The sequence below is a fragment of the Bacillus rossius genome, chromosome 1 (genome assembly GCF_032445375.1).
Source record: "Bacillus rossius redtenbacheri isolate Brsri chromosome 1, Brsri_v3, whole genome shotgun sequence".
In the NCBI taxonomy this organism is placed as follows: domain Eukaryota; kingdom Metazoa; phylum Arthropoda; class Insecta; order Phasmatodea; family Bacillidae; genus Bacillus; species Bacillus rossius.
The window spans coordinates 305,313,318-305,457,496 of NC_086330.1; the positions used below are offsets into that span (position 1 = coordinate 305,313,318).

The 144,179-nt window shown below is 36.0% G+C and overlaps 1 protein-coding gene and 1 long non-coding RNA gene across 11 annotated transcripts; one reads left to right on the forward strand and one right to left on the reverse strand.

The window, feature by feature from the left end:
* Positions 1–26,564: 26,564 nt before the first annotated feature.
* Positions 26,565–33,011, forward strand: LOC134527859 (uncharacterized). The gene is made up of 2 exons (XR_010074303.1): positions 26,565–28,294; positions 29,701–33,011. It is a non-coding gene; the product is annotated as an uncharacterized LOC134527859 (long non-coding RNA).
* On the reverse strand, positions 29,915–102,560 carry LOC134527858 (piggyBac transposable element-derived protein 3-like). Of its 10 annotated transcripts, none has more exons than XR_010074302.1 (7): positions 97,498–102,560; positions 46,041–46,173; positions 45,307–45,511; positions 40,916–40,987; positions 34,925–40,505; positions 33,533–33,633; positions 29,915–30,314 (listed from the first exon to the last, which is right to left on the reverse strand). XR_010074302.1 is itself a non-coding variant. In XM_063360835.1 (4 exons), exons 3-4 carry the CDS (start codon positions 78,090–78,092, stop codon positions 76,729–76,731), a joined length of 1,188 nt encoding a protein of 395 aa, XP_063216905.1. In that variant the 5' UTR covers positions 78,837–83,726; positions 96,924–102,560; the 3' UTR covers positions 56,061–76,728. The 10 variants fall into 10 exon arrangements, 8 of the variants coding, with proteins under 8 accessions (XP_063216905.1, XP_063216900.1, XP_063216898.1 ...); XR_010074301.1 differs by having other exon boundaries at positions 97,361–102,560; XM_063360835.1 differs by lacking the exons at positions 29,915–30,314; positions 33,533–33,633; positions 34,925–40,505; ... (1 more) ...; positions 45,307–45,511; positions 46,041–46,173 and adding exons at positions 56,061–77,774; positions 77,951–78,092; positions 78,837–83,726 and having other exon boundaries at positions 96,924–102,560.
* Positions 102,561–144,179: the final 41,619 nt, after the last annotated feature.

Here is a 144,179-nt window from a genome sequence, read left to right on the forward strand (position 1 = left end):
ATCAGTAATCGGTAAAGTGATATCGGTGCACCACTAATTCTTACCATTACATCATTCGTTCCTGTAAGAAGGATGATCTTCTTACCTCGCAACTCCTCCTTCCGCTTTCTAACAATCTTTAACTGAATGAAAATCTTCCTTCCCGAAACATTAAACCCCATAAATAACACAAGTGTACTGTTTCAACTCACTTTTCCTTTCCTACCTCAAGGTAGTTCCATACCTTGTACGCGCTATGGGGGCTATGGGGGCGCACCATCAGAGAATCTCTAAATAGCATGTACTCTTATTTCCTACAAACAATCATAAATGTAATACCCATTACATATAATTAACACACACTGCATTTGCATACATGGATTCTGCATTGACTTAGCACTACAAACGTACCATATGCTCTCTTTATAGTAGCATATTTTGTTACAGCTCACCTCTTGTATCGTTACAATGATAATGTCTGCTATCCTTAAACATTCTTACCATTACATCATTCATTCCTGTTAGAAGGATGTTGTTCTTACCTCGCAACACATCCTTCCGCTTATTACCAATTTTAACTGATTGAAAATCTTGCTTCCCGAAACACTAAACCCCAATACTCTTCTACCATTCTCTACAAAAAATTAAAAAAATCAAAACTTAATGTGTGTATTAATATGTAACTAAACTAGTTTTGCTATAAATAATAAAAGTGTACTGTTTCAACTGACTTATCCTTTCCCACCTCAAGGTATTTATATACCTTGTTTGCGCTATGTGGTGTCCTAATAGCACCATCAGTGAATCTCCTAACAGCATGTGTCCTCTTATTTCCTGTAAACAATCATAAATGGAATACCCATAACATAAAATTAATAACACTGCTTTTGCTTTCATGGATTCTGCCTTATCTTAGCACTTTAATAGTACCTTATGCTCTGTTTATAGTAGCATATTTTGTTACAGTTCACCTCTTGTATCGTTACAATGATAATGTCTGTAATCCTTAAAAATTATTAATATTACATCATTCGTTCCTGTAAGAAGAATGATTTTCTTACCTTGCAACTCATCCTTCCGCGTATTAACAATTTTAACTGATTGAAAATCTTGATTACTGAAACACTAAACCCCAAAACTCCTTTACCATTCTCTACAAAAAATTTAAAAAATTCATAACTTAATGTGAGTATTAATATGTAACTATACTATTTTGCTATAAATAATTGAAGTGTACTGTTTAAACTCACTTATCCTTTCCTACCTCAAGGTAGTTACATACCTTGTACGCGCTATGTGGTGTACTAGGCGCACCATCAGATATTCTTCTAACATTATGTGCCCTCTTATTTCTTGTAAACAATCATAAATGTACTCGTAACATGAAATTAATACCCACTGCATTTGTATACATGGATTCCTATGCTCTGTTTATAGGAGCATATTTTGTTACAGCTCACCTCTTGTATCGTTACAATGATAATGTCTGCCATCCTTAATCATTCTTACTAGTGGTGCACCAATGTGGATACCGATTAACCGTAATAGGAGATTGTCTTAACAATTACTTTGCATATTATGTACGCGTTTTATTTAATCTTAAGTATTAACAAAAAAGTGTATTATGAAACTATTTTTTTCAGTAGTAGGGGGCAAGAATTCTGAAATGTTACAAACATAACCGGAATGCTTCTTCCCATCAAATTCAACATGTTGGCAAACTGAAATAGCATCCATAACCAATGAAAACAGCAAAGTATGTCCAGAAAGTTGATGGTGTTGAGATTTAGCCTTGAGTGCGTTGAAGGCTTCAACAGTAAAACCAGGGGCACCATCAATTGACCGAGTCCACTTTTGTGTAGTGGGTGGATGTGGAAGGCAAGTGTCAAAACTCTTCCTGACGTAGTTATATGCCCTTGGCGAGTAATAACAAAGAGTAAAAACCAATGCTCTTAATTCTGGTGAATACTTACTGGCATTGGCTGTCCTGAATTTTTAAAAACCTGCCACTTTAATAGTTCACTGTTCGCTCCACCTAAATTTTCCAATACCATCAAGGAATCTTCCCCTATATGAGCATTCTTCTTCAAATCCTCTAGTATACTACTCATCTGGCAATTACACTTCTTCAACCTCCTGTTATATTGCTGCAGCATTTTTATTTTTTTCGTATTCTGTTATATTTAGTTGTCATTGCAGCAAGTTCATGTTTAAGTCCACGGGGTGTTTCCAAGTTTTCTTTAAGACCAAACTGTCGGAGTGGGATGGAGTCATTAACATGACTGGTTATATCATTGTTTGGTTGAAAATCATTTGTTTCAATGGTACTACAGCATGTAGTACTACTATTTGAAACATATGGAATTCTTGATGTCTTTGAACTGAGGGATATCTGTTCCTGTGCTTGATTTGGCACCACCTAAAAAAGAAGGAATAAGAAAATTATATATTACAAATATTATCTGGCCTGAAAACAAATATTTGTGCCTGGATTTAAATTTTTTTATTAAAAATTTAAAGGGAACCATTAACTACTAAACAAGCCACTTGACTCATTCTATTAACGACCTGTATGGTTCATGCATTTAAAAGAAAATGGGGAAATATTTATTTTTCAGAAATAAAAAAGCTATTTTAGTTAAGAATAAGTTAGTTTCAGATCCCTGCGAAATATAGTTTAGTCAGGTGTTTTTCTTTCAATAGTAACAGGGTTACAAGTAGCCATTCATCTTCCAATATATTAAAAATACTCCTATCCCCAGGTGTTACCCCCGCTCCCCCTTAAAAACCATCATACGGGCATCCTTGGTTCAGTTATGTTTGTAAACAACTTAAAGTGGTTATTAGAGTTTGTAAACAGACATTATGTGAACCTTTGCAAGTGAAATTAGGAAAATTTGTACCACTGGTAATACTTTTAAAAACTGGCAAATTTGAGAACTGTTACATAATGCACAATGCACTATGGCATTTTTTAATGTAACAAGTGTAGGAGCCACATGTTAGTGTTATAGTGACAACTGAACAAGTGAATGTAATAGGCATGGGTTCAGAGATCAAGTTAATATGCTAAGATAAATGGAAATAAGTTTAATTATTTATACCTTCGTAACTGTAATTGGATTCACATTTCCAGAGGAATTTCCTTCAGGCTCATTTGGTATTGTTACAAGGTCTGTTGTAGTCTTTCTTTTCTTTGATGTCAGAAAGCAATACATTTCAAAATACATGTTATCAGTGTAAAATTAACTAAATTCCACTATCTTAACAAACAATAAAATTGAGTGGCACATTTCAATAACTAAAACATGAACTTAAATTAAATTTTTAGAAAAAGCATACTTCCATAATATTGTTGTGATCGGGTTTGTAAAAGATAGCCCAATTAAAGATTTTACTACCACTTACTTTTATTTATTTGCCAATATTTACTTCACTAACAAATAATCTTCTAAAATGCCTAATAATTAATTACACTTAAAAAAACGTTGCTTCCCCAGTCACACGGTTCTTACACACTGCACACCTCGCTGTGCCGCACCTCTCGCCGCAGGACTCCGTCGCCGCCGCTGTGGCACCTTCCTTCGCCGAGGACCCACTCGACGCCTCACTCGGAACTTCGCTCAGAACTCCACCGCGCCCGTGACACTAGTGCCTGGAACTGAACTGTCCGCCCTGGAACCTTCGTCCAGGGACTTCGCCGCTCTATCGCCCGAAAACTCCGCCGAGGGAAAGCTCCCGACTGAATTGACTCCGGAGGCCGGCGTCCCGGGCTTATATATAGGCCCAGGCGCCCTTCTAGAATTCACAAGCTTGGCTGGGGCCTGTCGTATCATTCCGTGCCGACCCGACGCGAGAAATCTTAAACACGCGTCGGCAGCTGCCAGGTGTCAGATATCAAGCTATCAGCACCGCGTGGGTAGCTTTGGGAAGGAGGCGCTCCTTGTAATCTACCGCGCGCAGCACATCTCATGTTGCGGCGTCCATGTGATGTCAGCCAGCTAGCTTTGCACCTGCGTGCTGCAGCCCTGCTTACTATTCATATTTATATATTCCTAATAAGTATGCTAAGAATTAAGCATACAATTTCCTTGAAAATAACTTAACTGTTTGGCTAATTTTTAGGACAATACGTTAAAAAAACATGTGAAACAAACACAGCCGTTATTTTAATTTGCATTGCAATTTGGGAACACTTTGATTATCCCGATTGCAAATTGTATATCATTTGTGATGGGCACAGTAGTTAGTGCTTACTTGTCTATCACAGCTGTAATAACCGAATTTTATTTGCGGTGAATATATTAAAGTAAGAAGCAAAAAAATATGCTTTGGTAACAAATTTGAAGCTTTGCGAAGCTGATGAGGCCTATTTTAACCTCAAATTTCAGAATAAAGTAAAAAAAATGAGTGCCTCACTTTGCCTGTGTTAATTGCAAAAATACTTTAGAAGGTAAGAAACACAATTTCTAAGTTTTTAAAAATGTCGAACGTAGCTTTAAAGCAGTTCTTCTTTACAACGGAAACCAATTTCCTAGTCTTCCCGAAGCACATTCTGTAATGCTTAAGGAGAGTAACGATAGTGTGATATTGGTACTGGAAAAGTTAAAATATTGTTACGATTATTTAAATGAAATAATCGTCGTGTGAAAACTACTGGTTATTAAGTGGATAGCCCAATTAAAGATTCTACCACAACAGTTTTATTGATTGCCAATATTTACATCACTAACAAACAATCTTCTAAAACTGCCTAATTATCAATTACACTTAAGGCCCGGTCCACACGAACGGGCAGTGTGCGGGACGGGAGCCGCGCGGCGCCCGCATAGCAGTTGCGTGGTTCAGTCCACACGAGCGGTCAGTGTGCGGCCAGTGTGCGGCTGATGTCTGCGGGCATTAACATCTTGGAGTTCAGTCATTAGATGCAATGGATGCACGCCACCGTGCAGTACTTGTGTACGTAGGTATTCAGGTGTCAAAAAGAAGAAAGTCGAATCGTAAGTATTGGGTACATCCCATAGTGACCAGTCGTCTGTTACAAGGAACATTTTATACGCTGTTTACACAATTGCAAGAAGACGAAATTAAATTTTTTAATTACTTCAGAATGTCATCTGCAAGCTGTCATGAACTGCATGAGACTGTGAAGTATTCCTTGCAAAAGCAAGATACAAACATGAGGCTAGCTATACCTACAATGGAAATGTAGGCTTTAACACCTAGGTAAGTGTGTTTCCTTTTTCTTGTACTTACTTGTACGAAATAAGTTGACATGGCAATTTACATATCGCAACAACTTTCTTAGACAATTCAGGTTTGTTTTAAATATGAGAAAGTATTGTAGGTGTATACCTACAATTCTATTAATATTGTCATGTACAGTACTCACTGGAAAACAAATATGTCCGTAAGTCTGAAAAAATTCTTTCGCACTGCTATTCACTTACAATAAAAAATGAAAGATAATAAATATGAAACTTGATATTCAAAGTGTTTGTTTTTGGTATGCACATTAGGAGTCATCCGAGAATGCAGACAGTTCGGTGTCAGATGGTGACACTATGGAACGACATGAAGTGAAAAGCCGGCTCGCTGTTTTGGTTTTCTTGTATTTGTGACAGATGCTGGGTATACCTAGGTTTTGCACTTTTTACTTGGAGCTGTCCATACATAGGATTTGGAGGTGGGTGGTACACACTTGTAAGTGGTGTCTGGAAAGCAGAAATGTGGTTTGGGTGTGCGGAAGTACTTTGCAGTGGCTGCATAGGAGCTGTATTTAGGGAATCAATTATTTGACCTGGTTGCAATGTTGCCTGTCCAATTTTTTGGAGTAAACGCAACACCTCCACTCGGAATTCGAGTTTCTGGTCTGTATCGAATGTTCACAACATAGGCAGCATGGAATCAAGAAATGACTTATCTTCTTGTTGTAAAGGAGGGATTGGTGAATTGTCTATAAATTGTCATAGTTTTTTTTCAAGAACATTATTTCATATCTATTTTTGTTTTTGTTGATAGTGCTCTGATCTTTGCTTTTTACCATAAGGGTTGTTTCCTCAAGTACTATTAGATTGTCTGCATTGTCTTTGGTTGACGGAACTTCACGTTCTGCCATTTCCTGAAATTCTACTTGTTGTAGACTTGACGCTGAGGTTTTCCTCACCTGGAGCACAGGGGACAAGAATCCTAATTGATCAGCATAAATGTATTTACATTTTTTTGAAGCTCCTGAGCCAGATGCCTGAAGATTGTTCTTATGCTTACGAAAACAATCTCGAATGTTGCGCCATTTTTGTTGCAGTTTCTGACCTGAAACATATAAAATGTAAAATTTGTCAGTACATGTGTAATATATTTAATACATTTTCAAAATATGTTTACATTTCTCTGCTGAGAAATGTGCTAGTCAGTGTTGTTGTGAAGACCATCCTGGTGTTCCAGGAAACCAGTAGCATAATTTAAATAAGAGGCACATACATTTCTCAGTAGAGAAATGTAGATATGTACTCACTTATAGCAAAAATTGTAACTGAAAAATGGTTTTCATTTTAGGTATTTGGCTACTGGCTGCTATTTGGCAGAACTGCACTATACGTACAGAATTGGCAAGTCCACCGCCAGTGTCATTGTGAGAAGAGTGTGTTGTGCCATATGGACCTGCCTACGAGAGCAATGTTTACCTCATCCGACAGAAAAGATGTGATAGGAAGTGGCACACGGTTTTCAAAGTCGTGCGAATTTTCCTAATTGCCTCGGAGCTGCTGATGGCAAACATATTCGACTGGTTAAACCAGAGCTGAGCGGATCCCTGTACTATAACTATAAACAATTTTTTTTCTATTGTTCTACTAGCAGTTGCAGACTCTGATTACAAGTTCCTGTTTGTTGACATTGGTTCTTTTGGTAAGGATTCAGACAGCATCATTTTCAAACATTCTGCTTTGTGGTCATGCTTGGAGGCCCACACTGAATATACCAAATCCTCCTTTACCAAACTGCAATGACATATGTACCCCGTACGTGTTTGTCTGTGACGAGACATTTGAACTTTCACCGCATGTACTACGACCTCATGGAGGTAAAATGTTATCCTACCAGAAAAATTTTTTTAACTATCGTTTGTTGCGAGCTCGTAGGTATGTTGAATGTACCTTTGGAGTACTTTCCAACAAATGGCGATTGTTTCATAGAACTATGAATGTAATTGTGGATTTCGCTGTAGACATCACAAATGCTGCTGTGTTTTGCACAATTTTATACATGAGAGAGATGGTCATCAAATGGAAGATACACTCACTGTGGAAGGTTTTAAGCCTGTTACTGACTTGGACGACAGGAGAAGGAATTTGTCAGCATTGCGGAACAGAGACATTCTTACTGACTATTTTTGTAGTGATGCTGGTAAAGTGTCATGGCAATACAGCCGAATTTGAGTTACCATAGGCAGTTCATGTTGTAAGTAACACATTACAACATGAACATTTGATATATGACCCTAGCCATTAACACGTGTATTTTACATTATTGCAACTAAATATAAGACAACATAGGATTGCAGTGACAGAAGGAAAAGTAGAAATACAATCACAAGTTCAAGTTAATAACTGTTATAAAATGGTCATCTTTGTAACACCTTACTTTTCCTACATAAGGTGTGAATCAGTAATTCTGTACAATATTCGTATTCATACCGATGAAGAGGTTTTTCTTTTTGGCTACATAAATGTATATAATTTTTAAAAGTTATTTTGTACAGTTATAATAACCGCTGCTACGTTTTCGGCAATTGGGATCATTTTTACATAAAAAAAAATATTTCGTCAATGTTATCTAAAAACTGTCCGTACACAATACTAGCAGAAATTGTAAAACTATGTACTATTCACTTATTACATTATAACTCATTAAAAACTCAACTGTGCAATTATTTGTAAGTAACACAAGGCATAAAGGGCTACTATGTAAAATACTACACGGATTGTTTCACTGTGCACCTAATTGTGTCATTTAACTCGAAAACAGCAATGATGACAGGACTGCTAGCTTAAAAACAAACAACAATGACATTGTTGCTAATTAATTACGGTCACCCTACGAGTACTATTATTACAGACAAGGAACACTCACCAATGTGCTTCAGAAAGTTGCGCAGAATTCGGAAACATTGCTTCACAAACTTCAATCCATGCTGCATCCTTTCTGTTTTTGTCCATATATTCTTTGGTCCGAATGTCCCAAATGCATGTTCGTTTCTCTACCTCCATGAGAATCTCCATGAGAAACACTTCAACATAAACTTTTTCTACATCAGTATCATTCATGGTGGAAAAAAATTCTTACTAACTTGACAGCACACACAAGACAATGGTATCGCTACGGTTCCCCCGCAAGTCTGGCGCAACGATTCTATATCTCACAACAGCCCGTAACAAAGTTGCGGCTGCCGCGCGGTGCCTGTCGCGCTATGGGCAGTGCGGGTGGCAGCTACAGCCGCGCAGTGCCCGCCCTGTGTGGGCTGCTCTACCTATTTTACTGTCCGTAACAAACCGTGCGGGCGCCGCGCGTCTCCCGTCCCGCACACTGCCCGTTCGTGTGGACCGGGCCTTAAACTCTTTATTCCTCAGTCACTCGGTTTTTACACACCACACACCTCGCTGGGGTGCACCTCTGGTGCAAATTTTGCCGCAGCACCCCGTGGACCTCCAATATACAGAATGCTATTGGCCAGCATAAGGCAATTTTAAGATGGTTGGGTTTCTGATAGGAATGCAAGGTACGTATACTAAATACCCTTGTCACCTTTGCTTTTGGGATAGCAGAGTGGATTCAGTACATTACCAATGACGTATATGTCCTGGTAGACTTGAATTTCAAATAGGAAAACATAATGTGAAATCGGAACCAATTGTTGAACCTAAAAATACATTGATGCCGCCGTTACATATAAAATTAGGCCTAATGAAGCAGTTTGTGAAAGCTATGAATCAAAATTCTGAAGCTTATTGAATATTTAAAGGGATTATTTCCCAAATTATCTGAAGCTAAAGTTAAAGTAGGTATTTTCGTCGCACCACAAATAAAATAAATAATGAGCAGTGATGATTTCACAGAATTCCTCAATGCTCATGAAAAACATGATTGGTATGAACTGTCAGACTGTTGAACTGTTCGTCAGTGTGTCGGACATGCCTACTATTCTACGAGCCAATAGAAACAGGTAGCCCCCGTTCACCAACATGTTACTTTTCTGGTAAGCAGGGGCGTAGCCAGGATTTCTTTTCGGGGGGTGTTTACTTACACCCTTCCCCTGTACTAGGGAGGGGGGTCCGGAGGCCCTCCCCCGGAAAAATTTTGATTTTAATGTGGAAATTGGTGCTATTTAAGAACTTTCGTAATTAAAATATTGGATTTAAATTATATAAATTTGTGTCTGGACTTTATGATATTTTTAACGAGACACTGTTGAAAAGTCATTGCTGAATATTAAGGGTTATCGGCTCAAGGGTTCTTTCTTAGTTTCGCCTTTGTTGAATGTCATTGACTCGATAAATGAATTTTCTGTATCAAGTAAGATTACCTACTATAAATCAATAGTAAAAAAGTGGGTTTATTAAAAGTTTAACTCTTAACACCTAAGAATAAAATACATCCCACTCAGCAAGAGCAAATTATATTGCTAATAAAATATTCAGTATTATATAAATAATATGTTCTCATACTGCTTATAGTATTTATAAGTACATAAACAGAGAAGTCAATTATCAACCACCATATGTTATTACTACAACTGAAACTGCTCAGAAACTCACAAGAATCAAACATTTTAAAGCAATACATATTTGACCTACACTATAAAATACATAGAAGTAATTTATGCATCAGTATCACTTATTGTACATATTTATAAAAGCTTTTTACAATACCATTCTTCTGTTGGGTTTTCTGGCCATAACATTTAAAATGTGATCAGATGTGAAAGACAATGGATAATGAATTGACATGAGCGCTAGGCCAGTTAATCGCTCGTTGCACATAGTGTTTCTTAAATATGTTTTTACTCTTTTCATTGAGGAAAATGACCTCTTGACCTCAGCTATTGGTACAGTTAAAGTTTCCAGAACAGACAACAGTTGTCGTATGGTTGGGTAAAAATGCTTGTTGTATGCCACCAAAACAGACATAATCCCATTTGGTATGTCAGATTTGCTTTCTTTCCATTTCTCACATCACAAGAGATATTCCGCCTCAACCGCGGCCGGAAAAGTTTTATCTTGAAAGTAGAGTCTTAGTTTGTTGATCTCTTTCACACAATTTTCGTGTGCATATTTGGGGAGAAGAATCTCAAAAGCTGAAAGAATGTCTTTGTTTTGAGTAAATCGATGCTGAAGATTGACAATGATTCCATCGAGACATGGCAGAAAAATTGATCTTAGATAGTACTGTTCAACTGATTTGTGGGGATGATTACTCCTCGTTGTCTGCTTCATAGCCTGTCGCGGAATTTCAACAGAAGTTCCAAACAAGTTATCTGCTGTAGTTACAGACTTAAGGAAAATTTCAGCAAATATTGTATGATCATCACTGTCGCTAGCCCTAAGAGTTTGAAACATTTTCAAGATGCTTTCGGAGTAAGATATTGCAGAAGCTAGATCATGCTGTGCGTTCTGTAAATATGAAGACAATGGTAGAGTAAGGCTAAACAAGTACTCACAAACAAAGAGTGACACAATAAAGTTTCCTTTTTCCATTGCAGCCAGAAGAGATGATGCTGAACTTGAAAAACTTCTCTTACACTGTGAAAGTTTTTGTAGACTGGGCACTATGACTCGAAGTAGCTCAACAAAAGTGTTGACTGCTTCATGTCATTCTATGAACCTGGTTTCACAAAACCCAAGTAGTCTTGATTTCTTCGAGTCTGGGAGTAGTTTAGATATGTTACTTTGCAAAACACTTCCTGCTTGAGAGTTAAATTTAAACAAATTTGTTGTCTCTTTAACAACAAGTGCATTTGTGACAGAAGGCACAGAAAGTGACTCACTTAGTATCAAATTTATGCGGTGAGATGCACAGTGTACATACATCGCTTTTGGGTACAGTTCATGGATTCTTGTTTTAACACCACTAATGAAGCCACTCATGTTCGCAGCTCCATCATAACCCTGACCTACAAGCTTAGTCATTTCAAGTCCCAAGTCTCAACATAACTGTAAAATATTTCTTGATATGTGTTCTCCACACAAATCTGTTACTGGAAAAAAGGCAACAAAGTCTTCTCTCAACTTAGGATGGTCTTCATTACCAACATATCTGATAAAAAGTGAAAACTGCTCCTGTCCTGAAACATCTAAAGTTTCATCTCCAAGGATTGCAAAGCATTCAGAGTTGTTAACATCAGTGATTATTTTCTTTTGAATTAGCTCCCCACATATCCCAACAACTTCATTTTGTATTTCAAGACTTGTATATGTGTTGCATTACAGGAAGAGTGAGTTAGATGATACTTCAAGTCTTCATCAGTATGCGCCCGGTACCTGAGAAGAGCCCTGAATTTCCCATTCTTTTTAACAGGGTTTTTTTAGGATTATGGGGCCACTATCAATACTACCTATGAGAGGAAGCTCATTTTCGCCACAAAATATTATGGTTTCTATGATAGGTTTTAAAGCTTTCCTATTTTCTTCTTTTTCCTTCTGTCTTCGCTTGTCCAAAAGGGTTGCTACATCGTCCTGTTTTCCAGTATGTACCTTCAGAAAATTTTCTGCAGCAAGTGATACGCCCCTCGTGCCCTAAAATTATATTATTTTAATTTAATAAAAAAAAAGGCCTAGGAAGCAGCCGAGCAAAATTATAAAGAAAGAAATAGACAAGTATTACCAGAGGTGGCACGAGGTGGTGAACAAGACAATTTTATACTCCCTGCACACAAGCAACTTGGGAGCTAGTGGATCGTTTAAATAGATAAAGGTAAATGATAAATAAATAAACACTACATAAGTAGATTATAGGATCCCTGTTTTATTTAAAAAAGTTAAATTAAATCTTTTGTTTTGGTTACACAATAACATAGTATTCACAATATATTAAAGTTATTAAAGGGGGCCGGCCCAATATTGTTAACAACACAAAATTACATTTTATAGCAGGTTGGGTTCGTCCACTCATTACTGTAAAAATTTCACCTATTCTTATTTGATAATTTCTCTATGGCACTGCTCGCTGGTATTTATTAAGGCAAGTTCTTTCGTTGGTTGTAGAGAGAAGTTATATTTTAGATATCACCTGGTGCTTCAAGTTGGACATCTGGCCGGGAGGAAGCTCTTCTTAGAGAAAAATGAAGTTGGATGTCCTGGACAACATGATGGGTGCCATTCGGCCCCCAAATATTGGACCCTGTCTGAAACACAATTCAAATTCCAACGAATTAGACCTGCTTCCAGTCAAACACAGTCGGCGCGAAAAGGCCAACAAATGGGAATTCGGGGAGGAAAAATAGACCGAAGTAACTCATCAAACAGGGTGTAGCTCCTGGGCTCAGGAAATGTCTCGCGCCAACATCAGAAAGGCGCGGACCAAGAATTGCGCGAATGACGCGGCAGAAATCATCATTAGTAAGATCAAAAAAATAAATTAATAAACTTTAAATTAAAACATGACTTGTTTTCTAATCACTACTACTGACTGGCTACTACTGAATTTTGAAGCTGGGATCACACCCCTTAACACAGCTGACTACCGTCGTTGCCGCGAAAAAGCCTCTTAACCAATGTGACGCCGAGATGACGCGGTAAGTAGCCGAAGTCGGAGTACTAAGTGCCGCAGTGGCGGACAAAACTCCTAATTAAAACGGGCGGTCGGCCCTAAGAAAAAAGAGGGGGAAGGTTTGGCTCTGGACCGAACACTTCCGGAGGTGACAGAGGTGGCCATAGCCACGACTTCAGTTGTTTGCACCGAAGGGCGACTGCTGCGGTCTCTACCGGCAGGCACAGAAAGCAACATACAATCGACTTTTACAGGACGCGAGTGGAAAGCATAGGTCCTTATGGCGTAGCCGGTGCTGGACTCTGGTGGCCTAAAGGGGACAGAAGGGGGAGGTTAGCAAGATCGCCAATAGGTGTTGCGGGTGTTAGCTCCACTCGCTGGCGCCAAGAGAAGAAGTTACTGTTTCTGCCGCTAGATGTCGTGGGTGGTCCATCCTTGCACATATTTTTCCTATGGCAAATCGTCCTTGAAATAGGCCACCGCCTGGCAGGTTCACGTCAGGTCAATGGTCCTGGGCTAAATTCTGAGTATCAAGGGGGGGGTAGCTGTGGGGGGGAGGGGGTACAAAAAACGCATCTGGGCTGGGAACGGGGGTCCACGGGATCCTCGTTCGTGCCAAGACTCGCTAGTCTCAGCGGGTCTCTGAGAAATAGAGCTTGCAGGCCAGAAGCTGCTCTGTGCGATTTTAGTCATGCAGAGAAATAATGTTACAGGCCGAGAACATGACTGTAAGCGAGAGAAATGTCATACGGACTGCTAACGTCTACACTAGACTAGCAAAATATCAGATAGGTCCCTGAGAAAAGGTGCCTCGGTCCATTGGCACAAAGTTTAACTAAGTGGAGTACACCAGCCTAACAAAGTGATAATCACCCTTTTGTAACCAAATTATACAGAAAATAAAATTTCCAAAATTAATTAAAAATTATAATAACAATTTTAAAAAAACTTACCGAAATACCTAATTTCCGGCACACAAGAACACATGTTTTATGATAACTAGCTTGGGAGTGGTTGTCAAATTTTTCCACTGCAACTTTCCATCTTCTAAATGGGGAACATACAAAAGTGCCGATGGTTTGGTGGGAACCTTTCCCTACACAATCTGAAGCAAATAAAACACAGTATTTGCAGAAGGCTCAATCGCTGTTTTTGGAATATGCTAGCCAGTTCCACTTTTGTAGCCAATTGTGCTGAAATTTTAACTTATATTTGTTTGTTTGAGTTGCTGGAAACTGAAATAATGGTTCCGGTACAAATATTTTAGTTAAAACTTCATATTTTAACTCTGCGCTGTTGAGACTTGGATGTGGGCTGAAAATACTTTCAGAAACTTGGCCTATATCAATGCTGGTCAAGCTTACAGATGTTGAAGTTGCAGATCTCGAAGGTCCAGTTGTTAGTCCACATGTCGAAGATCCACATGTTGAAGATCCACATGTCGAAGGTTAAGGTCGCTGCAAAACAAATTGAGTGTATGTTCAACTCAACTGTACTATTTCAGTTTTGCACAATAATTGTGTTTTAAGGGGAATGGAGCACTAGTAACTTTATATTTTAATACTTCTCGCCCTAACTTTATTTTAATAAGTTTAGGCCTATCAAAATGATAATTGCTACTTTTCAAACTAAAATATCAAAGAATATATATTTTCTGTCTCTCAATTCGGGTTGGCTCAAGAGACTAAAACTGAGTCTCGCCCATCGCTAGATGAAACAATAAGAAACTATGTTTTCATGTAGGTTTAAAAACGTTTTGGTTATTGAATCTAGATAGAAAACAATATCCGCTCCCATGCTAAATTTCTGTTCGATTAAAACGACTTTGATTCGTACGACATATTTGCTTTTTGGAATGTTGGTGAGATTGTAATTTATGTTGGCTCACATGAAATAAACACAAAGAACTGTTTGTCATTACACTACATATGGAATTAAATTCAGAGAGTAAATTTAATGGATAAGTGAAAAGTTTTGTTATTCTTTATTGCATGGCAACTGTAGCTGGAAACAAATGGCATGTTTACTTACTTTCCATCCCTTTATGATACGATTCGCGTTTCCATAGAATTTTACGTCTGACTCAATCCGATACTATCCCAATTGGTGTAACGACATTGAGACGGCGTTTTCAAAATGGTAAGCATTTTAAAATGTTATCAAACCTATATGGAGATGTGGTAATTTTAACTGCCTACTCGTAATTAAGTAATAAGTTTTATATGTTACCTGCAATGTTGCACCTGTCATATCATCTCCACTTCCCTCTTGCTTCAGCACTTTGATAAAATACGAAAGTAGATTACTTCCTTTCCTTTTTTTGTCGCACATATCACTTTACGTTTTACACATTAACACAACGAAGAACAGTAGGTGCCAGAAAAGTTACGAGTTGTATCCACGGGGATGAAGGGGAAATATATGATGATGGTTGACAGGGGAAGTAGGGGCAGAAGGTGAAGGGAGTGTATTGCAGTGGGGTAATTTCATCTCCCTTCTTGATTTCTAACCGTGTGAAGTATATTGGCGCGTAGTATGCGGCATCGTAGGAAACGTAACAATGTGATTCACAGCAACGAGAGGGAACAGTCTGAGATTATCAAAAGGAAATGAATGCTACTAATTTTGAAAAATGGCTGTCCGAACGTGTTATACCGAACTTGCAGCCATCTTCTGTTGACAAAAACAAAGTTATTACATGACTAAAATGCAGGGGTTTAGTGTGTGATGCAAAAATGCTGAAATGTCTGCTGATGGAATAAATAGAAAAACACAAAGCAACTGAGAAATTTTTTCAGGTTGATCGACTTTTTAAGAATGCAGGACGTCATGTCAATCAAACTCCTGCCATACATGTGTGAGTTAAACGCTATCAGAGTTAGCGTGGGCAAAGATAAAGCGATGCATTCGGGAATGTAATACCGTGTGAGAGTAATTGACTGAGTAACGATAACCAGTTGAGTTACTGGTCGTTGGTGAAAGCTGTTGACCAAATAATAAAAAAGTTTTAGATTTATGCAATTACAACAAAGCTCATTTGCAAGTGTAACACATTGTAACTATTAACATTTAAAATTATTACGTTGAACATTCAATAATTTTGATTCAGCAATCTTTGAAAGGGCATAAAAAATAAGCTGATAGAATATAATAGATTGAAAAACTATTTTAACAAATATTAACAGAGGTGGAATAAACCAAATTGTAGCCAAGCTCAAGCAAAACATAATGCTGGCCATTGTTTTAGAGTCCAGCTTGAGCACACTAATTTATTGTTGGATGTAAGGTAAAGAATTACTGCCAGCAGTGTATTTGCAGAACCTTTAGTACCAGAGTAGTCTAGGACATGCCATATTTTTGTTTACTCTGGATACTTATGAATATATTTTATTCTCAATCATGACAGTGTTATTCTGAAACTGCTGTCGTTGATATGGTTAGGGTAGATTTGTGTAGTTAGTTTTTAGGTGATGTTCTCTTTATAGCTTACCTGTGTGTATAAAGGGAAATTGCAAACCCAATTTTGTTAGTGTATTGCTCATTTCTGCAATAAGTACAAATTTGGTACCTAATCATAAGCATTAATCAAGTTTCGATGCTAGGAAGTGAAATTAATAATCGACATAGAGGTCCCCACCTGAGGCAGGGTCTACATGTATAGAATGTGGCAGACACTAACAGGAGAGCCAGCTGCCCTAACCTAGGGGCAGATTTGCTGTTACGGCCAACCTTGAGAATGCATGAGGTGAGGGGAGATGGAGTATGAAGCAACAATGGAATAAAATTGGTGGAAGAAACTCAACAACTGTGCCCTTATGTTAGAAGTATTTATAACAATTAGATATACTAATTTATTAATGCTGATGCACAGGAAATAAATTCCTTGTGAATATCTTAAAAACTGCATACTTTGACTGGAAAATGAATGTCATGTTAGATCAGGTTTCTCTCATCTAACATTATGGAAAGGCCTTGAATACTAGTTAAAGATATTGTTATATCTAATAACTGTGCTGAATATTTTAATTTACTTACTGAGTCAAGACACATTCCTTAGGTACAAGTCAATTCTGCATTCAAATTTCAAAATGGAAGAACAATTCATGTTGTTATCTAACAGAAATAACACATTCAGCAGTGGCAAAAATATTCTCACCATGCAACAACAAGATAAAAACTATTTGAGCATGTTGAAGAGCATGAAGTTAGTTAGCATTTACATGGAACTTCAGTCGCATGGGTACACTAATATCATGCAAGTTAGTAAACCAACCTAGGAGTGTAGTCATAGGTATTTTATGTTTGCAATTGAGATTGGAGAAATAAAATGCAACTTCTACACTTAAATATAATGTATGTAAGTGCTAATGAAAAAAAAAATATATATATATATTATCAATTGTGAATTACTAACAGTCACAATACATATCATAACTTCTGTCACCCGATAATTTTTATGTTAAGTTTTAAAGGATGAACACAGACTACACTTAAATATAATGTATGTAAGTGCTAATGAAAAAAAATATATATATATATATATATATATTATCAATTGTGAATTACTAACAGTCACAATACATATCATAACTTCTGTCACCCGATAATTTTTATGTTAAGTTTTAAAGGATGAACACAGAATACCTAAAACTTAAACATCATTGTTGCACTTTATTGAAAAGAATTTCAAAATTCATAAGTAACTACATATCATGATTCTTAAACTGCATAATGCATCATTATAATTGTAAAATCTGCAAAAGAAAATAAAACACCAATCTTTTAATGAAATAATTAAAGAACACACTTGGTACAATGCAATTTATAATGTTACAATAAATTAAGTAAATGTAAAAAAATTAATGCAGATGTAATTAAATCTCATCACAAATTTCATACACAGAGTAATAAACTGCATAGTTTTGATTTAAAATAGAACATTAAGTTACATTTTTTAATATACATACTCATTATAAAAAAATTAATGACATGTTTTCAACTTTAGGATGTATTATACAACATATTTAAAATAATTTATTTCTAAATGTTTTTAGATACATCTTAAAATTCCAAAGACCAATGTAAGTTAAAAAATTTACCTGCATATTCAACACAAACATACAAATTTTCATCTCACGGACACAAGGAAACAACACATTTACATATTAATTCGTTCTTCAGGTAAAACTTAAAACCTAGGTTAGGTAGATGTATGCCATAGCACCAAAACCATCTTATCTTCTTTGCTGACTTTAATTTTATATACTTCAACACATCTGTAGCGTCATTCGTTAAACTACTACATGAATTGGGTACTTCCTCTTAGTGTTGCAAACAATTAAATTTTCCACCTTTTTTTCTTTCTTGGCCCTTTCATCAATTAATATACATATGTACACACACACATAAATATTAAAAAAATTATGCCATCAGAACCACATATGTATGATGTGAAAAATACATAGTTTGATTGAGAAAACTCAAACAAAATTCTTAAATTCTTGCTTGCAAGAATCACAGCTTCCAAGTTTACATAGGTACAAAACAAATGTCATGACTGAAACAAAATGAACATTTAATTTTGGGTAACATATGCTAACTATGAACACATAATCTGTACAACCAGTTCATACCTTTAGTTCATGTACATTGGACAAACATTTTAACTTGCTAAGCAATAAAATATTACACATAATAACCCTTCCAAAAAGTAAAGCATGACATCCAAAATAGCATCACAGTGTTGGCACAAAACATACACCAAGTATCCAGCATATGACTACATAGGGCCATTAAAACAAATGTAACAAGTTCAGTGTTTAGAAAAAAACAAACTCATATTGTCATTGTGAACACTGCTTATTATTTCAAGGGAAAACAGCACTACAAAAAAATATTTGTAAGTTGAAAAATGATGTTATAAGGGAACTATGGTATACACAAAGAAAAATTGTAAAGAAGTGCACCCTTATAATATATTGATGATAATTATAAATTTTGCATAAACTTATGTTAAGTGAAATAAGCGCAGAAAGTACATAAAACATATTTATGAAGCTAAACTAAATTACAAACTTACAATTAGTACAAAATACTTAATGTCTCAAAGTACTTTACTTGACAACAAGAACAACACAGCACAATATATTTCACCATTAAGGCCATGATAAAGAATCTAAATATTTTCACTTAGCATACAGTTATCACCTGTGCAAAACTTTTTTTGCTTTATTGTTTTCCTTGCTTGCTACTCTTGGAGATGCACCATCATTCAGAGTTTTCTATTGCTCTACCTTTCGCCTTAGGTTAGGTTAACCCTTAGTTCAAAGTGAGCAGAGGAAGCCCGGGGAACATGGGTTCAGCAATGTGTCCTCCTGTAATGGAAAGTTTAAGCACAAAGGGGGCCGACTGAACAACTAGCTCACAAAATTAAAAGAAATATTTTCTTTCAGGTTAACTTGGGGGTAATATTTAAGTATAGTAAAAATAGAAACTAACTCATTATCAGACCACCATTTATATTTGATATTAAAACAAACTTTGTGAGTATTACAGTATTACTTAATTATTTATAAATCTTCATAAACAATAAGTTACTTGTTACATTTAGTACCTTAAATTTTAAAAGATGGGGCCCCAAAACAAAAAAACAGTAATTAACTTTACTTTAATTAATAAATTTATGTTAGCAAAAAAAAATAATAAAGACAAACGATGAAACCTTTATAAAATAAATTTTGGTAGGTTGTCCACATGTTTAGCCGAATACATGCTTCATGCGAAGTATGAAAACGAAGAATCACTTTCCTGAATTCATGAGTGAGTGCATCCCGTAGCCGTCAGAAAAGGTAGAGGAGAACATCCACTACTCCAAACAAGGTTACAAGTTGTTCATAGCATGGCCGGCATAGGAAAAGCACTCCTGATCCATGACTCGTGGGCCGCTATAAAAACAGTTCAAATACTAATTACATGATAAAATATTTAAAAATAAATGTCCAGCATAATTTCCAGAGAAATCTGCGAAAACTCACCCAATTGGCGGATAACCAAACTTGAAATTACCGCATGGATGCGGTGGATAAATTAGAGCAGATAATTAACACTGTTATTCACATGATGGTCGCCAAGAAGAAGGAAGTCACCATAGATGGCATTACACAGTTAACAAAACATTGTCACAAATGTGCAATTTAAAGAATAGTTCCGAAATTAGAATAGCACACTGCCTTGACCAAAATATAATAATTAATTAAACTATAAAATAATTAAATTTGTTCAGAGTTCTTTTGTTTGATTCTTGATGCACTTAAAGTAGATAGTAATTATATGATAATAAAAATACAATAAAAATGGTTTGAACTAAACATACCTTCACTTAAAGACAAAATTACAAATAAATTACCCCCATGACAAAAATTCTTAAAAAAAAATAAACCAGCGTTCAGTTTGCCGAAACAAAATAAATAAACACACAAAGTGTTAAGCAAAACGAGCGTACGCCCAGCTAAATGCTGCAAAATGGCACAGTTTTCAAAAAAACATTTTATGTGAACATTGAAAACCTTATCTGCAAATATATAACACAATTTTGGCATGCTGGACAGTCTGTAGGAACATTTATATCATTCATTAATTTTTCTTTAATTCCTGAACGTGACTCAAGAGGAACTGTTGGAATCTGTTATTGAATGATGAATAAATACTGAGTGACAGATGCACTGCATCGTGATTAGGAAATACAAAATTGACATTTTCATACTTTTTAATTGAAATATGAATGTCACTTGCAGAATATGACTCATTGAGGGATGACATGTTGTTTACATAAATCATGATTAAGAGTACTACAAGCCCACCCTGCAACATACTGAACACTGTTGGCTTGCACGATGTCCAAGTCTGCATCATTACTCATAACATCATCTTGGTTATCTTGTTTTGTTAAAGTAATTCCAGCACAATGCTTCTGAAAATCAGACTTCAACAACAAACACTTAGAAAAATCAAGTTCACAATAAATTACTATCTCTAGAAGGCATCAACATTTGATTACTCATGACTTCATGAATAGCTGATCTAAATTTAGAAAAGTCCGGAGTTACATTGTGAAAGCCCTTGTTTCTAATTACAGAAACTACATTTTCAAGGCAATGTTGCGTGAGTCTTTGTGTCATTAGAAACTTGAAGTTAAATTTTTCGTTAGTTCTTTCCATAGATGTTTCAATGCTGAAATATTTAAAAGCCAAACTTTAACACATTATGCAACCAATCTCTTTGACTCAATAAATTTTATTGCTTTTAATTTACTTTCCATTTCATCCATAAATTTCCAGTGCAAACAATCATTAGAATTAGCTCTTCGGTAAATTTTGGCATCAAACAATGAATCAAAATCTTTAATGAATTCAGCAGTAAATGCTGGATGTGCTTGGCATGTTGTTTAGCGCAACATGTGTTAAGATGCCACAGCTAACAGAATGACCTAAATGCTGAGCTGCTAAGCAAACCCTCATGGATGTAAAAGGAGGCAGTTCATATGTTTTGTCGATATTTTAGGAGCCATTCTAGGATTCATTGCTTTGTCTTTTTCATAAAATTGCACAACATGCTGAAATGATGCCACTTTTCCATTGTAAAGAACATCAAATTTTTTGAAGTTGTTCCTTATTGATTATAGGAGGTGAGGGTCATCAAAAAAGGTGTGCATATTTTCTCCATTTGACGTAATGAAAGGCTTATCGCACGTGACATAAAGTATTTTGTGCATTTTAAGATTGTTGGACCCCTGATCACAAACAATTGCTTTTATAATGAGACCAGTATCCTGAATTCTGTGTATGACATGCTGTAATACTTCCTTCAGTATTTCTGCAATCATTGGACCAGCTGTAAGGAAGTAGCCAATTATTTGCTTAAAATTTTTTTCCATACCTCAAATCATTACAACAGTTGCTTGATTAGCGAATTTTAGGGGCTGATCTGATGAAGGTTCAAAACATTTCAATTTTTCACCTAAACCAGGATACCCTTCAAACAGATCTGCTGGTGAACTGTATGTAACATTTTCTTTTAAGGACATTTCATCAATCACGATACAAACCACACGATCCTGAACAGGCAACTGAGTCACTTTTAGTTTTAGCAGCTTTATTATATTATCATTTACACCAGGCGTCACCGACAAATGTTGTAGCCATAATTGCAAGGATCGCACAGAAGGCAAACCAAAAAAATTTCTGCAAGAATTTGTATGCCTTTGGTGAACAGTAGTGAATCGCGGAAGCAAAGGTTTTGTCATTCTGTGAGTAACGTCGACCTCTGGGTTTCTTCCTCTGGTTTTGTACAAACAACATTAAAATATTGTCATTTCCAAAACATTCTTGTAATTCATTCAACTTAAACGAAGGTTCAAGTTGCTGCAATGGTGATCTATCTTTTCGAAGCCTGTTAATCAACTTCCGCTGTATGCTGATGGTTTTTTGAGCTTGTCTCAATCTCTGCTGCATGGTTTTCATCTGATATTCAACACTTATCCTGCTTCTTTTCGGAATCCTAGCATCAGGAAAAAAACCGTCTGAAAAAAGAAATAAAAAACTTGGAGAGCTGTATATCTTTGTATAGTCACATGAAAAAGCATGATTCATTCAATGATGCAACTTTTACTAAGTTCATACAACACGTAATGTCATTATGTATAATCATTGGGATTAATTTTAAAGAATTATGTATATTCTTTATGAGTGTTGCAACTGTAATGGTACTTGACATATAAATACTTAGCAAACACTGATACTATAATTAATATTTAAAATGCTGCAAAAAAGGGTTGCAACTACTGTCAAGAAAAAAATAGGGTGACGAAAACGAAATGAGGGCAATCTCTCATTGAAATCAGTTTCGGCTATGCCATAATAGCAAACTTAGGGTCTACTAATTTATGTCAATTAATTGACTTTACAGGTAATGATTAAAATAATCTTACACTGTTCGTTAACGAGAAAATACCTATTTTCACACGTACCTACCCTAACCTGGTGACGCCGACCGCCAATGTTCCTCTATGTCGCATAGACCGCTATGCCTCATCAACGTCTCACGAAGGTGTGTGCACCGAACGTGCTCGTGCACGCACCGGAGTGTAGAAAGTGCAACGTCGGCGGAAGGATCCGGCCGGGTGTGGCATATCCCTCCGCTGAACTACAACTAATGTTTATGTGTTTTTCCACAGGATATTATTAGACATTATTTTCATTATTTAACACATAATTTTCTTCAAAATTATGTTTCACTGTGCGCCTTGTCCCGAACCTGGCCGGTTCAGTTTCCCGCGAAAATCACACTCCGCGGGAGGGCTGGCGGGGGAGGGAGGTCGCGCGCGGTGATAGCGGGAGTATCCTTCTGGAGCTCACAGAGGCCGGCAGCCTCTGCGCAACACGGGACAAGCATTTCTTATTTTTCACCGATATATAGTTTTCAATAGTTGTATAATTCCGCAAACCTTTTCTTTCAGTTCCGTGGTCGGCCTCGACTTACTGAGTGGTATTCAACCTAATTATTCAGTGCTCCAAGACGAGCGTTCGATGTGATACGTAAGTACTATGTGCGAACTACGAGATGGTACTTTGGCGCTTCACGCGATATCCTAGCCAATCGGCTAATTAGTTTCAGCTCGCACGGGGCAGCCAGTAGGCAATACGTAACAATCAATCTTACTAACGCGTCAATTTCTGGGACAGTCCTAAGATTCAGGTAGCGTCGCCGGAGTTACGGGCCTACGTGTTCTGAGCCCAGTGTACTACGTAATTATATTTGTGAAGTGTAATCTTGTTCAGGATTCTAGTGTGTTATGTTAGGGTTTGTTTTTGTAATCACCGCATTGTGTCCAAAGTGAATGACCTTACCGGGTAGTAAAATCGTGAGCCGCCACTGAGTGAGTGGTCGCGCGTGTGATGATTCAATTCGGGACAACCGTTACGGCAAGGACGGGCAGCACTATGTATAGGGCTGTGCCGGAATAAATTAATCAGACATCAGCCGGTATTTTCTTGTTCTTTTCAGGCGTCCCGAGTGGCCTAAACAGCTCGGGGGCCCTACTGTGTCGAACCACTGCCTCTAGCCACAAGGCCGAACCTACCCTGAGATTCTGAACAATACTTCAGTCATTTAAATTCACATAGAGGTAGCGGGGTTCGCGTCACTGGCATCTACTTAAAATGGTATTATGGGGAAAATACTGGTTCAAATGATATTCTCTTCCACAAAATGATTAGGAAACATGTCAGGTATTAAATGCTTTTAGGGACATTGGGAAAAAATTGAAAAAAGTTTGAGTATTCAACATTTATAATTCAGAGACCATATATAATATCCTGTGAACTTTCATTTAAAGATTAGTAGGATGAAATACACTTAGGGCAGATTTCACCATCGCCGGTTAAGGAGTTTAAACATTGGTTAAGAACACTTAAACATCGTTTAGTTGTGAATTATATTTCACCAAAAGTTAAACAGTGTTTAAGTTCGTTAACAGTTGTTTTAAAGAGGAGTTGTGTCTCGTAATGGCCGCGCGAATGTACAATTTAATTTTTGAAGAGGATGATGATAATGTGCGAAGAAGGCCTAGATGGGTTCAAGAAAGATCAAACTATCTGGACGATTATGATGATGTTGACTTTGTCAAGCATTTTCGGCTCTCGAAGCATTCAGCTGAAATCGTGCTTCAGCAAATTGAACATCAGCTATCTTTTCCAACACAAGAAAAGTAAGAAAAAGTTGGTTATTTATTGTGTGAACTAATGTAGGTATATTGAAATTATGCGCATAAATTTGTGTTCCAATGAATATTTTTTAATAGATCACTTCAAAGAAATTATCGTCCAGAACCTATATTATAGCTTATTTGTTGACAATAGCCTGCCAAGTAACTTCTTCATTTTAGCTAACAATTCATACGTCACGGCTTTTCCATTAATGAAATAATTAAATTCCGGACATTTTGTTTTTCTGTACCACAGACGTTTCCTGTTTCACCCAGAAAACAGCTTGGATAATTTCCCACTGGTTTCTGAGATGTTAGCATTTATAGGTTAGATTGCAATACCTGTGCGTTGATACGGCCACTAGGTACTTTTTTTTTATTAATTGCGTTGTCAATTCTGTGTTTCTCTATTACAATGATGTGTATAGTTTTGTATTTGGGTTTTTTGATGCACTGGTTGGCAGGCAAAAATAAAAGTTAAAAATATCGGTAGGGCTATCCCTACTGTCCATTAAAAGCCAAGTGTAAACCCTCGACAGGAATGTTTTTGGCAGTATGAAGGTGCGGAATGCTGACGTGTTACTTGCGCTCGCATGTAATTTTATCTTTTATCAATTAATATAATAGGTACCTGTATTGACTTAAAGTATTCCAGAACAAACACACAGACCCTATATGGGAAACCTAAGGTTTACAATATTTCATTCCGAGGCAGCATTCAGGAAGTTTGGCTTTTTGTGGTTTTTCTCTGTTTACCAATTACAAGTCGAGGATTTAAATTTTAAATTCCATTTCCAGAATCTTTGGTTATGCTTATTGTTTTTATGCTGATTGTTTAAACATTAGTTATTTCTGAGGAAAGCCACATTTAAGAAAATAGACTGATGTGAATCTTACGTTTCCCAAGTTGCTATGCTAAAGCTCAGTGGAGGCAGCTGCATCACTGCACAGGCTACCTAATGCAACCTAAGAACAGTAGAAACCACTAGGAACTTGCAAACGCTATTTTAAAGGTAAATATAGGAACATCTGTAGGACTACCGAAAAGCACAATTTTTGGAATTTTATTATTTTATTTGCGAAAAGCCATGGCGTAAGAATTTTACCCACTCCTGCAATGTCCTTGCTAAAAACCAGTTTTTTTCTCTCTGTTCTGTTCACCTCCACATATTATGTTTCTTCCAGTGGTGGTATTTTATTCTCTTCACCTTCTCTGTGTAACCTATTTGTCAGCTGTTATCCTACGATTACCATTTTACAGCCTTCCCAGCTTCTCTACCTAGAAAGGACTTACGGCCACAGAATGGAAGTTCAATCAGAGGTGTATTCTAATCTACTCTCCTTCCCTGTAATGTTCCCTATCCCAGCTCCTTGATCATCTCAGACTGCCTATTCAATTCTTCTGATGTTGAAAACTTATGTATGTTTAATTTAAGGAATGCTGCAGTATCTCCAATGAATCAGTTGTTGGTAACACTGAGATATTATGCTACTGGTTGCTCCCAATTAACTTCGGGTGACTTTGCTGGAATCAGTTATACAACAGCCCACAGAGTCATCCATAGAGTCAGCAACGCAATTGCTTCTCTTCGACCACAATATGTCAGTTTTCCAGAATCGCAAGAGAGTATTCGGAAAACACAATTGCAATTCTACAACATTGCTCGTTTCCCTAAAGTTTTGGGTGCAATGGACTGTACACATGTGAGGATTATGTCTCCAGGTGAGAACACTAGGTGCTTTTTATTTAGTAATAGTGACTATTCAAATATAAAATGAAAAATGTTGAATGTTCCAGCTTATTAGAAAAAAAAAATACAAACAAAAGGTGTTGGCTAGTGAAATTACATGTGAAAATAATGTGATTCATTTTGATTTAGCTAAACAATAAGTGCTTTGTAAAATTATTCTGTATCTTGGAAGCAAAGGAGTTATGTCCAATTTTTTTTATAAAATAATTTGCAAAGTAATAATTTTAGTTTAGTATTGTTTTGTGATAAAGAATACCAATAACAATAAAATTGTTAATATATTTAATTTTCATAAAGAAATTCCAGTTACAACCAAAGAACCTTGAAAATAAATTTGAAACAAATCAATCCAGAAAAATACAATTTTGTGACCTGTGTTCTTTACCTCCTTGGTACAGCATTATGCCACAACCATTGTGTAAAATATAAAAATACAGTATTAATTTTCGAATCAGAAACCAATGTAATTGATGAATTGTATCACAAAACACCAAATAAACATGCAAAAATAAAATGTTTGTACTAATTGCTATTTTATTATTTAAATTATTTAGCTTGTTGCTACAGCTTCTATAATTTTTAGGTAGGCAATGGCTACTGTATTGTTGATACTTCGTTCACATTAGGATCTTAACCCAGTCTTTCCATAGTTATTATTTATCGAAATGATATTGTTGGTTGAATAAAAGTGAATTAAAAAACCCTTTTGAACTAGTGGCATCTTTGGTTTATATTTATTCACATTTATCTGAGTTCTAATGGGTTTTTTAAAAAAAGGTAATTTTAATTTTTATATTCCCTGATGGTAGTGACGCACCCATGGGATATGCACCCTAATAAGCAGTGTGAGAATATTCTGCCTGTAGACTAAATACATGCACTTGCACATGCGTGTGCACACACACATATATATATATATATTTTTGTGCTAAAATAATTTGAAGATTTATATACGACTTTTTGTAAATGTGTTCCTGCATTTATCATCGGAGCTATGAAGTTTTGGAGTGCATAGAGGACAGTGCTTGTATATGATCTCTGGTCAGAGGAAACAGTTTGTTTTACAGTTGATTGAAATGGTTGTCTGTCAACAGCACAGTTATAATACTGTACACATATTTACAGTTGGCACACAACGTAAGGGCCATAACAAAATGTTGTTGCAGTTGTCGCACAACTTGATGAACCCAACAAGGTTATATATCACATATTTTAAACATACATTCATACGCACCTTACAGTCATCTCAAATACTTACCTTTCAACCTTTTGAAAACCACAAAATGTGTGCCCTTCTATGTTATATCTGAAAAATGTAGTCAGGTTTTAAAAAGTGTATCTTAATGAACTGATTTAAGTAAATGGATAAACATTTGAAAATTCTTCTACATGCTTCTACGCCAGTCACTATTCCAGATATTCAAGAACTAAATTGTTTTCATGAATTTTGTGTAGGTGGAATGGAGGCAGAGACATACCGGAATAGGAAAGTATATTTGTCCTTGAATGTGCAAGCTATTTGCAATGCTGACCTTGAGTTCACGGATATTGTGGCAAGATGGCCAGGAAGTACACATGATAGTACTATCTTCAATAACTGCTATCGCCATGCACTATTTGAAGACAGACGGTATGGAGATGCTGTGCTGTTGGTTGATGGTGGCTATCCCAGCAAACCATATCTGTTGTCACCACTGGAAAATCCAATAACTGAAGAGGAGCGGCTGTACAACGAATCACAGATACGGTCCAGAAATACTGTGGAACGTTTATTTGGTTGCTGGAAGCGCCGGTTTCCTGTGCTGTCTTTAGGCATCAACGTAAAGCTCAACAATACCATGGCTATTATAATAGCAACTGTGGTGTTGCACAATATTTTGAGAAAAGCTGGTGAAGACTTGCCACCAGATGACCCAGACTTAATGCTTCCTGCACCCTGGGCAGCACTTCTGGGAGAAGGAGACATCACTCGGGGCAGACTGCAGGATGGGCAGCGGAAAGATGCTGTTCGTCGTGCCTTGATTTCAAATTACTTTAGAAGGTAGTGTGTTACAACTAGTGTTGGGTCAAATCCCAATTTTCTTGAATCCAAATATCGAATTCTAATCCCAGAGAGTACCTCCAAAATACTACTCGAATCCAAATATAGGTGTCAAGGGTAAAAAAAAAATGTACATAAGTAAAAAAATTTTAACCAGGGTGTTTAAAACCTTTTAAATAGGGCCTATGTTTTTAGAAACAAAGTTTATAGAATCAATATAGTAATTTGATTTGCAAAATTACATGTTAAAAGTACAATATTTTGGGGAATGGTTACAGGATAGGTATGAAGAAAAAAAATTTATGTAATAAACTTCACAGGTTATCAGTGTTGACTTCTTTTAATTTCTTCTGATATTTGTTTTTGAATATTGAATACTTCAAGTACTAAGGATTTGATGGTATTTGAGGAGGATTTGATTGGCCCATCCCTAGTTACATGTGTGCACAATTTTTCAACATGCTTTCATTACCTTCATCTGTATCTATGAAAGAAATGGAATATTTGAACGTGATTTTCACCCTCTTTAAAACATTGGATTATATTGAAAATTGCACACTAATCAAGTACTGATGTCAATCCAATAATTGAATATGTTTGTCCCATTATCCTGACCCGAATCTTCAGAATTAGCTGTTTTTAATTTTCCGGATGGAGGATGAGAAACTGTTACCCCATCGATGGAACGCAGCAGGCACGCAAATTACCCATGCCCTGCAAGAGTAGGTAGTTACAAACTTGATAAAAATATTTTGAATTGTAATTTTGTAACAAATAATATGACCTACCTATAAAAAATTTTTAATCTGGGATCACATTCATAATCCAACAGGGTTGGTCACACATTTTGAGATGAAGCCCATAAAGTCATCGGTGACATTTAACATAAATTTTTACGCCATTTACAATGACAAAACGGTCTAGCAAGTAGTTGTCACAGCTCAAGTTAATCTATGTTGACAGTCAACATTGGAGCCATTGCTGACTCATGAGGTGTGCAACAAGGAATGTTTGCTTAAAAAACTGGAAGATGTTGAAAATCCAGTGGCCCACTGCTATGTACTGTGTGAAGCTACCCAATCACAAAAGAAAATTAGTTCAACCTTGTCGGGTGGGAGATGTGAGTGCCTGGCCATAATAGTAGAGTTCTTTGCATTACACTATCTAATTCAATGTAATATTGAGTGTAGTTATATTTCAAGAACACAGATCCAACTTTGCGGGTTTGTTGAGACAAGTAATTTATCATCAAATGTTGAGACAAAATTTAAGATCAACATTCTGAAGAATAAAAGACAATTTAGATATTTTGTTCATAGCACATTGTAGGTTGCTAATGAACATTTCATGTTAACCCTACAATGAATGTGGCTGCACCTCCTAGTTAAAGATTTGTTTTGTTTCAGCTTGGTGTGAGCAAGACTGCCAGAATAGAAGATGCCACAGCAAACAGAAAAGGATTTTTTTTTAAATGGACTTGACCACATTTAATCTGATGTGACGTAAAATAGGAGTTGACATTTTAATCAATTAGGAGTAAATACATCAACATATTTTATTTACAGTACATTAAGTTAAAATTTAAGGAATACATTTACACTATGTCTCAATGATTGTTCTTTTTTCTCTGCCTCAACTCAAACATTAGTATTTTGGTATGCAACTTTTCTTGTATTAATCTTTCAGCATACAATTTGGACCTCATTTCTGCTTCTTCAATTGCATGTTTTTTTGCTAAATGGGCTAGTTCCAATTTAGCCTCATCTAGAATTGCCTGAGATGACTTCGGTCTTATCCCTCTATTTTTCGGGCGAGACAATGGGCGATGCGGAGTAGACACCACTTTTCTTTGAGAAGGCAATTCTTCAGACGGAATTGTCTGCGAATGCATCAATGAAACAGAAGGTGCTGAAGATGCAGGCTTCCCTGCAAGTGCAGGTGACACCGGTTTCCGCAGATTGTCTGGGGTCCACTGTGACCAGTCTTCTATTTCTTTTGGTGAAATCACCTCCACGATTGCCTGAAAATAAATCAAAATCACTGTGAAAACATTCTAGAAAAAATAATTGCTTCTGTTACACGTTAGCTTAGAGATGTAACAAACTACGCTAGTTTACAATAAAGTTACACTTTTTTGAAGTTCTTTAGAATTGATAGGCCTGTGCAAATATTCAAATTTTCGAAAGCGAATGCTTTATAATTCACATTGAATTTGATCTTGAATACTTAACACTTCAATATAACAAATATTTGTTTGCTTCCAGATATTTGATATCACATACCTCATGAGTTTGTCGTATACTAGCGTTTACTATTGAGATTAAGTCAATTTTGCAATATAAATATCATGTTTTTAGGTATTTTAATGAGACTTCATTATCAAAAACATACAATAAGCAACATTTTGAACATGCAACAAGTAATCAACAACGATTTTCCGCTACTGTCTCGCTAAACAGTAACTGAAAATAGGTGTTAATTATTCAAAACACAGAATATTATTGTGACATTTCAAAGTTGAAAACAAAAGATTATTTGTATTATTGTTGTCACATGGACAATTAACAAAAAATTCAAATATCAACAACCTTGGACTACAACACCTCCAAATAGATACACCATTGTGATGGCTATTAAGAGAAGAGAATGCCATAGTTTCAACGGCGTATAAATAGATGATTACAATCAATATAACACAGTGTGCCACAGTAGCAGTGTACTTAGGTACTGTATATATCCTAAATGAAACAGATGTTGGTACTCCAAAGAAAAGTTTTGGATATCTGATGAAATTAGCAGAATTTATTGTGTTCATAATACTGCTGAACTAAAATACAGTGTACCAGAATATAATTTACGTGTGATTAATTAGGGGTTAAATATGTAAATATGAAGTCATACAATCACTTATTTGTTAACAAATAATTTTAACAAATCTACATTTTTTTGTGAAATGTATCAGTTTTCACAGTATTTTGCAGTACACAAAAAATATATAGATCAATATATAGAGTAGCAAGTTCTGTAAAACAAGGCGAACAGGAAATTATAATGTTTTATAATTGCTTTACAAGAATGTCTTTATATGACTACAGTATATTTCATGATCGTGAATTATGCTTTTTCATGCATTGTAGATATTTGTAATTGTTTGCTTGATGGCGAATAATTAGCTTAAAGTGGTTCTTACTTTCTACTATTTATGCAGTTATTTTTAATGGGTTTTCTAGAATTGTTTAAGGCCTTGCTTATAAGTTATTTATTCATAAAATGCGTGGTTAGGTTCTTCCATTGTACATTGTTTTCTTGGATGATTTCTTTATTAGGAAAAGCACTGGTGTTATGGGGTGAAACAATATACTGGTTATCTGAACTAGCTTATCGTTTCCTGTGTAAGAGAGGTAGGGAGCTTGGAAACCATGGGATAGAAACTTTAAGATTGTCCGAAACTTGTTGCCAGGCACCACAGATGGCTAGTAATTTTCTAGGGTATTTTTGTGATTCGTCAAAAATATAGTCATCTCAATAGCTTTGTCCAGGAAGAACAGTGGTGACGAGATGGTGTGTGCAAAATGTTCATTTGTAGTTTGAGATTCAGGACCTTTAGTTTGTGTTTTGAGCAGCACCTAAAAAATACTATCACATAAATATAGGGGGAGAAAATATAGTGGCTATGGTCTGGGCGGCACCGAACTTTAATTTTTTTTTTACATTAACATTACAATTTTGTAGACTAGTCTGTGATTGCCCAAAAAAGATACATACATGTGTTTTTCATTCATTCTGAGACTTCGGTTATTGGCAAGTAGCGGGAGTTTCTAGTAACCCTGGGATGTAATAAACAGGTTTTTTTTTCTCAAGTACTCACTCTCTTTGAACAGGAACATGGTGTTTATCTAAAAGCTGCAAGTTGTTTTGGTGGTACAATCTGGTTTTAGGGGACAGCATGCATTTTTTGTTTGTCGTGGTCGCAAGATGGCGAACCCAGTGACTTGTAAAAAGGAAATTTAAAAAAAAAAAAAAACAAGTTTTAAATCAGTTTGTTTCTGAAAGACATTCTTTAAACAACTTTGCATCATCAGAAAACTTCGTTATTTGTGGATTATTTATTTTTACGGAATGATTAAAGCCTTTTATTCCTTTTAATAACGTTTTGTACATTTGCCACATGTTTTAGAAACATGTTTTATATTTAATTAATGTTTTTATGCCTTTTTTAATGAGTGTTTTGCTTTGTTAATGAAAAGTCGTTCAAAGGTACGTTTACTTAACTAGGCCTAGGTATTTGCTTTTTCAGGGATAAATTTAAATATTCTAGATGGGTTTTTATGCATGGATTGCGCTTTCAAGTATTTTTCCTTTGTATTTTGAATTTTTATTTCGGACATTTTAAATTAGAAACTTGGAGCCACAGTCGTAGGTGAAGCCCTCAACGATGTGCTAGTAATTCGGCCATCGTTCCGGCGATAAGTATCCGTCGGCAACGTACCAGGGGTGAGAGTTTCACCCTGGGATGTTATAAATAGTAAATCAGTGTTTATTTCAAAGTACCTCTGAACTGTAAAATAAGTTGTTTTTGTTTTGTATTCGTCAAGTAAGGACTATAACCTTAAAGTGTACTTATTGCTTCATTGTCGCAAGATGGCGGGCGGAGATGTGTGTGTGTTTCTCTCGTGGATTTGAAGAATTTAAATAAATAAAAACAATTTAGAAAGCAGCTTGTTGTCCGAGAGACATTATTTCAGTTATCTTTGGATAATTAATAAATACAACTTTTTATTCAACAACTAAACTTTTGAATATTATTCTGCAAATGTATGAATGTGCACTCTGCGTCCTAAGTATGAGCTAGCCGGAGGACGGAGTGTTATCTTTATCTAAACATTTCTTACAATCACTTACCAAAGACTTATTGAATATCACAAGCTAAGGAAATTCTTTTTTTTATACAAAATATACCCACAATTATAATGGTACTCTAATCATTTTAATATCTATTATAAATTATGTATGTTATGAAAATAAACATAACTAAATTTCAAGGAAACCAATGTAAAGGGTTTCTCATGTCTTGGCATAAACAATAACTATGGATGTCCCAACATATGTATTTTATAATGTAATAATTACATTTTTAAACCACTTTTATAAAAGCATGCTCTCTTCGCAACCACTTTTTCTTCCCTCTTAGCACGCCATGGCCATCACAGCCACAAGAAATAAGTAAATTGAACCCACCTCACAATAACTTGGTTCATCAATGACCACTTCACAAGGCTTTTCCACTGGGCTGTTGCTGGATTTATATTCAGACATCACTGTATGGGGGAATGTTATGGCTATAAAAGAATTATAAACCAACTCAGAAAACTATACCACACTATATATATAAAGAAAAACTGAAATTACTAAATTTTACTGTTTTCTAAAAGACAAGGTTCGGTAAGGCTAGAATTCCCTCCTCACTTATACCATGTCATTATTGTAAAAAAATACAACAAAGCAGCAAAATGTGTAATTAAAAGAAATATGTCAGCTGGTATTATTGTTTAAAACTTTAAAACAGAAATTACTAATAATTGTATTTAAACATCTTAACAGCAAATTTGATAATTTACAATTGCTAACCTGTTTTATTTAAATAGATTAAAATTACTAATTAATTAAAACTCCGTCAACTCTTTTAGGTCACTACAGCCTCACTTATTAATATAATTATGTTTGAATAACTTGAATAATAGGATCATTCTGAAGGATTTTTAGTTAAAAAAAACCTATTAAACCCAAAATGGTCCCCCCCCCCCCAACCCAAATATTGACACTTTTATAAATCCTATCCTAATAGGGTGATGTTTTTTTACTTATTAGAGAAGGTTATATAACATGTTAGTAAGTAATTAAACACATTTTGGAAATTTAAAAAAAAATTTCCAGAAAAAGAGTGGCTTATCAGAATTACATGCATACACAAAAATGTTTTTATAAATGAAAAAAAACAAAAACCCAATGCTATCCAAACAAAATGTTATCACTAACTGAAAGTTAAAGTAGGCTATGAAGTACAAACATTGGCATCATTAAATTAGTTTTTAAATTCCCAACTTATAATTTTTAACTAAAAAGTTGATAGTGCAAGCCACACATTCTTATGTAATTCCTATTGAGTTTTATAGCCTTCAATAGCTTGTCCTACGACATGGAAGCGACGACGGATCACAAAAATGGAGGCAGATATTTCAGAACGCATATTTACAATGGCACACACGCAGACAAAACCCAGCTGTTCCATTTGCGTTATGTCATGTGTTAACCACGTTCATGTACATTTTAAATAAGATAAAAATTGTTTCAAGTACAATAATATCTACTTACTTCGAGGTTTATGTTATGTCCTCACACACATAATTTTTTATTCAATTAAATTAAATTTTCATAATAGTGAAATTCAATCGCACAATTTGCCATGTTATATGCCTAGTGCTTTGTGGAAGCAACAGACGGACAGTGAAACTAAAATATGTTGTGGGTCCATGATACATTTCCATGTCATGTAACAGGTCTTAATTGTATTTGTTGTGAAGTCTCCAAAATAAATTTACACACAAGAAAACTATTTCACATATTTGTCACCTGTATATTCAGCATCAGAATCAAAACGGTTTGTAAGACCGTCTATTTTGGGGCCAATTACTTCACGAACTTTCTCCACCAATTTATCTGGTTTAGTTACATTAGCAACACCTCCACCTGGAAAATGAAAAATTTTTCCAGTAATTTCCTAGTGTAAGTGCTCTTCTCATAATATAAAATACATAGTTCAAAATATTTTAAATGGTGTTTTCACTAACTACATGTGTTTCTTAATTATACCCTCAAACAGCATTTTGAAAATCACGTGGGCTACCTAAAAGAACTCTATAATGGAGAGTTATGAAGACCAGGCAAATAATGTTTTAATGTCTAAATATTGTAGCCAGGGCCAAGACTGTTTTTCTAGCCTAATTTGTTAATCCATTCCAAGTGAGTACTGAACAATATTTAACAATACTCACTAGAAATATAAAACCAATTAGGGTAGAAAACAGTCTGACATTAAACATGTGTATTTTTGAAAGCAGCCTCTGCTACACTACCTAATTAAGGATAAACTGTGACAGGGTTACAACAAGCTTTAAATTACAAAATTCTGACAACCAGTTTTTCCAGATCTCAATTAACAAGTTTCTCTGACCTTCCAAATACAAATCATCCCGCAGCCCACGTGGTATTTCTTTCCGGAAGAAAAAGCGGTAGTGTGTGCCATCCAAATGTGCCACCTTAACAACATTAACTCAATTTTAAATAGATAACTGGCTCAGGTACAATTGCTAAAGATTCACTTAAGACTATAGAATGTAGGCAATCAAACTTGTAAATAAGCATACAGATATTAGTTAGGTATCCCCTTTGTGTTTACAGTAGGTAATTTCAGAAAATAAAATCAACCAAATTTACAAATTACCTGGTAGTATTTTAAAAATTTTTCAGGATTCGTGTGTGGATGCGGTACTATCTGTCCAATTTTGCTGCCACAAATAAACAATACAGAAATGATTTGTGATTTTCCAGAATAGTTCTTGTTCTGTATCATGAATCCAAGTTTCTCCCTCAGTCCTTATGACATGATCCCAGCACAATTGATACTTTGGTACCTTTTTTGCTATTTTAATTTAACAAGTCGAAGATACTGCACAAAACCAAATATTGTGATTTTTAAACTAATTATGATCCTAATTTTTTTTTATTATCAAATTGATACTATTATCATTCCTACAATGTAAGTAGGTACTGAAAAAAAACAGACATTATTTTAATTAAAGGTTTTTTAAAGTGTTGTTTTACAAGTATAGGTATATATATATATACATATTAATTTGAAAGCAGTATCAAGTTTATATCTTAAATAACTTCTAATTGAGTAGTACTTCTTCACTTTCTAGGTTATATTTTCGGCAAAAAAATATAACAATAATTTTTACTACATACCCAAATACCTTGCTACATACCTGTTTTAAATATCTCCAACTTTTCCTTTGCAGCTACCTTTCTCGTTTGTCTTTTTAAATTCTCGTAGCACGCCTTCAAAGCATCACTACAGCGATTGGTGGAAGGGCTTGAAGCATTGAATATCTTCGTCACAATTTCCCAAGATTTATTTTTTTCTTTATTTGTAACGGCATCCGTTTTTTTATTTTCTATTGTACTCGCGTGTTCTTGAACCAATTCAACTAGCAGTTCCTTTTCATACGAAGTAAAATTAACAGAACATTTGCGTCTCTCACCCATGTTTCAAAACAAATATTAAATTTCAATAGCGCACTTTATTTTACATCACACCAAGCTGCAACACATACGTAACAATATAGCATCGCCACCGCCTTCTTTATATGAATCTTCTAGGCGAATAAAACTTAAAACAAGGTGTAACTAATCAATGGTAAGAAATGCGTGGTGAAATGAAAAAGCTTAACGGTTGTTTAAGAACGGAGTGTTAACTTTAAACAACCGTTAGTTAACACATTGTTTAACGACCGCATGGTGAAATTGGCCCTAAAGACTAATACCGGACAACTCTATACTAACAACACAGCTGAGAGTGCGAAAAATAACCTTTCTACAAAAGGTGTTCATAACTACAAAACCATTTTATAGATAATTTTACAAATGCTATATAATATTATCTGGTGTCAAACATATCAACTTCTTTTTAAAAACTATAGAATTCGAGGCTATATCTCCCATAAAACTGTATAAAGATTTGAAAAAGGTTTTTCCAAGAGAAAAGAAAGTTAATTTTTGATGTCCCAATGTTGGAACCACATGTATTTAACATATGTATTATTCATACTGGCAATCTACCGGACTGATGTGACAACAACACCATGCTTTCACACAAAATTCTTGAAGCTGTCCTGCATTAGTGTCTAGTGTATTTGGTAAGATTATACCAACCTCGGGGAATACTACAAGTATTTATCAATTAATTTAAATAAAACAGCAATAGAACATTAAATAAGCATGGTGCCTAATGGACATGTGAACTCTTACCAAAATAATACGTTCCAAAGGATTTACACAAGTTCGTTCAACAAATTTATTAGTTCAAAACAAGTAAAATGCAACTATGAAAATGACAGCGAAAATAACAAGTGAGTACAGTACCAATAGCAATGACTCATCTTGAAATCATGCAGATGCAATATACTGAATAATTCATGCGATACAATAACGTTTCCTGCATATCATGATCAAACAAAGTTTAACAGCACTAAATAAGACTCGTGATTACAGTAGCAATAGCAATGACTAACCTTTAAAATCATGCAGATGCAAAATACTGAACAATTCAGGCAATACACTAATGTTTCCTGCATATCATGATCAAACAAAGCTTAACATCACTAAATAAGACTCGTTATTACAGTAGCAATAGCAATGACTAACCTTTAAATCATGCAAATGCAATATACTGAACAATTCATGCAATACAATAATTCGCTAGATTCACACATACAATCTCAACTATGCAAGAGCGATATCAAGAGCAATTAATACACTGATAAAAATTTATACCGAAAGAGAGAAGCCTGATACAATTACCGCATCTGACAAAGGTTACAACAAATATTTCACATGACGACCTAACCTAACCGAACTATGTCATAGATTCATGAACTATCGTTAGTGCAAACTGCAATACAATAAAACAAATATATTACTAACATTACATATTTACGACACTGCGGCGTTGGTAAATGCACCACATATACAGTTATATTAAAGCATTTAACTCGCAAAGTTTTATTTAACTCCTTTTACATAGAGAGTGCCATACACCGACCACTCGTGAACATTTAAAGTTTACCTATAAAATTGATAATACTGGGCAAAGGCAACACAGCCAATCAAAACGACTGAGCGACATTATGAAACAAAATGATTCCTACACGTAATTAATGATAAGCCAAACAAAATTTCCAAAGGCAATCCGAAAACCAATTTAGAAAAAACCTAATCCAAAGTTAATCCATCACATTCCCCCTTCGTGCTGCCTACACACGTCAGAGACAGCGTACTACCTGCTACCCAATTAGTTACATGTTACCTCATTCAAACCTGAAATAAGAAGAACGTCAAACAGTCATTGCAACTACCAGGGAAACCAAACGCTCGAGCGCATGCGCAGAGAGAAGACTGGAGTAGGGGAAAAGGAGGGGAGGCAGCACAGACCACCAGGGAGGGGAAAATAAGAAGGAGAGGAGGAAGGAGGGAAAATTCTTGTTTGTCGATGACGGCACTCAAATGTCTTCTTGCTGCCGGCACAAGATTATGTGATTATAATCAATCAATCACTAAACAGCAAAATAATACTGAATGGTTTAGGAAAATACTTAATGTATGTCGTTACTTATTGGAAGTAACTGAGTTAAATTAACATAATAAAGTTGATCTGCATGCCAAATTCATGTTATGTTTAATACTGAATGTTACATTAAAATATTCTAGTGGTTTAACAGAAGTTAACATTTTTAACTGTTTGAGGTTACGTTAGCTACATTAAAAATAAAGAAAATAATTTGGATGGTTGGTTCGGTTAAATGCAATAAAAATACTATAAAATAAACATATTTTCAATGTCTTTAACCTAACTTACTGTCCACACATTTCACAGTATTTTTAATCTATAAAACGTAACACCCACTACCATTATCACAATATTACAATATTTTTAAAGAAGTTAACTTAACCTAGCCCGCCATCTACACTATTTAACAGTATTTTTAGGGCGGCTTGCAGAGTCGTTCCGCCTTTGCTAGTGTTTGAAGAACCACGGAGTCATCGAGGATTACCGTTACTGCCTGTCCTGCAGCTGCTAATTGCTTTACGATTTTACGCAACAGGCAGTTTCCAGGTAAGCAGTCAGAAATCATAGTTACTAACCAATACCTTTTGTTTACAATAATACCATCTCTCACTCTTTGTCTAGGTTAGCCTATGTGCACTTCAGTATGTGGTGTTTAATTTGTGGTTTGCATAGGCACATATCGGTGCAATGTGAAATACTATTTACAGATGGTGGCAGGTGATTTAACAGGCGTTAGCGAGTCCACAGTTTCCCGAATTATCAGACATATCTCTGTCGGTTTAGCACAACATACACGACATCTGACTGAGGTAAAGTTAGCTTCGAATCCCAGCTTCAGATCGGAACACGTACCGTAATTATGGTACTGTGCAATAAAACACAGGAAAGGCAGCATAAGTGCAAGGTGGAAAAAAGACATAAGAACCAACCGCTAAAAATAATATTTAAAAATAAAAATTATCATTGTAATGCATTTTAGCTACTAGTTGACTGTTACTAGGTTCTTGCCTAATAATTTGCCCTTAAAAATACCACTTGAAAGTTCCAGAGTGTAATGAAGTGCCATGTTTGAAGGCATGTATATTCAAAAATAAAATTTGTAATTGCGCGATTAGACTGTAATCTATGCCTACTGGAACCATACTTACGCCCGTCGGTGTGTCATCGCCAAATATATCACCACTCATCATTACTTTCGTGGGTATTCCTTGTTCACTTTCTTCACTTAGCCTACGCACAAGCGAACTCCCCTCGGACACATACTCCTCGACCGACATTTTAATGCTGTATCAATAAATTAATAACAATTAAACACGTGGTCACTGCACCAAGCCAAGGAAAGCATTCATTATTTGTTGAAATAGCATAACCATGTGAAATTATTAAATTCAATGTTTACATGTAGTTGTTTGTCATCTATGTCCTAAGTCCACATTTGAGGACATCAGGAAAATATGTTTTCTACAATACTGGTAAGGTTGAGAATTTTTACACTGTTTTTCCCTGCAACTAAAAAGTTGTCTCTTTCGTGCGAACTTTACTGTTAGAGTAATTTTGATGACAAATGTTGTTGGGCCACAAGAGGTTACATTCAATTCACTCCATTTAGAATCAAATTGGTACAAAAATAACACTGAAAGTAAATATCAAAACACAATTATAACATAAATTAAATTACTAAAACAGATCTACATGTTGGTCTGGATGATAATACATGTGTAACTAAAACTTAATGTTCATCCTTCTTAAAAAATATTCATATGAAGCTGATGAGGGCTGGGGTCTGCAGTGCTACACTATGAAAACCTGTAATCAAACAGAACATAAAGTGTCACCACATAAATTGTCACAAATATATGTAATCATTTATTAGTACAAAAAGTAATAAATTAATCGGTAACTTTTTTGTAATAACAAATTGAAAGGAAGATAAGTTAAAATAATTATTACAGGAAATTTATAATGTAATTTTGTGTAACAAAATTAATACTTTTTTTAAATAATATATATTTATTAGCATAATTTCTTAGTTTTAATTTTTCTTCAATTTATTTAACTGAAGTTTTTGTATTGTAAAAACTTTTGATAACATTAATAAATTAACTTTGTAACTATACAATATAATTTGCAGACCCAACACATGGTGAGGGGTTTCCTTGCAAAAAAAAAATCATATTTGAATGTTCATCTTAACAATGCTCAAAAGGCACTTTTACCTTTATTCCTTAAAGTTTCTTAATGTGTCCTTGAATACTTCAATACCTCTTCGATTGAAGTGAAGACCCTCTCTAAAAAAATAAACAAATGCTATCAAAACTCCCATTCACAGTGAGAACTATAAAAAAAGAACTACCAACTTAACATTGAAGTCTTAACCTGGTCACATGAAAGGAGGGGTTATTTCAGAGTTTGAAGACATTTATAAATTTTGAAAATACTTTTTGTAAAAATTATTGAGTCTGCAGAAACAGCTTTGGGCTCAAATGTTACTATTTATGATTAATATCACCTTTCAAAGAGCTATTCTCTGGGAAGAATTCCATTGCAGTTAGAGCTGGGCTGATGCTGATCCCCGATTGTAATAATCGGCCGATTTTGTTAATTTTGCTGATCATAATGATCGGCAAAACGTAGCCGATTATTTGAGCCTATCATTGGTCTCCTACTGCAAACTTATAACATTAAATAATTACCTATACCTGACAACTTTCCATGTTTGATTACGGTACTTTTCGGGAAGAAAATTCAATTATTCATCGAAAAATAATAGGATTTAATAATTTAAAACTAACCACACACGAAAAAATATAACAATAAAGTAAACAAATAACGTAAGTTTTATAAACATTGAACAGTTACATACGTAAGTATCAAATTCCACATATATTTACGGTACTTTTGGTAAAATAATTTTCCATTATAATATTTATCATTTACGAACCGAAAATTATGTATTTGTTTACCATTTACGGTTAATATTACCACAATGGCGAATGGCGACTGTTGTTTGGGTTAGTTATGTGACGCCGGAGATTAGAGTGACGTGCGTCGCGCGACGGAATTCGTACGGATTAATGGCGCTAGTAGTCTCATGATCAGTAAACAACTACCTCTTCGGGAATTCATCTATTTAGTTTTTTCTCGCTAAATATGGCCTATTGAAAGTTTTGTTTAGCGAAATTAATATTATTATCCCAATTAGCAGGAAATAGAGCTTATTTTTCTTTTGTATGAAAACCTGGTTGATGAAGAGTTTGGTTCCCCATTTGGTAGAATTTCGTATTCACAAATTGACTTACAATCGGGAATTATTGAAAGTTTGTTGGCGGCACTGGGGGGAAGGAAGGGCAATAAAATTTTCATCACTGACGTCTACCGGCACACACGGATCACAGATTGGGGAGTTGTGATTAGGTTTGACCTTATTACATTTTATCGCAGTTAAGTGTGTGTGCGGTGATTTATAAGTAATCATGTCAAAAGTAGTTTTGTCTGGGAATATTTCACCGTTTATAGTGATCCATCAAAAGCAACGTGTAATCAGAGGTACTTGAAAGGCTCTAATCGGCTCAGAAGATCGGCAGCAGATGATCGGCAAAATAGGTGATCGGCCTAGCTCTAATTGCAGTATACCTTGAAAAGATCCAATATCTCAAGTTTTCCGCCTGTAAAAATTCACAGAAAGGTAGTGTCGTGGTAGACAAAAAATATTAACAAAATTGCAAACTGATCTCAAATGTTACATAATTCAAAAACTGATTTTTATGGGTTTCCATGTCCCCATAACTATGTATAATCTTTACAATGTTTATTCTAACGAGAACATGTTATAAACACCACCCAAGAAAACAGGACATTCATTGTAACGTGCCGCTGTGATCAATATGAAAATTCGTCTAAAGAACAAATATAGATTGGCCGTGGAAGCGCCAGGCAGAAACAGTACTAAACACATTACCCATAGGGGCACAGCGCACGCACAACAAAATTTATGATTAACCTCCTTAAAACTTGGTAAGGTTATGTGGATCGTGATCAAGGATAAGAAAATAATAAGATCTGGTTTGGTTTACATTGGCATTTACTTAATGATTTCGTTGCTGTTATTTCTACTTTACAAACCTTATTCCACTGAAGATAACCCATGGCATTACAGCCGAAACAAAATACCAAGAAAATTGTTGACCTTATTTGCTATACTTAATACATTAAATCTTGTTAAACAATAAACCAAATGGGAGGCCCCGGGGCGAGATATTATAATAAGTAACAATGGTTATATTTGACTGAATCAAAGGTCATTTGGTTTCTTAACTTTCCAGGCCATTGAATATTTAGCGCGCAGGTTCTTCATTAGACAAATTATAAAAAAAATTACATTTACTCGTTAAATGAATAAAAGTGTCCTGAAACTGGTTGTTCAGAATTATAAATTATTTTGTGGTTTTTCCACTCAGGGAAAAATATGTTGAAAGCTGGAACTCTTGAGAAATTCTCCGATTGCAGGAGGCGATGAATTTCGGTGAACTAACTCATGAACTGCATGGGAGTTGAATTTGGAGCGGAATCTCTCATCCTAGTTCTTGATCCCCGCCTGCAACCAGTATTCCCATCAAATTAGGTTGGTTAACAGGCGGCTGATGTTGGGCGAAGTTAAGCCCACGAGAACAGGAAAAGAAAAGTGTGTGTGGGGAGACGAAATAACTTACCTAAGCTGCGGGGTGGAGTAGATCAGGTCGGTCCCTGGAGATGGCCAGGTGATGCGCGACGCGGAAGATTGCTGTCGCCATGAAGAATAATAAGTAAAGACAACAAACTATTTAAAAAAATAAACTATTTCGGGCAGCAAAAAAATTAAAAATTGAGTGCTAAGGCACATGGCCTTGTCGATAACCAACTACATGCTTTAGAGAAAGCCGTTCACGACTTTTCAGAAGCGCGTTGTCTCGGGCTGCGAAGAGAGATCCGCCCTTACCGCATGCTGCCTGCCGAATCTTTTTGAAATGGCGTCGGGGCGCCTAATTAAAGTAAGCAACTGCCCCCAGCCAAAGAAGGGGGTGGTGGTGATTGCCCGAAGGTGTCCGGAGATGCCCGAAGGGGCGAAGCAGACTGCAACCTGTTCGCTGCGCTCTCACGCGAGTCGTAGGCGAACTAAAATCGCAATCGCACTGCGACTGCTGCCAAGGTCCATTGTGACAAGCTGTCTCTTATGGGAGGGATGAGTATTGCACTCTGGTGGCCAAGACGAGAACCTGTCTGGAGGGTCACAGAAACGTCCGCTAGAGTGCAGTGGGCGCGCTCGCGACCAGCGCTCAGAGCAAGGTTAGGGATTTTTCCCGCCGCTAGACTTCGCTGAGGGCTCCGTTTGACAAGTGGGAATGTCCTCGGGGAGGCAATGTCCCCGCCTGGGTTCACTGGGGGTCGATGCTCCGGGTTGGAGTTCCCGTGAAGCCACCGGTGGGTGATGAGGGAAGGGGGGTTTAAATTTGCTAAGTCGCCTGGGAAAGGCGTCACGTGGACTGTCTCGAGGCGTCGCCGCTGACTGTAACTTGGTCCAGAGGCGTGCTTGCAAAACCCTTACGTATGCTTGCCTCCGAGAAATGAAAGTTGCTAGCAGTGGGGTTGGGGTAGCGTTCGCTAACGCGAAAGTCGTTCCGTTACATAGGGAAGGTGTGACGCGAACCGCGGCCGGGATGCTGCGATCGCAAATCGTCAGCAAACAGTATCTGTTTGAAGCCTGCGAACAAGCGCAGGTGCACTGGGTTGCACAAGATTACGTCGGGTCTGTTTGAAGCCTGCGAACAAGCGCAGGTGCACTGGGTTGCACAAGATTACGTCGGAGTGTACAGTAATGGAAACAAAATTTAATAAAATAAAAATTACAAATTTATTATTTGGTTTTCTTCTTTAAAAATTAAAAATTAAATTTAAATTCGTACATTTGTGCCTGAAAGTGGCACTGAAACGGCACATCATCTACTAACAGCTGTGAGCAGTCCTCGTCCGAGGTTCTCAAGCTTCAATTACTTCTTGGGGATAAAGTGGATAATTCGACAATCTTATCAAGGCAGTTAACGCACCTTGCAATACAGCTAACGACCTCAAAAATTAAAATTTCCTCATGCTCATTCTCATGTAAAATTATAGGTACATACATGTATTTGTCATTATTATAAAAAATAGATTAAATTGCTTAAAAATAAGTCAAATCAATATTATTCAAGAACCGGGGCGGATCTAGAGAGGGCCACGAGACGCATACAATCCCTTTCTCCCAAAAGAGTTAAATAAGTACTGATTCATGCAGCTTCTGAAGTAATAAATAGATGATATACCAACTCCAGACTAGCGATGCCCCCCTCACCCCCTCTCCAGCTGTTCAGGAATATAATATAATATTCAAATGCATATTTGCACCATGAGAGCAAAGATATTAAGAAATAAATAATTCTTATGGTAAACAGCTGGGTTTAATACAACTCATAAGCAGGGAACTTTATCTTTTAGAAAAAAAATATTTATTTTCGTAAATATTCAAAATATTACACATTCACAGAAAGTTTGCAAAAAAAAAATTAAAGAAGAGAAGCAACTGTGGTAGACTTACCTGTTTTGCTTCTGTTTTTGAAGGCAGCAAGATCATGTTCAACGAAACCATTTAGCTGATGCACTGCTGCCCTCAGCTCATGTCTTTTCCATAACCTAGGAAAAGGTGGCAGTGTGCACAGCACCATCCACTTTCCTCTCGCTGCAGTCAGGAATAAAGCAGCCCTTCTCACCCAAGATTTCAATTTGGTCATGGACACACCTCTCTGCAACATATAGTGCAAATTTTGGGGAGGGTGATGGCAAGGGGTATTTTTTTTTTGTTTTGTTATGAAATAAATCTCTTAGGTTAGTGGAATAAAAATTTTTACTCATTTCTGTCCTTTTTGGTTCTTAACTTTGTTTTATATGTAAAAACAAAAAAACTAGATAAAATAATTATTTCAACACAGTATTAATATTATCAAAATGTAAATTCTCTAAACTTGTCTGGTAACACACCCTTTCAAGTCTTTTCAACAGACATTATTTCAATACATTGCAATAGAAATTGTAAAATAATATATTTTTATATAATATGAACTGGTTTCAAAGGTCAGTAGTGGCCAGGCTTGGATAATTTTTTATTTAAAGCTGTGTGACATAGTGTGGAAATTGTAAATGTGCAATTTCCAAGTCCCCCCCCCCCCCCCCCCGGCCACTTAAAGTCATGTAATAACAAAAAATCTACAATGCATTTTCAAATGCATTTACTCACTTCCAACACTTACCTCATATACATGTAAACATGCTCACCAGAATGTTATTCACTCCCATCAGAACTATAATGGTTGGCAACAAACAACCTTGGTACTCAGGCGCTTCACGCGAATTACGGTGGCCTGTGCACAGTGGCCACTCACACATGAGCCAATTGTTTTTTTGAAACCTGAAAAAAAAAAAAAAATGCACGTTAATAAATATTAAATAAATAGTATAAAATTACTTAATGCAATTGGTACTAGTAGAAGTAAGGGCTGCACAAGACCAAATTGGACAAATTGTACGGCAGATCATTTTACAGCATATTATCTAAATGATAAACTTCACATTCACAACAATTGGATACTTATTGTAAATAATATTTTGGCACATAAATAAAATAAAATAAAAATTAAAGTTGCAATTGTTAAAAAATTAATAAAAATTAGCAGTCTATAAAGTATCCTGTGCAGGACTTATATGATTCATTTTTTGTACCATTTGCAGAAGGCATCACTCTCCTCTTGTACCCGAGTGTTTCGGCAACCCTCATAAAGTTGGAAGCACAAACAAGCTGCATGCCTTCCACAATTGGCTGCAACAAAGTGAGAGCACTTTCAATTGTTCACTATCCTCAAGCAAATAGGATTATGGGACCCAATTCTCAGAAAAAGTTAGGAAGCATTTACCTACTATAAAAGTTCTTTACACATTTTTCACAATATTCACCAATGGCATAGTTATTGGGTATATTTTAGGAAATATTAAGTAACTGTTGATGTAGTTAAATAAAAAAAGTCTTGAGAAATTTTGGCTGCATGTAGTAGACATATCTTAGTTTTGCAATATTTACTATATTAATAAATGCATAATAATATTTGGGGTGTGTGTGTGTATACATGTTAACTTTATACCTGGGAACTATACATTTTAACAATGTATTGTACTTATGTGGATTTTTCATTTATATGCTTAGTTATTACTTATTTATGATAAATATTAAGTAAAGCAATGTTGTAATATGTAAAGAGATTACAGTCAAATTTTAATGGCTATACCAAAGTTACAATCCCGTTCAAAGAACTATGAAAATTAAAATTGATAATAAAAAAATATATATATACACTTGAAGGTAACAGCTATGAAAGCATCCTCATTACAATAATTTCGGTCTTCACGTGTACCTATTCTCTTCAAGAGAATTGTACTACTGGCAATCTTGTATTATACGCCCAAGGTCGCCAGCATGACAGCCGAGTGTCTGTAATTTGAGATAAAGCGCTGTGGGTTACCGTTCCGCGTCGCACACCTGCATACCTACTCTTGTTTGAGACAATGTGTTAAGAGAAACGGAGTGGTTTCACCATTCAATAATACATTAACTTAAAAATATTTTTTAGTACATACACGTTTACACTAGGTAGAATCGTCATTGTCTCCATGTTCAATCACAATAAGGCTTAAAAGGGCGGGGTCGGGGACTGTTAAGGTCCGTTTTAAATTTCAGTGTCCTTAATTGGACAATTTTATGTGCGTTGCTAATTCACATTACGATCAAGACACCAGCTGTCTACAGCTCGGAGTTGTGGGCAAGCCTTAACACGTACTGCGTGCGAGAAAAAATCAAGTGAAATAGATGCAATTGATTTACAAATCTTTTAGATTTTCAACTGTATATCTTATACTGGCCTATAATTAATAGCGTTGTTGTTTACCGTCAGACATGTTTTTTCTTGTTTTATTTTCTGTTGCGCAAAGCATCCCTGGTGTTTGAGTCTGAGTCGTGGACTAGCCGGCTGGCATACCATCACGTGTCTTGCTTTTTTGTGTAGTCAAGAGAGGTCTTATTTCTAGTTATTAGGCATGGCTTTCCTTGTGCATTTCTACCCGTTTAAAAAAAATGAATATTGAAAACTAAAAATGCAAACTGTTATTTTCTTAGAAAAACCACAGTCTTGTCGTTACACAACAATGAAAAAGATGTTCACTAGGTATAATATGACGATAACATGCGGAGAACCTTATTAAGTTATCTCAATTGCGATATTTTATATTTTTAGATTGTTATGAGAATAGAATTTCCTTGCTTATTTTATTGTATTGTTATAAAACATAAAAATTGTTGAAAAATTCTCAAGCGAGACCACTCATATAAAACTTTTTTACATAACATATTTCTGATTACCTACCTCACACACATTCCTTCCCGACATATTAAATCAATAACAGTCCCAATGGTAATAAATAAACAGATTGAGACAAAAGAAACACAGTCAACAAACATATTTTAGATAACTTTTTCTTTTGCGAGTGTAATAGTTTTGAAATTTAGGACACTTGATAGTACCTAATATGTGGAATTGTCGTTGAAAGCAACTCTCCAAAAAATTTGAATTAAGTGAAGTAATGCCAACCTGCTTCTACAATCAGATATAAAACACAGCGCAAGCAAGCAAAGAAACAGTGTTATCTGCTTTTATTATTATATGTAATATGTCAGAGAGTCAATGCTACACTGCCAATATTTTATTAGAATAAAATCCGTTTTAACTTCATAACATCTAATTAAATTTATAAAATATAATATTTAATAACAACATAACTTGTGCACATTATAAGTCTTTCATGCCAAACGAAAACAAAAAAAAAATTCCTTCCTTCAATAATGATAGCTCGTGAGTATCATAACGACTTCCTGTTATGTCGCAATGCTAATTTACTTGCTTGTTAGTGTGTCGTTTTAACGATCGCAAAAGGTGTTTGTCTGCATTTTGAACAATGAAATTAGTTGGTTAGTTTCTTCACAGTTATTTTGGCTATCGCAACAACGAATGTAGTATCTTTTATCACATTTATTTTGTAGTGACAGAGTCAAAATGAGTGTACAGTGGAGAGTAAGGGTTGGTCGTGGAGCGAGGCGTAATATCGGGTCGGCTGATCTTGCACATTTTTTAAGGTCTAAATATTCCTGCGTTAGCGATGTAGATAACGTCGACAGTAGCAAAGAAGGTCCTTTCTGTGAAGCAGCCATGAAATTTTTCGGAAAAAATAGAAAGCAACATAGGTACCTATTGTACAGAAGGTGGTCTCGAAATACCGTATTTACCTGAATGCAAGACGATTATTTTTTCTCCCGGCAACGGGAAAAAAATTTCACATTCGTCTTGCATTTGAAAATCTTAATTTTTGATGGTAGTTTGTCCCACATTTTTAGGCTAATACAATGTGAAATTACTTTTATGGTTACTTTTATGGGTACAGGCAATAAATAACTATAAACATTATAATCATTTAATGAAAAATACAGTACAATTTCAAGTTAATTTGTACGCAAAAAGATTATAAAAACATCTACGGTACTAGTCGCCATGCTTTGTTTATTTGCGCTCACGCCATAGATAAAGTATGCACGAAAGAAGACGTGAAACCTAGACTTGGGAGTTGGTAAACCAGGTCATTTCTCATGCTGAATTTTGCAGTACATGATCTCACCACTATGTTGCGAGCGCTGTAACAATTTTAGTAACCCAAAGTGTTGTATACGTTTTAACAATATTATTCTATGTAAACGAAATTGTTTATTTTCGTTAATAAACAAAGGCGGTAAATTGCGGGAACCTAAAATGGATAGTGTTGAAAGGGGAGGAACATCAAGCTCTTTTATAAAGAAAGGCTCTCGAACAGATCACGATGCAAATTTTAAGCTCATTGTGGTAAAATATGCAGAAGAAAACAACAACAGTGCTGCATCAAGACGTTTTGGCATATCCGAAGCAAACGTGCGACGGTGGCGGGGTTTGAAAGAGAAGTTGAGAAATGCCAACTCTACTCGTAAAGCTTTCAGTGGACCCACAAAAGGTCGTTTCGGTGACACTGAGAAAACTGTAGTCGAATTTGTTCGTGAGAAACGCAACAAGGGGGTTGCAATAACCACTGAAATCATCAAAATGAAGGCCCGAGAAATAGCAAACAGTCTCAAAATACCCAGGACACATTTCAAGGCTAGTACAGGTTGGTGCGTGCGAATGATGCACCATTCAGGACTAGCTTTACGACGTAGAACATCATTGGCACAGAGATTGCCCTCTGACTTCAATGAAAAATTGATTGAATTCCAGAGGTATGTGATTGGCTTAAGGAAACAGCATTCCTATCTTCTTGGTCACATTGGCAACACAGACCAAACACCAGTGTTCTTTGACATGCCCACAAATACAACTGTAGCAGACAAAGGTGCAAAATCAGTGTTGGTGAAGACAACAGGAAATGAAAAGAATAGAATTACTGTAATGCTAGCAGTGTTGGCAGATGGAAGAAAACTTCCTCCATATGTCATTTTACGCCGCAAAACTCTGCCAAAAGAAAAGCTACCAAAGGGACTCATCGTTAGATGCCAAGAAAAGGGATGGATGACGACTGAGTTAGTAATGGACTGGGTAAAGATTGTTTGGAATCATAGGCCAGGTGCTCTTTTGAGGCAACATGGTATGTTGTGCTAGATGCTTTTAGAGGCCACCTTACTCCACAAGTGAAGACTCTACTTGAAGATGGGCACACAGACCTCGTTGTTATACCTGGAGGTATGACCTCTCAGCTACAGGTGCTGGACGTTGTAGTAAACAAACCATTCAAAGACTGTTTGTGCAGACAGTATACAGAGTGGATGATGTCTGATGATAAGCCGTTGACACCAGCTGGTAAACTGAAGAAACCCTGACTTTGTTTGCTGGGAGAGTGGATACTGACAGCATGGAACAACATTTCATCGGATTCCATAGTAAAGGGTTTCCATAAGTGCTGCATATCCAACAATCTTGATGGATCTCAAGATGATATCTTATGGGAAAATCTTGAAGGAAGTGAAACTGATGCCAGTAGTGAAACAGATGAATATGAAAGTGACTCAGACTAAGTTAATATGTTCAAGACTTTGTAATGTATGTAAATAATTTTATTAAGTGGATCTTTCAAAACATAAAACAATGTAAGTACAGAAAATTATCTTTTTTATGTTATGAAAAATGTTTATTTATAGCTTGTTATATACCATTTTCTGGTTTATAAAGGTTAAAAAGTTGACCTCGTCTTGCATTTGAGTCGTCTTGCAATCGGGTAAATACGGTACTAACAACATCAGAACAAAATTTATGACTCTTTACAACGAAGAGGTGTACAATGATATATGTGACGTAAACCATGTCGCATCTAGCATCAAAAAATTTGTGAAATTGATTTTTGAGGTAGATACTGCACGGTGCATTAAGGGGTCTTTATGGGCATCTGTGTGTACTGATCTGTGGATGTATGCAAACCAAAAAAACACATTTTGAAGTTATACATTTCTTGTCGAAGAAACCAGAATGGATTGAAGAACCAAGTTGCAAAACTTCTCAGGGTATCTGAATCGGACGCCGGCGTGTCTACCCCATCAGATGGAAATGATGCTATGAATCAGGCACCGCACATTAACGATATCATGTTTCAGAGTTCTGATACGTGCAAAGGTAAACTTGTGGATCCTATTTCAAGCACGACTTGCCATCTTACCCCAAAGGCAAACAATAATATTGAGACAGGCATTTCATGTGAAACAAATTGCCTCCCTTATCAAGGAAAAGTGGGACATGAGAATGAAATTTCACTGAAAAGAGATTGCCTTGACACTCAGGAAACTAGAAACAAACAAAATAACAAACCAGTCAGTGCTGTTGCATTGCATGACACAAATCCCTTAAAAGTAGAACCTGCTGAAGAAATCAATGTGCTTGAATGTGAAAAGGTGATTGATTTAGAGTACATTTCCAGTGTCATGTCTGATACATGTGAAGATAAATTTGTGACTCTCATGTCATGTACATCAATTAACCCTACCCCCCTAATAACCAATGAAAATGATTCTTCATTGCATGAAGAATGCCTTACCACTCAAGGAAAAAGTAACAATGAAAAAAACAATCACAACAATGCTTCTGTGTTGTGTAACATGAAAACATTAACTGCAGTGTGTACTGAAGAAGTGTGTGGAAGAGACATCATCAGTTGTGAATTACTGGACAACGAAGTGGACGAGATGTTAGGTTTTCAGTGTCGTCGTAGTGTGTTGAAATCATTTCCTGTTTTGATTGGCAGACTGAGAGTGACTTCAATTTTGCTACCTGATCTTGAACCACAAGACAAAATGCACTGCTGTCTGAAAGATTCATTATTGAAACTGAACATTTCGTATGTTTACAAATTTTGTGGGTTCCAAAACAGAATTAAAGGTAACGCAGTTGATTATGCTCTTTGTGAAGACCCCGGATGTGCAAATAAGTACAGAATTGATATATGCAGTGACACTTCTGGAAAATATGTGCTGACAGTGAGATCACGCAAAACATAAGGAGTTCATGAAGATAAAAGAACATGGCAAGTACATGGTTGGCAAAGAAAAGTGTGGAGAGGAAAGCTCAAAGAAGAGCGCCCCACATCATTCTGGTATAAAACAAGATCAGACATTAATGAAGAAATATCTGCATCAGGAAATTTGCAACATATAAAAAGTTTAGATGTCATTAAGAAGATAAGGTGTGAAGGCCTTGCAAGTCATGATTTGGATAGAAATAACTTACAAGATTTGTTACAAGTATTTCTGCAGGAAAATGATAGCAGTCAAAAATAGATTCAACATATTTGTCTGCCATTGGGCGTGCTGATGTTTTCAGATGAACAGATAAATATCGTGAAACAATATTGAAGTGAAGTAGTTGTCATTTATCTGGATGCAACTGGTTCTGTCGTTAGGAATCCAGATGACTCGAACAGTACTATATATTACTATGCAGGTGTAATTAATATCAATGGAACAATTGTACCACTCGTGGAGTTTCTTTCTGCCAAACATACAGCTGCAGCTGTATGTTTCTTTCTGCCAAACATACAGCTGCAGCTATATGTAATTTTTTGCTAACATTCAAGCAATATGTAATGAAAAAAATTTCCACATGGCCTGTTGTTCGTAAAATTGTAACTGACTTGAGTTTTGCCCTAATGAAATCTGTTATGTTAGCGTAGAATGAACTGTCACTTCTTGGATATCTAAAAGTTACATTTCAAGCATGCAAAACAAACAACGAAGATGTCTTGTGTTCAATTGTGACATTGCATATTTGTTGCAGTCACTTTGTACACATCATAGCAAGAAGGCTCAAGAAGCACAATGCTTAAAAAAATTGTAGAGTTTTTGCTTTAAAAGCAATTTGTATGCTTCTTTGTTGTAACAGTCTTGAAAAACAGAAATACATTTTTACTCTCTTCGTCACCATCTTTGCCAGCAGTCATATCACAGATAATATTAATTATTCTTTACATTGCCTTCAAAGTGCACCTGAAAGTGTTGCAGCAGAAGAACACATTGAAGATTTGCTTACAAGAAATGTTGAAAAAGATGACAGGTGTGACGACGATATGAGTAGCAAGGGCAAACTGTATCAGCAGAGTCCGTTTTTTAAAGAGTTTTTTACTCTTTACAGTACTATTCAAGAGAAATGTAAAGTTAACAATGGTGGGCAAAAGAATGATTTCTATTTGCCTGGTCTGGTTGAAGATCTTGTGTACAGGTACATGCCCCTGGCTCCAATGTGGTCAATGATCCTTCCAAACTGTTCAGAAAGGTACAGTAATTCAAATGTTGAAAACTGGTTTTTTCAACTGAAGAGCAACATACTAGATGGCTCAACACATTTAAAGGCCGGCCACTTCATAAGAGCTGTGAAGGAGCGTATCGAAGCCATATGTAAGTTGTTACGTACAGAGATCCCGAAAGCTTTGCCAAAGAGAAGACTACGCACAGTCAGTGTCAAAAGAAAAAGGCTTCCAACAGGCTTTGAAGCAGAATTTTTAGATGTAGATGATCTGGATAATGTAAATGTTCAAGAAGTGTGGAAGAAAAAATCTAAGAAGCAGAGAACATTTGATCAGTCTATCAAGAGTGGTGTAATGCTTGAAACAACCGGACATACGGAAAGCTCTTTTGCAGACCCAAAATCATTGCGATACACTCCACAAATGGGAAAATCCATTCTCTTGTATGGCGGTAATACATTCATGGAGGAATATTTCAAGAGTTTGTTTGGAAAAGAGTGGCTGGTTAGTAGTGCCATAGATGCATGTGCTGCAATACTCCTGCATGAATTCAAAACAGTGGATGTGACTTACATACCAGCTGATTGGATGAGATCATTTCTATTGGATGGAGTGTTATACTCGGGTGCTGAAATAAACATAGTACTGTTAGCACTGCAACTAAATGCATAATTCCCCGGAATGTGGACAACAAACACTGGACACTTGTTACAGCTGATTTTGAAAATAAAATTTTCACCTTAATTCATCCACGGAAAAGAAAATATCATCGTAAAAAATAACAAAACACCTGCACAGCTTGCATTTGAAGAATTTGAAAGTTGGATGGAGCAAAGAAATAAATTTACATCTGATAAGATTTCAATGGATAACTGGGAAGTGCACGGAGACAACAATAACCTTGTACAGACAGATGGCCATTACTGTCGTGTGTATGTTGTTCACTTCATGCAAAAAGTAATCAAGAATGCACCACTGAATGAATATTTCAATGCTGCAAAATTCCGTGAAGAACTTGTAAAGAAAATATGGGATTTTTCACTATCTGATAACACAGTGAAGCTGACACTCTATCTCACCTCAAAAAAATAATATCCCCATCCGAAAGCAATGAACAATGGGCTGTTCAATGACACTGATTATTTCTGTGTAAATGATACGGAAGTTGTTGTTGCATTACTCCAGGACATTTGCTCTTCAACTTTCAGGGTGCGAGGTAATGATTATTACTCTTTCTTTGAAGAACGTCCGCTAATGCAAACTGCTGTGGATGCAGGTATTGCATTATTTATCAAAGACTGCAAAGAAAAAAACATTTCTCTTTACAATTTATTGGAATCTATACTGATATTTGAGGTGAATGTATGTATGAAAAGTACAGAAACATGGGATCATTTATACAAGTCGAAGTTGCAAAGCCTTCATAAAAAAGAAATCTTGATTATGCCTTATTGTGTCCGTAATGTTCACTGGGTGTTGCTGGTGGCAAACCTAAACACACGAGAAGTATGGCATTTGGATCCACTGTGTGGAAACGGAAGTGAATCTATTCTCAATAATTTCTTAAGTTTCCTCGAATACAGAAACACAGTGCTCAGGCAAAATAGAAACTAATGGGTGGTGTGTACAAAGTTGTGAAACGAATGTGCCCATTCAAAGAGATACTGTGAGTTGCAGAGTATTAGTGATTTTTTACGTGTCAGTTTTCTTAAAATGTAATAAATTTCGCATGGATTTCAACCCCACACAGTTTCGTAGTACAATCGTGAACAAACTTCTCCCAGCATCAGATAATGTTACAGATTTATGCCTGCACTGTGGAAAAGTAGAGAATAGACATCAACAGAAGTGGATTATGTGTGATAATTGCTGCAGGTGGCTTATTTTGATTATTGCCTGCAACCTTTGAGGAAATGAGTGAACAAAATTATAAATTCATTTGCAAACTATGCAAACGACAAAGCTTTAGACAGTGAAGAAATAAGTTGCACTTAGATGTTTAATTTTTAATATTAAATTTTAAATTTTAAAATAAGTCAAGTTAATGTATTCGAAAAAAAATAGAAAAAACAAAACACCCCACTCAGTGTTAGTCGTACGTTATGTTATCATATCATTTAGCACCGAAGTGAATCTGTGTTGCGTAAAGTTTCCTGCAAAGAGAATTCTATGACCACATGAAGTAATAGGCATTATTTAAAGAACACCTTATTTCAGTGTTCTGTCAAGTTTTCTGCAAAAAGAAATTACTTCTTGTGAATTGAAGTCCTTAGTGGTACCGATGGCCATCAAAGGAAGAATTGGGAAAACAAATACTTTTTTAGCAGTATTTTTTAAGTGTAATTAGGCTATGTATATATATATATATGTATATATGTGTGTGTATATATATATATATATATATATATATATATATATATATATATATATACATACATATACAGGGCTAGATTTTAAGGAATATTTTAACCTGTCCAACGGACAGGTGTAATCGAAAATTTGCCTGTCCGCCATCCAATTTGCCTGTCCGCTGTTTTACCCAAATAAAAAAAATTCAAAGTCGCTGAAAAAGTGAGAAAAAAGGATTTTTGCTATATTTTGCACCTATTTTTATCACACACTTAACATCCTTATTTAATCATCATTTTCAGACGAGTCTCTGTCTGAGTCAGAGTCACTGCACGAATTACTTTGCTGATTCTCTCTTGAACATCTTCGATAAGGAGGCTGTAAGGGTCGACGTTTTCTCTGAACATTATGATACCAGAGATTGGTACTGGTGCTGGATCAAACTCACTTTCAGAAGGTGACTGTATTTGAACACGCATGAGGGCAGACAGTGTATCATCATTTAGACAGTTTCGCCAGTCTGTCTTTATAGACTTCAGTCTTTACAGACTTGAGCAGCCCGTAACAAAAACTGATTCAGATGATTTTGAATGCGTTTCGCAGACTTTGCAAAACATTTGTTTTGTTTCTGTGTCGTAACGAAGCCAAAGAAACTCGGAACACCAAGACGTTAAAAAGGTACGGGACCGAGCGATTTTGTCATATTTAACATTATATTCTGACTTGTCCTCGTCCGTTTTTCTTTTCTGGTGGTTTTGAAGCACCAGTAATGAATTTCCACAATGTGTAACGCAGTTAATTAAATACTTAAACAATCGCAGTGACAAGATAAACTGTAAAATATTACCGTGTCCTCTGTAAACAAGTAATGTTTATTTTTTGATGCAACAGTTGACAGGCGAATTTTCAAGCAGTCGTAGTCACATTGGCCACTATCAGCTGCATCTGGAGTACGCCGTGAAATGTTAACCACGCGAAAACGCTTTTCTGTTAACAAACTATGTTAAAGTAGAGCAAGGAATTAGTAGAGTCGCGATTTATAAAGACAATAAATTTAAAAAATTATATTTTGAAAGTATACAACGGTAAATTACGTAATTGTTGGCTGCACTGCAAACATGGCAACAAAAACAAACATCATCGGTGTGAGACGTTTTGCATCTCTAGCATACGAATACGACTATGTTACGTGAATCATGACGTGAATGTAAGATTTTAAGAATTATGATTCAGAATATTTCAGCACGGTTTGTACATAACCTACTTTTTTTCCCGCAGTATACAATAGCCAGAGTCGTCCGTCACAAAAGAGCAGCCATTATTGTTTATTTCTAGATATTGTCAAAGACGTTTTATTTGCGGTCGTGGTCGCATAAATGTTATTAATCACCTCTGCTGTATTAGTGCGTGCGAATAACCTCGTCGTCACAAGTTGCACCTGTCCACCGGACAGTTGCCTTTTTTATTTTGCCTGTCCCGGGCAGGCGGACAGGCGCTAAAATCGAGCCCTGTATATATATAATATTTTTAAAATCATATCTTAACGTTTATACATTTTTTTTCATGAATGTAGTGTCTATTTTATATGTGTTTAAATATATGTGTATATTTTTATTATTTGGTATTGATTTTGTGATAATGGCTCTAACATCACATGAATTGATGTCTACTACATTCGTCCTGTGTTTAATGTATCTCAGGTATGTTCAGCTTATTTAAATAATTCTTGAAATGTGAATAATTGATTTAAAATGGTGATGTTTAATTTTAAGACATACAGTGTAACATGTATTATATATATTCATTAATATTAATATATATTGAAGTGGAATTTTTTTCAGATTGAGCACTTTTAAAGAATACACTGAGTCTCGATATTGGTATTTTTATAAATAAATTTCATTTGTTACAGTAGTTATAATGTAGAAAAGCATGTAACATTTACATTAATTGCTGTCAATTTCAAATAATAACCTGATTCCTATGTATATAGATAACAATGTATATAAATACTGGAATAAGTGCAAGTGTGTAGATTGTAAGGTGTTAAAAAGCATTAGCAGTGGTATGTATCATACATGTTTGTAAAATTATTACTGTAAGTGCAAATCTGTAGCTTGTTAAGGAAGAAAAAGCATTAGGAATAGAATGTATTAGGAAAAAGATGCAGAACACCAGTAATTACATTTAATTTTGGCATCATATGTTTGCATGTATTAGTTCAGATGATGTTCTGTAAATAATGTTGTAATACCTAATGCATTATAAATTAGTAACATTCACATTAATTGTTGCCTACTGCTTTAATCCTTGCATTCTTAACCTCTTCTTGTGGTAATTCTCTGCATATTTGCATGCACTAGTTTGTTAGTTGATAATGTTGTAATAATGTATAAGAAACTACTAACAGTAACAATAATTGTTGCCTAATCCCTTAATCCTCTGATTACCATCCTGTCTCAATGAAAAATATCAGTGTATTTGCATGCATTACTTTAGTTCATAATGTAATAATGTATAAGAAATTACTAACATATACTTTCATTGTTGCCTAATTCCTTAAACCTTGATTCCTATCCCCTCCTGGTGGAAGTTCTCAGCGCCTACTCGTGGCTTCCACTGTGCAGCAATGTGAAAGCAACAAATATTGAAGTAATTGACCAGAAATATATATGCGGTTAATTTTTTGAAAATAATTTCATATATGGATAACCAACTGAAACCACCCCTCCAGGTAACGCTGATCAATTTGAATAGTTTTAAAGTATGTCCCTAATGAAATAGGGCATCTTTAAAATAAGATGTGTTGTGGAGTACAAGTAGCCGTATTAAATACAGGGACGGGGACATTTGGCCAATAAACTGAATAAGTCAACTGTAATGAAAGAAATTAAGACAATTATATCCTCTTGTGTTCATTGCATATTATTATGGCAATTAAAACAGAGAAACTAAGCAGTGGTTGTCAATCTGTATTAAGTTAAAAGTATTTACGATAGATTTTGATAGATTTTTGCAGATTATTTTTCATTTTTGCATGCATTACTTTAGTTACTAGTTACATTTTCACTATTATCATGAAAATATTGAAGGTGTTACTTTGAGAAAAGGGAGTAGTTTCGGTCTCATACTTCACATTGTTGGCTAAGTCTGAGAGTCATATTTTGAAACAGCAGGGTGATTGTTGTGTATCCAGTTCATCCCGTAATAATTATTGAATGGTTGTGTATATATTGTTCCTTTGGTAAATGATGCTTTAATGTAGCATATCGAAGGATCTCTTCAAAGTCATGTTGAGAATCACAATACAAACTGACGTCCCAAGTGCTCCCTTCGCTCGCACAGGTCGTTATGTCCCCTCGTTGCCTCACAAGGGTGTGGGCGCAGTGAGCGAGTGTAGTTTGTGGCACGTTTTTCTCGGGAAGCCGGCTCCGGAGGGCACGCAGCGATGCCACGTGGCGACGTCACGACCCGAGAGTCTCCGCTCTACAAACATTTATCCGGCACATTTAACAAAATAGCAAAAATAGAGTAAAGTTGAAATTCTGAACTTTTTTTTTCCAAAAAAAAAGTTGATAATTAAATTATGTGGAGGGTTATTGTAGGATCACCTAGCAGGAACTACTTTCTAAGCTATCTTGGTCGAGGCCCGTCGAGGACCGATGGAGACTAGGCCATGAATTAGGATGAATTCTTGGTTCAATAAACCGGTGACCAAGGACAGGGTACCCAAGGGATGTACGGTTGACTCATAAGTGGATGTTGTTCTCAAGTAGGAAGTTAGATAGCACATGCTTCACAAGTAGACGAAAATAACACGGAGGGGTACGCCATTGGGAATGGCAATTCTAGGTCACCAAGTTGATTATTGAGTTTTATTACATTTTGGACGTTACGACATTCGAACAATAGATGATTTTTTAGTATTTCCTTGTATATGCTGATTTGTGTTGGCAGGGTTTGCCTCTCAAAAGTTAGACTGACCAGTTTCATGGATACTCGGTCATCTTGAACATCTATTCTGATATGTTTGGTTAGGCGCTCAGCGTTTATTAGTTATTGTGTAGCACATTCGTAACTATCTAAAACTTCTTCTATGCTAATGTCTAAGGGGATACCATACATTATGCCATGTTTTCGTGTGAGTCCCATTAGAATGCTTGTGTGAAGATTTAAAGTGCGTAGAGTGCCTGAACCAATGAACTGGTTGGCCTCTTGTGCCAAACAGAAATATATTTTCAAATGTTTAGGTCACGCTTGATGAATTTGCGTGATATTACGGTTGGGGTGGTCATTTACCAATAGCTATTGGATATGTTTATCCGCTTTATATCGGTACTTGTCGCTGTTTCCATTCTACCATAACTAATGACATCCACTAATAGTTCATTAGAGAAGATCTCCAAGTTAAACACGGTGTAAGTTGACATGTCCGCACACACTCCAAGTCAAAACAAGACTGTGTTGGCCTTTAACAGAAATATGTACAGTCGGCCATGAGTCAATTAGTAAACAGATATATGATTTTAAAAAATAAACCTAAAATTCTAGATATTAATGCAAACTAAACCAATCTCAGCCTAAGTCACCTTTAACCTAATTTATTGACATAATATTTTTCATATGCCTCATCTACACTAATATTATAAAGCTGAAGAGTTAGTGTGTTTGGTTGTTTGTTTGAATGCGCTAATCTCAGGAACCACTGGTCCGATTTGAAAAATTCTTTCAGTGTTGGATAGTACATTTATCGAGGAAGGCTATAGGCTATATTATATTATCAATACTATTAGGGATCCTTACTAAAAGTCCAATTTAGAATCAAATGCATTGGAGGGGGTTAGATACAACATGCAGTACACGTACGAAGTGTGTGTTGACAATGCCGCAGGCGCTAGAAGTTTATTTCCTTTTGCCTATTAACATTGTTGCCACGCACTAGATGCCTTATCATTCTTAATTTTCCCATACAAGTAAAAAACACCCGTGTGATATTAACAACGAAGGAATCAGTACCCTCATAAGAGTTCACATAGTATTTAAATACTTTTTATCACTTTAAATTGCAAACCTAAACTATTGTTTGTTTTCCTCTCTCTGTGTTTAGTTTTTTTTTCTTTTACTAGAATTATTTTTATTATTTTTCATTTTTCGGACCATCAATAATTTTCCTCTCCCGTTACAATTCTGACAAGGACTTGTGTATATATATGTATATATGTGTGTGTGTGTATATATACAGGGTGTAAATGAAATGGCGGAAAATCTCGCGGATACAGGTAGCCAAACCTACACGAAGAAGAATGGGTATAGGAACCACCCCTCTGTTGCCAATAGTATGGGCGCAAAACCACTGTGAATGTAGTGTTGAGGAAATGGTAAAGCGAAGATAAATCAACAACCACAACTAATAAAACGCTGACCTTCCCGGATTCAATTCATATGCATGACAATACGTATGCAGGGAATAAAATGTGACCACAATTCCATCGCATACGTAGGAAACATGGCGTCGCCTCTGTTACTATGCACGTATTACTGTACCTGTACGCCTGTTCTAAGCTATCGTTGTGAAACAATAACAGGAATGACATAATGAACATAAAAGGTCCTCGTACTTTAACACGCTCAGAAAAACTATTTCTGAGATACAGGCACTCAAAGTCGGAGCATTATGACAATGCGGACAGGTAGGCAACACGCGCAGCCCGCACGTCCTGCGAGTTTAATCCATACAATAAATAATTACAGCATTACACTTACTACTAACTACGTCCCGTCTGCACCCTGCCCCTCCTCCTTCCATGGTGTCACGTTGTTGTGTACCTCTCGGTAATACGTCGTTGTACGTCGCTAGTTTTCCCCACACGCATGTCACCACGTATATATATATATATAAAAGCGAAATATCACTCACTCAATACTCACTCATCACGAGATCTCTAAAACTATACACCCGATTGACTTGAAATTTAGCATAATTACTCATTTTGTGATGTAGACGCTCACTAAGAACGGATTCTGCGGAAATCCGATCCCAAGGGGAGTTTCAGGGGCGTAATATATAAAAATTTCCAGTTTTTGGTAGGAAATCACCATGGCAACGGCTGTTGCTTTGTTGATGCTTCATTCGTCTCTATGGCAACGACTATTTCATTGTTAGTGCAGTCCTCATCACCATTGATATTTTGCGGGTACTTATGGGTGGTTAAAACCAGGCAACAGTGGGTACTTTGCATGAGAACAGGATTTTGCATTGTTCATGCCTTCTGCGTCTCCATGGCAACGGGCATCGCGCGGCAGTGGCGTACCGACAAGGAGGGGCATGTATAATGAGCGACGCAAGAGTGATCTGCCTGTAGATTGCCGTAGTGAAGTACGGGTACATCAGTTGTACGTTGCGTGCACGAGTTGGGAAACCATCGGTGCTATTCATTTTCTCTCCGGTACATTATACAGTATTGTAATAAATTTTCACTGAATTTTTTTTTATTTACCATTACTGTAAATAGGAGATGTGGCTTAATTTTTTTCCATTAGTATAGCCGTGCGAAGCCGGGTCGGGCAGCTAGTAGATTAATATTATCAGAAAAAAAATTATAAGATACCTACATATATAATGACATAACACAATATTGGTATTTTTCAACAGTTCAAACACCAATAAGGCAAATCAAGAGCGAGCAAACTTAAAACTATAGTAGACATTATATGAAAAAAATAAAATAACGTAAAACAACCTCAAAATTATATTTTGGATCTTGTAGGATCTATATCATAGAAAAAGATTTATCATGTGGCTGTCAAGTGGTATTTACCAGGGCCAGTAGACCCGAACCTAATGCGGGTTGCCATGAATCTGATATGTTTTTTTATAGTACTAGGTGTGCTTAATAATCAGTAATATGCTACACCTGTTACAGTTTTTATTTTTGAATTTACATGCCTTCAAACATGGCACTTTGATACACTCTGGAACTTTATAGTGGAATTTTAAGGGCAAATTAGTAGACACGAACCTAGTGACGGTCAACTTGTAGCTAAAATGCATTACAATGGTAATTTTTATTTTTATTAATATTATTTTTAGCATTTGGCTCTTAATGTCATTTTTCCACCTTGTACTTTTGCTGCCTTTCCTGTGTTTTATCGCACAGTACCATAACTATGGTATGTGTTCCGATCTGAAGCTGGGATTCGAAGCTAACTTCAATTCAGTCGACATCTGATACGGTTTCCCACTGGCGATGAATTTCGCTTGAACAAGCTGCGATTTTACAACATTGCACACTTTCCCGATGTTACAGGAGTAATTGACTGCACTCACATTAAAATCAAAAAAGCCGCGGCGGTGCTCGGGGAGAAGTATACAGGTAAGTAGGTAAACATTGTTAAGGCATGTTGAAACATGTTTTGTGACAGACCTTAATATGAAATGTGAACTGTGAGATAAAATGTAATAATTTGTCTAGTTTGTATTTATTTCAACACTTAATACAATATTCATTTTAGCACATAGTTCTTTCATGTAGCTTAATTGTAATGTATTTCAATTTGTCAAGAGCATTTTCTTGAATCTGGTAATTCTGAAAGCCACCCTTTGCTATGTAAAATTAAAATCCTCAAATTATTGTGTTAATTTCCTGACATTTTTGTATTATTGAATTAAATTGATACCTTAAGTAGCTTTGAGTATTTTATAGCTTTTACAAGTTGTAAGGATGCGTGTATGTTATTAAGAAAAAGGTCTGTTTTGCAAGGTTAGGTACATGTAAATAACCTGGAAATAGTGTTATTGGTTAGGTCACCTACATGGTAATTATTCCATATCACCTTACCAAGTTCATTCCTTGGCTCTGTTTGAAATTACTACGTCAAAAGATCCTTGACATTAAACCTAGAATTTTGCTATACAAACAAATCATGTCACAGGTCTTGTGGAAATGCCTTTATTGTGTGTGTTGAATAAATATTATAGTGTTTGCTACTTGACTTTAATGTATGTAATGAAATAAACTGTCTATTTTTTAAAAATGTTTTAGGAATAGAAAAGAATACTTCTCTCTTAATGTGCAAGTTGTTGCCGGGGCTTCCATGTAAATATTCAATATTGTGTGTCGCTGGCCTGGCAGCGCACATGATAGTCGAATATTTAACAAAAGTGGGGTGCAAGCCAAATTTGAAGATGGGTGTGTGCAGGGACTGCTGCTGGGGGACAGTGGTTACCCACAGTTGCCATACCAGAGCAGGCAGTCCGTACAGATGCAGAGCAGAGGTATGACATATTTCATAATAACATTAACAGCATTTTTAAAGCTGCAAGTGTGATTAAATTAAATAATGTGAAATATAATATATTTTTTGCAAATGTGTCATAACTGGACTAATCTCCATATAACTCTTAAAGCTCGCAACTAAGGTTCTGCGAAGCTTCGAGAATATCGAATCTCGAATTGAATCTCGTGTGGTTCGATGAATCGAATCATTCATGCCATATTTCACTTACATAAACCATAAACACAAACATAATATCCGTGTGTGCACACTCTCAAAGGCACTTGTGTGGCATTAAATGCAATGCAACAAATTAATAATGTGACGAATCAACCAACATTATTTTGCTCTTTCAGTAATAGCTATTCATCTCCATCATAGCGTATTTATTTCCGATGCCGCTAGTGTGTTAAGCCAATGTTTACTCTATGGTTTATATTACGCTATCCCGCATGTCAACAGCAGTTCTGGAAACAAAAGCCAGAGCTAGTTTGCATCGCGCCCACCAGGATGCGCTAGTGATGACAAATTTATTCTTCAAAGAAGTACAGGTCAGCACTCAGTGACACATCTTGCCACAAACAATTAATTCTGCAAATGCTTCTGTTATTGGATGAACTGTGTGTGGTTGATAAACGTGGAAAAGACATTTCAAAGTCCATCTGAAGCCAAACTGCGGCACGCCACAGTTTGACTACAATGACCTCACACACACAACACGAGTTAATAAACCTAACCCAACACAGCAGGAAATCGTTGTTTAATTTAAGGGGAACTGCACCGATATCAAGGAACAAAAGTTATATACACCAGGATCATTTTATTGAACTTGTTATTAGTTACAACAATTAATATATATATATATATATCTTTGGTTTTACAAATTTCATGGAATTGGGAGCAATTAAGGCTCAAATCAATTACAATGCTTTTGGTGAATAAGATTCTTGCACACTAATGAATCCCTAGGACATAGAGACGTACTTAAATCAAAAATGTACTATTCGCACTTCCGCAAAATAATAACATGCTTAAATATTGTGTTTAATACGGAGTTCTACCATGATGATATCTCAAACGGACATTTAACTTAGCCCTACTAACTCGTGACGGGCCTAGACTTATATGTGACCTCAGATAAATAACCTTAACACAATAAAACATTTACGAGACGCATCCCTATAAAATACATAAGTAGAACTAAACGTTGGCCACGCGTGAAACAAGATAGTAAAGACCACAGGTCACCTAACCCAAAATGTAATACCCTAAACTACTAGGCATGAGCCATACGATCAACTGGAACAGAGCTAGTGTAATCGAGCCGGGAGGTAAGCACCTCCGACTGCGCACATCACTGAAACTAGATGTAACCTAGCCTTAATATGTCAGCCACTCGGCGGTAGAATTGGACAATAAGCCAGAACGATCGTCACACGACACCTACAGCATTTAAGTCTTTAAACGGATAACATAGCATCATAATGATGTAACTGTTAAGTGCAGACGTAAATATTCAATAAGCAGAGAAGCATAGCTTCGCCGAGTGCTGACAATAAGCTAATCAACGCGTGCCGATGGACTGATTCCCTTCTCAAGAGAGAGAGGAGGCCAGCGACTGTAGTAAGCTACGCGGCGCTTATATAGGTCTCGGAAACTATGACACGAGGAGCGCTGGTGTCGCTGCCGGAGGGGGAGGAGAGGTGAAAAGGAGGGGATGGAGGGGAAAGGCATTCGGAGAGGAAGGGGAAAGGAGGGGAAGGAGCGCTATCATCGGAATCGGCGATGAAGCCATCCGCTTCACATCAAATGCTTGTATGGTTGGAAACTCTCTCTCCCTGCCATTTTAAGTATTTGGGAATGCTTAAAAAATAAAGATTTTTCATTTTTGTTAAAACGAATGCTGAACCAGGATGCTTTGGAAAATTTCTTTTGCAAAATACGTCAGCGTGGTGGTAATTGCGACAACCCATCTGCAAATCAGTTCATGTCCGCATTCAAGCAACTATCCTTACAAATTCAACTTCATGACTCGTCAACTGGAAACTGCTCATGGGATTCTGACCAGTGTATTTTGAGTGTGAAGGATTTGTCTGATACTGTATTGACATTTTCTGCTGTACATATGAAGTCGGATTACAGCCTTAGTGTCCAGACTCAAGATTACAGATACATTCAAATTCCAGCTCAAAATGGTTTGTTGTTTGTGGCAGGATATGTTATGCGTAAGTGTTTGCAGAAACATACCTGCAACAAATGTGCTGCTTTTGCTAATGAAAACTCAAATTTGAATAGTTCTTCTCAGTTATTTTGTTATTGTAAGGCCTATGAGAGTGAAGATAGAGATTTTGGTGGTTTATGTATGCCTTCCGAGTCATTTGTCACTTTTATCAATGAAATGAACCAAATTTTCTCAGCTCTCTTTAGTGAAATGCAACATCCTAATTTAGGACATACAATACTTTCCAAGTGTTCCGAAGTTCAGTTCTGCCACCCCTGCGCTTCATTTCCAAAGTTGTATGCCATGAAACTGTTCATTCGTATGATGATTTGCTACTCACTGAAACGTGTCAACAAGGATAAAAAATTGCAGTTAAGCTTGGTTAAGTCAAGGCGTACAAATAGAAAACTTGTCAAGGTTATGCATTCTTAATGTAAGGAAGCATTTATGGTCATTCTTTTTTTAATTGTCTTTGATAGAATTTCCTTACTTTGTTTGTAAACTATTTCAGTTATTGTTCATGTTGCAGTTTGTAATATTACCATCATAGCTAGCCACTTGTCTATAATTGCCAACCATGTTATTTTGTTAGGACTGCTAAATATTTTTGGATTTGCCTAAGCGAATTTAACTGTCTTAAATTCAACCATTCACTCTATATTTACAGATTAATACATATACATACTTGCCAACTTTTCCAAATAAGAATTAGTAAAACTCTCGAAAATATTAAATTTTAGCGTAAACTCCACGCGGCATTTTTTCATTTAAAAAATAAATGATCCTTCAAATGCATATATATTTGTTTTAAATATTAAAAACACCCTATTTCTAAAATAAACCCATAAGACATTTACTAAAACCCACTTAAACAAACTGACAAACACTTTAGGCCTAAACACTGATGTTCACACATTTCATCCAAAAATTGGCATTAAAAGTGTACCTGATTAAAATTTTTGCAGTACCATAGGCTTAATTACAATAAGGATTAAGTTATATCCTTTTTTTCAACTATTTGTTAAACATCACCAATATATGTACTAATGTAGACCCTCAGATATTAAAACACATTCAAATTATAGTAAAATTTTTAGAGCACACATAAAAAATATTCTTATGACTAAAACTGTAAAAAAACTTATATTAATTACATGAAATGCAGCAGAGTACTATTGTCACCAGTCAGTTATAAAATAAACTTCAGCACAATCTAGTTCACAAAATGACTCCCTGATTATTACTTATTACTAAGTCCTAGTTATGTGTAACAAAAAACCGAAGACTTTGATGAACTTCCGAAGGAAAAAATAATCATTACTAAAGGCCTGAACACAATGAAGCAGACCGACAAAAATGTCACTACCAAGTCCCAAACATACTGATAAAACACATACAAAGAACTAATAAAGATAATGTTATGAAGGTTGGGAAAAAAAAGTCTTAACTACATCTGTTACTTTTTTAAGTAGTGCTGTTGCTTTCTTAGCCTTCTTTAAAAATTGTTCACTGAACATGTGTTCAAAACACTTGTCTGAATGTTTGCTTTTTATTACAGAAATATTTTCCAGTACTCTGGTTGATAACAAAGACCTAAACTGGGACCTATTCTTTTTCACCAGACTGAACACACGTTCACACTCCGCGTTGCTGTGTGGTATTGTCAACACACCAAACATTACATTGCAAAGTCTGTCGTACTTAGGCTGCCCACAAACATTTTTTGCATGTGATATACTAACCCATTTTTTCACTACAGTGTCATCTTTAGGGACTAACAAATCTATGTTTTCAAGTTGCAGACTGGTAAACTGGCTTTGAAGAGAATCCAAGGCTGATTCTCTGGTTTCGTTCTCATCTACTGGTAGCAAAAATGGAAATAAGTCTACGAAAAACTTGACATCACAAAAACTGGTATTTTCTACATTCTCCACCGATGCTACTCTTGCTTTGCTAATAAGTTCATCTTTAATGGGAAATTTGTTTAAAATGTAATCACAAGAAGCTGCAAAATAACTTCTGACAGACGAGAAAAATAGTTTCTTATCTTTGTCATTCAATGTATTAACAAACTCTGATGTTGCTGTACCAACTATCAACTCACTGTCTTGCCTCTGATTATCAGCATGATGATACTTTATATCAAACAAAGATGAATTTTTAAATGCAACTGGTTTGACAAATCGAAGTAATAAATCTTTATACAAATCACAAATTAATTCTCCCAAAATATGAATCTGTGGATGTGAAGAAGAAACAAGCAAAATGCTTTGTTCACAGATGATGATAAAAACATGAACAGTTTTTCTTCAAGACTTAAACTGCCACTGGTAATGTTTACGAGAGACTTTTGATTTTCTGATCTAACTGAAGGAAATGTACTTTTACCTTCATTATGTGAAGTACCAGTTTTTTTGGTAATTATCTTATCTTCACTTTCTGAGTGTTTCCTTTTTAGGGAAAAGCCCTGTTGTGAGGATTTAGATGACTTTGAAACTAATGGCTGAACTGAATGATCTGAAGCTGGCTGTTTTGGTATTGTGAATGAACTTATCCCCACAGAACATGATGGTTTCACACATTTTACTTGGTCTTTGAAAAAACTTAACAAAGGGTCCCACTGCTCTACTAATCTTGTCAAACTTTTTCCCAGGGATAACCATTTCGTACAGACATGTTTTAAAATTTTTCTGGTTTCACAACCATGCAAGTTTTGGAATTTTTTAAGGCAATCTTTCCGCTTACCACTCTTTTCAAGGTAATAAAAAATGTCGGTCAAAGCCTCTTCAACATTCAGTGGCAAATTGTCAGTACCCTTCTCGGCAGCTAAATTAATGCGGTGACAAAGGCAACCCATCACAAAAAGGTTTTCTTGTCGATTTTTTAAAACCGCAACTACACCATTTTTCTTACCCATCATAACTGCCGCATTGTCTGCCGAAAAAGCAATCATGTTTTTTAAAGGAATATTGAAACGTTCAAGTTCGTTTATGATTAAATTTCCAATATTTAGTCCGGTAGAATCGCCCTGCAAATCTGGCAGTGAAAGTACAGAAGACACAATGTTTTCAATATTTTTATCAAAATACGTCACAACAATCGGGTACAATTTGGAGTCTGTATCGTTTGTACCATCAGTTGACAAAGAGAACGGACCTGTTTGCAGATGTTTAACGACGTCGTCCCTTGAATCTTTCGCCATTTCTTCAACAATTGCAGTTGTTTTGGTCCGGCCACACGCATACTTTTGTGCTTCTTCTGATTTCGGAAACATTTTCCGGAATAAAGGGCCCGCGTGGTCTGCTGCACTTAATGGAACGTTGTGTTCAATCAAAAAATACGTAAACAAACACTCGGCACGTGTGACGCTATCTTCGCTTGAACTGTTTGTGAAGAACGTGCTGATTTTTTGGCTGTTTTCGGAATTTTGAACGTTGCCTGCATGCTTATTAGATTTAACATGAAGTAATATGTCACTTCTTCCGCCATGAGAAATACTAATATCGCACCTACACACACTGCAGAATGCATATTTCTGACCTTTGTCCGACTTCAAAATGAACGAGAATTCTTCCGAATAATCTTTACGAAAACACTGCCAATAATGTTTTTTTACGCCACCGCCCATTGCAGATGCTACGCAATCAATCCATGCCAAATAAAAACCACCCGAAACGCTTACGAACAGACGATCAACAATAGACAACACGATATCAAAGACACAACATGGCGGCGTAACCAACCAAAAACGATTCGTAAACTATCAAGCGTTCGATTTATCGATCGACTTGGAACAAAATAGGTCGCAACAATCGATATCAGAAGTGTCAACAAAAACTGGAAAAATTCGTAAAAAATTTATAAGATTCGTAAAATCGTAAAGACGTATGTTTTTCGTAAATTTTACGAAAAAATCGTAAAAGTTGGCAAGTATGCATATATAGTAACTAATTGGGGCAATTCAGAAAACAATAACAATATTTTTATTTTTTAGAAATAAAGATCTTTGAATCCTTTGTTACAAAACAAAATATGAATCTTTTCGACAATTCTTTAAGAAATTGACGATATCTTATAGATGTAGTTGTATACATGAGTTCAGGTGTTATTGTAATATCATATTGGCCATAAGTTTCCTACTTATGTACTTTATTTTTGGAATGCATATTTACATAACTTCTGTTTGGTGAAATGTTGATTTTGTAAATAAGTTGCAAAAATGCTTAACCTTTTTATGATAATGTGCATATTGAGTCTGGATAATTTACTATAAGAATGGTTTTAGTTGCAGTGTTCACAGCATAAAAAAAATTAATTTTCAATTTTAATACTTCTGTTTAACCTAAATGTTTTCTGTGTTGAACTGGGTTTTGTTATTGACCTCTTGATATTGTATGAACTTTATGCTTTTATTTATTAAGTTAAAGTGTAAATAAGGTGGTTCGATATAAATGTATATTTAGAATGTAGTAATGTACAATTGACTTGCTCCATACCGCAAATACAGGGGTCAAACGTAGTGAACTAAAATAAAATAAAATAAAATAAACATCTTTCTTTCAACCTAATTGTATATTGTAACAAAAGTGTTCATGTTTGTTTATAACTCGTAATAGCCTGCCATGTGTAATCATCTTGTATGTTCTCCACCTGGAGCAGAATGCTGCTCAGGGTGATAATTGTAAATGTGCTATATTTCTGCATCTAATCTTGAGAAATAAATAAATAAATAAATTAGGTATGTCATATGGCCACTTAGCTCACTACGAAACAATATAGGTTCAAGTAATATTTGCCAGGTGTTTCAAAATTTCAGTAACTTTCCAGTAGGCATATTATGGAAATTAATTTCATTTATATTGGAATAAAAATTTCAGCTTCAATATAAATAGCCTTGGTTTGAATTACCTAATTTTTGTTTTGGGTGGTATGTGTGTGCCTTTTAAATTAATGTGTACAAAATCAAGTTAGCTACATTTGTTTCTTCTAATTAAAAGTATCTACATTTCATTTTTATATTAATTTTTTTCTTTAACACAGTTTCAGATGGTTCCATTGGTGTGACAGCAATTTGTCTGAATTAATTTACGTGTACTTTTGTTTTTATTTTTGTAATCTGTACAGTTATAATTTGTATTCACGTAAATTTTGTGTTTTATTCAATATAATTTGTAATATTTTTTTTGTAGAAAAGACATCTCCCTATAGTGACGTTACAGTTTTTCGTACATTTCATAAGAATCACAGGCTTCTTTGTCGCTTTCTTGTCCTGTTTAAATGCTACCTCTCTTGGTGTCAGTTGATGCAAACATATCGTTTAGGAGGTAGGCCTAATCGTCTTAGGCTGCAGGTAAGTCTCTTAATTGAATCAGTTTTTAACTATAACATATTAGTTTCACGGTGACTGGTTTTTGTGTGTTTTAGGTGTTCAAAGTGAGTATAAATGGCTTTGTAGCACATGTTTCCCTTGGTTTATTTTAATTTAGAGAAATCATGGATAGTTGGCACTTTCTTTTCTTGTTCTTATTACATGACTGTCTTAAGGTTGGGCAGATCTGGCCCGGATATGAGCTAGCGTACATTTTCTTATCCGTGATGTCATATGTGGGCGAGATGTACTTTTTTCATGTGGGTACATAGTGTTGAGTAATGATTTCATAACATTGAAACATAATCAGTTGTTACCTAACCTAAGGTAAACCTAACCAAACATAATTGTAACCTAAAAAACCTTATCCCAATGTAATCTAACCTTATCATACTTAACAAATGAGGGTAAATGTTCCGTATTGCGTATCCAGGTGTATCCAGATTTACCTTTGAACCTTGATGGCCGGATCCTGATGGCATGATCCTGTACAACTGAACCTGTGGTACATTATGCTTTTTTTTTAGCAGTGGGGATGAGCGTAGCGCCGACTCATTTTATAGCGCGAAAGCTGATATAATAAAAAATTATTTGTAAGATAAATTACATCAGGTTTCGCGCTACGCCTCAGTGCTACGTGTCTCTCCCACTGCTAAAAAAAAAAAATAAGCATCATGTACCACAGGGTCAGCTGTACAAGACCGTGCCATCAGGACCACAGGGTTAACTTGGATACGCAATACGGAACTTTCACCCAAATGAGATTAAGTTAGTTCTTTAGTAAAAACAGGGATTTTTTTTCAAGACTTTTGCACGAGAAGCTATTCCTGATATTTACTATATAATTTGAATTTATTGCAACAGGTTGAATACCTACTGTCCTAGAACTAGGCCTAATACTTTCCATGCTTTACTCACTTAGGTACGTACCAAAAGAAAGGAATGATTAGTGTGCATGTCATTTGTGTATTTGTTTTTTTTTTTTTAATATTTCTGGAGGATCAAATGCAACAATTTTGATATAGGTCTTCCCACTATTTTTTCTTGTATGCAGATATGGTCATGGATTGTGTGCTGTATAACCTCTGATTTCACGCAAATAAAATATATCGTAAGTTGCCTATGCAAACACGCCGTCACACACGGACAAATAGGCTCGTCACTTAATTAAACACACTAACACAACAAAAAATCACCGTCTCATAATACTTCACCACTAGCCAATCTACGCATGAATCCTAACTGAATACATTCGTTACGTATGGTCCACGCGTTAAACCTTAATGGCAAATTGAATATAATTATGTGTCGAGTAGATATTTTACGGAATAATGATCCATACTTCAGGAAAACGTAGCATTCAACATGTGTTTATGAGCAGCGCACACGCCACAAACATGGCGGCCAACTTTTCGACTGTCTGCTGTCGAGTTCGCGCCTCTATTTCGTCTCTGGTTCACTTATATACTCTGTGGCTTCATCAGCATCATGTGATTAAAGTAGCGTGCAATATTCTTGTACACGAATCCCATAGCTGTGGTACACATACCCCAATACTCCGAGTGTACTACAGGTATCGTATGTAACAGCGTCCAACAGACACAACTACCGTTGATAAAGGCATCATAGTTATGATACATAATGATAAATTCGTCTGAGCGTACCACAGAATGCGGACTCGTAAAATATCTTCTTGCGCAGTGTTTTGTAGTTACTTGAAACATTTACTGCCACATAAAACCGATACTATTGAATGTTAATATACTCTAATGCGTTAGTAATTCATGTTATTCACTTTTACTCTATTGCAGGACAACCAGAATCTACTTAATTATTTTTTACGTTGGCTCGGCCACGCTTGTCTACCCTAGCAGTGTACCGTCTACCGTGGCCATTGTTTTACTTTATTGGACATGGATACAGGACAGATTGCAATGGAAGACCAAATTACCTCTAAGCCTGAATCGGTACAGAGCGGCAGCACCCCGCCAGAGATTGAGTCAAAAACAAAACGAAAATTGAACACGGCTTTGTGGAAACACTATGAAGCTGTGGATGAAAAAACAGCAATGTGCAAACATTGCAAAAAGAACATCAAAACTCCAATAAGTAATTATCTACTTTACCGAATATCGTGGTTATTTAATTTTTTTGTTAACTAGAAGCGTGCAGCAACATAATATTTTGACTTTTTCTGTGCACCATGAATAAAAATTAAAAGAAAATATTAATGTTTTAATGAGTAATTGCTGGTATCATTGTTAGTTAATTTCGCTTAACTAAAATATCAATTTTTATACTGGATGTTAAAATCTGTAAATTGTTTACATTTAAATTTAAACGTTAATGTGATTTCAAAGTATATAGGGATTTTGTTTTTATGTAAAATTCATGCAAATATGCAATACATTGAATTATTGAATGTCTGACCTGCCCCTCTAGGTACTATAACGTGTCTTATTCTTCAAATTCAAAGATGCCGTGTAACTGAATACACTGAATACCTAGCTGAAAAAACTCAGTCAAGTGCCAAACTTCTGCAGGGAAAAAATTCTCATGATTCGAAAAAGATTCGAGGTTCGGGAATCTTTAAAGATTCGATTCGTGATTCGATTCGAGACAAAAATCCTAGATTCGCAGAAGCCTACTCGCTACAAAATTTGTTGCTCCAGCACCTTAGCTTTACTCATTTCTAAACTTCTCCGTAATTGTTTTGGCAAAGTGAAATATGGTGCAAATAGACTACAGCAAAGTTTTGTAGTGCAAACATCTACTATTGTAAAACCACCAAGCAATGGAGAAACATATTCTTCTACAGCCAGATAGTTATTGTTATGAACATATTTTAATTATTGTTAAATTAATGTTACGTTTTGGAAATTATATTAGATAGTTAATCTATACATACAAATAATTGTTTACACACACACACACACACATATATGGTATTAGTACATTCTTTGAAAGTTATTTGCACTAGGGAAGATTAATTTAAAACTTTTGTGACATTCACCATTGCTGGTTTACACTGTGATATGAAGGTTGTCTCTAATGAATACAGTGTGAACCAGCATGTTTTACATGTGTGTAACGTACATATTATGCGTAGTAATGATACACATTAAAGTAATCACACAGGTACAACATGGCTCATGCTCGGACGAGGAATCTGGTGGAAAGGATGTTCAGTGTTTGGAAGCAGCGCTTTCCCTGCTCGCAACTTGTTTTACGAAACAAGCTGCAGACAACAGCAGCTATCGTTGTCTGTACCATTTGTTACAACATTGGTATCAGACACAATGACTATGTGGAAGAAGCTGAGCTGCAGGTGAGAAGTGTTTTGTTATATACTATTAATTAGTATTGATGACACCTGGGTTTTCTTCCCTGTAACTTAGTGTATTATTTGCAAACGAAGTGCATTGTACAAATACTTGTTCAGTTTGTGAATTGCAATGATGTTTATTACATATTACTTCCTCTTTGAAAATATAAATGTTTTTGTACCTATACATGTGATATATAAACAGCTACAAAATAGGAACACTGCACAAATATTTAAACAGGCAATGGCAATAAAAATTGAAGCAAACTAGACATCTTGGCAGCCAAGGTCAATTGGCGAAATCCACCTGAAGAAATCTGCACATGAAAGGCTCGACTGTTGCTACATTACAGAAAGTGGCAAACCATAGCATGCCAGATGAAAAGCTTTTTGATGTATTTTTCTGTGTGACAGTTGATGGTGTCTTCTGTTGTTTATAGACAACTTTTGTGTGTGTGTGTGTGCGTGTGTGTGTGTAAAACAAATATGTTTTATAATTGAAACAAAGCTAAGGTAGAGACCATTTACACTATAGTAATGATAAATGTACCTATAAACAATTTTTGCCTGCATTCTAATATATTGATTGGTTTGTTACAGGCCAACAATGATGTGCCAATTCCACCAGTTCCTCTCCGACATGGGCGCGCCGTGGCCATCAGGAACGAGTTCATCATCCGGCATTTCAATTAGCTGTTTTTAAATGATTTTTTCACACATTGTTTCATGTGGCTTTTTGAAATCTGTGACCTTGATCTTACCGTTTAACCTCTTAATGCCCAAAAACATTTTTAAAGCCGAAAAAAAGTTTATATTCGGATTTATGTTCTTTTTAACATATTTACAAACATTTCAGTATATTACATATTTTTTATATTGACAAATAATTACAGATTTAGGTATGTGCCAGATGTGGCACAATGGGATGCAATAGTAACAATTAAAAAGTCAATTTGAGTGAAACATAAGTCCATGCATCCCACTACTTTCCACATTTACATGTGAAAATCAACATAACAGTTTTTTTTTTTTCAAACATAAATGTAAATTACACTTTATGAAAGACTTGTCTTTACACATTGGGTGGCGGCATCGTTGGCGATCATCAGTAAATAGTGGCCAATGCCCTACTGCATCTCGCCGAACCAATGGAGAAGGAATTGATTTTGTGGGACCTCGATGCATTTTAGCTTCGTGCTCTCTTTCAATGCTGGTGCTCGAAGTAGAAGGCCTTCCTTTCTTGACCACATCCTTTCCTTGGCTGCAAAGAGATTCTGCAACTTCAGTCTTGAATCTGAGAAGATCCATGATGATATTCCCACTTAAACCTTCTTTCTCGCAGTCCCTCTTATACATAAGCCAAGATGAAACCATGGCCATGTCCACAAAATGGAAAAAGAATCGAAGATAATATTTCTTTGACCTTATCTTTATCCGATAATAGCTGATCAACCCATCAATCAAATCAACACCACCCATAAATTTGTTATAAGTGGTTATAGCTCGATCTTTACATCAACTGTGGTCTTGTCCTTTTTTTGCAGCCTCTGTACTGTTTGAAGGTGATGACAACTGTCAAATGTTATGTTGTGGCCAAAGTAACACCTTTATTGTCATACCACTTGATGGCCCTGATTGGGACACCATCAATCTGTGCTTCCTTTTCTTCTACAGCTCCCCTTCCCCTTTTTTTCATCTCTTTGTCTGAAGAAAACTCCAGGCCTGGAAAACGATTTGTACGTATTGTGCCTAAAGCTGCAAATCCCAAATTGGCAAGGGAAACAAATAGTGCAGGCGAGGAATACCAATTATCAAAGTAGAATAAATAGTTCTCATCACAAACAATGTGCTGAATCAACCGCAAAACAACGTTTGAGCTTTTTCCTACATCTGGCATATCTTCAGCAGGTGTGATACAACCTGTGTAGACTTCGAAGTTATGTACAAGACCCTTGCTATTGCACAACACAAATATCTTATACCCCCATTTATGTGGTTTATTAGGGTTGTATTGTTTCAAATACGATTTTCCTTTGAATGGGACAATTTGTTCGTCTATGCAGAGCATTTGCTCTTCAATGGGTATTTGCTTGAATCTGTCTTGAAGGGAATCAATTAGTGGCCTTGTTTTGAACAAATGATCTCGGTTAGGATCAGTAACTGAAGGACACTGGCTGTTGTCGTTGAAATGCAAGTTGGACTTGAACTCTTCCCACCTGTTCCTAGACATTACATCTGCTACTTTCTCAACACGAGTGCTTCTTCCCCAGAAAAGCCTACTTCGAGGTAAACTGTAAATACTCATGTATGCACAAGTGCCGATGAATTGTTCTATTTCTTGTGCCACTGTATTTAGGGATTTGTTTACATCATTTTGGACACAGTACAAGTTGCTTTGAGTTACTATGTTATCAATAACCTCCACATCGAAAAAATACCTGAAGTAATCTACTGGCGATGAAATCAAATATCCTTCTGGTTTCTTATTCCAATGAGGAATTGGTGTTTCACTCATATTTTCTGGAACATCATGCCATACTGATGGTACTCTGTAACATTTATTATCCTTGGCTGGCGTTGGGTTGTCTTCATCTTCAGAAGTTTCTGTCTCACTAGTAGAAGAGAATCCTGAAACAATTATATATAATTATTCAATTATAATTTCTTGATCAAATAAAAATTTACTTTGACGACAAGAAACAAATAAATACAGTCCATACATGGTAACTTCATACGTCTTTGATCAAACTGATCTTTCACAAGTGTAAAGTTACAGTGAATGGACTACAAAAGTAAGTGTTTACCATTATTAGACGAATATATACGACGCCTATTCTCATTTGGACTGTAGTCGGGGTCTTCGTCAGTGTCATCTGCAACACTATCGTCGCTGCATTCAGGAGGCACAATAACAGTGTCTTTGTTTATTTTTCTTATCCTCTCCATCTGAAATAATAAAATAAACAACAATCAAACACTTCGTGTTCTGTAGGATTTTTTCCCATACATAACCTACATAAACTGCCCAATCCAATTTATATAACCAACTGTAATTTATAGAAACATCAAACCACTTTTATGAACTCAATGTTTTGTAGGAAAAGTTTCCTTCAAAACTAACCTAAAAGCAAATAGTTATATACAACTACCCAGAGGCCCACATATGGCACAAACCTAATATTGTCAGAATTTATGTAAAGAAATGTAATTTTTATAGCTGCTAATATATAAGCACCTTATTTATGAACCAAAAAACAAGTTGTGATTTTATAGATAGTTTTACTCACCAATATAATTATGTACAAGCTTTGAAACTTGAGAATCACAGCTGTGTAGCAAAAATGGCAGACCTATAAACAAAACAAACTAAATGGTTCCAGTTTTCACCAGCAGAGTGTGTTTTCTACTTGTATTCCAAAGAGCAACATTCCACAGATAGGCCAACAACCCAAAGACAGCAAAATTGTAAAAAAAAGCATTATTGAAAAATATTTTATAGTTAGTGCCACATATGGCACCCTGGGCATTGTTTGGCTGGAATGAATATTTTATGATTTTTGCACTCAGTGTTATGGCTACTTATGAATAATTCCTATTAATGTGTCATATTCCACCATTAAGCAGTACAATTTTCAGCACCACCAAGTTGAAGTCTTTAGTATTTACGAAATTTGGGCAAAAGTCCATTACCTAGTTAGTCATTCAGTAGGCGTCTGTGAACCACGTGCAGTCTGCCAAACCCTTTATAATGGTTCACTGTCTTAGTAGGCTGCTTTCTTCAGTTTTACTTACAAAAAGTCTGGACTTCTGAAAAAAAAAAATATATATATAAATAAATAAATAAATAAATAAATATATACACAAACACACACACACACAACATACAGTTGCAATGAAATGTTCATTTATTACTTTGTCATGTATTCAAATAAATTGTACTTGTGAGCGATAACTTCATGTGAAATAAGTGAGCCTCACCAAGAATTACCTCATATTACTCGACTTGAATCATCGTGACACATCCTTGAATTATTCCACTTGCATATTTTGTCTATTTCATTAAGTGATGTAACTCTACGGTATTATCAGACTAACTGAAACTGTTTGTTATTGTTTTACGTTCGAGGTTAATTCCGCTTCCCGGACTTTCGGCAGTGTTTTGTTTTGTTTCTCGCATGGCGGCATGCGCAGCTCGTGCTGCGTCGTCATGACAACTGCTGATATAAATAATTGCGCGGCTTTTGGAACAGCTTCGACGAGCCTATGCTTGTGTAATAGTGACATTTTATTGGCCTAGTTAAAAAGGACGCTAACGTGTCGCGGCCGTAATTGGCCCATTTCAAGTAACAATTTAATTTAGGCAAGAGAGAAGAAGAAAGAGTGGAAAATGACGCCATTTGGTGCGTGGTGAAGTTTATTCCCTCGGGGAATATTTATACGTGGCGAGGCTATTTTCGGCGTTATTACTGTGAAAATTACGTCTGCATACAGGGCAATATTCAGCGACGCCCTGACATTGAATGCAGAGGGCTTGCATTCAATTTACGTGAGTTACGACGTATTTTCTGAACGATCTTAATCGTCCAGAGTTAAGGTATGGCCTGCATCATCTTTGTATTGGGACGCTAACGTAATTTTTACCGTCAACTTAATTGAACAGTATTAGGACAATCTATAAAATAATATCAAATTACGTGACCATTTATTTTCTGTAAATATCGGCAATTTATGTACGATCCACAATTTATTCACACACAAGTTCAGAGGTCCAGAAGATAGGAATTTCATGCTCGAGCAAGCCGGAGCAAACCCCAAAACTTTTTAAGTTGTGAACACTTTCAGGAACTTAATACTTTTTATTTATTTTGTTTAAGAGTCAGGTTGTCTATGAAATCCCATAATCTGGACTCATTTAGTTATTTAATATTTGTTGGTTTTGTTGATTCCATGACTCGAGGATTTTCATGCTATGTTTAATTCAATAAAAATAATTATTGAGAGTATTATTTTATTGTCACATGTAGAATACCTTTGGCGCCCTGTTATTAATTCCTGCAATAGGGTTCATACGTAAGTTTAAAAGAAAATATTAATTTCTTCAAGTACACGTTTGTGTACAGTGATAAAACTTATGTATTCACATTTATACCAAATGTACATGATATTGAATTGATAGTTTAAAAATGTAAAACATCTTTGAGGGATTTGAAAGTGTCTACTTTAACGTTAAATACTTTGTGGAGTTTAGATTTTGACTGTGTTATATTGATATTAAAATAAATTTACTACTTGAGTGCAGAAGTTGTGGACTATAGATTCCATTCAAATAAAGTTGTTTGTGCTGATGGCATGCTGTTAACCTCTGCTGTGCATGGTGTTGCTGACCACAGGGAGTTATAACACCGGGAAAGTAACTAGTTTTCTAAACTGTAGCTTGTTTAAGGGATTGTCTGCCCCTACAGGAAATGTTTCTGTCTTGTATGTTGAGTGCAGCTGTGATATATGCATAGGAAAATTTGGCAAACTGTTGACTTGGTAAGGCCTCAGATATAATTTTTGAAGATTTGGTGGTTCTTCAAACATTAATGGAACAACATTGTTGGTAAAATTATATCTTCATTTGTTGCTAAGCCATTCCATTGCAGTTTCTTTAATCCTTCACATACCTACAGGCCCTGGCATTTTGTTTCCAACTTGTAAACAAATGTCAATTAAATGAAGAAATTTTACATGAACCTTCTAATAATGCAGCCTTCTACAAATGTCTGAGTAAAGAGGTACATTTGTTTATATTTTTGCTTTTCGATTATTTTGTATTATAACTTGATGAAATAGGTAATGTTTTGTTAAAGGTATTATTGTGCAAACATATTTATGTTGTCTCAAGTTTCATTTTGTTTCAGTTTGTTAAAGGATTGTATTGCAGGATCTTATTTCATTTTACTTTTGTTTAGTTAAAATGGTTTATATCTTAAGAAAGAAAAGTAATAGAAAATATATTTGTTTAAAAACATTTAGGTATACAGGTGTGGTGAAAACAGGTAGGAAACTGTGAATTCAACTATTATGCAAGAAACATTGGGAATCAGTTGGTAAAAAAGGGTTTCATGATTGAAATACTCTTAATGTGTTGGGTAAGAAAGTTTCCAAATGGAACATTGAAAATTAGTTGATTGTTTTGCAGTTCCTGTTGTTACCGCCAGTCGTGGCTCCACTCAAGTGCTCGATGCTGCACCTCAGCGGCAACGTGGAGTTAAAGCCCTTCGTGTGCAGAGCAGTTAGTGGGCTTGCAGGGATTCTGTTGTGTCATCATCCTCGGTGGGCATGACCAGGAACATTCATACATTCAGGAATTACATTTTTCGTTTACATCATATTGAAGATTATTATTTAATGATTTTGCATGTTATTTAGACAAACAAATTTTAGGGAAATTGTGGGCAAACTTTGCCTAAGCTTGTGGTAAGCATTGAAGACCCTCCACTCCTGATATTTACTTACAGTTTTGGTAAAAGATTAGAAACAATTAGGTATTGTTGGGTCCTCTTTAATGAGAGTCCTGTGTTTTACCACTGAACTACCCTTGTTTGTTTCAAAAAAATAATATTCTTCTACAATGTTTTTATTTTTGACAAGAAGGGTAAACATATGAAAATAAAAAAGTACAGCTACAAATCTTTTAAATGCAATGCCAAAAGCAAATATTTTACATTTTAATATTTACCTTGTTACAGATGTTTTAATTATATAATTTTTTAGCTTACACACTGACATTCATTTCAATTACCTGGAATATGACGTGATTCTTGAGGCACTTTGATCCATCATTCTTACATACATCGTTGAAATGCTGGTCATAAACAAGATACGTGTCGTACACTTTCATCTTCTCTAGGTAAGCTAGTGTCGGATAATTAATCCTCTCTAACCAACAATTATAAACTTCATTGCCACGTGGAAAACGATGTCGCACCGAAACTTTGTCCCTACATTCAGGCACACAACAAGGTCTCTTCTTCCCCATTATGGAAACATTACGTTTAAATAGGAAAATCACAAACTCTCTCTTTAATTTAACCTGAACGTAAAACACGTCTCGGCTGCATGCTTCATGTTTGCTTCCAGCACGGCCTAAAGGCTGGATTCCACTGAGGCAACAGTTCAGCAACATGTAGCATGCGGCCGGCAACTTATGTTGCTCTGTACTGCATGCGTCTTTGTTGCCGAGCGAAAGGACATGTGATATGCGACATGTGTTGCCACGTGTAGTATGCCATAGTTAATTTCATCAAAGCAACAGTTTCAGTCAGAAAGATGTCTTTGCAAACAATTGCAGCGGCGGCATACCTTGTCATTCAGCGTGGTCGTAGAATAAAACAACCCAAGTGGTGGAGGCGAGCGTTATTTGTTGCTGCAAATGAAGATCAGAGTGCATTTTTCGACAAGTTATTGGCAGACGATGAGGCACATTTTAGGAATTTTACACGAATGAGCAGGGATGATTTTGATTTGTTGCTAGGAAAGGTCGGACCAACAATTGAAAAGTGTGACACAAATTTCCGCGAAACTCTACCAGCAAAGGTTAGATTGTTAGTTACCCTACGATTTTTGGCTACTGGTGACAGCTATGTTTCTCTGATGTACTTGTTCAGAATTTCTGAGCTCAGCATATCACGTATAATTCCGGAGGTTTGGAAGGCTGTGATTGATGCGTCGAAAGACGTCGTAAAGGTAAGTAATAAATGAATACTATACCACAATATATATTCAATATGTATAACAATGTGATTTATTTGTATGCACTACATTTGACAAATAATTGTTCATACTCAGATTTTCATTAACAAAAATGGAGGAATTTTATAATGGCATAAAGAAAAGCAAAGTTGAAATGTTAACATAATTTGAATAAACATAAAACAAAACTGTCGTAATAAACCAAAATGTAATAATGCACTAAATTTGACTTCCATCTATAGATTATTAATGTTCAATGCCAGAGACGAGTACGTTTTGCTGGTATTTGATATCACTGTCTACTTGATGATGTGATTGCTGTGTTTCCTCCTCAAAGTCGGATGGCACTGTGTCCATGGAATGTGTCATAGGCTGCCCAGGTGTGATTGAAAAATGTAGTGGTGAACGTTGCGATTCCACAGGAAATAAATATGAAGTATTCGTTGCTAATGAATGGTGTGACTCTTCAGAATTCTTGTTGAACACAATATCAAAGTTACCACAAGCAGCTTCAAATAAAACATTACTTATTTTGTGTTTTGTAACTATTTGTACTCTAGGCGACAATTTTCGCAATTCGTTGGCGACATATTCACCATATACTGAGAACTCGTCTCTTGCCACTGAAGACTTCAGTATCTGGTAGGCTTCTTCTTCCCGTTCTTCTTGCAAAGACTTTTAGTTTCTGTTCTTGGAATGATAGTTACTACGTACATTTTGCTGTTTAGGATACTGATTTGGGCCCTGAATTGTTTCATTTTTATGTGGTGAATCACGTGGTGACGTATCCACTCGCTTGGACATTTCAAAACCAAATCCTTGTTCTGTCTCTGGAGTCCTCTCCTGAAATAGAAGAAACATATGCTAACTGTGTATGAATGTTGCTATATTTAAAATTGTTCAATGAGAGAAAGTAATGCCATTTTTATAAACAAAGGACCTATATACATAATTAAATAAATCAATGCTTTGCACGTAGAAATAATTTTAGTCGTCATGTTTTTGTTTCGTTTAAAATATACATTTTCCTTTAATTAAAAGCAAATGAGGTTTTTGCGAAACGGACATTTTGTTCAAAACTATGTCTCGTGTACACTTTGCGTCAAAAGGTGTTAATTCTACTTGTACTCAAATTAACACACCCTTATGGTCTGCATGTACTATTTACGAAGCTTTTATGATATTGCTTGAAAAACACTAATGGTAAACATTGTAAATTTCATCTATCAGTATTGCTGCAAATAGCTTTTACTGTGTACCATTATATTTTTTATGCAATATCTAAAATGGTTTTAGGTAAGTTTTGATGTAACCTCAAATTAATGCATTTTCGTTAATTCAGTTATTAACTTTTTTGTCTTGCAAAATGGGGCTGCACTTTGAACAATATTTGCAACAATATGGATGAAACAATGTTACAATATTGGTTACCATTTGTGTTAACATAATTATCGTAAAATATGTATAAATGAAAGAGCCAGGGCTTAACTTGCACTAACACAACAATAATATCATCACACAGCCAAGGACAACAGTTTATTTTATATTTATTTATGTGTCAAACAACCAGTAATTTCTGTCAGTGTAGCATCTATTTATCTGACATAGACAGTAATAAAGTTGTGTTTATGCTCTGAACGTTACGTATTGTATCTCATCATGTATGGCTTGTTTATTATTCTGTTGAAGACTGCATCAGTCTACTTGGACCGATGCGCGCATGTATGGTATAAATGTGCGGCATGTATTTAGACTTCGAAAGAGGTTGTAATAATTTTTTAACGTTATTATTATTAAATTACATCTTTATTTTTCAGTATCCAACCACCGAAGTTGAATGGAAGAAAATATCACAACATTTTGACACTGAAATTACCCTCACTGTATTGACGCTTGTGACGGAAAACATATTGTGATTCAGTACCCTAAAAACAGTGGTAGTATGTTTTTCAACTATACGGGAACTTTCAGTATAGTGCTCATAGAATTTGTGATGCTACCTATAATTTTCAGTACGCAAATATAGGATGTCAAGGAAGAATCTCTTGACGGCGGAGTGTTTCGGGAAACTGACTTTTATCAGAAATTATCAGACAACAGACTTTCTCTCCCACAACCTGAGCCTCTTCCAGGACAAGTGAAAGCCTCGCCTTATTTGCTTTTGACAGATGAAGCGTTTCCATTACAGGAGAATATTATGAAACCCTATACCGGCCACTATGACAAGGGCTCGCCTGAGAGAATATACAATTACCGACACTCGCGTGCTCGGCGAATATTGAAAATAGCTTTGGACTTTTGGCTAGTGTCTTTAGGGTGTTCAGGAAGCCCATGGCTATTAGTGTTGAAAATGCAGTGACTGTAACTACCACATGCATATACTTGCAAAACTTTCTTCGACTAAGTTCAACTTCCAAACAAATTTACTCACCTCAAGTGTCATTTGACATGGACACTCAAGACGGAAGCATCATTCCTGGATCATGGCGTGAAGTTATCCAAGCCAATACAGGAATGACACCTCTGGTAAACAAACCACGCAAGTCTTCTGAAGAGGCAAAAGCCATGAGAGATGAGTTTAGGCAGTTCTTTGTGTCTGAAGAAGGACGTGTACCATGGCAGGACCACTATGCTTGGAACAATAATCTGTACACTTTGCACAAAGATATTGTAAGTGTAAACAGGCACAGAAATGTAGGTGTACTTACTTAAAATAAGTAGGTATTGGAGTACACTTACAACAAGTGTGTGGAGTTGTGGTGTATGGTAATTAACAAATACACTAAACACTGATCATTAAACCCTTCAACATTTGTTGCATTAAAATTATTAATCAACTCGAAAGAAAAAGAGAACATTTGAGTCTGGTAGGTGGATGTATAAATAAGAGAAATGTAAATAATAAAAAAAACAAAACAAATATTTTATTGAAATTAGAATAAAATACAAGGCCGTTCCAGGCACACATTTACCCAAAATAAAAATAATTATGGATAGCTAGTAGTGCAATAGCAAAAGTTTCTGACAAAATGAAAAAAAAAAATGGTTAGTTCGCTCGGCTTTTTAGGGAGATGAGTTAAAAAAAATACCTCAGGACCACTGAGTGTCCGTTGCTAACTTCGCAGATGTTTATAGGGTATGCAAGCATCAGCAGTGCAGGATGTATCCTACCGTACTGGAGATACGAATATCCTGCCTCTTGGAGTAACTCTCCATCACCAAATCTTCAGAAATATGTGGCCGCTATGTCTTAACAACATTTTAAGACGTAAATCACGTGCCCGCACTGAAATTATTTATCACTTTTAACGTTTATCGGAAACCGCCAGATAAACACATCCACTAGCCGCAATGGCCATCACCTGATGTTCCAATTTTTAAAGGAATAATGGACGACCGGAAACTGACAGTTAACGTTAAAGTCAAAAAGTTGTAAATTTACCGTAAATATCCTCCGCAGGCCTGGAAAACACAATAAACACACGGCCACGGCAAAGTTACTGTTTGTTTTTCCAAATCTTGCAAAAAAAAAAAAAAAAAAAAAAAAAAACAGTCTGGCAAGGGCCTCTGCGGGCTGCATACGCCCAGAACACTGCGCCAGCAGCTCTGTACAGCACTGTACCGGTACAATATATTGTACATTAGTGTGTTTAATGTGTAAACTTCTTTCACTTGGTTTTGTGTAAGTTGTATGAATACAAAACCCTGATGTAGATGCAATCTGCAAAATATTTGATTTTTTTGAAATATTATAAACGCAATATGTACACGGATTTAACTACTTTCAAAAATTGTATGTTAGTTCCTCTAACCAAATGGGGCTTATTTACAGACTCAACCACTTTCCACATCTCTATACTCTACGGTGTCCAGCGTTCTGGTCTGCCAGACGTTTTGTTGAAAGGCAACAAGCTGTCCTGGTCTAAAGTTTACAACCATTCTTAATGTTTATTTCCATTATAGTTAGTAAAGTATGAAATATTTCACATCAGAGAAAGTATAATTTCTTGTGACATTGCCATTTCAATGTTCTTGGGAATATGATATAATACAACAATGCACGCACTATGCACAACTTGACAAAAACTATCAATATTTTCCCCCCGAACTCAATATCATTTCTCCAAACCATTGGAATGTATCTATGTGCATTGTGTTACATCACATTTGCAACATCAATGTAATACTTACGTCACAAGAAATTACTTTCTCTGATGTTAAATATTTAATACTTTACTAACTGTAATGAAAATATTCATTAAAAACGGATGTAAACTTTAGATTGAATACAACTTTTTTACACATGTCTGTGCAGTTTTATCTTCACTGAGTTTTTTTAAATGGAACACAAGCTATCCTACGTTCTACTTGGCCCTAAACCAAGTAATCAATATTAACCTCATATCCTGAAAGTTTATCATAAATGAAATAGAAAAATTAAATTGTCACAACTTGAGAATTATGGTATCTAATAAAGTTACCTGCTTTGCAGCGAAGATAATTGTTAAACAATTTCCTGGCGTGATCCTGCGAGCTTCCCGGGTGTAGGCGGGTTATTTATTTTATTTATTTATTTATTTATTAGATTTGTGACATGCACACCAACAGCCGAAGCTTTGGAGGTGTGCACAGAACAAGTAATAAAAACACGACACATACAAGCGAATAAATACAACATAAACAGGATAATAAAAGATGACACATACAAGCGAATAAATACAACATACATAGGATAATAAAAGATGACACAATAACAAACAAAACAAAACAGCAACTGAGATAATCTTAACTAAATGATCTAGAATGGGAAGAATAAACAGGATTATAAAATTACTCAAGATATTAGGGTAATCATAAAAAATTAAAATTTAAAGTTTTTAATAAAATTTCCATATTTATTGAAATTTGAGATAAGTCTGTAAATTAAATCATTATTATTGTATAAGGAACATAATAGGGATCGAAGGCGGCTTTTGAACTGCGGGACTCAAATACCAGAGTTATCAAGTAAGTATAAGCAATTAATTTTTGAACTATAGCACTTAAACACAAACAGGGCATCCAGATGGATGCGACGATTTGAAAGAGATTCTAATTTTGGTAATTGATGGTATCTAGAACTAATTATTTTGAGAAATTTATTTTGTATGGATTCAATTTTGTCACTATCGGTGGTGTTAATACTGTTCCAGATAACTGAGCAATATTCGAGTTTACTTCTAACTAAGGACAAATAAAGAGTAAGAATGGATTCAATATTAGATGCATAGTAAGTTATATAATTTATTAAATATAAGGTTCTAGGGGAAAAGGATACTAAAGAATTAACATGTTGATGAAAGAATAGTTTGGAGTCAAGAATAACACCAAGATCTTTTATACTAAGAGATTTGGAAATTTATTAGTTGTCAAGAAAATAATCATATTTAACTGGATGAATTTTCCTTGTGAAAGAAATAATTTTTGTTTTATCTTTGTTAAGTGAAACTAAATTCATTTTACACCAATTATCAATTTCAGTAATATCAGATTGAAGAAGCAGACAGTCATTTAAGGAGGAAATTTCTCTGGATATTTTAAGATCGTCAGCAAACAGAAAACCAGTAATATGATGAAGAACTTTAAAAATATCATTGATATAAATATTGAATAATAAGGGAGATAAAGTACCCCCTTGAGGCACACCAGAAGTAGCATGATATAAAGTAGAAGTGTTTTTATTTAGTGAAACAAAGAAGCATCTATCTTTAAGGTAACTAGTAAACCAGGTTATATAATTATTACAGAGACCGAAATTAGAAAGTTTAGCTAGTAAAATGGAGTGATTGACAGTATCAAAGGCTTTAGCCAGATCAAAATAACATGCATCAACCTGCCCCCTTGTTGTAACTTTATTGTATATAGGATTAATAAATGAGAAAAGATGAGTAGAAGTTGTCATACTATTTCTAAAGCCATGCTGATTAGGAGCTAATCTGTTGTTTATTGGGAAGTTAATATGTTTAAATATTATTTTTTCAAAGATTTTAGTAAAGCCATTTAATAATGATATAGGCCTATAATTAAATACACTGAGTTTACTACCCTTTTTATGTATGGGAATAACCTTAGCTATTTTCCATTTAGTGGGAAATACTTGTGATTTTAGACTTGTATTAAATAGATGCAACAATAGAGGCATTAGAATAAAAGAGCAGCCTTTAATAATGAAATTTGGTATACCGTCAGGACCAGTAGACATAGTTGGTTTTAATGATTTAATTCCCCATAAGACCTGGCTTTCTGATAAGAATGATACAGGAATTGAATCGTGAATGATATCGGGATCAATGATACGAGGGTGGTTGGTGGATGGTACATATACACTAGAAAAGTACTTAGCAAAGACATTAGATAGAATACCTGGATCATTACAGATATCACCATTGACATTAAGAGAATGAGATTCACTATAACCATTTTTCATAACATTGACATATCTCCAGAATTTTTTAGGGTTATTCTTAACCTTATTATTGATACTACGATTCCAATTAGTTTTATCACGCTTAATAAGATTTTTAACTAGTGCTCTATATTTAGAGAAAAAAAGGTAATACTGAGTATTATTGTTTCTTTTATAGAGTTTATGAAAGTGTTTTTTAGATTTTAAGGCATGAATTAAATCACCAGAGAACCAATAAGGATGTTTAGAGGCCTTGCGTGTGGATAATGGAATGTGAGTATTGATTTTATCACAGATTCAATATGTAAGTTGATCTACAAGAGCATCTACATCAGTGGTGTTATAATATTCATCCCAATTGTGGGTTTTTAGAGAGTTATATAGGCTTAAGTAATCACCAGCTTTGTAGTTTCTGAAAATAGAATCTGGAGTAAAATTGTGTGAGGTCGCCTCAATAAGTAGTTTAATAAGTAGGGTAGGATGATAGATATCCTCTTTGACCAGAGATTCAACAGCTTTTTCAACCACACAATGGGATAGATTAGAAAGACAAAGATCTAGAAGGTTATTGGAAGATTGTATTAGGTTGTGCTGAATTAAATCCAAATTAGATATGAAATCAAGTACGCACTGAGCCTTGGATCTGACATGTGCATGAGCAATATTGAAATAGTGATTACCTTTCCAATCTATCCCAGGTACATTGAAGTCACCTAAGATAATCACATTATCATGAGAATTAACGAGTTTTTGTTCAAGAGCTTCAAAATACAATGTGAATAGATTAGGTGATGTAGTTGGAGGAAGATAAATATTACTCAATGTTAAGTACTTATTAAAAGCAATTTTAATATTAATCCATACGGCTTCTACTCCACGATAGTCATATAATTGAATTAGCTGAACAGAAGGGAATTTATGTTTATTCACTGCGATCAACACTCCGCCACCACGTTCCATTGATGAGAGTAGCGGATCCCTATCGGTTCTAAAAATAGAATAATTATCGGTGAAATAATGAGCATTGATACATCTTTCGTTGAACCAAGTTTCTGTTAGACAGATTGTGTCATACTGAGTATTAATAAGATTATCAAAGAATTCAACGGATTTTGTTCTAAGTCCTCTAACATTCTGATATGCAATTTCCCATTCATTAAGATTGGGCATTCACTGGAAAGTGAGTAGGAAGCACTCCTCCAGGCCCTGGCATAAAAGTTGCTGGCATAAAAGGTGACGATGTACTGCAGGAACTTGGGTAGAATTACCGAGAGCTTCTGGAGATGGATTAGGACTAACAATTTGGTCTTGATGCAGTTTTCCAAAGAAAGGACTGATTAAACAGCCACTGGGCCAAAAAACAATATTATTAATTCTACTAAAATCTTCTTCCAGAACAGATACATGGAAGGAGGCGTAAGAATTATGCTTTGTCCGGAGCTTGGCCACTTTGACTTGCTTGAGATTTAGTTCGTTGGAAATATAATCTACGACTTCTTGTTCCGTGACAGACGGCTCAAAACGCGTGACAAAGAGAGCTTTTGTTTTTTTGTAAATAGGTTTAGCAATTGTTTTTAATGTTGAAACATTCCTGATGCCAATTTGTAAGGGATTTTTCTTACGATCCGTGTTAGATGATTTTCTATCGGAGTTTTCATTATTCGTGGACTTGCGTGAATGTTGTACTACGGTGAAGCCGTCTTCGTCGACGAGCTGTTTACCGTTTTTTCTGATGACGTCGTTGGAGACGCTGAGTTGTAAGTGGGTCACTGGTGGGCGCACTGTTGCCAGATACACCGGATGACTCGACACAAACAGGTTTCTTGTTTGAGGAGACTTTTTTTACTACTTGACTGTATGAATTAACAGAATCAGTCTTAGAAGATAAGATCTGTTTGATCTGTTGCAGTTCATTTTTTATCTCTGCAGTTTCACTACGAGAGTCGATAAGAAGGGTTTTTAACACCATATTCTCGCTTTTTAACTCGTCAAATTTCATACTGAGGGATTTCACGGCCGAGATTAAGTCTTCCATGGTGGGATCAAGAAGTTTTACCGTCCAAGCTTCACTAGATGATTTTTGCTTCGATGAACTTTCACTTGCTTTTTCAGATATTCCCGGCGAGTTAGAAATCACTGTTTTAGTAGGCGATCTGAACATTTTAGTAACCGTGTCAGGAACTAATTCAATGATCGTATCATTATTATCGGGTAATGAAAACCCATGAATGTCGGAAAGATTAAGCAGCGATGAATCAATTATGAGTGGAACTCGAACTTAACGATAGTGAAGAAATAATAACACATTAAAGCCGGGGAGCGCGCGCGCACGCCGTCGACTATGAACGCTCAGCCGTCAACAAAACCAATACCACCCTACACTTCCTTCGCCTTAGTTCTTTTATGATGCTACAGATGTCTCACGCCATATACCACAGTCTCGTGCCCTTCTAGAGCAACATACCGTACCACAAATTACGTTCATGCGTTTTGATATAAAATATGATAATACAGTATAGATTTACACATTCACAGGACACATCGTTGCACTGCATTTCATAAAAGTTAATGCATAAGCAAGTTTGGTTTATTTTATTTTAATGTTTTCATCAATGCCATGTTTGGCGTGTTTCTTACAGTCTTCTGTTACTTAAACTCAATATCTTAGATATGCTAACAGTTTGGATAAAGTAGTTTGCAATTGCAGATTTGCAATTTTTTAATTTGGATTTTGTAACTTTTACAATTCATTTTTTAAAATTATTTTCATGAACCTAGGTAGTTTCAGTAGGCCATTTGAAAAATAATTCAGTAAGTTATGGTTGAAAACCACGTTCTTACAGACAACCCATGAAATAGTTCCACTCATGTCAGTGATGGCTCTGTGAAAGTGAATAAATGTTTCTTAAATGTTACACACCGATAAATATGAAAATTATGTTTTTAATGAAAAAAAATACTTTAAAGCAAAAATTAATAAAATTTATTCAATCATATTAAATTTTTGAAGAATATGTTCTTCAATTGAATGCCAAGTTACTATATTTGCCGACTTTTAAAATATTATAACAGGGTTCTACTGTATTCATTGTATCACCATTGGTTTAAAGTAGCATTTAAAGATATACCTTAAATAATATAAAAAAATGAACATGTGTTACACCTTTGACAAACTATTTTAATACTTTACACAATTTGTTTTATTAGTTTGATTGGAAATATATATATATATATATATATTATAGAGGTATTTGAGAAGCCCTCAATAGAAAGGAATTTTATGTTTATTATTTTTACTTCTTACCTCTATGACTTTGTCTTAGCCCTGTTATGAATTATATTTACAAGTATTGTCTCTCTATGGTCAGGTCAATTTGTTTTACTCTTTAATATTTTTATGTTTTATCTTGTTTTATCTAAGTAATAATTTTATGAAATGTCTTTGCAAACATTTGTTAAACAGCGACGAATAGGAAATGAGCTTGCACATTTTAATATTGTTTTTGGGTCATGACTGAGGAAAGAGGATATGTGATTGGACGCTTGACTGCGCATATATTTTATTGAAACAATTTAGTAATTTCCAGTGAGATTTCGGAGTGTGTTCAATACAGAAAACTTTCTAACTGTTTAAAACAAATTGGAACTTTAGTTTCTGTTCTACTATCATGGGAGAATGATTAGAGAGAGAGAGAGCTCCGTGATTTAGTCATAAATGAATATAAGAATATCACGTAAAACATTGGAACGACGACTGAATAGCTAGAATATACGTGAAAATTATGATTTTGTAAGAAATGCCCGGAACTACGCAATGAAGAAGAGGTAGTTACCGATGTTCGGAGCTCTACTAAAGAATCGACGATGACGATAGGTTTTTGACTAATAGCCTAAATAGAACTAGATCAACGACTAATTAAGAAGAAAAAAAGGAAACGACTATCAATCTTCGAGATGGAAGGAGTCCGACGGCTGTAGACGGCATCGTAGACGGTGTACCGGAGGACATCAGCCTTCTAGACGACTCCAGGTGACCGACGCCAGTCCTGCGGGAGTACCAGCAGCACGAGAGGAGGTGCATCGAGACGGAGACCCAACCAGCGACATCGGAGGAGAGACTGAGATCTAACCAGCAACATCGGAGGAGAGACAGGGGTTCGGAGAGGTTTTCCACAGCCTCTTGGTCTTGTAACGACGCGACGAGGTTTGTCTGCCCCATCCCGAATTAACAAGAACAGCGAGAAGTTACCTGTCCTATTCTAATGTCAAGATATCTTAAACCATGATGTTTACGATCAAGACCTAATTTGAAACTTGCAAAACCAACTTAATACGACTTAAAGACTTGTAGCTTGTACATACTGGACCTGGTTAATTTACATTGAGCAGTAATATGTACTAGATCGAAGTTAAAGTCTGTTAAAGTCATTAATTGTCTTGAATGTTTAAAGAATAGCCCCAGGTCCAGAAGTCTTGAGATAGATTGATCTACCGAAAGAGACTGAGCTGGTAGTAACAAAAAAGGACTAATTTGCCAGGTAAAATGTGTTTCAATAAAATTTAAAATATTGACTGATAACCAAACCATTATTCAGTGATTCAATTACGTAAAACGTAATTAATTCTGAAAGACATTTAAGTATAACTGATATTGAAATTTTGTTTAATGAAAAACCTATTTAAATATGAATAATTGTCCCAAAGGTGTTTGTATGTTGCTAGCTAATCATTGACTCTGTCACTTTTCATGTTACATTTGAATATGTTGCAAAAGAGTATTGTCACCCATACAACCATAATTTTGACCCTAGTAAAAAGTTAAATTTTCATTATATCTTTATTTTTCCGATTGATAACCATACTTGCATATCATGTGTATGTTAAACCAGAGAGAAAGAATTATTTAGCTTTGGCTGTCTTGAAAGAATAATTAATTTTTATTACACTGAGATCAGCAGCCATAGAGAAGTTAATGCTTTTAAACACACTACCAGTTAAAGAATATTGTTTTAGTCATTATATTTGTTGATTTTAAGGTCATAATATTTACACCAAAGAGAAGGAGACATACTGCTAAGAAAATATACGACATTTTATTTTCTGATATTCACACAGAGTCAAACTACACCAGTACATACAACCTGAGAATAATATACTTTCACTACCAGCGTAACAAGACATATTTTATTTAATATTCTGTAGAGGTTAGTAGTTATGCTACATACACAATCACAACACTAGTACTTTATAGAGTTTTCTAGGCGCCCAACTATAATACATTTTACATCAGAGATTTTGGCATTTTAGGAAATATACTCCATAGAGTAATTCTGGTCACCCAACGGTGGCGCACCCTTTTAGAAATTTTGGTCACTCATCCTTGGTGCTGTCTGAAAAGGAAAAAAAAAAAAGGGGAAATTCTGAAAACACTTCAATATATTTCTGCGCTTCACTGAACTAATAATAAGAATGCAGTTCTTATCATCCTAAACTTCCATAATTCGCCAGACCAGTAAGAAGAATCTACATATTTTTTTTTATAAATTACTTGACAAAAGTTAACAAGTTTCTTAAAATATTTCGTTCCGAATAGTTAGCTATATAATTAAAACTAATATCAACATTTCAACAGTATTTAAAAAAAAAAAAACATGAAAGATATATTTTCCTTTTAAAAGTATGTATGTTTACTTCTTCTTTTGAGAAGTTATGTTATACGAAGCAGTGGCAAATGTATCCAAATACATTTCACAACAATTGTCCAGAAATATGACGAAATAAATTAAGCATAAATTTCTGTATGATTAAAGTTGTATGATTAAAGTTTGTGCGGCTTGTAAAACTTTTTTTTTCCTTCGTAATATTAACACATGTAAGTATGTACAGTCACCATTTCAAGGGGCTGTTTAGTAATATTAAATGTTGTAATCATCCTGTGTTGATCAAGTGCTTAGTGACACTGTGACATGACAATATCCACTATCAGCACAGCACTGACAAGAGGAACTGAGTAAGGACTTTGACAGGTCAGTGTGGCCGATGATTTGACCACTCTGCATTCCATAATGCAGTTCATGATAAATTTGATAACTATTAAAAAGTATGTATTACAACATTAATTTGCATTTTGACATACTTCAATATGTAAATAAATTACATTTCACGTTGTCACGGGGGGGGGGGGGGGGGGGGTCGATCGGTCGGCTTTAGGGTGGAAGGTTAGTGGGCGCCACCACGTGGTACGGCACGTGGACCCGGTGAGACTCCTAACTCAGGGCGTGACGTCGCCCATGTGAGACGTGATATTCCCCCTTGAAAACATCTAGCACTAATTCCTGCCCGCTCTCAGTGTCGGGCATGCTTTTACCTACGCAGTGGGCTCTCAGGCGTCCCACACGCCGTCACACTCCACGTGGTCACACAGATTGAAAATAAAAGAATAACATGTTAAATTCACACACCTGATTTATTCCGCTAATTCCGCTCACACACGTACACGGTTGAAACTGTACAAAACGCCCGCGGCACGAATCGGTTTAGGGGTGATGAGCCACCACGTGGTCACATATTAAATTACGTAGTACGAGGAAAAATACCGAGACTGGCCGTAAACTAATTAATGAAACAGTTCCCCGACCGAGAGTAGCTCCGAGGACTAAAAGAAAGTGATTGAGACGAAATTAAAGTTAAAAGAATTACTTGGCAGAGAAAACAAGCGGTGAGGTCCCCGGAGTGCTGATGCGTCTGCTCTCGGTCGTTGATAGTGGAAGACTGGGGCGAGATCATGGCTCGCTCGACTAACATGGCGTCCTCCCGCCGAAACAATTGCTGTTAAAAGATATTAGCGAATTCGTGCCACGGGAAACTAAATTAACATGACAAGAATGCATTGAAAATTATGTAACAATTTTTGAATGAAGAGAAAAGATTGTACAAATAATAATTATTAAGATTGAAACGTAATTATTGTCTGGCTTCGGGTTTCCTCGGGAATGTCCGGAAACGCTACGATATTTTAATACATTATTTTAAAATAAAAGTACATAAAACCCTCCCGGCCGATCTGCAGTCACGTTGCACTTAGGGAATATAAAAACAACACAATTATATATACTTATGTTTTTAGGGGTGCGGCGCACTGGCTCGACAGCGCCCTCTTGCCGGGCGAGCACACACGCATGCACGCACACGCATGCACGGGTAGGCGGGAGGTTTGAATGGAGGGTGGGTGGTGTTTGGGCGGTGGCATATCGGACTTAAAAGGGGCCGCAGGCCCGGACGATGTCAGCGTCTTGATAAAGTTATTTACCAAAATATAGGGCCACCTGAAAGTGGTGAATAAAAATGAGGTATTTCGTCATTATAAACAGTTAAAAGCGGTATAAAAATTCGTTAAAAAAATTGAAAAGCGTGTTAAAAATCTGTAAAAAAATTACCGGCAAATAATATTATTTTATTAAAATTATTTTTCCATTGAATTTCCTATACAAATATGCATATATACACTTTATCAACTTTATAATAGCATATTAAAACTAATCAACTTAGCATGTAATATATAATGTATTTATATTCAAGCCACTTAATGCATATACCTTGCAATAAATTTTAAAAATATATACATAAATAGGTATATTTATACTGATAATTTATTTAAAATGTACAACAATGTCCCTAGTATGCTTGAAATGGTTGGCTTGAAGTATCAGACTGCAGTTACAAGAATCAAGTCTTTTCGTAGCCACTCCACACGACTGTCACAATACTTGCTCATCATAATTTTACTTCCTTCATCAAAAATAAAAAAAGCCATCTATTTAAATTCCTTTACACGTTCATGCAAAGTTAAAAATTTTGGCATGTTGAACTAACCAACAATTAATTACTTCCAAGAAATTATTTTTTTTTGAATTTCAGGACCTAATGTGTTGCATTCATTGTGAATACTGAACATTTCCAGAACGGTGCCATTTTGGAATAGTGGCGATATTGACTTTTAAAAACATTGTGCTGTATTGGATGGATAACTTACAGTTCAAATAGAAACCACAAGCACAACCTGAAATCTTCCGAAGTTAAACGTTATCTTAGGTTAGGTTGGCGTTATTTAAAATACTTAATGACTGTAAAATAAAAATATTTTAATCCTTTAATTATGGTGCTATTTACTTGCGATTGGAAAACTTCGGAACTGTTCGGGTGAGCGGCTTTCTACATCTGGATAGACACATCTATGCATAGAAAGAGTCGGTGACTCTTTGGTCTAATTTGCAGTATCAACAAAGAAGATGGCGCGTGACTTTATTAATAAAATATATTACCACAATCGTTTCGACAGATGGTTCTATTTAATTTTTTTCCAACAGCTCTATATATACGACAAGTTATCTGAGGTTAGAAAAAATATATTATAAATTGGTAACGTTGCTACGGGGAAAAAAAATACCGTTTGTTTTCCAATCCACTTCCCTTACCGCATGAATTTATGAGAATACAAGTTTAATACTCTACTCACGTCAGATTTTTAAGGATTGTTGAAATTTCTTGCCGTGTTTGCAGTTATAAAACGTATTGCATATTGCATATTATTTTCGTAGTAAGGTGGTACAAGTTGGCACTGTCTCTGTTGTGTTGAACAAAGGAGTTAGTAAAATTTTTTTGCGTATTTCGCGTGTTTTATCGTGAATTGTCAAAACAAGGAAATTTCGTGGGAAAATCAGATTTCATGAATATTTCTCGTTTTTCGTAGTTTTTTCGCGATCGCGAAAATTGCATGGCCCTACCAATATATCATTTGTGCCGAGCATGAACAACCATGGCACTGCTCTGAACATTGAGAGATTGTTTTTTATTCTCTTTAAAGAGTCCTTGACTGTGGCTCCACCGGTGCAGAATCCGTATGTTTGTTTTCCTTTCCATGTAACAGTTATGAAACATGATGTAGGTGATTCACAATACATACAATAAATACATTACACTTGAGTTAGTGCTGCACATTGCTTCAAGCAGGCATTGCAAATGGAAATGTCTTATGGACATTCATTTAGGCAAATTTGTACTATTATACTACAATGAAATAACAAAAAAATATCATTCTTAAACATATCAATTTTTCTGAAATTTACAGTGAAAATAAGATACACCCATTTGATTCAGCTCGATGTAAGCTCATGAAATTTAAAGTAATACAATGTACAATTATAAGTTTGAATTTATTGACCGTTACCCCACATAGCACACAATTTTGTGGGTTTGAGAGGGCTTACTTGTAAGAAACAAACTAAGTGAAACATTAAATTTCTTAGAACGCTTAACCCCTCAAAAATATTCATATACTTTAAATTATGTTTAGAATTAAAGTTGTATAGTTTTAATAAATTAAAATATAAAAAATGGTAAATAACGCAAATGTTTTACTGAAAAATTGTATATGTTTTGTCATATAAAATTAAAATATTTTTCTAAAATAAATGATGACTTAAAAATTGTTATTTTTTTTAACAATTTATTTCACTGGCACATGTGCGTGCGGGTGAGAATTAATACGCCCTGCATACTTGCTATTTCTTTCGCTGTACACATGCTACACCTTGGGTGCAGGAGTTGCGGTAGGTACAGACAACGCAAACAAAGACGTAACGTAAAAATATTTGTGTTATTGTGATGATTATACTACGAAGGACGTTCCAAAAGTAAGTTATGCAACTCTTTCACACAGAAACTTTATTGCCAAACAAAATGCACCATGGCATCACCTTTCACTTTTTTCAGACATAGTCGCCACCGGCATTAAGACATTATTCTTAGCGTGCAATCAGTTTGAAGAAACCACTCTGGTAAAACTTGGTGCCCTGCGATGCAAGGAATTGTCACACAGCCTGCTCCACCTAAGCATTGTTTTTGAAGTGACACGCCAGTCCCGCGTTTGGCGACTACGTTGTCAGTGTCTGCTATACTGTCTTTTCTTCGGCGCTCTGCGCGTGCGCCATTCCTCCTCCGTTGACGCTACTTACGTCATTGAACCAGCAATGGGTGCGGATTCTTAAGGCGATTGCTTGTTTCACCTAGCGTATCATCTGCTCTTTCAAAAAAAAAAAAACAAAGACAAAACTTACTTTCAGAATGTCTTTCGTTTAAACAGAGGGTAGCCAAGTCTATTTGATGGCAACTGAGTGAAAGCATTTTTTTTTCTTCTGCTAATTGTTGCGCCATATTGGTTAGGCTTAAACGCCTAAAACGGCTGAAGTGAAGTGCTTGCATTGTGGAAACTATTTTAAATGACATAGACAGTCACATTTATAAAAAAAATATATAACTAAGGAGATTCAAATGCAACATTTGTGCAATGTTTTGGGCGGAACAATATGACAATGATGAGGTAAAAAAAATTACTTCAGTTGTCACTGCATGCCATCTCCTAACAAATCCTAACTCCATAACTATAAGCCTGTTACTGTTTCTTTCGTTTTTGATGACTATGCCTTGGCGAGACTCGATATGCTTGCCAAGGCGTGCCAACATCGACCCTCCAAAAAAATTGTATTTTAAGGAACTTGTCGTTTCCTGAAAATTTTATCATACAAATGCAATATTAAATGATAACACATAATACTTCTTCACTTAGTTTACTTGTTTTGTTAAAATACACAATAATACATGGTACAGCATAATATATTAACTTCTAAGAAAATTAATGAATTGAAGAAAAAAAAAACTGTTGAAGCTTTGTTTTACAAAAAAAAAAAAAATACTATTACGTTACATTCACTTTAGTGGCACTGCCATGCAAACAGGCCTGGTTGCCAAACTAACTTTGATTATACAAATTTTAGCCTGCATAACTATTAACCAACATATTGTGTTATTTAAATTCAGAGCATACACGAGATCAATAAATATGAAAAATTTGTCAGTCCATAAATTAAATACGAGTGAAGTACCATCGAGCTACGACCTACTTGGGAATGTAACACTTTTTTTTTAAAATTATTTCCCATACGGATTAAATGGAATTTTTATTTCATCAAAGATTAATCAGATTACAAAGTGGTGAAAACTAAAATGTCATTAAAATATAATATTATACAGTACCGCTTTCGATACTCCAGCATTATACAGACACTTAATTTTATTTTTAGTGTGCTTCAGTTAAGGATGTTCGCGAGTGATTGCAAAGATTTATTACAATGTTTGAATAGGTAGGTATTAAAACTACTCAAAAATTTGCGCAACAAAATATGTACGTAGTGGAAACGGCGAAAACTATAAAACGCTGAAATGGTTTTTCGTAACTTATTGCATGAAGATGAAGTACTCTGGTTTTCGTATTTTGATACCAACCCATCACTAGTTGAAACATTGTCATCAAAATCGTCCCTGTCTTTGGGTTTTGTATCACCATGCGAGCGAGAAGTTAGTTTAGGAGAACAGAAACATCAGCTTAGTCAATGATTGAGTGCATGAACTACCTGAATTCAATTTTGGAGTATCTTACTGTAAGACACAATGCATGAAGCTTAACATAGTGCATACAAAGTGTGCTACAAAGTGTTTCATTAACAGCACGGTAAATTCTTAAAACATGCATGTCAAAGTGTAACGCAAACATAAGGCTTCAATGCTAGAAGTCAGGGCCAGACAGATGAAGCTGTCTCGTTCTGAAGAAAAAATATACTGGATTTTACAAAAACCTTTCATAGTTGTGTACGTATCTTAATATAAAATCAACAGTAACAATGAGAATCGCACAGATGGATACTTATCTTGCTCGGAATGCGACTGTTGCAGTGTAAGAGATTAACTTTGAAACAATTTCAAGCCGAAATAACCTTACTTATTATGTGGAAAATGTTCTTTATTTGTCACATTTACAGCAAAAGAGTTTTCAACTTTTCTCTAGGGGAGATACCTTGAGGCCTTGGTTTTTTTTATATTTTTTTTTTGACGTAGTTTTTTTCTATCACTGTAGGTAATGTAATTTGCAATGACACAAATTATATTTTACGAATTGATATTTCAAACAATTACATTCAGATTAGCACTAGTATAAAATCTGGTTCCCTTCCGTGAAAAAAAAAAAATGTTTCAGTAAATTAAATCCATTAAACTCTTACTATACCAAACAACATGTAGGCCTATTCATTTAGAACCAATGAGATTTTAAAGAAGTAATTAATGCAGGAGGGTCTTGGTGAAGAATGAGTTGTAGTGAGAGACACCACACTCGACCTTGCCCCAAATTGAATTTTTCTTACGTCCCTGACTTTAACAACTGTATCTACAAAATTAAAAATATTAGCCAATAAATCCAACTGGCGCAAAGTTTGACACAATGTAAATGATAATGATGAAACCGATATTCATTATTATACTTATCACAGCTCCGATCACACAACAATTCATGAATTCAACAATATATGAATAGCATAAGCCTAGCGGTTGATGATTGTTTAAAAGCTCCATCACTGTCGCCAAAGTCTCAACCATAGATGGAGTCCTGTTTAATTTTGATAAAGTTTAATAAAATAATAAATGAAAAACCAAATTGGTGTGAAAAAGCGGGACACGTTACAATAGCTGGGAAAATCGTGTAACGTGCCGGAGAAACCACACCAATGAAGTACGTCATACCGGCTGCTAGTATTGCTAGCATTCAAACCACCGGTTACATGTCTTAAGAAAAAAAAAACGTAAGTTACGATCTTCTGCATTAATATTGAAGTAGAAAATTGCGTATTCGAAAAATGATAAATAATCAATAATGCCATTCCCACTGACAAAACTGTATAGCACATCAACATTTAATCAAAGAACTGGCAGTCTACGTGAATGAAATCACGAAAAGGGCCTTAAGCCGCAATTGACTCAAGTCACTTTTTTCGCATTGACATTTCTATATTATACTTAAATAGACCTTTATGTTAGTAATGTTTATCCTAATTTAAGCAATATATAAAAAAAAAATTTACAATATAATGTGCTCAGCAAAACTTAGTTTGGATGTACATAGTTACTTAAATAATACCGTCTTATATAGGCCCAGTGTTGAGAACCAGCAACCAAAGTAGCATGCTATGAGACGAGCTTACATTGAATAGTTTACGTTGCCTTTCTTAGGATTTTCTGTGAGAAAAAAACCCAGAATGTCTATAAGCATTGTATGTAGAACCCGGTTGGTGGGGGAGGGGATATAGGGGGAATTAAGAAGCCCCTCACTGAGGAAGTCCACTTGCACTTGCAAAATCGTGACTGTGAAACGGAGTTGATAAATTTAAACGTTAAAACTGGTCTCATTGAAAACTTTGTGTGTATTATAAAGTTTTCTGCTTATTGCATGCATATATGCCAAGATATGGGCTGTATACAATATACAAGCAGCCTACCAGAGATAATTGTGCCGGTTAAACCACACGCAAAACTCTCGGGCCGCGCGCGTTCCCATATGAATTGTAAAGATTTTCGCACCTGCCGACAAAAAAATAATTTTCATTCAATGTAAACGTGTTTCATCTATACACAATGTTATACATTTAAATGTTGTTTGCTGAAGCTTGAAACATTCAGTATACATAAAATGTCCTAGATATTTCCTTGATTGTACACATATTTTTTTAACATTATGTGATGAAGAAGTTGAAAAAGAAGCAATATATTTGTGTTGGTATTTCTACTGTTACTGATTGTGTCAGAATAAAAAATTCGTAGGCAGCCAGTTTGAATAGTAAAACATATCACACTATTGTATTTAAAATTAATTTAAATACATAGGTTAAACTGGTATTTTATATAATAAAGTGCATCAATTGGTTCTAAAATTTGTTAAAACCGGAAACACGTTAATTTATTAACTGAATGTTTAAAAATAATGTATTAGTTACTATCCGAAATTTTGGTTATTCATAACCACCTCCGCACCTGTTGTTTTCGGTAAGAGAAGTTATTCTGCTTATTATGATTGTAAATATTTTTAAAATATTAAAATATTAACAATTTCATTTTCAGATTCAACATGCAAATAAATTACATAAAATATATACTTATGAATAATATCTAAAATGAGAGTTATTAACACTAAATTTTTTTCCGGAAACGCCAACATTCACACATAGTCCAATCAAATTAGGCAAAAATGAAGGCAAACCCGGACATTAAAAATAACAAACCGGGACTACTGGGAAAATGTCGAGGACACTTTCCGCTGCCTCCATACAAATATCCCAAAAAATCCGGTTGTGGGTTTTCCGCCATTTTGAAAAATACTGTCGCCATTTTGAATTTTCACATATATTTACTAAAAAAATCGTAGCAACTAAACGGTTTCACTTTTCGGGATGTTTTTTTTCCTACATACTTCCTATAAATTTATCTTTCCATAAATGTTACTATACACATAATTTCTTTACCTGGTGTTTGCATTTCGTTGTTTAAAGTATTGCCATTAATCGTTGTTTTTACTTTAAGTTGAAAAACTTAAGAATTTACATCAAAACGGTAGATCGCATTCAAAAACGTTTCAAACAAAAGTTGTAGAGCATAGAAAAACCTATCGAAAACAATTTTAATATATAACATACGCAAATAATTAGCCTTGTAGAAAGTGTTTCTCTGCGCGGTGGTGTTAGCTTACAAGGGAATTAAATACACAGCATATTGCATTAGAATTTTTATCCTAATTTTGAAACATCAAAGTGTATTTCTTCATGCAATGTTATCCTAAGTCTCGTCAATAAAGTAGTATAAAATTACTATTGTCGAACTCTGCCCTCTCTTTTTTTAATAACGAATAATATTCTCGGAAATACATTTTTATGTTATTTATTTATTTATTTAAAATTGTGACATGTCTACCAACAGCTAAGGCCATAGTGGTAGACACCATACATATATACAAAGAGGTTACAAAGACACATGGACAAACATAATACAAACTGGACAAAAAAAAAAAATGGGAAATACATAATACAAAGAAGAAAAAAAAAAAAATATATATATAATACAAATATCACAGAAACTAAAATACAATGAAGTCAAAAAATATAATAAAATATTAGAAGTTAGATAAGATATTCTTAAGGCAAATTTTTTTGTTGGTTTGATCAAAATGATTAACAAGTTTGTTGTAATTAGAAATCAATCTATATAGTAAATCATTCCTTTTATTGAAAGTACATAAAAAAGGTGGTTTGCGACAATTAAAGGAAGAAATTTTAATACCGGTTGATTCTAGGACATAAGGACAATTAAGGTAATTATAATAACAATTATGAATAAATAGAGCATCAAGAACATTTCTTCTATCCTTAAGTGATCCTAGAAGACTATTTAAGTTGATTGAACTATTGGTTTTTTGTATTATATAGTGGCCGAGTTTCATTTGAATTTTGTCCAATTTCCCAATGTCAGTTAAATTTAAATTATTCCAAATAATAGAGCCATATTCAAGTTTAGATCTGATTAAAGACATGAATAAGGATAATATTGAATCAATATTAGTAGAATGAAAGGTGATGTACTTAATGAGACCTAGAATTCTATTAGAGTGACAAAAAAGTGAATCAGTATGTAAATGAAAGAATAATTTAGAATCCAAAAGTACGCCAATATCTTTAACATGTTTAGTTTGTAGTATGGGAGAATTGTCAAGGTTGTACCTATAACAGATAGGATAGTATTGTCTAGTAAATGATATAATGGTAGTTTTATCTTTATTAAGCTGTACCAAATTTGTGTTGCACCAATTTGCCACTGCAGAGATGTCGGATTGAAGAAGATAGCAATCATGATACGAAGATATTTTGCGATAGATCTTTAAATCATCAGCGAATAGAGTCCCAGTAGAGTAATTAAGTTGATGAATGATGTCATTAATGAAAATATTAAATAATAGGGGAGAAAGAGAACCACCTTGAGGAACACCAGAAGGTGCAGTATATAGAGTTGATTTTATATTCTTTATTGCAACAAAGAAATTTCTGTTTGTTAAATAGCTAGTTAGCCAATTTATATATTTGTCACTTAGTCCAAAAGAAGAGCATTTAGAAAGAAGAATTTGATGATTTACGGTATCAAAAGCTTTGGCCAAGTCAAAGTAGCAAGCATCAACTTGACCACGAGTGATAACTTCAGAGTAAATTGGATTTAAGAACGACACTAAATTCGTTGTGATGGTTTTTCCAATTCTAAAACCATGTTGAGCCTCAGTGAAACAAGTTTTTAGATTAAAATTAAGATGTTTACATATAATTTTATCGAAAATTTTAGCAAACCCATTCAATAGTGAGATTGGTCTATAGTTAGAAACATCAAGCTTGTTACCCTTCTTATGGATAGGAATAACCTTGGCAGTTTTCCATTTAGTGGGATAAATACCACTAGAGATACTAATATTAAAAATATGTTGAAGAATAGGTGCAAGAATAAATGCACAACCTTTAATTATAAAATTGGGAATATCGTCAGGACCAGTTGAGAGAGAGGACTTTAAGGATTTTATACTCCAAAGAACAAGACTTTCAGAAATGAGTAACATGGGTATGAAGTGGTTATTTGAGGAGAAGGTAGATGAATAATTAATTTTGGTAGGAGTTAAATAGACACTAGCAAAATAGTCTGCAAAGCTGTTGGCCATCAGCGAAGAATCATTAGTTACAGAGTCATTAATTTTAAGTGATAATTGTTGATCATAGCCTTTCCTCATAATCCTAACATAATTCCAGAATTTTTTTGGGTTATGTTTAATTTTATTATTTATATTTTCTAACCAATATTGTTTGTCTCTAATTAACAGTTTTTTTACCTCTTTCCTAAAATGTGCAAACATTGAATAGTAATGAGGGTTCAAATTTCTTTTATATAATTTATGATAATGTTTTTTTAATTTTAATAATTTTATGAGTTGTTTAGAATACCAAAAAGGAAACCTGGATTTACAATTTGCAGAAGTCGGAATGTACGTATTTATGAGTTCATGCATAATGGATGTTAAGTGATCCACCATAGTATTTACGTCATAAGTATTATTATAGATAACAGACCAATCATGATTTTTCAATGCCGTGATTAGACCAAGATAATCACCCTTTTTATAATTTAAAAACAAAGCAGAATCACTTTGAACATTAGATACTATTTCCAATTTGAAGTTTACAGAAAGTGCTGGATGATAAACATCTTCTTTAACAAGATAATCAAGAGCGTTATAGTACATAGATCTAAGTTAGTGAAACAAAGATCCAGTAGACGAGTAGGAGGTTGAGTATAGTTAAACTGATTCAGACCCAAAGTGGTTACAAAACTGATTAACGCAAATGCTTTAGATTTTATAGAATTTTGAGTAATATTTGAAGTGTGAAAGTGAGACCAATCAACTCCAGGTACATTAAAATCTCCTAAGAGTAAAATGTCATCTTGGAAATTTTTAAATTTTTCCTCCAGATGTGTAAAATAAAGAGCATAAGTTTCTGGAGTAATTTGAGGTGGTAAATAAATATTACCAAGTGTTAAATATTTTTTACGATTGGTTCTAATTTTAATCCAAATGGCTTCTATTCCCAAATGGTCATATTCATGAGTAATAAATACATTTTTGAATTTATTTTTATTTACTGCAATTAAAACACCGCCTCCTCTATTCATTAGTGTTAAAGAAGGGTCTCTATCGGTTCTAAATACGTGATAAGAATCATTAAAATAGTGCGAGTTTATAGACGTTGACGTAAACCAGGTTTCGGTGAGACAAATGATATCATAGTTTGTATGTAAAATATTGTTTGAAAATTCAATTGCTTTAGTCCTGAGTCCTCTCACATTTTGGTAGAAGATTACCCACTCTTTGTGAGAAACAGCCACAAATAAAGATTTATGGAGCTCCTCCGGGCTCCTGGGAAGGATTAGACGCAGATAAGTTCAACTCAGACATAAGTGTAGGCGTCGAAGCAGACGCCGACGCAGATGTAATCTCAGGATTGACGTTGGCCCGTCCAGAAGCAGACGTAGATCCATTATTAGTGATTTGTTCAGGATGCAGTTTCCCGTAAAAAGGACTGATCAGGCATACACTGGGCCAGAAAACAATGTTATTTATTCTCACAAAGTCTTCTTCAAGCACAGAGATATGAAATGATGAGTAAGTGTTAAATTTGGTACGCAGTTTAACGACTTTAACGTGAGAGAGATTCAGTTCATTAGTAATATACTCTACTATCTCATGTTCCTGAACAGAAGGGTCAAATCGTGTCACAAATAATGCTTTTGTTTTCCTTGGAACCAATTTGCTAACTGTCTTTAGAGTAGGGATATTTCTGATGCCTACTTGCATGGGCGGTTTTTTGCGATCATGATCACGTTTTTCTTCTGAATTCACAATTTTCTTGGCTTTCCGTCCGTATTGCACCGTAGTGAAACCATCTTCACTGGGCTGTTGGTTAATAATATTATTACTGCTCTTGGCGAAGCGCTTTTCATGCTGATTCGTATGTGGGTCACGGGACGGAGTACCGTTACCCGAGACACCAGCTGTTGCGACACTAGTTGTTGCGACACTTTCACTTTCCGTGTTCTTGTTGTTTGAGGACTTAAGCAAAGCTTGACTATACGATTTCACCTTGTCCAAGCACGGTAATAAACTTTTAATATGAAGTAGTTCCTGTTTGATTTCCGCCGTTTCATTACGCGAATCAATTAGTAAAGTTTTAAGAACTTCATTTTCACTTCGTAGATCATCAAACTTGGCACAAAGCAAGTCAATCCTCTTTACTAAATCATTGAAATTAGGAGCTTTGGTACTACCTAAAATTTCCAGCCTTTTAATTCCAAACGTCGTTTTTTCCAGAGAATCGGTAGAGGCAGATCCAGATCCAGTAGTTACAGATGCCGATTTCCTAATGGGTGACCTAATCATTTTAGAGTGGGATTTTATATTTGTTTCACAAAAGGAATCATCACACACTGATGAGGGAAACCCCAAAAAATCTGATTGATTGCTTACTGACAAATTAATGATGAATAACTCGCGGCGCAACACACAAAAGGCCGGCGGAGCGCACGGCGCACACGTCCGTCGGCTACGAACTCTCGGCCGCTACTCATGAACTCTCGGCCGCTACTGAGATATAAAACTCGTTAACAGATTTTTTTTTAAATTTATTTCAAAATCTATAATTTTTATTTATTTCCACTGTACCACAGAAAGTACAGATTTAATGTCAATATAATTTGTCCAGTTCCATCTGTAAAACATATATTTTACTGGTCAGCATGTTTTCTGTTATTTACATAAATACACTGCAAGTCTTATTAATAAATAGTAAATACTATTAATCATTAAAACAAAATGTTAATGAATGCCGTTGAAATGTTAATTATGTGTAAATGCAAATGGTCACCAAACAATTTTATGAAAGTCACTTTGCACAACATATTGAAATTGTCACAATTGTTTAAAAGTCATTGCATCCTTCAAGACTGACATATTTTGTGGTTTATATATATGTTTTTTGCAGGCGTTTCCTCGGAATTAAATTTCATATAAATATTAAGGAATTAACAAACAATTATATACTGAATGGTAAACATGATTCCTTACTGTCAGAATCGAAGAACTTGAAATTAAACATATTAAAACAAAGAAAATTCAGACACTCAATTTTGTCCCATCAAATTTGAATCAACAGAAATGAAATTATTAATTTAATGCACTTTGCACATCAATGTCAGCAACTTCTTCTTCTTCACCAAATTCACAGTTGGTGCTTATAAAAGGACTATTGCTACAGCCATATCAGAACATTCAAGTCCACTTCGTTTGCACTCACAGTTTTTTCCACATGACATTTTGCAGTTGACATTGCAAGTTTCATGAGGTTGTCTGGAGCAGGTTTTTGTAGTGTTGGAACTGGAAGGAGCCTATTGTTGTTAAGCATCCAGCCCCATTCTGTGAGCGACAGATCCACATGTTTCCACTGCTGCACTTGTAAATAAACGCGTAGGGAATGCTGGCGTGCTGCTGCCGTTGTGGGCGGGAGTTTTGCTAAGTTAAAGCTACCACTGACTTGCTGCTTGCCCACAGTCTTAAGGTAAAGGTGATGTCTTGCTGTGTAGAGATCAGATTGTCCCTTAGCACCATACATTGCTAGAAAAAATTTCTCTCCGGCATCTGAAACTGAATCTTTGGATGATGATGAACTATTAAAGACTTCAATTTGAATTTAGGATAAAAATTATGCTGCAATATGTTGTGTATTTACTTCCCTTGTAAGCTAACACCACCGCGCAGAGAAACACTTTCTACAAGGCTAATTATTTGCGTATGTTATATGTTAAAATTGTTTTCGATAGGTTTTTTTATTCTCTACAACTTTTGTTTGAAACGTTTTTTTAATGCGATCTACCGTTTTGGTGTAAATTCTTAAGTTTTTCAGCCTAAAGTAAAAACAACGATTAACGGCAATACTTTAAACAACAAAATGCAAACATCAGGTAAAGAAATTATGTGTATAGTAACATTTATGGAAAGATAAATTTATAGGAAGTATGTAGGAAAAAAAACATCCCGAAAAGTGAAACCGTTTAGTTGCTACGATTTTTTTAGTAAATATATGTGAAAATTCAAAATGGCAACAGTATTTTTCAAAATGGCGGAAAACCCGCAACCGGATTTTTTGGGATTTTTGTATGGACGCAAAGGAAGGTGTCCTCGACATTTTCCCAGTGGTCCTGGTTTGTTATTTTAAATGTCCACCTTTACTCCTAATTTGACTGGACTAACAGACCATCAAATATTACACACTAATTACTAACACAAAAAAATTTATCCCTTACAATTATCGCAAAACAGCAATCATTTGCATTTGCTGGGCTCCAAAGCAACAAGCAGTGTTTCTTATTTCTTATAATTTTAAAAGTTACCTTGAGGAAAAAAAAATACTAGACTACCAATTTCTATATCAGAGTCAATTGAATTTATTGAAAATCATACTATATTGAGAGTTCCGGTGGGCCAGAACACAACTGGCTGTGTTTTAGATTGATGTTACCTATGAAGGACTTTCTCGACCAATTTCAATGTTATAATTTCAATTTATTAATTATGTTACAGTATTAGAGCCCCGATGGTCCAAAACACGACTGGCTGTGTTTTAGATTGAAGTTTTTATGTTGGATAACTCAGCGACAAACAAATGAACCTAACGATGATAAAAACAGATAATCTGGTGAGGGAGAACAGATGTGGTCAGTTTGTTGCTGTGTATCAAAGATTGTTGTTTCTCCATTCTGTTCTGGTTATGCCTTATTGTTGTCAGACCATTATTTGCTTTTGCTGTGATATTTTTCCCTACTATTTCCTTCCACTGAATTCTCTGTGCTGTATGTGTGTTTAACATTTGACATCGGCTGATTTCAAGTGGTTTTTGTGTGCCTTTGATGTCATCTTTCTTGTTCATTCTTGTGGATATTCTACGACATGCATTTAAAACCAGCAATGGCGTACTACATGGAAATCTTTCAAATCTATCTTCCCTACTCCAAGAATCATTTTAAGGACGAATATAAGTTCTGTTATAATTCTTGAGTGAAATGCACTTCCACACGCAACATTTTGTTTTATTCGTTTCACATAAATGACATATGAAATCACATTTTTTATTAACCATTGCACCTTTAAAGCATTCCGGCATGTGAATCCAAACCAGATTCACAGCCGCAAAACATGCAAAGATCAACAACACTTTGTGGTTCTTTGAGGATGTATTGTTGTAAGTATTCTCTATACGAAACACTCTGCGTAATAGATAACAAACACCCCACGGTTGTTGCCATCTTGTTGTTTAGGGTGTTCCGTCTCTAAGATCATCCTCCATTTAGTGGTGTCAAATGTCATATTTTTTTTTTATCTATATGTCGCATAAAATACAAAACCGAGTTTAGCATAGCTCTTGTGTCAACGTGCGACTGAAGCAAATCAAAAATCTGCAATATTTTTTTTCCTACGTTTGCAACTATAAGTATCCAGTGATTTCCTTCTAGGTTAAAAGGTATAATAATTAAATCCAGTGCACTGACAATAGTTGTCTAAATTGATTTATGTTTCGGATCCCTGGGGTTTCTACCGAATATATCACTTGTTACGTCAAAATCCAATAGTAGCACATCCGTTCTGTTTTATAGATGCAACATTGCATACAGTATTATTTCTATAACGTAATTTGATAACCACAATTCGCCAAAAAGCGTCTTGTATGCATTACTCCATAATTTATGACGAACACTAACCTGTGCAGCGTGTTTTTAAATAGTCAACCAGGTATTCTCTACCTATGTTTTTAACATAATTTTCAGAATCAAGAAGTAGGCCATTGGGTAATAGAATGGAAAATTCCAGCGGAATACCGTGTGGCGGAGGGATCACTTGCGACTGTAAAATAATTTTACTTTCTGATGCCTCTGGAGTAGCGTTTAATGTTTCGTTACGCATTGATGAACCTTGTTTAATATCTGTTGTAGTTTTAGTTGGTAATAACGCAGTTCTGATTCCAATTTGGGTTTTTTCTTCTACAATGTTAAGTTCACTTACATTTGAAATTAGCATTGGTTCGGTTGCAACTTCACAAGAATATTGAATATCAAGATTCTCAAAGATATTTGCTGGTGTTTGTAATGTTACCTGCTTGGCAGCGCAGTTGTTGGTCCAGATATTTTCGCAAGATTGTCTAAGTGAATGCTTGGTACACTATAAACTAATTCCTGGGTTACTTTGGGTGACGAAATCTGTAAGGGACAGACAACATCTGCTTGTTTATCGACGCATGTATCAGTATGGTTACCTACATGACCTGGCATTTCAGCATGGACGTACGAAATACTATCAACTAGTTCCTCGGTGACTACAGGTGCCGAAATCTTCGAGTGTTCAATTTGAACCATGAAAGTTTCGTTCATTTCATTTAATAAATTTGGGCGCGTTTAACTCTTTGTGACCATTGTTCTTCAACATTAGGGTCAGCTCGTACTTCAGAGCCTTACATTTTGCCATTATGCACCTTTTCACTTTGTTAATAAATCGGGCTGTCTTGTTCTGCATCTTGTGATCGAGTATGTCTCCTTTAACTTCGCCCATCCAGTTTTCTACGATCGCATTGCTTAACCGAAGGGTACTCGTATCTTGGGTGCTCGCAATAACACCAGACCACAGAAGAGCAAAAGGCATGTACCTTTTTAAAATGTAATCTGCAAAATCCAGACAAAATAGTTTATTTGGTACACATTAAATTTACTGTTAGAATTCAGCGCTGCTTAAATTTTTTCTGATTGGCTTTTGAAATATTTGTAATACGGACTGTCCAAATAAACAGTTCCTGTATTCGCATCGGTGTCTGTATCTTTGTACAGCTCCGTGTCTGTTGCTTTGCTCTCGTCAGTGTTAAACGAAACATTGACTGAAATTTTTTGTGTAGCAACATGCACATTTACGGTCACGAATTCAGATTTAAAAACAAAAACAAAGTCATGGTAACGAGCGAGCATGCAGTTGATATCTGGACTCGTAACTAAAGTAGCCATACCTTTCATTACGAATAACTTATGCTCCTTTTTTTTAATATGCGATGGTATGCTCGAGAAATCATTTTCATAAAATGACTGCAACACAAATAAACAAAGGTAATGTCTTTTATTTTATCCTTACTGATATTATCATGCAAGTAAGCGTAAGTAAATTCTAAATATTTTGCTAGGTCCATTTTTTTCCACGCTGTCAAGAAACCTTTTATCAAGGCCCAACTTCAATTGACAACTACTCGCCCGAAAACAGGCCATCTGCGTGCATGTTTGTTCAATTCAAACTTGACGAATAGCAAAAAATTGTGAATATTGTTGGTATCATGTTGACATGTGAGCATTTCAAAAACCAGCAGAATATAACCTTTTATCTTTATGGCACCTGCATAGGAATATATTTTTTGACCTGAAGACGTATCTCATACAACATAACCTGTGGAATTGAAATGTAAATTAACTAGCACTGATCTTCTAAATAAATTTTTTAAGATATTTAACTCAGCATTGCTCATGAAGTAAACCTGAAATGGAATTCCGACATGTTGAATATAATAGGTATCGTCTTTAGCTTGAAGACGGTAATGTATAATTACGTCCACTTCGTCATCACGGTATCGTCTTTAGCTTGAAGACTGTAATGTATAATTACGTCCACTTCGTCGTCACGGTCGCAGTTGCCTTCCTTCAGTTTTTCCCAACGCGCTTGTTTCAAAACATTCAGTGTTTTGATATCCTGCATATTCTGACCTTCAAGCCCGGGGCTCCTTGCGGAAAGTACTTGTGACATAATTGTTTTGCTGTTGCATGCTGCAATGTTTCCTTAACTAGTTTCCTTTTCCTTCTGCGTAGTTGGGTAAACGCGACATAGTTCTCGGCATGGTGCTCTGTGTCACTGCCCTTGCTATGTATTTCTACGTTAACATTTTGGTCGGATGTATGTACATTGAATCTGAATGTCTTGCATATACTCTGTTCGGTAGAATACCACACAGCATACCCTACGAAATGGGAGCTATCACGGTCTTGGAAGCTCTTAAACTGGAGAACACAATTTTTATTAAGTGTATTACACATGTCAGTTCTGATCTCATCTCGAAGCAATTCTTTGTTTAACCCCACTTCTTTTTTTCGTCTTTTACCTTGTCTTTAAGTAACACCAACTGTCCCTCGTAAGTAGTAAAATTGTTTTTTCTTTGCGAACATACAGACGCACTATCATGACAGATGCATTTACCTTTGATACTACTTTCCAATGTAACAATACGGTCATTGACGGTTACGTAAACCTTAAATGTCTTGCGATTTGCTGAAGGCCGGGAACGCGCACATTATCCGTAAATATTAAATTCATTATTGTTTAGCTGGCGGATTACTGCTAGATCAATGGATCACTGTATATGCAAAGTGTCTTTGAAATATGCACGGATTTTCGCGCTCAAAACTTTTTGAGAAGAAGTTATAGCGGATTCTAAATGTAGCGAAAATTCATGCAGTGAAGGTGAAGTTACGACTACACACGCATCATCTAGTTCTGTGGAAACATCACTGCAAATACAGGGCTCTCTGCCTTTCATGTCTAAGGAAACATTGTTTTTCGATGATAGTTTAGGCTTACGTACTAAACCATTTGTTCGGTTATTGCTAATGTTGATGACACTCGTTGCTACTTTTACATGCGATAATGGAGGTAGGTTATCTGTGCTAGTAGAGGAATAACCAATGTCGGCAAGTAGCTAACACGGCGAGGTACACATTTTAACATCAAAGGACCCATTAAGTTCGAAAAGCTTTGAACATATGTTCACAACATACCTGTAGTTGTTAGCTGTCACTTTAATTTTCATGTCCCGTAAAATATTTCCAACGATATCACGTTTATTGTTTGATAATGATTCAAAACTTTCCTCATGATTTACAAGCCAAATTCTAACATCATCACTATGCACGGATACACTACGCACGGATAAACAGGATTTCTTGCCTGCTGTTTTGGATTCAACAAATTCTGTACTGTCTTTTGATACATTGCGAGTTACATCGTCAGTAGTTGAAAGTGGGTTAAATTAATTTTCTACCTTTACATTATACAGTGACTCGTGTTCCGGTATTACAACCATATCTTCACTTCCGTTCGTAGAGTAGCTGACACATTTACAAATTTCTTCCTTTTTCGGCATTTGGTGGCGAGTTTTGGCGCCTGTGGGAACTGACCTTGCTATGGGCCTGCTTTCTGCAGTAATATGTATGATCAGAATTACTAGCAGGAACGATTTGTTGTTTTTTATGACCACGCGATTCATATCTGAAAGCATTATCAGAAATAATCTCTGCATTGTGTGGCGGGGTCTTTACTACATTAGAAAATAAGTCTTCACATGGTGCTTGGGAAAGCAACACCAAAGGAAATGGGAAAAGCTGCTCGGTTTCCAATATTTTGAGCAGATGATGTCTCATTTCTTTATTTGAAATAATGTACCTCTCCTTTTCAGGATTGATACCGAATGCCAAAGAAGTGGCGAAAGCGGCAGCATAGACACTGCAGTCAATTGTATTCTGCTGCTCCTGAACGGTATGGAATTCTAATGTTGTGTAGCTAGGGTACAAAAGAGAAATACATTCCGTTGCTGCTTTACTTAATTTCTTTTCATTTACACTGACATAAACATGACGAAAATTAGCCTGGAAACAGACAGTAATATAATGACCGGAACTAATACTGTCAGAATTAAATAGGATTTGAATGTGTTTTTCAGTCTGTAGAAGCGCTACGGATGAGCCCAAGGCGAAGATCCTCTCAACAGGTAGCAGTCTTGTTAAAAACTTCAGAGAAATCATTTATATGATCTAACAACAGCTGATTATCAAGCAAAATACTGCGGTTCTTTTCGGAAGATAGTTTACGAATTGGTAAATTAACAAAATTATTTTTCCCTCCAGTTCTTTTAGGTTTCATTTTGGCGAGACCGCAAAAAAAAAGTTTTAAACAAAATCAACTAAGTTTTGCAAAATGCAAAATTAAAAAAAAAAAAACTGTTATGCTTGTATGAACTTATTTAACTTGGCTGAAAAATCACGCACTTTAATCGACACTGTAAGAAAATAACTATATCATGCAGCTACCATGAAAACAGGACCACTTACCAGCACAAAGTACTCACTCACAGTGACTTGTAAAGACCAGTATAGCCCAACTATTTCTCAGAGCGCCGAGTGTTTCCGAAGATGACCACATGAGATCCGAGATGCGCCGAATGCCCTTCGTTTTTTTTTGAATGGGTGAAATTGTTGTTGTTGACGCCCCCGCCAGCCCCTAGGGAGCGTCGTGAACCGCGTAAAATTGCCGGGAATTACCTGGTATAGTGTATCGCCATCCGACATATCAGCAAAATAAGTTACGGCACACAGTTCACCCAAACCTCTCGGCATTCAACGCGGGTATAGAAAATATCAGGGCTTAATTTAAACAACAAAAGAAAGGAATCTGCTTGAGAAAGCACAACTTTTGTGGCAAGTACGACAAAACAATATTTATTAATCTGAACGTCTGACATCAAACTATTACAAGCAGTAAAAAGAATATCAGCATTCGCCGGTACCTATTAATTAAATCGGGCCTGATGCTATAAACTATATATATATATTCATACCCAGCACATGATAAGGAAATATCAAAAATACCCTAATCTTAACATCAGTTACAAAGACACTATATACTTATTTAAAATCTCAAATGAACCAAGTTCGAGTTAGTAAACGCCTTCCTGGTTACGCGACGTGCTCAAGTGTTCGGGGGACAGGTACCCTTAAAACGTTCAACGCGAGTCTCTACCATTTGAATTTCAATTATTTACTTCACGTGTCCATATTTTAAAGTTGTTACATGTAACTGGGGGAAAACAGACTTCCGAAGTAAAATGACACTCTCTGGCTTGATGTAATTATTTCTGCCACCAATCTCTTGCAGCATAACCCCGTGGCACAAGGGGAATCACAAGGGAAGTCACTCACGTATCGGCTCGACGTCTCCGTATGATTAGCGAATCCTCGCTAAACCCCACTGGTCCTCAGGCCAGTCGGTGCTGACGGCTATACCAGCCGGAAGGAGCCTCGTTCCGCCGCGATAGTACAGCGGCTATCATCTTCACAAGCTTTACAGTTACTCTTGCACACACATATCAACACGTTATTTTGCTGCCCAAGCCGGCCCCACACTCGCAAAAGTAATTTTTTTGCGAGGCCGCTGGCGCGAACCGCCTCACTTCACCGCTCGTCGTACATAACAGCTGATCCACCTGCCTTCCCCTCTCCTCCTTTAACCAAGGGAGGGGAAAAAGTCTGTCTCCCTCGCGCGCATGCGCGCCGTGCTCGTGAATTGTTTCATTTTACCCCGATCACAATTTGTCCAACTTTGCTCTGTCGCAATAATAATTAAAATACTTTTATACAAATGCAAATATATAACTACATTATAAATATAACCAATAAACACAATTATTTAATGATATTCTCACTAACTGTTACCAGGTGCTCCCAGGCGACACTAGCGCTGAAAAACGTTACCAACATTTCAAAAATACCGCCGTACAGATAACACCAATACTCAAATAAACTATACTAAAGGAAAACTATAATTTAAACTTCCTTTCTTGTAAAACAGTACCCCGAGAAAAGGGGTACAATATCCCCCCCCCAAAAAAAACTTTAAAAGTAAAACTAAGGTAATAACAATTTCTTTGGGTAGGTACCAATAAAAACATAGAATAAAACATTTAAACACATATAGAAGGAAATAAATCACAGCCTTAGAATCACAAACAGATTGCGGAAAATTTCTCAAAAACACGAGTCAAGAGACATGATAGAACAACACTAAATAGAGTGGTACCTCACTCCGAAAGCTAAACTAAACCTACCCCTAAATTAATGCACTAAAAAAAATTACCAAAAACTTATAAATAACAAAAACGTACGGCGCGTACAATACAACTATTTGAGCACTCTTTACAATCTCTAATATATAAATACTAACAAGACTAAACCCTAATAACTTAGAAAACTATAAATTACCATATTTAAGATTTCCTAGAATAAGGTTTAAGATGGCTTACATGTGCTTTTTTCACCAACTTCCCTTTTTCCACATCTTCTAGAAGCACCGTAACTGGACCTAAAAACTTCCTAATTATAAAAGGCCCGGCAAACGCAAATTGCAATTTAGCACTAAGGTATTTTCCCTTATCACTGGCTAAAAATTGGCGGCATAACACCTCTTGACCTTCCCTATAAGGGTTTGCAATTCTCCCCTTATTATATTTCTGGGCTAACTTAGAGCGAGCTTTATCCAGATTTTTTGACACCTCGGTCCAAACCTTCTCCAAAAGGCGGGGGCTAGACACCGTAAAGTTAGTTGGCTCAATTCCCCATATGTTCAACAAGGGATGACATAATTCTCGTCCCAAAAATACACTAGCCGGGGTGTAACCTGTGCTTCCATGTTGCGTCATATTTAATCCAAGATTTAAAAATTCCAGTGACTCATCCCACTTCCTATGCTGTTCATGGTGAAAAATCGTTAACACTGCTTTCACCCCCTTATTCAATCTTTCCACTAAATTCGGTTGCGGATAGTGTGGACTAGTGTTTACGTGTTTAATACCCCAGCTAAAACACATCTGCTGGAAACTGTGACTATTAAAATAACTCGCATTATCTGAGACCAATTGCTCGGGTCCCCCAAAAAGCTTCCAGACTCTCTCAACTAAGGCGGAAATAACCCTGGCGCTTTTCATGTCCCGCATAGGTAATAATACACAAAACTTACTAAAACCATCTAATAAAATTAAAACACAATTGTTTCCTTTCAATGATCGGGGCAGGGGCCCAAACACGTCCACATAGGCCCTTTCCCAGGGCCTGGAAAGGCTTTCCACTGAATAAAAACCTACCTTACTATTCACCGGCTGCTTCGCTAATTGACAGGCTTCGCACCCCTTTACATACTCTTCCACATCCTTTTTTAAACTTTCCCAATAAAAATGTTCAGAAATTTTATCGAGGGTTTTCTGTTTTCCACCATGTCCCCCTATTACTGAGTCGTGAAAATAACGTAGAATCATGGGCCTCATCAAAACAGGGATTACCAGCCTTCTCTTTCCACCTTGCACTCTATAAATTTGGTCTTTAAATATCTGAAATTCATCATCTTTCGATCCTCGCATACGAGTCTTAATATTTTGTATTTCTTGATCCTTATCCTGATATTCTTTAATATTTTCAAAACTTTCCGGAAAACCCCACAGCACATTACAAACTTCATTTTCCCTTGGTTCGCCATTCTCGCCTTCTTCCTTACTATCACTGTGCTCATTTTCACTTCCTTCGCTTTTATCATCTCCCTGCCAACTCCCTACCTCTTCCTCGTCTGGCTCGCTACAAAAATTCTGTGAATCATACATTCGAGAGAGGGCATCGGCAATAACGTTTTCACGTCCCTTAAGATGGTGAATTTTAAACCTAAAACGGGTTAACCTCATAACCCATCTTCCAATTTTCCCCTATTGGCGGGGATGGGAGAATAACCAAGTTAATGCTTCATTATCAGTCCACAGATCGAATTCCGCGTGCTCTAGAAAATTTTCAAATCGCTCAATAGCATAAATACACGCCAACGCCTCCTTCTCATATACACCATATTTTTGTTCATGCCTATCAATGTTCTACTTACATACATAATTGGGTGAAACCCGTCTTTAGCTTCTTGAAGCAAAACTCCCCCTAACGCTTTGCTAGAGGCGTCTACTTGCACTACGAATCTTTTTTCAAAGTCCGGTAACATTAATATGGGGGGTTCAGAAATCGCTTTTTTCAGTTTCAAAAAGGCTTGTTCTTGCTCATCTCCCCATACAAAAATTTGCCCTTTCTTTTTTAGCTGATTTAAGGGAACACAAATATCGGCATACTCAGGGATAAATTTACTAAAAAAACCTATCATTCCCAAAAACCTCATAACTCCTTTAACATTTTTTGGCGCAGGGAAATTAACAATTGGGGCAATTTTTTCGCGGTCCATTTGTAATACACCCTCCCCTACTTCAAAACCCAGGAACTTAATCTTACTTTGCGCCCAACACACTTTTTCCGGGTTTACTGTAAATCCGGCATCTCTTAATTTTCCAAGACCTTTCTCAAATGCTGAAGATGTTGCTCAAAACTCTCGGAAAATACACAAATATCATCTAAAAAACTTAAAACAAACTTATATTGAAAATCCTGCAAAATATTTCCTAAGATACGAGATAAACATTGCGCTCCAAAATTGACCCCAAATGGTACCCTCTTCCATTCATACTGCCCCCAGGGTGTAACAAATCCTGTAAACTTTTGACTGGTTTTTTCCAGGACGCACTGGTGAAAGGCAGCATTTAAATCTAACACCATAAAATATTTAGCTTTGCTTAAATATTGAAAAATAATTTCGATTTTTGGTAAGGGGAAAGGATCCAGCCTAATTTTCTGGTTGAGCAAACGATAATCCAAAACTAAACGATATTCTCCCGGCTTTTTCTTTTTTACTAAAAACGCCGGAGAAGCATAATTTGAGTTGGAAGGGGCAATGATGTCTTGTTTCTCAAGTTCCTTAATTATTTCCCGGAAAGCTTTCAATTTGGGAGGGGCACATTGGTATGGCACACACTTAACCGGGGTGTTATCTGTCAGCTCAATTTTATAGGGAGCCAACTCGCATTTACCCACCTTTTTACATATCACGTCATTAAAATCCTCTATGATCCTCTCTATTTGCTTCACCTCTTCCGAATTTAAACGCTCCTTCACACCCTCAATACCACCACAAATAACCCTACCTTTCTTCCCTTTTCCAAACGGTACTTTCACACTTGGTTCAAACCCAAACCTCACTTCTTTTCTTTTACAATTAACAACTGCCTGGATATCCGTGAGGAAATCCATCCCCAAAATCAGATCGCTGACTAAATTCGGCATGACAAAAAATTCCCTGTCCCAGGAAAACTTATCAATTTTTACATGCAACCTTACCCGTTCAGCGCACTCATACACTTTCCCGTCCGCTAATTGCACCTTAATCACTTCTTCTTGAACAATTTTCTTCCCTTTAAATTTTTTATTTTCTCGCTGGCATTCCACAAAATAATTTCTGTTTATAAAACTTTTATTTGCACCCGTATCCACGAGAGCTTTAACCGCCTTTCCCTCTATTTCAACGCCAATATTGAAAGTGTTAGAACTCCTCATCACCGCTAAAAAATGTTTATTTCCGAACCTAAGTCTACGTAGCTCGGCTTTCATGCCACACCTCCGTGCCCAATGCCCCCGTTTACCGCAAAAACCACATACCACATCTTTTGCTGTATTCTTTTTGCACTCCTTCAACACGTGACCCCTCACTCCGCAACCATAACAAGCCTTTAATCCCTTAACCTCAGCGACGTATTTGACTTTTTTTCTTTTAAAACAAAAACGGGCTAAATGCCCGGCCCGCCCACAATAACTACACTCACATTTTTCTTGCCCTCTCCTACTCATTACTCTATCCCGCTCCACAACCTCACTTTCAACCTCCTTATCTTCCTCTCCTCCCCTACGGCTACCCACGCTTACTACATCAGTATTATAATCCACTCGCCCTTTATCGTACTCACGACGCATGAACATAACATTATCGACCTCAACAGCCCAATAATTCAATTTCACTAAATTCCCCGGATATTTGACAAAACTGCATTCCCTTCTGATATCAGGATTCATATTTTCGATAATTATATCGACTACCGCCCTTTCACTCAGCTCCAATCCAAAAACCTTCAAATACAACTTAATATCATTTACATATTCCACAGTTTTTTCATCAAATTTTTGAAACCTAAATATATATTGTTGCATTAATCCCAATTTTTTTCTACGCGGGCACAAACTACTCCATAAATTTTCTTTCACCTCGCTCCAATTTTTCTCGCGTTTTATGCCGTCGGTAATAATAGTGTGGGCTACACCCGAACATTTACTTGCCAGACTTTTCATCAAAATTTCCTGATTCACCTTATAATTTAATTCCAGGAATTTTTCTACTTCCCTACAAAATAAAATCCAATCTTCGATTTCCCCCCGTTGCAAGTTGGGAATCGCCTTAATATTCTCTAAACATGACATTTTATCCAGTTTATTTTCCAATTCTCTGTCGACACGTCGCGGAATTTGTTTATGCGATTCCTTACCTTCTTTTAACATTTCAGCTATTAATTGCAATTGCAACATAGGCCAATCATCCTTCTCATCTACCTCTACCCCAAGACTTTCTAAATTACTAACCACTTTTTCTTTCGTCAATTGGTGAACCCACTCCGAAATGGCGGTCTCGTGTAACCCCGGCACCCCTTTAATACCTTCCATGATAACTTTATTTTCAACTTGGCCTTCCGGATTACGTTTTTCCTCAGTCTTTAAATATTCAAAAAATAATTTGCGAAGCTCTTCGGGGTGCACATCGTCTGTTACAGTCAAACCCGCAGCCTGGACGTTACTTAGTAACTCGGGCTTAGTCAGCTTATAGATCCAGCTAACAGGCATCATTGAAATTACGCCAATACCAACCACAACCGCTATGCTTAGCCACAAGCAAATCCCAGTAGCAGAGTGGCGCATTTGACGCCCCCGCCAGCCCCTAGGGAGCGTCGTGAACCGCGTAAAATTGCCGGGAATTACCTGGTATAGTGTATCGCCATCCGACATATCAGCAAAATAAGTTACGGCACACAGTTCACCCAAACCTCTCGGCATTCCACGCGGGTATAGAAAATATCAGGGCTTAATTTAAACAACAAAAGAAAGGAATCTGCTTGAGAAAGCACAACTTTTGTGGCAAGTACGACAAAACAATATTTATTAATCTGAACGTCTGACATCAAACTATTACAAGCAGTAAAAAGAATATCAGCATTCGCCGGTACCTATTAATTAAATCGGGCCCGATGCTATAAACTATATATATATATATTCATACCCAGCACATGATAAGGAAATATCAAAAATACCCTAATCTTAACATCAGTTACAAAGACACTATATACTGTGATAATACTAATTATCTCAGAACACTGAAACTTTAGTTTAACTATTTTTCAGTGTTTATTTACATGTCTTTCAAGTGTAATTATCTTTAGGGTTTATTTATTTCTCTATGTTTAATGTTGTGCAAAGATATGTGACTAAGAGAAGGTGATTTTGTCTATGGATCTTTTAAAAAATGGAAAGGAGTGTGGATTGTTAACGATATAAGTTTGAGAGAATAAAATGAAGAAGGAAGTTTTAGTGGCTGGTATCAGCTATATTATCAGCTGATAGTTCACTGAATAAGTGAACTGTTGTGCCCCTGAGCCAGGGCGAATGCTATGGTAATATTTAATTACCGGGGCTACTTTTATCCGCTGAAATATAAGGTACCAAAAGTCTAATGTATTCAGTACTGAAGTTTTGTGTTCGGTGAGCCCCTCCTATTAACTGTTTCGGCATAGTATTTTATTTCTCTGGTTTTCATTATGGCACAACATAATTATTTTGAATTTCGCCTAGTGGTCCCGATTTAAAGACTCTTGTGTACTCCGAAGTAACTGAGTTAGTTAATTTTTTTATTCACTTTAAATACTATTATTTATCACAAATGAACTTTTGATTTTGGTTGTGCCCAACATAACTTTATAGATAAATTATATTTTATGTGATTTCTAATGAGTCATGGATAAGCAACCTAGTTTATCAGTGTCGAAATAGGTAACCTTGGGCATAAGCCGCAATGGAAAATTACTTATATCATAGTAAACATTTATGATTAATATAGTAATGTTAAAGTGTGGCGCCCATATAAACTTAATATAGTAACTATAATTCATATCATATAAGTAAATACAATTATAGAGTGACAACTCAAGGGGTTTCATTTTGCTTCGAAACACATAAGAGGTTACCCTATAATATTAGTATAAATTACAGACTGTCGACCGTACGTGGGGCCCGATATTTTGTGAAGTAATTTTTGCTGAGTATAATCATGAATACCAGAGGGAGGTGTCATAACCGAGGCAATACCGGATCTAGGGACAGCAGCATGTCCGAGGACAGAGACGAATCTGATAAGCCCAAGGAACACTTGGAAACTATCTCAGTTTTAGTTCCTACTCCTAGTGGCAATATTGACTTAAATAACTTGCTCCAGGGACTCATGGACAGGTTAGATGCCAACGCTGCTGAAATAATTGCCAGGTTAGATGCCAACGCTGCTGTAATGAATGCCAAATTAGACTCTAACACTACCAGGTTAGATGTCAACGCTGCTGAAACCAGTGCCAGGCTAGAGTCTTATACTGCACAACTGACTGGCATACAGCAAAGTATCCTCAGCTTTGAGAGTAATCTCAAGTTAGAGCTGCAGGAAGTTAGGGAGTCAGTATCAGTTGTAACCAACCGGATAACGATACTAGAGTTGAACACTGATCAGAAATTAGCCCAGCTTCAGAGTCAATGCCAAGACACCACACAGAAGATACAGGAGGAGTTAGGCAGTGTGTCAGAACGCTTAGAACAAGTGGCCCAACAGGCTGCACAAAACCTCTGCAGTTTGGACAACACTAGTCAACAGGTGCACGAACAAATGGCACAAATTTCACACAAAACGGACGAACTAGGACACCAACTAGAACAGCGAGTAGGTAATCTGGAAAATCGCATGCTTACCCTCAGGTTGGACAACCTGATGGATAGACCCATCACTACCGCAGTTACGCCCATAGCTATCCCTAGTAACGTGCCAGAGACTGCTTCACCAGTTACTACACCACATGCAGCACATTCTAGCCTTTCTCCTGCACTTGACCAAGTGGCCATTATGCACCACCCGGCCAGACAGTGGTCAGAGGCCATGCCTCGTTTCGCAGGTGGGGAAAATGAAAACCCCATGCGGTTTTTAAAAAAATTTGAGGAGTATTCAGCCATGTTTAAGCTGAATGACGAGGATAAATTAAAATGCCTGAATACTGCCCTCCGCGAACATGCGTATTACTGGTGGGAAGTAATACAAACTTTGACCCACACATACGCAGATTTCCAAACTCAATTCAAGCAGAAGTTCTGGAGTGTGCGAATACAGGGCCACTTAAGAGCCAGGCTGCATGGGGAAAAATTTGACTATAAAACACATAAGTCTCTGGAAGCCTATCTCTCGAGCATGTTCGAACGTACCAGATATTTAGACCTACCTATGAATGACGAGGAATTTATTTCCATGTTTCTTGGACAACTACCCTACAAGTACCAGTTACAGCTAACTGGTAGGAATTTTTCGAATATTACCGAGTTTAGAGAACAGTTACTGGCATTCGCCAGGCTAGAGCAGCAGGGGCGGATTAATACCACTGAACCAGAAAAGGCACAAGCTCAGAAATCACCTCCGCTTTACCAACAGTGGCAGCGCGGCGGGGAACAGCCCAAAATACGAGTCAACACCGCCAAATGGAAGTTTCACCACACCGGTAAATGGAACAACCGGCAGAATCGAATACATAACTCGAACTTCTGGAGCGGGAAATGGAGTCATCCCGGTGGTGACGAGTACGAGCCGAGCCACCATGAACAACCCCGTAACAAGAGGTCGCAACACGAAGAACAGCGACTTCCCAGGTACGAGTACCCAGATCGACCAAGATCACCACGTCAAGGGTACCACGACCGATTGCCAAGATCACCGGAGCAGCAGCAACAGCTAGTGTTCTCTCCCAGTGGAGCTGAAACCGTCCAGTCAGCGAACACCACGACGAGTTTCCCCACTCACAACTTCCCCTCGTCCACGTCAAAGTACCAACAAGGATACTTTGAGCGGCAATCGCCAATCCCTCCCAACAGCAGCCAGATGCAGCAGCTGCTGCAACAGCAGCAGGCCAGCTCATCATCAAACGCCGCCTTGGCTAGCACAGCCAATGCGACGACGTTAAACTAGCAAGGATTGATGGTGGTACGCCCCGACCATTGATCCACGAACCAGGCATGGGGGTGAACTATTGTGTGCCCAGTTATAATTGCATCACATATCAAATTTTGCTCGCCACAGTTTTGCTAAAAGAAAATGAACGTGAATTTCTTTATAGCGAGGAACCTGAAAGTATTTTGCCCAAGTACAACACTGTTTGCCCAGAATTAGATTTAGAGGTTAATGGACAACAAATTAGTGTATTATTAGATAGCGGAGCAGAAATAACTTGTGTAAGTAAAGAATTTGTCACGCACCTGATTCAACTTGGACAAAAATTATGCATCATGCCAGTACCATGCATAAAAATTATTGGTGTGACGTCCAGGTCTAGTCCTATTGTAAACAAACAAGTTTTGCTCCACATCAACGGCCTAGGTCAGTCCAAAGACATTACGGCATTAGTCGTTAAAGGGTTAGCAAAAACATTGATTTTAGGTACTGATTTTCTGACACAGTATGGCATAGTACTTAATTTCGACAAGTGGACTATTTCACCAACTGAATGCAAGTTACCTACCACCATAACTACCAGTCATTGGCAGGTGACAGGTAATTTTATAGGCATGTTACGTCTAAACATGTTACCTCAGGTGCACAGCTTGCAAGCTAACAATAATTTTCCGGCAAAAACAACAGTCATACTTTGAAGATTGCTGGAAGCCAGTTATACCAACGGCTGTACGAGACAAGATATCTTGGGAGCTTCATGTAAGCTTAGGCCATGTGGGTGCAAAGAAGCTGTTCGGACCCATAAGCAGACAGCTATATTGGCCCAACATGACAAGGACACTGTCAAAAATCACTGCATCCTGCTTGTTATGCCAGAAAACCAAGCATGCACAAGAGCGGCTGCATGGTGAACTACGACCAATCATTCCACAGCGAGCTCTAGATTTAGTGTCAGTGGATTTATTTGGACCCCTACCTACCTCCAAGGCTGGTGTAAAATTTATTTTTGTTGTAATGGACGTGTTCAGCAAGTACACTAAACTGTACGCTATAGTAAATGCAACTGCAAAAACAGTGTTGTCAAAGTTCAAAACTTTCACTGAGACAATCGGGAAATCCACCTACGTGTTATCTGATAGAGGATCCCAATTTTCTAGTGATGTGTGGCAAAGTGGTGTGAAACGACTAGGTACTTCACCCACCACATCTTCAGTGAGGCATCCACAAAGCAACCCTGTGGAGCGGCAGATGCGTTCGCTAGGTAATCTGCTAAGGGCATACTGTCACGATGCACAGCAAAGCTGGCGTGATTATTTACCGTTTGTAGAGTGTGTACTAAACCACACCATACACACATCTACCGGCATTACCCCCCATGAGGCCATATGCCTGGTTCGGTCGGAGGCGATACCCAACCAATATTTACCCATCTGCGACGAGAATCCGGATCAGGATAAAGTTCCTAGCAGGGAAGAAATTGAGGATTTAATTAGAGCAAAGCTACACCTAGAAGCCAGGAATAGACAGAAGCGGAAAACCAGGCGCAAGCTACACCGTTTTAAGGTCGGTGACCTTGTGCTGTTAAGGACTGCGCCAACAAGCAACAAGTGGGCGAATGTAACGAAGAAGTTATTCCTACTCTACAGTGGACCCTACGAGATTCTCCAGGTACATCGGGAGAACTGTTACACCTTAAAGGAAGTGTCAACAGGTATCAATGTGGGAAACTACAACATTAATCATTTAAGGGCCTACCACACACCAGTGGTGCAAAATATATAAGATCAGAGTATACAAAATAGTTAGCTGTATGTATACTGTACTGTTATTGTGCCTAGAATTATTAATAAGATTTATGTGTAACTGTGAATTTATACCGGAAGGTTATGGTGTTAGTCAGCTGAGTTATTTTTTTTTAATTTTGTGAACTCAGTTGATTTCGGCTAGGTGAAGCGTAGTCTTCCTAGCATTTATGTGGTTCAGTACGAGAGTAAATGCTCTTGTCCTTAGGCAGAGACCTAGAGGATGTACTGTGAACCTGGTGTACTGTATGTACATGTTTATTGGCAGCACCTAACAGTTCGGTTCACACACACGAATTAAGTAATTTTAATGTACACTGTCAGTACAGGCTGTATATTGGTGCTAATGTATACCTAGGCAATGTTCTGTTGTAAACACAGACACCCTGACACACTGTGTGTAAACAAACAAGAAAGCACTGTAGAAATAGAAAATAATGGCTTACCTTGTTATGATCCAGGCTACAGCTTTTTTTTTACCTACCTATTTCCTAGGCATTCCTCATTTCTAACACTTTTCAATCAGTAGTAAATCATGCTGACTAGGATTGTAATCCCACAGGATTACCCTATCTAAGTGGATATTTACTTCATCCACAACTTCCTAGATATCACACCTGAAGAAAGAATTAGCTATATAGCTGGCTAGAGAGATCACCTTCACTTCTCTTTAGATTAATTTTGACAAGAAAGAAAAATGCACATTAATCATTGAATTTCACTTGTTTACATCATACAGATAGCACTCAGTTTGGTAATTCACTGTCTATTTCTTGATGTGAAAAGATTCTTCAGTGATGAGTGTAGAATGTTTTTATTTGTTAATTGACAAAATATTATTAAATATCTGTGAGGTAATTAATAACAATGCTAAAAAGCTAGTGATGTGAAAATGTGATTTAATGTTGTTTTATGGGAGACCAAATGAAACAATTATGATTACTAAATATTATCAGAAATAACTGTAAAATATTAGAATATGTGCATATCAATGTTAATGGCCAGGAATGTGCTATTCCTATATACCAGCAAGTCATTTATGAAGTTCTAGTAATCACTGTAAATATTTATTTAATATGTGCATATCAATGTTATTGTGTTTGAAGTTTAATTATGTGTTCCTGCACTGAAGTTTAGTTAATGTTTCTAAGAACAAGTTGATTGTAAATATAATATATATATCATAATGAAACAAATGTTTATTGTTATAGGCAGAATTCCAGGAAATGTTATTATTTCTGCCATGAAATTAATGTACTAACATAATAATGTTTAATAATGAAGTTTAACAAACAACTATTTCAATTGATGGTATATACCAATTGTAATAAAACAAAGCTTTCTTTGGCTGGGTTAAAAATAATTATTTTCAGCCAAAATAACTAAATGGCATTTGTGTAAATAGTTATCTATTGTTGTAGACAAGTAAAAATTATCACATTTATGTACACAGCATTTTATCATGAACATGGGAAAAAATACCCAGTCTCAACAATAGTCCACATCTGATTTCCACTATATTATGTAGTTGTATGCTTATTTTATTTAATATTTTTGGTTAATATGAGTTGTGTCAAATTATGTGTGTTTAATTTAAGATTTTAAATTTTTAATAAGTAGGCCTATTTTAAACCAAGGTTGCTTACCCATTATTTAAGGTTAGTTAGGGTAGCAAGTAAAGAAGAATTTTTACGTTCCGGTGTCTGCAGCGAATGGAGAATAAACTGTACGAGGTAGTTCACTTGGACGCTTAAAGTTAAAAAGCGCGGGTGCATTTAGAGGCTAATATATAACAGTTTAATGAGTGTTTATAGTGTACACGAGTGCGCGGACGAACTACGGACCGAGATGAATTCTTCTTGATCCTCGTCTACTGCATGGGGTAGTAGCATCAGCAGTGACAGCGTCCACCACATCTGTCAGGCTTTGGGCATGACGTCCCACCGCAGGCCTGGGGTGGAGCGGCCGAGAGGTATATCCAGGCATGGGTTGTCTGGAATGGCTCCCTCAGTCCTCGCTAGCCTGGATCACGATGTCAATGTGGTGACATCAGTGGTTGTCATTGGCTTGGACGGCGTCCCGGTCAACAGCGTCCAGCGACGGCGTGTATCTGCACATTGAGCGGTATTGCTTAGTACCCGCCACACAACACTTGTTGATAGCAGCCTTGTAATTCCCTGCAGAATCAACTCCTACCTTGTAACCAGCGGCAGAACGAGTTTTCTTCTTTGTTCCCGAGACCTTCAGCGAGGTAATAGACACCTCGATTCACGACGCCGGGTGTTTGTTTACCAGACACTTGTTGATAGCAGCTGCCTGCTCCCAGGATGAAGAAATATGGTGTGAGCCGTTACGATTCTCAACTGTCACGAAACTCAGTGTTACCAACTTTTGGCAAATGTCAAGTTTCAGTGTTTGAATTTGAAATTATGGTACGACCTAAATTAAACCAAATTTAAGGTAATTTTGGTGTGAATTAAGGCCGAGAGCGGCATCTGTGATAATACTAATTATCTCAGAACACTGAAACTTTAGTTTAACTATTTTTCAGTGTTTATTTATATGTCTTTCAAGTGTAATTATCTTTAGGGTTTATTTATTTCTCTATGTTTAATGTTGTGCAAAGATATGTGACTAAGAGAAGGTGATTTTGTCTATGGATCGGCGGATCTTTTAAAAAATGGAAAGGAGTGTGGATTGTTAACGATATAAGTTTGAGAGAATAAAATGAAGAAGGAAGTTTTAGTGGCTGGTATCAGCTATATTATCAGCTGATAGTTCACTGAATAAGTGAACTGTTGTGCCCCTGAGCCAGGGCGAATGCTATGGTAATATTTAATTACCGGGGCTACTTTTATCCGCTGAAATATAAGGTACCAAAAGTCTAATGTATTCAGTACTGAAGTTTTGTGTTCGGTGAGCCCCTCCTATTAACTGTTTCGGCATAGTATTTTATTTCTCTGGTTTTCATTATGGCACAACATAATTATTTTGAATTTCGCCTAGTGGTCCCGATTTAAAGACTCTTGTGTACTCCGAAGTAACTGAGTTAGTTAATTTTTTTATTCACTTTAAATACTATTATTTATCACAAATGAACTTTTGATTTTGGTTGTGCCCAACATAACTTTATAGATAAATTATATTTTATGTGATTTCTAATGAGTCATGGATAAGCAACCTAGTTCATCAGTGTCGAAATAGGTAACCTTGGGCATAAGCCGCAATGGAAAATTACTTATATCATAGTAAACATTTATGATTAATATAGTAATGTTAAAGTGTGGCGCCCATATAAACTTAATATAGTAACTATAATTCATATCATATAAGTAAATACAATTATAGAGTGACAACTCAAGGGGTTTCATTTTGCTTCGAAACACATAAGAGGTTACCCTATAATATTAGTATAAATTACAATACTTATTTAAAATCTCAAATGAACCAAGTTCGAGTTAGTAAACGCCTTCCTGGTTACGCGACGTGCTCAAGTGTTCGGGGGACAGGTACCCTTAAAACGTTCAACGCGAGTCTCTACCATTTGAATTTCAATTATTTACTTCACGTGTCCATATTTTAAAGTTGTTACATGTAACTGGGGGAAAACAGACTTCCGAAGTAAAATGACACTCTCTGGCTTGATGTAATTATTTCTGCCACCAATCTCTTGCAGCATAACCCCGTGGCACAAGGGGAATCACAAGGGAAGTCACTCACGTATCGGCTCGACGTCTCCGTATGATTAGCGAATCCTCGCTAAACCCCACTGGTCCTCAGGCCAGTCGGTGCTGACGGCTATACCAGCCGGAAGGAGCCTCGTTCCGCCGCGATAGTACAGCGGCTATCATCTTCACAAGCTTTACAGTTACTCTTGCACACACATATCAACGCGTTATTTTGCTGCCCAAGCCGGCCCCACACTCGCAAAAGTAATTTTTTTGCGAGGCCGCTGGCGCGAACCGCCTCACTTCACCGCTCGTCGTACATAACAGCTGATCCACCTGCTTTCCCCTCTCCTCCTTTAACCAAGGGAGGGGAAAAAGTCTGTCTCCCTCGCGCGCATGCGTGCCGTGCTCGTGAATTGTTTCATTTTACCCCGATCACAATTTGTCCAACTTTGCTCTGTCGCAATAATAATTAAAATACTTTTATACAAATGCAAATATATAACTACATTATAAATATAACCAATAAACACAACTATTTAATGATATTCTCACTAACTGTTACCAGGTGCTCCCAGGCAACACTAGCGCTGAAAAACGTTACCAACATTTCAAAAATACCGCCGTACGGATAACACCAATACTCAAATAAACTATACTAAAGGAAAACTATAATTTAAACTTCCTTTCTTGTAAAACAGTACCCCGAGAAAAGGGGTACATTGTGTGCCCACTTTTTCGACCCTTTCACTTGGAAAAAAAAGTTCTCTCCTTTTTTTACCTGTGAGAAGTTAGTACCACTTCCTCCTTCCTTTTTTTTTTTTTTTTTTTTTTTTCAAAAAAATTTTTTGTTCGTTATTCGTTAGGTCATCGTTAGAATAGATATTATAGGCAGTAAAATAAGTTGGATCAAATATAAAACTTAAAAAGTTATAAAAATAGTGCAAAGTTAGCACCCCCATTTCAGAATATCCATTATTCAAACTGAAATCATTTATTTATGTCGTCATTGGTTTCAACATTTTTACAAATGAACCTTTTCAAAATTGCTAAGTAAACAGATCCACTTTGAATATACGTTTACGTCATTTGAAAACATAGTTCCAAAATTGACTAAGTCTATGTGGTTTGACATGAATGTCAAATTTGTACCCTTAGTTAAAAGAAAATATGCCATTTCGTTTGGCCTACATTTTCGATATCTCATGTTTCATCTGTGTACACAGCAATTATCTCTGTTAATTTTTAGTGTATTTCAATTTATAATTTGAACCACACTGACATATACGTGCTTAGCGAAACTGATTTAATAACAATTTAAAAAAAAACTTCACTTCATTTTCCAGGAAACAAAATCTGTCCACTTCTTCTCCTCCTCTATACCAATTTATCCTTCTTCACCCTTAGCCATTGTCAGACTGTCTACACCCTGTCAAACCTTCCTTTTTTATAGCCATCCCGTGGTTTACAACTCATCTTCGCAGTCTGAAAATATCACAAAAAAAATAATTTAAAAATAAAGCAGAAACATCTGTCCTCTTAACAAAGTACTGCAAGGAATTCATGTGGACCCTTGTAAGGGGAGGGGGGAAACTGACCACTGACTGTAAACTTATTTGATAACTTTGAAAATGTTGCCGTCCTAGATGTGGAGGGAGGTGGCTGACAAAGGGACGACAGGAGCAGCGCACCCGCGTCACGTGGGCTCAGGAATGCGGGAACTAGGCCTTGCCATCGCGCAATACAGTTTCCGTGATTTCTTTATCAATACTCTTTTATTAGCTTCGCTTGTAACTAAATTAGTAACTAGCTATGTAATCAAATCTTGCAAGGCAATTTTAACCTTCTTCTAATTGTCGTATCGTAAAATTTGCAAGTATCTGTAATACAAATGGCAATACAATAAATTGGTGTGTGCATGTAGGCTATGTATATAACAGACTCACGAGCAGTATTTCATGGACGGGACTTGCATACCATGCAGTAAGCAGTTTACCTGGCTCTACATAGTTCATGCAGACATCGCAAGTACATTACTGGTGGTGTTATAACTATTAATAAATACCTATACGTTTATGTTCTGTTAAATTTGCATTAATCTGTGATGTGTGTAATATTAGACGTTATTAAAATTCACAATAACATGAACACAAATCTTATTGGTGTTTGTCTTAGGGGTCATTCCATTTCAGTTCATCCAGGGTATGTAACCCATGTTTTTTGATTTTAATAAAAATTGGTTCATTTGTTAGGTGACAAAAGGCCACTTAAAATCCAAAATTTTAAATTTTTTTCTCAAATACTTCCTGAAAAATCGAAGGTTCCTTTGTGACCATTTTTGGCCTAAAACAGGTTGTAATGACAGCATAAATTGGTCAGTATCTTTGTTTCCTTGCTTTGTATTTCACTGTAATACCAATATTTCAGAATAAGAACACTTTTCCTTATGTAAAATTCTCATTTTGCCACCAAATTGCTATATCTAGAATGGTTTGTAAATTATAACATAATTATTAACATGACTGATGTTTCATGTATCATCTGCATCCTTTATTAGAAAATAGACTGTATCTCAAAAGGCAGACCTCACAAAAAAATGAGCTTGATACTATGTGAAAGAGGAGGAAATTTTCTATAAGATACATTAAAAAAAATAGTGGCTTTCTGCTGGAGTGTTGAAAAACAAAATGAAAATGACGCCCCTAACAAAAGGCAGCCAGAAGATGGAAACAAAGAGGATCAAATATAAGGGTTGTGTATGTCCCATATTTTCTGCAAATTTCAAAGCCTCTAATTACCTTCCCTGTGTTATCTCCCTGTATTATCTGCAGAGCCATGTCATGTAACTGTACATATGTCATTTCTGCATGGAGTCTGCCTGCTAGCTATAAGAGAGGGATTCTTTGATATTTGCTCTGTTCCCCTTGGCATTGGTTTTTCTTCTGCTTCCTCAGAGGCAGTTGAGAGATAGGCCTAATATCTGGGCTGTCACAGCAAATGCAGTATAGTAGTCCATGAACAGAGGGGCAGAGGCCAGGAAAGCAATAAAGATAACCGGGTCAGAGATAGGCGTGTGTCTGCCACCATGCAGACTACACTGTGTAGGCCAGTCTTACTGCTCTGCCTGTGTATAATGTTAGTGGAAAGTCTTAGTTCATTATAAGTTGGATGAGAACTACATGGCTACCAGTACTACTAAACTAGAATTCTGTTCTGTTGGGAATGATTTGCATGAAGAATGCCATAAAGAGTGTTATATTAAAACAAAGGGAATCAAAAGATTGGAATCACTTTCCAAAGATATTAAAACTCTTCTTATGCTGAGAACAGGTATTTCCATAATCTTCACACCATATGTTTTCATCCTGAATTGTTTTATATTAAGTAGTATGAAATGTTTCAGACATCATGTTGTGATCCTATGAAAGTGCATAGTGTTCCAGTTAAGCGTTCTTTGCGCACAATCTCTTTACAGTGCTACAGAAAAGCAGCAGACAAGGGACTTAATTTAATTCCTGGTAAAAAATTATTCTCCTCATGTAGGAATAGGTTGTATAATATTCAAGAAGTAGGTGCACAGGTATCTTCAGAATCTTCTGAAAGTGAAACAAAAGGCTGCCGATTTGGACCGTTTGGTAACTTAATAAAGCAAAAGCTGCCCACAATGAATAGACAAAGAAAATTACAAAATCTTACCCTTATCCCTCAATCATGGTCCAGACAGAAGGCAGCACAATAATTTGGTGTTTCTGAGTACATGGTAAGACAAGCAAGACAACTTACACTGGAAAAAGGAATCTGCGCATTAGTTCATCCCACAGGTGGGAAGAAGTTTCCTGAAGAAACTGTGCAGCTCATTCAAGATTTCTATCAAGATGATGAGTTTTCCAGGGAAATGCCAGGAATGAAAGATAAAGTTAGTATATCCAAAAATGTTTACAAATAGAAAAGACGTTCTATGCAACTTGCATGAGCTGTATTGTTCTTTTAAGGCAAAATATTCATCTCTCAAGGTAGGGTTTTCAAAGTTTTGTACATTGCGTCCTAAATGGTGCGTTTTAGCTGGAAGTTCTGAACCCATTCCGTCTGTGAGTGCACTATACACAAAAATGTTTAATTACTTCTTCACTGTCTTGGTGTAGGTGAAAAGTATAGTTCACTTATTTTGTATCTTGTATGTGACATTTTAAATCCTGCCTGTATGCTAAGACAATGTGAGCAATGTCCTCCAGATACTCTAAAGCAGCATCTATATCATACTTTAGACTGTGATCCAGATGATGTGATTGAATATCAACAGTGGGTCAGTACAGACCGAACACAATTACAAACCCTTACCTCAAGTGTAGAAGACTTTATGGAAATTATAGTACAAAAAATGGAACTCCTCATACCCCATTCCTATACCACAAAGAAACAATCAGACTACCTCAAGCAGTTGAAAGAGAAAATAAGTGAAAGAGATGTTATAGCTTTATTAGATTTCAGTGAAAATTTTTCCTTCACTATCCAAAATGAAGCACAAGGATACCATTGGACCAATAGTCAATGTACAGTTCATCCTGTAGTCATTTACTACAAAAATTCAGACAATGCTAATTTGAAAACAAGCAGTCATTGTTTTTTTGTCAAATGACTTGGATCATGATGTTTCCATGGTGTATAAAACACCTGCCTCATGTAAAACACATACATTATTTCAGTGATGGTTGTGCTGCTCAGTACAAGAACTGCAAGAATATCCTCAATTTGTGCCACAACACACAAGATTTTCAGCTCACAGCTTCTTGGTCATTCTTTGCCACAAGCCATGGCAAATCATCTTGCGATGGAAATGGGGGGACTGTTAAGCGACTGACATCAAAAGCTAGTCTTCAACGACCATTCCAATACCAAATTACATCAGTGTCTAAGATGTTTACCTACTGCAATGAACACATAACAGGTATTATCTTTCATTACATTGACAAGAATGATGTGGATGACGTTCGTTCAACTCTACAATAACGGTATACTATGGCAAAGGCAATCCCAGGCACAAGAGGGTTTCACAATGCTTCACCAATATCCCAGTATGAAATATGAATGAAGAAAACAAGTCAGGATAATGCATATTCCTTAGTTTTCAATTTCGCTACAGCAGCTAGCAAAGACCCTGGTGGTACGATATCAAAACTGTATACTGGTTGCTATGTGTCTTGTGTGTATGACAAAAAATGGTTCGGTGGTGTTGTAAACAACATTTATAGGTCAGAAGAAGATGCTCAAGTAACCTTCATGCACCCTGCCGGTCCAAGTGCTTCCTTTTACTGGCCTTCACCTCGAGACGATGTGTGCTGGGTTCCTTTTGCACACATACTCAGCATCTTGCAGGCACCATCAAAAAACAGCTCTGGCAGAACTTACAGTGAGGATTGTGTCTGTAGATTCTAATTCATTGGCAATAGATTTGTGTAAGTAGGGAATTTTTTCATGTGTAAATATAGCATTAGTAAGCGATTATCGAGTAGTTTACATGTTGCCAGCAGAAAGCCACTATTTTTTTTAATGTATCTTATAGAAAATTTCCTCCTCTTTCACATAGTACCAAGCTCATTTTTTTGTGATGTCTGCCTTTTGAGATACAGTCTATTTTCTAATAAAGGATGCAGATGATACATGAAACATCAGTCATGTTAATAATTCTGTTATAACTTACAAACCATTCTAGACATAGCAATTTGGTGGCAAAATTTGAATTCTCTAGAGAATTTTACATAAGGAAAAGTGTTCTTATTCTGAAATATTGGTATTACAGTGAAATACAAAGCAAGGAAACACAGATACTGACCAATTTATGCTGTCATTACAACCTGTTTTAGGCCAAAAATGGTCAGAACGAAACCTTCGATTTCTCAGGAAGTATTTGAGATAAAAATCTGATATTTTGGTTTTTAAGTGGCCTTATGTCACCAAACAAATGAACTAATTTTTATCAAAATTAAAAACCAATGGTTACATTTTCAATTTTTGTTGTATGAACTGACATGGAAATGAAAGGAAAAATAATTTATGGGGACCTGAGGTCGGGAAGTGGAAGGGGGTGAGTTTTTAAGGGTAAAAAACTGTTTATCTCGATTTACGGCAAAACTACAAGTCCTATGGAAAAAAATTAAATGACAAAGTTGTAGGTAATAAAAAGATATACAACTTTTGTGATTATACTTTCTTCATATAACCTCGTTTTTGGTTTTTGATTTTTATCTTATACACAAAAAAAATTTTTTTTCACAAAATTTATTTAAAACTTACCTTATTATGTCCCAAACACACTGTTATTTTTTTACCTTATTTTGACTTAATATCGAAAAAGCACCCAAATTTTCAATCAAAATTTCTCGCGTCAAAATATGTTTTTTTTAAAAAGTCGGTGGCCTTTTTGTTCGTTGAAATCTCTTCTTTCTGATAATGTAAAAAAATGTATACATTACTATGGTAAATGTTCTCAGAAACTGCAAAGAAATGAAAAAAAACTTGAATCCGAAATTTAATTTATGGTAAAAAGTACCTACTCAAATAAAAAATATTTACAAAATAATCAATATGTTACAGCTTTACAACATATCAAATATAGGCCACAAAATACATTCAAGAAAAACCTACAAAAACAAAATATACAGAATTATAATTGGCAACCTTGACTGAATTATTATTGGCAACCTTGACTGAAAAGTAATAGGAAAACACCAATATCATATATTTGCATTACATCACATATCAAAAATCAACTAAAAACCTACAAACACAATGGTAAAATTTACATAATAATCACTTAGGCATACAAAAATATTTTGGGCATCACACATAGCAGTTCATCTATGCTTATGCATTCAGGACCACTTATTCTGTTGCAATGTCATGATAGTCAGCAAAGCAATTCTTTTTTTATCGTTTAGACACAAAAAAAACCCACGATGTTTGCATTTGCTAAAGGGTCTCGACTGGACTCCCTTGGTGCTGCAGAGCTCACATCTCCCCCTTTTTTCACCAAACACAGGCCAGTGAATTCCCCTGTTGCCTAGTCTCACATCGTTGCTCACAGAAAACCCACTTCCTCTACGCTTTACTGGCACTTTGGATGGCCCTGGTTCATCTATAGATAGTCGTTTTTTCCCCTTTTTTGGCATGGTTTGCGTTAACAGTCCAAGAGCAATATCTCTTCTAAATTGTAGAAGAGACACTTTGCCGAACAGTTCACAATAAATTACACATGAATTGACAAAAGTCATTTCTAACATAACCCACAGTAAACGATGCCACCATTTCCTGCAACGACGATCAATTCCATACACTGTACAAAGTCTATCTGCCATGTTAACACCCCACATGAACATTTTGTAGTCCTTCACAACATGTGGACATGGCACAATCTTCTTACTTCCATCTTTCTCTTTTCTCATTACCGTTGTCATTTCTGAGCCATGGAAATTGGATGCCAGCAGGACAGATTTTGTGTCCTTCCATTTATAAACTCCTAGCCCAGTATTTGTAAGTCTGTAGTCACAATCGCCTCTCGTAATTTTTTTGTCTTCCACTAAATTCTGTGGCAAACCCTTCCTGTTCACCCTTATCGTTCCACACACAAGTGTACCCTCTGTCTTGAGCTTTTCCAACAACTCAAGCGAGTTGAAATAATTATCAAAGAAGATAATTCTACCTTTTCTACACTCTTCTTTCGTTAGATGAAGAACCACTCTTTCACGTTGCGAACTCTTCCATCTGTTCGTCCTTTCCCTGGTAGATCCTGAACTTTTTTATGTATCCTTTCTTGTCTGCTATAGTCCAAATTTTGAAACCCTTTTTTATAGGTTTTTTGGGGTTGTACTGCTTCATAGATGACCTACCCTTGAAAACTATCATCGTTTCATCCACTACCAGTTCTCGACAGCCTTCATATGATAAATAAAATTTTTTATTCAGGCTGTCAATAAGATGTTGAACTTTGTAAAGTTTATTCTTGTTGTCAATTGGGAGTTTTGCATTGTCATTGCAATGCAAGTGGCAGAGAATGGCATCAAATCTGTTTTGTGGCATTGCTGAAGAAACACTGGGTACTCCTAGATCGCTACTGTTGCTCCAGTAATCCTTCCACGAGGGGAGAACGTGGTACCCCATGACCATGTTCATTCCTAGAAAAACAAAAAGTTCTTCCAAATTTAGACAGAGATTTTTGTTTTTCTGGGTAGCGTAGAGATTACTCTGATATACTACACCTTCCAGAGCATCTTTTGTCATTTCAATGAACACATCAATTGCAGTGCTGCAATGAGTAAACATTATTTCGTCCACTTTTTCTGACAGACTGTAGATCGGAATAGTGGTTTCTGCCTCACATTTTCGCCACTTCCGTATGTGCAACTGTTCTGATGGTTCATTATTTTCCTGGTTGTCTGGTTCTGACGAGGTACTAGCTACTACTTGTGGGACACTGACATCTGAATTCATTTCCTCAAGTTGTATTCTAGCCTCAGGTGCTGGAAGATCTACAGTGTCAGATAACTGATGTTTCACCTGTTTTCTTATTTCTCTGTGGAAAATGTCATCAAAGGCATTTGAACTACCTGTCGTATCTTCTCCATCATCTTCCTCGTCGGTGCTTATGTTATTGTCAAGGTCAATATCTATCCCCGGGTCGTCTATATCAAATCCTGGCACAAGTTCTTTACTCAAAACTGATTGTGTTAACTTGAAAGCCATTATCAAAGATTTTATTCACAAAAACATGGTAATGAAACAATTCTAACTTTCGGACACAATTTAAATTTGCATGCAAATAAATAGATCTGCAAAATCACCCTCTCAGACCGACGGTACTTTTGAGTCCATTATATAAAAATAAAATTTCATTAGCCATTTGTAGGTTGGAGACAATTGTATTTACTTCTCTAGATTCCTGTAAGTCCAAACACTAATAAAAACCATAATGGTAAAACGAATGGCTGATATTATATTTTATGCAACACAATTATTTAGCACAAAAAACACCTCTGTAACTATAACAACATGAACCCAAAGTACGCGCTATAAAATTTTATTTTCGTTGCCAACCTCATACAAGCATATAGCCCACCGTTTGTCAATGGTACTAGGAGTTACTGACGGGCAGTAGAAAGGTATAGCTTTGCTTAGTATAAATACATGAGCGGTTTTATTCACTGGTACTCAAAAGTACCGTCGGTCAGCTAAGGAATAACAAATACTCAAAATAGTTTTACAAAACCCTTAAATAATTTGCACAGTAAAATGAAATAACTGTTAAACATAAGGATGCTTGGAACCACGTTTCACAGTCTATCCAATATTTAATAAATAAAATTTGATAACTTATGTATTTACATGAGAGAAGGGTTTTAAGCCTGTTTTTTTAAAGCCTGTATTCTCTCTTCAAAAATTTTCACCTCTTCCTTATGTTGTTCCAGTATTCTAAATTTGGTGGCTTGGAGCTCTTTAATTTCTGATAAGGCTCTCTTCTTTGCTTTTGCAGCTTCGTCTTTCTTTAAGCTCTTCTCTCTCAAAGCTTCTATAAGTGAGGCTTCTGTTAGGTTTTCAACCAGACACACTCTATTTATAGAAAAACCTCTCTCCACTGCAGCATTGCCGTGAAACATTACAAGAAATTTCTGGAATTTTTTTTAACAAGTTTGTGTTGTCAATTTTAGTCAAACATCATATTGACAAAAAAAGCATCCAATTTTTGAGACTTCCAGTCATATTTATTGACAGCTTCTTTTACAGCATCATTTTCACATAACAGTAGGTAATCTCGCTTTACGCAGTCAGCTACGTGTGGTGCCATGTGTCTACTTGATACGAATACCTCCAAAGCAGTGGTCATACGACTGTTTCTTAACACACTACTTTTCGTGATGTCAGGAGATAAACAAGATGCTCCTTTTACAGCTTTACTTCTAAGAGGACACTTTGCAGCCAGCTTTGAAAAGAGATGTTGAAAGTAACATTTGCCTTCATTTCTGAAAGTTAGTACTTCTGCCTCTTTTATGTCTTTGCATGCAGCTTTGGCACCAAACCCTATGTCTAGGTTGCTAAGGGGTTTTAGTAAACTTGCATCATATGCATTGACATTCATTAGTTGAGTACCTGACATTTTACCTTCTACCACAGAATTCTTTAAAAATCTGGTACCAATACCCATCAAAAGACAAAGAGTATCTTGATACAGCAACGGAAACAGTGGATCAGTTGACTGGAATTTAATCAGAAAAGGCTCTAACTGCAATGAAACAGACAAAAGAACTCCAGTTTTGCTAGAAGCAACTTGTCTGCCAGGGCCTCTTTCACTTTTGTGAATTTTTGCGAACTAGGTGAATTTTTCTCTGTCAAGCTTACATACTTCAAAAAAGATGGAAACATTTCAATAGCTCTTTTTAGAACTCTTGAATTTTCCACCCACCTAATATGACAGAATTTCAGTGGGAAAACTTCAGAAGCTGTTTTCTGAATAATGTCTGCTCGTCTATATGGGAAATCTTTGAAAAGATAAAATAATGCCCTCAAAAACTCATGAACATGCCAGCCAACCACATTGTGTGCTGTCTTGTATGCACCTTGAACTCTATGCAATGAGTATGTTCCAGTGTCAACTATATTGCCTTCATTTTCGTCTAGTATGTTGTTATGGAAATCTTGGAAATCACGTAAAAACTTCAAATTTACATTGGAACCATCTGCAGAAATTTGCATAGTGTGATTCACTGGCAGGCCTAAATTTGACATAGTAGTCAAAGCATCGACTAAATGTTTAGCAGTTGCTTGTTCCAAAAATGCTGAAGTGAGGTACCTTGTGGCAACTGAGCTTGAGTCATCATTCCAGTACCGAACAACTATATCCATCTGACCCTTTTGGCTGACCTTGTTTAGGCTTTCATCAAAAGAAACAGTAAAGAATGGCACAGACTTGACTTCTTCAATAAATTCATTTTGAAAGTATGGCCCAAGACCATACGCCACGCTATACGAGACCTTGTCTTTCTGCATCTGAAATTTCTGAGCAATGGCACTGTCCGGAAATAAATCTGAACTGGAACCTGAACTGCGTGATGAAGTATGTGTAACTGCTTTATTCAATGCCCAAATTATTTCTGCCCTGGTTACATTTTCCTTCAGAACAAATCTGCTTATATTTTCCTTCAGAACAAATCCGCTTATATTTGAGGTACTTACCAAACTACTGGGTGTATTGTTACTATTACTTTTTTCATTAGTAGAGACAGTATAAGCATTCTGTGGTTAAATAACAGACACTGAAGGTGAGCTGGAACAAGGGACTGAATCACCTGCATATGAGCTTGAAGTAGGCCTACTGATATTTCCAAAAAAATGTTAGTGAAGTTTGTTTCCCTGTGGACAAGACAGAAACCCACTTAGCATGACGCTTTCCATTTTCATGGGTTTTCACATAATAAACACCACCATGAGCAATATCAAATTCACTATTACATAGTGTACACAGTGCATTGCTCTGTGATTTTTCAACAGGCCTCAGCCACAACGTCCACTTTCCTTCGGCAGCGCATGGCAAACTGTACCACTGCTCCTGAAAACTGCATTTTCTGGCCATTTTATTTTAAAACACTACCGCAGAAATTTTTCTTACACAATAAGATACATTTTTGACACTCCCGCAGTCTGCAATGCACGTTAGACGTTACTAGCTAGCCTATACACCACAGCACTATTGGCAAGACCGAGTTGTATAAAAAACGTTTAAGCCTTGATACAAAACCAAGAACAATTTCAACGTAACGCACTGAAACACTTATGCTGAACTAATCAGATAATGTTTACAACTTTAGTTCCGTTAATTTTCTTTTACTTAATGCTGGAATCCTGAAATAACACAAGTAATTTACTTACTTTAAAAATATTTAATTTCTTACACTACTTTCTCTACTTCAGAAAAAACAGACATTATTTCATATTTTAACACTTTGGCGCTATAACCTACAACCAATGTGGAAGAAAAAACCTACGAGGAAGTTATAGTCCGGTCAATGAAAAGTTGTAGAGGGAAATGGAAGGAACACAATTTTTGACTTTGGGACTTTGTTTGGACTAGTAAGGAGGTAAACATACTAAAAGTCCCCACTTATAGGTGGTGAGCGGGACCAGGAATTTATAACAACTATTACTGCACAATTGTACTATAAGGTAATTATATATTATTATCTGAAAAGTAACATAGTTCTACAAAAACATTTACAAATTCATGTGTCAGTAAAATAGTTAAGTACAAATGTTGTTGCCTCTATACTCACCCTAACACAATTCCTTTGCGGAATGAATGTACAGTTAATAAATACATATATTATATATTATTAATTGTACATTATATATTTTAAAAATTTAATTGTATACAAGTTTTATTGCTTGTGTAGAGGGTTATTATTGCTCCTAATTAACAACAATTCATTGATCCTTGATAGTGCCAATTATGAGTATTATTAGGAAGTTATCATCATATATAGTAACTGCATTTCTTAAGGGGTAAGAGATGGAGCTGTCAAAGTTGTTCCATTACATTCAGGGTTTTGAAAATAGTTTTATACGACACCAAATTTATTATGCTGTTAAAGATTAAACAAGGTACATAAGTTAAGCCAAATATATAATATATGTTCATATTATTTATTTATATGCCACTTAGCCTATATATAGTTGATACTTGATACTGTTTATACATATTAATACGTATGTATTTAGAGTTAGATCAGTGGAATAACAAAAAAGACGAAATTTAAACTATGCTGAAAAATCTCGCGAATTACA

Coding starts and splice junctions, on each gene's coding strand:
- LOC134527858 (XM_063360834.1), bottom strand. CDS start 70,081: ATGGGCGGTGGCGTAAAAAAACATTATTGGCAGTGTTTTCGTAAAGAT.